The sequence below is a fragment of the Vipera berus genome (assembly GCF_964194415.1).
Source record: "Vipera berus genome assembly, chromosome: W".
In the NCBI taxonomy this organism is placed as follows: Eukaryota; Metazoa; Chordata; class Lepidosauria; order Squamata; family Viperidae; genus Vipera; species Vipera berus.
The window spans coordinates 61,446,516-61,590,694 of record NC_138210.1 but is presented as its reverse complement, the minus strand read 5'-3'; positions in this window follow the sequence as shown (position 1 = coordinate 61,590,694).

The window sequence follows — 144,179 nt, the reverse complement described above, 5'->3', positions numbered from 1 at the left end:
ATTTGTTTCTAGGTGTTTGCAAATCTGTTTTTTGATTATCTTTTCCAGTATCTTCCCTGGTATTGATGTTAGTCTGATTGGTCTGTAGTTTCCTGGGTCTGTTCCCCCCCTTTTTTTTGAAGATGGGAACAACATCAATTCTTTTTCACTCCTCAGGTAATTCCCCTGTGTTCGAGGATTTTTGAAAGATATGGTACAATGGTTCTGAGATAACATCTGCCAGCTCCTTCAGAACTCAGGTCCTGGTGATTTATATTCATCAAGATCAGAAAAGTATTCTCTTACCATTTTCTTGCTTATTTTAATTTTTACTTCTAGTCTGTTTTTTACAGTTATGTTTTTGGTAGGTTGGGCTATAGTTTCTTTTTGTGTGAAGACTGATATAAAGAATGAGTTAAGCACCTCTGCTTTCTCTCTACTGGCTGTTTCTTCCTTGCCATCTTCTCTCTTTAGTGCAGGGCTTTTCAACTTTTTCACCCATTGTACCACTTTTAGGATATGGCAACATCCAAGTACTACCAGTCGCCTGGCAAGGTGTAAAAAACCTGATGACTGAAAAAAAAGGAAAAAAGTGATGAAGTACAGCTAGTCCTCGACTTACAATAGTTCGCTTAGTTCGCTTCAGATGCCAAGCATCTGAATGTAAATCACAAGACCCTGGAGATGCTGCAACATTCCAGCTGATCGGTGCTTCTTTTGGGCTCAGCAGAAGTGCCAGGATCAGTGCCGAGCTCCAGCTGGAGCCTGGCGCTGATCCTGGCGCTTCCGCTGAGCCCCGACAGTCCTGCAGCTCCAGCCATCTCTCGCTCAGGCTTGTGCGGTGTTGCCACCGGTTCAGCTCATTCCCCTCCCCCGCTACCACTTTCCTAGGATGGTCCCATACCACTTGCTAGGTGCCAATGTACCACAGGTGGTACCCATACCACTGGTTGAAAAGCCCTGCTTTAGTGGACCGACTGCTTCCTTGACTTTTTGTGTTATTTATATGTTGAAAGAAACCTTTTTTTAAATCTTTGACTTTTTAAATCTTTGACATGGAGGTCTTCTACTACACCCCCCTGCTCAAGCAGGAGAACCTATACCATTTCAGACAAGTGACTGTCTAGTCTCTTCTTAAAAATCTCCAGTGATGGAGTGCCCACGATTTCTGAAGGCAAGCTGTTCCACCGGTTAATTGTTCTCACTGTTAGGAAGTTTCTCCTTAATTCCAGGTTGCTTCTTTCTTTGGTCAGTTTCCAACCATTGTTTCTTGTCCTGCCCTCTAGTGCTTTGGATAATAATTTGATGCCCTCTTCTTTGTGGCAGCCCCTCAAATACTGGAATACCGCTATCATGTCACCCCTGTTTCTTCTTTTCTTTAGACTAGCCAAATCCAAGTCTTGTTATTAATATGTTGAAAGAAACTTTTTTTATTGTCCTTGATTTCTGTTGCAAGTCTTCATTCGTTCTGAGCCTTTGCTTTCCTGACTTCATCTTTGCATGTTCTGGCTGTCTGCTGATAACCAGCCTTAGTTATGTGTCCCTCTTTCCATTTTTTTTACTTGTCCTTTTTGTCTTTCAGTTTGTCAGAGAGAGCTTTGTGTAGCCATGCTGGTTTCCTCTTGAATTTATTTCTATTTTTCAGTGGTATTGTGCTGGACTGGGCCCCTATGATCATACTCCTCAGAGTTTCCCACACTTCTTGAGTTGTTTTCCCCTTTAGGATTTTCATCCATGGAATCTTTTCTAGGTTCTCTCTGAGTTTGTTAAAATCAGCTCTTTTGAAGTTTAAGACTCTGGTTGGATTTTTTTTCTATTGTTTGTGTTTGCATTATATTGAATTTCAACATGACATGGTCATTTTCTCCGAAGGTTCCGGCAACTTCAACTCCCTCTATCACTTCTTCTCGATTAGTAAGGATTAGGTCCAGTATAGCTTTACTTATAGTTCCCTCCTCTACCTTTTGGATGAAAGGTATAGCTGCCTGGTTCTCAAGTGTTGCTTCTCATACTTGCCTGAATTCTTAGTTTAAAACAGCCAAAGCTTGGGGAGTGACATTTAGACTGTTTGTTAGCACACAGGCTAAGCTATTAATATTCTTAGCATTTCTGGTGGCTAACCCAGGGACTCCCAGTATGGATACTGTAAGTGAAATAAATTCAGCCTTACTCCATAGCTGTGGTTACTGTAGCTATATTTATGACAAATATAGTTTTATCTTTACTTTTTACAGCTGGACCCCAATTGAAAATGTTACTATATGTGGTTGGCAGCTGAAATTCCTTCATATCACTGTATAGTTGAATGACCTGAGGGGTGTTTGTGATGCCTATGTGGCAGGTGGTTAAGATTTCTTTAACAAATTTTCCTCCTGCCAAGAAAAAAATGTGTTTAAAATGTCTTTGGCTAAGTATTCCCATACATGCAGAGGCTTAATTCTTATTAACCCATTAACTCCCCACCCAAACAAAATATATAACCCATAATTATATATCAATTCCATGGTATTTCCTTCAATTGGAATCTGATTCAAATAGAGTCTTTAGTCCCCACTGGTCCATCTCAGGGTCTTTGATAAGCTTGATGGGTGGCACTTTGGAGATTTGGGTGATGATGCTACTATGATCAACCACAGCTGGCTTGATGTGTGGCCACTGGATCCACATAGTGCTTTACTGCCTTATGAATAGTCAATAAAACTTGGAAGGGTCCCTTCCACCGTGGCTGTAGTGGTGAGCTTCTAGTGAATGGCCAGATCCATACCCAATCACCTGGTTCAAACAGATGTAACGCTTCCTCTAATGGTAGGGTTTGTGTTAGTGTGCTCTGCCTCCACAGCTGGTTGATTCACCTGTATAAGGAGAAAAGATAAGAACACAAAACAAAGTCATCCCCCCCTCTTGATTTAAGGATTGGGGGTCTAGTCCTTTCATAGAATCTGGAGGTCTCCTGTAAACCAATTCTAAGGGATAAAGTCCTACATCTTTTGGGGGTCAGGTTCTTAAGTGGAACAAAGCAATAGGGAGTACTTGGGGCCACAATAAATGCATTTCCCTAATAAGGTTTTTAACTCTTCGCTGGGTCATCCCCCCTCCCACTGGGGATGATGAGGGGTATGTAGATTTTGTGTGGTGCCCAATGCTTAGAGAATGTGTGTAATAACTTGTACTACAAAATGGGTCCCTCTGTGCATATCTATTGAGATATGTACCCCATATCTTGGGACTATGTATCTTTAAGAAGGTGTCTGGTGGTTTCAATAGCTGTGGCATGCTGATATGGTAATCCTTCCACACAATAGGTGAGCTGGTCTCTGCATACCAGGGCATTTTGGAATCCATTGATTTTTGGTAGTTGGATGAAGTCTATTTGTACTCTTTCAAAAGGTCATTGTGCCCATGGTCTCCCTCCTTGGTGGGTATTTTTTCCTGAGGATGCATTGTTAGCTTGGCAAGTAAGGCATTTGTGAGTAATTCTTGTTGCTTCCATGTATACTCCAGGGACATACCATTTTCTTCTGACAGCATCTAGCATGGCTTGTATGCCACAATGTCCTTTTTAATGTTGTTGACATATCAGATGTAGCAGTTTTCTTGGTGCAATGGGACATCCATCTGGTATGTACCAGAACTCATCAGAGAAAGTTGCTTCAAGTTAATGTGTCCAATAGTCCACCTCCCCTTTTTCTATAAAGTTACCGTAAGGGATGGTGGGATGTAATTGGAAAAAAGGGGCATTGATGGAGAGAGGAATGGGTTGCGTGGCAATCCATTTAGCTACTGAGTCTGCACATTACCTTTTGTGATTATGGTGTTGTCCCTTTTGTGACCAATGCAATGAATGATGGCAAGGGTAGCCAGTCATTGGATTGCTTGCAGTAGGTTAGAAACTAATGTGGCATATGCAACAGGAGTGCCTGCAGATGTTAGAACTCCCATATGTTTCCACAGGGCCCCTGTAGCATGGCATATGCCAAAAGCATATTGTGAGTCTGTGTAAAAGTTGGCAGAAAGATTTGGCAGAAAGTTTTGGCAGAAATTTCAAATAAGGTGACCACAGCAGCTCCAGAGACCTGGACTCCCTCATGTATATTATTTATTATTTATTTATTTATTTATTTATTTATTTGACTTATATACTGCCCTATTCCCATAGGACTCAGGGCGGTTTACAGGGCAATTAAAACCATACAGTACAAAAGTTAAAATAAATTTAAAACAATTAAATTTAAGCCCAAAAGTTAAAACTTTAAAACCCAATTAAAAACCCCTCAGTCTAGGCCAGACAGCTCAAAGAGCCAAGTTTTTAGGTCCTGGCGAAATGAACGGAGGTCGGGGGCAGTCCTAAGTTCCATAGGAAGTTGGTTCCAAAGGGCAGGCACACCCACAGAGAAGGCCCTCTTTCTGGGAGTCACCCGCCGGCAATCCTTCACCGGCGGTACCCTAAGAAGGCCCTCCCTGTGGGAGCGCACAGGACAATGGGGAGTTAATGTCGGCAGCAGGTGTTCCCTCAGATAATCTGGACCCAAGCCATTTAGGGCTTTATATAAGATGAACCATCAGTATAAAGTTCCATAGTGGGATTATCAATGGGAGTGTCACTGAGGTCTAGTCTTGGTTGTTCAACATTCTGTATTAAGGTGAAGGCAGTTATGAAGTCGAGTACTTTCCTGCTCTATAGGCATCAAGCTGGCTGGATTTAAAGTTGCACAGTGCTCAAAGGTGATATGTTCCGTAGTGAAAGGTTCAGCTTCATATTGCACCAACCTTTGATGCATGAAGGCTTGAGTCTGAGACTTTAAGAGAATTGCAAGCACATTACTGCCCGGAGACACAGGACTGCTCCTCTAGCCACAGGATCTAATTGTACTGAGTAATATGGTCATGTGGCTGGGCCAAAGGGTTGGGGTTAAAACACCTGAAGCTACCCCTTGATTTTCATGAATGAATAAGGTCCTGGCTTAACTTGTACCTTTATAAGGGTGGTACTTTTTTAAAACCCTATTTCTGTAGGGTCCTATCCCAATAAACTGGGTGGGAGATCTTGTAGATCTGGATGGTGATATATTGAGTAAAAGGTCTGTTTTCAAGGTTGAGAAAAAGGTGATATATTTGGGGGTTATGTTGACAAACACAAACACAAAATTGTTTCAAAATAATTATGTACCTCTTTGGAATGATATAAAAAGGATTTACAAAGTTGGGACAAACTACATTTATCATTACTGGGCAGAATTTCAGTAATTAAAATGAATGTTTTACCAAAGATGCTCTTTCTGTTCCAGACAATACCAAAACTTGCAACGGATATTCCATTAAAAAAGTGGCAGAGGGACATCTCTAAATTCATATGGCAAGGTAAGTAACCAAGAATCAAGTACAAGTTATTGCAAGATGCCAAGGAAAGAGGGGGGTCTGGGTTTACCAGATTTGAAATTGTATTTTGATGCATGCTGTTTGGTTTGGTTAAAAGTGTGGGTTAATTGCCAAGGTCTATAAAATGCTATTAAAATTGAATTTGGAAAATGAACATGTATGGTCCAGTGGGCAAGGAATTTTGGGTATAATGTGATGTTGAACAATGGGAGAATATGTGGATAAAAGGCTTTAAATTCACATTAAATTATAACCTAAAAGAAATTTTTTACAAAATGATGTATCACTGGTATTTAACACCAGATAAGTTATCTAGAATGTATAAGGGTATTTCAAATGAATGTTGGAAATGTAAATGTAAAGAAGGGACTTTTTATCATTTATGGTGGACATGTGATAAGGCAAAGAAATATTGGAGTAGGATTCATATATTAATGCAGAAAATTCTTAAAGTGAACATAAAGATTAAACCAGAAACTTTCCTTCTGGGTCTAATGGAAAGAGAACTGGAAAAAAATGGGATCTCTGATTTTATATATGGTGATGGCAGCAAGATTGCTCTATGCACAAAAGTGGAAGGATGCCTCAATTCCTACCATGGATGAATGGTTACAAAAGCTGATGGAATTAGCAGAGATGGCCACATTGACTGTGCTGATAAAAGAAAAGAACATAAGTACTTTTGTTTCTACTTGGAAACAGCTTCTGGATTTTGTGCTTGAGGTAGAAAAAAATAATATTGTGATTTTGGGTTTTACCAATTAGACTGATTTGCTGATACAGAAGTGGCTAGTGCATACTACTATAGAAATGTAAAAAGTTGAGATTTGATTTTAATGCCTGATTTTACTGCAAAAGAGAGTCAGAAGTCAATGCCTTTTGTTTCCTCCCCTCCCCTTCTTCACACCTTTTTTGTTTTCCTTTTTTCTACTGTTGTCCCCTACTATTTGCTTTTGTATTTTCACATTTTATGTTATAAATGAATAAAACTAATAAAAAAGAGAAAAATAAAAAAGGTGGTTAAACAATGCATATGTAATGCTAATACTACTACAACTACTACTACTACTAATAATAATAATAATTGAAATACTTGAAAGAAGGAAAACTAAAGAATGAAAAGCTGAAAAATAGTTTATACAAAAAATATAACCTGGAGGAAGAAACAATAACGGAAATCATGGAAAAACTAAAACAGCGTGTAATAGCAACAGCAAAGAAAATTGAAAGATATGTAGGGCGAATAAAAAAAATATCGTGAAAATGTCCAGTTCAGAAGAAACCAGCACTTGACAAAAATCAAGTCCAAACTACTATCTTCCCATATAAAGAAAAAAACTTTAAACTTTTGGAAAGAACTGTGGGAAAACCCAGTGGAACATAATAAAACTGCCTCCTGGATCAAAGATATCCAAAAACAAGCAACACAAAACAAAATGGAGAATATTGTAATAACCACCGATATGGTTGCAAAACAAATAAAGAAGGTCAAGAACTGGAGTGCACCTGGCCTGGATGAGCTGCATGGATACTGGTTGAAATACCTCACCAGCCTCCATCACCGCATGGCCACTCAGTTTAATGAAATGCTTCAAAATGCCACAAGTGAAGAATGGTTAACAGCTGGTTGAACAAAATTGATAATAAAGGACACAGAAAAAAGCACAGAACCAAGCAACTACCACCCAATTACTTGTCTGCCAACAACGTTCAAACTTTTTACAAGAATACTGGCAAATTCATTATTCAATCATCTGATGGAAAATAGTTTGTATCTGGTAGAACAAAAAGGAAATTATAAAAAATCAAGAGGAACAAAAGATCAGCTGCTCATTGACAAAATGGTACTCAAAAATGCAAAATGACAGAAAACGAACTTAAATATGGTGTGGATTGATTACAAGAAGGCATTCGACTCATTACCTCACAGCTGGATTAATGCGTGTTTGGAAAACTTTGGAATCAGCAAAAATATCTGTACATTTTTGAAAGCAAATATGCAAAAATGGAAAACAGTCCTAACAGCAAATGAGGAGAACATTGGTGAAATCAACATCAGACGAGAAATCTTCTAAGGCAGTGATGGTGAACCTTTTAGAGATTGAGTGCCCAAACCGCAACCCAAAACCGACTTATTTATTGCAAAGTGCCATGGCCACAGCAGCATTTTGGTGCTCTCAAGGGAGGAGGGGTGTGGCCCGCTGTCACGGCAGACAGGGTGATGTGTGGCTGCTGTGGGTGTGGCCACCTCGTTGCTGCTCATGGGGGGGACACCTGAGGGTGCCGGGCAAAGTTGGGGGACATCCAGGGGGTCTCTGGTGGGTGGGGTGGTGGGCAGGAGGCTCATCCTACAGGGTGAGGCAGGGGGCAGGGTGGGGGTGCCATTGCTGCAGGGCAAGAGAAGGCGAGGTAGGGGCTGGGGCGGCTGCTACCAGACATCATCAGCCCCCACACAGAGGACAGCAAGCTCATGGGAGCCAAGGGTGTCTGTCAGCAGCCACACCTTGCCAGCCCCTCAACCAGTGCACTCTGGGGCTCCACAGTCTGCTGCCAATACAGGGCCAGCCCTCCAGCAGCAGGGGGAGTAGGGGAGGGGGGAGGCACGTGATTCAGACCGCCAGATACGCCTACTCCGCCCGCGCATGGAGCCTGTTCCGCTCACGCACCTGATGCACCTTGGCCCCGCCTCAGGCCGCTGTGGTGGACTAATGGACCTGCACGATAGAAGAGGTGCTGTTTTTTTCTGAACTGGACATTTTCACGATATTGTTTTATTCATCCTTCATATCTTTCAATTTTCTTTGCTGTTGCTATTACACGCTGTTTTAAGTTTTCCATGATTTCTGTTATTGTTTTTTCCCCCAGGTTATATTTTTTGTATAAACTATTTTTCAGCTTTTCATTCTTTAGTTTTCCTTCTTTCAAGTACAGTAGATCTTTCACTCATTTGCTATGCACTTCACGGATGGCAGGCAGTCTTTTTCTTTCTGTGTTTTCTTTGGTTTTCAATCTTTTCTTTCAGCATTTTCGCTAGATTACTTAGCTCTACATTTTTGAGTTGTTGTTGTTGTTGTTGTTGTTGTTGTTAATAATCGCACAGTCAGATGTAGATAGATATTTACAAGGAGTGAATATCCCGGTACTTACACAAGAGCAACGGGAAGGGTTGAATCAGTTGATAACTGCTGAAGAAATTATTTTAGCAATTAAACAATTAAAAGTGGGTAAGGCACCTGGTACGGATGGTTTAACAGCTATTTATTATAAAAATTTACAGTTAGAAATGGTGAAACCTTTAAAAGAACTTTTTAGAACAATTCAATCTGGTGGAGAAGTGCCTCCATCGTGGAAAACAGCATTTATAACGTTGATTTCAAAGGAAGATCAAGACCTTACTCAATCAAAAAATTATAGACCTATATCGCTTTTAAATAATGATTATAAGGTATTTGCAAAGATTTTAGCAAATAGATTAATGAAGGTTATGCAGCAAATGATTTATACTGATCAAACAGGATTTATAAGTGGTAGGCAAATGAAAAATAATGTGAGACATATTGTAAACTTATTGGAATATTTGGAAAGAAATAATCAAGTCCTGGCAGCTTTGAACTTTTTGGACGCTGAAAAAGTGTTCGATCAATTGAATTGGCAATTTTTATTTAAAGTTTTAGAGAAGATGGAGTTTGGTGATAAGTTTCTACAACCTATTAGATCAATTTATCAAAAACAAACAGCTCAAATAATGATTAATGGTAGCTTAACAGAAGCTTGTAAATGTTGTGATTCAGGGTCAGCCTGTCGGTTCGGCAGTTGGGTCGGACAATTCAGAGGAGGAGGAGGGGTGTGTTGGAGAGGTTGCTGAGGGTGTTGGAGAGCTTGCTGATGATAGCCCTCAGCCAGGCCCCTCCCACCTGGTTACGACGCAGACCCAGCTGTGTGAGCCTGACAGCGTGGATGAAGATGACCCACAGCTGGCCCTGTTCAAGGATCTTAAGCCATGGCAGTCAATTGACGCAGGATGCAGTCAATCAGGAGTAAACAGAGGAAGGCAATGGGGCACCTCGGAAGGAGGCAGAGAGAAGCCACACCCTGAACTGTTTAAAAGGGGAATGCGTGGGAGGGCTGGTTTGCTGAAGGCAACTGTTTGAATAGCTCCTGTTTCATGGTTCGTGTCTTGTTTTTGCTCTGTTTGCTTTTGTGTCCATAAATTTGGCAGGCTTAGTTCCAGCCTCTTGCCTTCTTGTAAAGGGGTTGTCCCTGCCTTATCTGCAGGGCCGGTAGTAGGCTGGTACAGAACAGTAAAATTGAAAAGGGTACGAGACAGGGATGTCCGTTGTCGCCATTGCTGTTTGTTTTAACACTGGAAATATTATTGATTAAGATACGTGATTCAAAGAAAATAAAGGGAATTAAAATAAAAGATCAAGATTATAGATTGAGAGCATTTGCGGATGACTTGGTTATTACATTAAGTCAACCGACTCAATCGGTTGTAGATTTAATGGAAATAATTTTGCAATATGGTCAAGTTTCTGGATTTAAGGTGAATAGGCAAAAAACTAAAATATTGTCTAAAAATATGACTACAGAACAAAAGGAGGTTTTAGGAGAATTAACTGGATTTGAAATAGTTAAAAAGATTAAATATTTGGGGGTATATCTTTCAGCTTCAAATGTGAAATTGTATAAAAATAATTATGAATTGTTATGGTTAAAAATACAAAAAGAATTAGATAGCTGGAGAAAATTACAATTGTCTTTATTGGGAAGAATTGCAGCAGTAAAAATGAATGTTTTGCCAAAATTTTTATTTTTGTTTCAAATTATTCCTATACTTTAAAAAGACTCAAATTTGGAGGAATGGCAGAGAGGTGTCAATAAATTTATTTGGGCAGGGAAAAGACTGAGAGTTAAATTTAAGATAATGCAAGATATATGTGAAAGAGGTGGTCTTAAAGTGCCCAATCTTAAATTATATTATGAGGCTGCGTCTTTATCATCAATTAGTAATTGGTTTAATTTAACAGAACGGAGATTATTGAATATTGAGGGGTGTGATTTGTTATATGGCTGGCATGCTTATTTATTGTATGATAAAAAGGTGGATAATGTTTTTAAGACACATATATTAAGGTATGCCCTGTTGCGAGTTTGGAAAAATATCGATATAAGTTAAGTTATAAAATACCAGTTTGGGCAATACCCAAACATGCGATAGAAAATATAAATGTGGGATTTAAACATGATGTGACTACATATAAAGAAATCCTTAGACTGGAAAGGAATATATGGCAATTAAAGCCATTTAATATTTTAAAAGAGGAAAAAATAGTACAAACTTGGTTTCAGTATGGCCAGATACAAGCTAGATGGAAAGAAGATCAGAAAATTGGCATCTCGATATCAGATGTAAATTTGGTAAAACAAATTAGAGATCAAAGTCAAGCGCATATAAAAAGGATATATAATGCATTGATAGAAATAGATTCTGAAACGGAACTTGTTAAAGATTGTATGATAAAATGGGCCCAGAATATTCAAGAGCCAAGTACGATGGATACTTGGGAAAAAATCTGGGTCAGAAATGTAAAATTTACACAGGCACAAAACTTAAGAGAGAACTTTTATAAAATGTTTTATAGATGGCATTTAGATCCTAAAAAATTAGCATGTATGTATCCAAATTATCAGCCTAAATGTTGGAGGTGTGGTTGTGATGATGCAACGTATTATCATATATGGTGGACTTGTAAAAAGGTTAAAGCTTTTTGGATTAAAATTTGGTGCAATATGCAGAAGATATTTAAGAAAAAGATAAGGTTTTCTCCACAGTTATTTTTGTTGGGTATTATTACAGATTGTACTGTGATAGAGACTAAATTGATGTTGCATTTAATAACGGCAGCAAGACTTTTGGTATCGCAATATTGGAAGAAGGAGGAACTGCCTACTATAGAAGAATGGACTTTGAAAGTTTCAAACTTGGCAGAAATGGCAAAAATCTCAGCATATTTGAAAGAACAATCGCAACAGAGATATATACTGGAGTGGAGAAGATGGATTGATTATATACAGAATAAATATGGGACTAAAAAGTTTCATTTAGCATATGAATGAGTATTAGTATAATTATTATTAGAATTATAAGACGTGTTATTATTTAGTTATGTTTAAGGGAGTTAAAGTGCAATAGGATTTGAAGTTTAATTATAGTTATTTAGCATATTTTAGTTTAAGTTTGTTAAAGGCAATACCCTGTATTCAGCTCTGGGAAGTCGGGGGGGGGGGAGGGGGAGGGAGGGGAATTGGGGTTATGTTTTAAATGTATTGGATAATGTATGTTATGTTTATGTTTTAAAATGTATTGTAAAACTTTAAAACTCTTTAATAAAAAAATAATAATCGCATAGTCAGCCAGATGTTCAGACTGGATTTGGCATTTTTGTCTACCTATTGAGTCCTTACCAAGGACCTGGGATAGGCAGATGTGGATGTTTGATGGTATTACAGATATCGTCGCAGGATGGAAGCAGTTCCTAGTAAGGCCGCCTTTTGCAATTGACTAATGGCAAATATGTCAATGCCAATGATGTTCAAGTGGTGCTCCAGTTGTTTTGGGATTGCACCCAAGGCGCCTATTACTATTGGTACTACCCTTGCTTGCCTTTGCCACAGTCTTTCTATTTCTATTTCTAGGTCTTTGTATTTTGTTATCTTCTCCAGTTCTTTCTCGTCTATTCTGCTGTCTCCAGGCACTGCCATGTCCACTATCCAGACTTTTTTGTCTTTCTTATGGACAATTGTTAAGTCCAGGGTGTTATGTTGCAGGTGCTTGTCTGTTTGAATTCTGAAGTCCCAGAGCAGTTTAACTTTATCATTTTCTATGACTTTCCCTATTTTATGATCCCACCAGTTCTTGCTTACAGGCAAATAATATTTCTTGCAGATCTTCCAATGCACCATTGTTGCTACTTTGTTATGCCGCTGCTTGTAGTCAGTCTGTGCGATCTTCTTGCAGCAGCTTGCCAGGTGGTCCACTGTTTCTTCAGCTTCTTTGCACTTACTGTCTGTTGCTGTCTTTTCAATTTTGACTTTGTATGCATTTGTCCTTAAGGCCTCGTCTTGTGCAGCCAGAATTAGTCCCTCAGTCTCTTACTTCAACTTTCCTGCTCTTAGCCATTGCCAGGTCTTGTTATTATCTGCTTTCCCAGCTATTTTTTTAATGTACTGGCCATGTAGTGCTTTGTCTTCCCATCCTTCCATTCTATTCTTCATTTGGTCTTTCTTGTAGGCCAGTTTGGTCTCTCCAGTAGTCAGTAAGGCTTCCTGATATACTAATTTCAGTGCATCTTCATCATTGTCCTTCAGATATTCTTCCAAAGCCATTTTTTTCTTCTTCAACCATCTGATGTACTTGCAGCATTCTATGGTTGTTGTTGTTGTTGTTATTATTATTATTATTATTATTATTATTATTATTATTATTATTATTATTATTATTATTCATAAAACATGAAACACAGTCAACTGAACACTCAAATTGACTGGCACTAATGGTTGACACGGGTTGCTGCCAGCATCCTAGGTATCAACCAGGTATCTCCTTAAAACGTAAGATGTTCCGAGTAGCGCAGTTTTTGTAGCTTTGCTGGAGTTATTGCAGGAAGCTGCAGTTTGTTGATGTATTTTGCAAAGTTTTTGGACATAGTTCCCAGTGCCCTGATGACAATGCGTATCACTGTTACACGTTTTATGCATAATCGTGCAGTTTCGATGGACAGGTTGCGGTATTTCGTAATTTTTTCCAGTTCTTTTTCTTCGACTCTGGCATCTCTTGGTACAGCGATATCAATCAACTGTACGCTTTGGTTCTCTACGACTGCAATATCTGGTGTGTTGTGTTCCAAATGGCAATCTGTCTGGATTTGGAAGTCACACAAGATCTTCACTCTTTCATTCTCGACAACTTTTTCCACCCTATGTTCCCACAACTTTTCAAACACAGGCAAATCGTATTTTTACACAATGCCCAGTGGATTAGTTTAGCAACTCGGTTATGTCTAGCTTTGTAATCAGTTTGCGCGATTTTGCTGCACTCGCATATTAAATGTGAAACAGTTTCAACTTTGTTGTTGCAAAGTCGGCAATTTAGATTGTCAGTAGATTTTTGTATCTTCGCTTTCATGGCATTAGTTTGTAGTGTTTGTTCTTGAGCAGCCAGTATTAAGCCTTCTGTTTCTTTCTTGATCGTTCCCATCTTAAGCCATGCCCATGTCAAGTTGTTATCACATTTTCCTTCAATGTTTTTCAAATGCTGTCCATGCAAAGCTTTGGTTTTCCATCTATTTAATCGGTCATCCAGCTGTTTTTCCTTATATTCTGCCTTTGTTTCTGTTATTTTTATAATGCTCTCTGTTTTCACAGCCTGCAGCAATTTTTCTGTACTTTGATTCACATAGTCATTCAAACTTTGTTTTTCTTCTTCTACATGTAGAGCATGGTGCATGTTCAAAAGTTTACGCGTTTTCCGGTCTAGGTGTTCCAATTCAGCCAATGTCCAGTTGATAATTCAAGCTGGGTAGTGTATCACTGGGACTGCGCATGTATTAATGGCTTTAATTATATTTCCAGCATTCAGCTTTGATTTTAGTATTTTGCAGACTCTTCTGATGTATTCCTTTTGTGTTGACTCTTTGACTTTTCCATTCAAGATATTATTTGCTTCCAATATACCTAGGTATTTGTAACCATCATCCTTTGCTAGTGCTTTCACAATACTTCCATTTCCCAGTTCTATTCTTTCTATTTTTCCCATTTTTCCTCATTGCATGGATAATATATCACATTTTCCAAGTCCAAAGTCCATTCTGATGTCACTGCTGAACAGTTGAATTGTGTTGAGTATTGATTCATGTTCAGTGTGGCTTTTTGCATACAGTTTTAAGTCATCCATGTATAGTAGATGGTTTATCTTGCCATGCTGGCTTGAGATGTGTTATCAGAATGGACTTCGGACTTGGAAATTGTGCTATATTATCCATGCAACAAGGAAAAATGGGAAAAATAGAAGGAATAGAACTGGGAAATGGAAGTATTGTGAAAGCACTAGCAAAGGATGATGATTACAAATACCTAGGTATATTGGAAGCAGATAACATCTTGAATGGAAAAGTCAAAGAGTCAACACAAAAGGAATACATCAGAAGAGTCCGCAAAATACTAAAATCAAAGCTGAAAGCTGGAAATATAATTAAAGCCATTAATACATGGGCAGTCCCAGTGATACGCTACCCAGCTGGAATTATCAACTGGACTTTGGCTGAATTGGAACACCTAGACCGGAAAACGCGTAAACTTTTGAACATGCACCATGCTCTACATCCACGAGGTGACATCGACAGGTTGTACCTGCCAAGAAGAATAGGGGGCAGAGGGCTACTGCAAATCCAACAAACTGTAGAAGAAGAAAAACGAAGTTTGAATGACTATGTGAATCAAAGTACAGAAAAATTGCTGCAGGCTTTGAAAACAGAGAGCATTATAAAAATAACAGAAACAAAGGCAGAATATAAGGAAAAACGGCTGGATGACCGATTAAATAGATGGAAAACCAAAGCTTTGCATGGACAGCATTTGAAAAACATTGAAGGAAAATGTGATAACAACTTGACATGGGCATGGCTTAAGATGGGAACGATCAAGAAAGAAACAGAAGGCTTAATACTGGCTGCTCAAGAACAAACACTACAAACTAATGCCATGAAAGTGAAGATACAAAAATCTACTGACAATTCAAATTGCCGACTTTGCAATGACAAAGTTGAAACTGTTTCACATTTAATATGTGAGTGCAGCAAAATCGCACAAACTGATTACAAAGCTAGACATGACCGAGTTGCTAAACTAATCCACTCGGCATTGTGTAAAAAATATGATTTGCCTGTGTCCGAAAAGTCGTGGGAACATAGGGTGGAAAAAGTTGTAGAGAATGAAAGGGTGAAGATCTTGTGGGACTTCCAAATGCAGACAGATCGCCATTTGGAACACAACACGCCAGATATTGCAGTCGTAGAGAACCAAAGCATACAGCTGATTAATATCGCTGTACCAGGAGATGCCAGAGTCGAAGAAAAAAACCTGGAAAAAATTACGAAATACCGCAACCTGGCCATCAAAACTGCACAATTATGGATGAAACGTGTAACAGTGATACCCATTGTCATCAGGGCACTGGGAACTATGTCCAAAAACTTTGCAAAATATATCAAGAAATTGCAGCTTCCTGCAATAACTCCAGCAAAGCTACAAAAACTGCGCTACTCGGAACATCTTACATTTTAAGGAGATACCTGGTTGATACCTAGGATGCTGGCAGCAACCCGTGTCAACCATTAGTGCCAATCAATTTGAGTGTTCAGTTGACTGAGTTTCATGTTTAATGAATAAAAGTTATATAATAATAATAAAGTTGGAAGGGACCTTGGAGGTCATCTAGTCCAATCCCCTGATCAGACAGGAAACCCTATACTATTTCAGACAAATGGCTGTCCAGTCTCTTCTTAAAAACCTCCAGTGTTGGAGCATTCACAGCTTCTGGAGGCAGGTTTTTCCACTGGTTAATTGTTCTAATTGTCAGGAAATTTCTCCTTAGTTCTAGGTTGCTTCTCTATTTGCTTAGTTTCCATCCGTTGCTTCTTCTCTTGCCTTCAGGTCCTTTGGAGAATAGGTTGACTACCTCTTCTTTGTGGCAACCCCTGAGATATTGGAACACTGCTATCATGTCCCCCCTCGTCCTTCTCTTCATTAAACTAGACATACCCAATTCCAGCAACCGTTCCTTATATGTTTTAGCCTCCAGTCCACTAATCATCTTTGTTGCTCTTCTCTGTGCTCTTTCTAGAGTCTCAACATCTTTTTTACATTGTGGTGACCAAAACTGGATGCAGTATTCTAAGTGTGGCCTTACCAAGGGTCTAATATCCCTCTCACAGTTGCTACTATTGAGCAAGGTACCACCTACTGTAGTTCAGTGGTTCTGAGAACACATCCGCCAGTTCCTTGAGAACCTTGGGGTGTAATCCATCTGGTCCTGGTGACTTCAACTCGTCTAGGGTGGACAGGTGCTCACTTACCATTTTCTTGCCTATCTTAACTTGTGTTTTTATTCTGTTTTTATGGCACTATTTTTGATAGGTTGGTCTGTTTTTTTCCCTTTGTGTAAAGACAGAAGCAAAAAAACGAGTTAAAGAGTTCTGCTTTCTTGCTGTTGCTTGTCACCTTCTTGCCACTTTCACCTACAAATGGACCAATCATTTCCTTCACTTTTTTCTTGTTTTTTACATGTTGAAAGAAGCTTTTTTTGTTATTTTTGACTTTTGTCACAAGCCTTAGTTCATTATGAGCCTTAGCTTTCCCCATTTCATCTTTGCAGGCTCAGGGTATTTGCTGATATTCTGCCTTAGTAATGTGCCCCTCTTTCCACTTTTTACAAAAAATATATTTTATTAATTTTTTAGAATAACAATCCCTAGTGCCTAGTAAACACTGTGTTGTTTGGGTTCATATATTTAAAAAAACAATAATAGTTAATTAACAATCAATAATGATTAATTTCTATAATAGTATTAATTGTAATTAATAGTATTTTTTCCTTGATCTTCCCTTCTTCCAATAATATTCTCCTTCATCAACAATAAACAAATATAGTTCTTAATATTTTCAATCCATACAAGTTTGGATATAATTTTTTTTGTATTTATACAAATAACAATAATGTCCATATATAGCATATTTTCTGGTTGACTTATGTTTCAATTGTATTTGTAAAGGTCATCTTATTAGGTCACTATGCATCCTGTTTTCAAAATTCTTATTTATACTTAATTTCCCTTCATTATTCAAGCCATTTCTTATCAGTCATAATTTTCTCAAAATTATCTACGTAAATTTCCAAGCTTTTTATTTACCTACACCATCCCAATATTTAAATACTTTCATATATTTAAAAGATACTATACTACTTATGTGTCTTATAACATCCATCTATAGTCCTATAACATCTTTTCTGGTTGGCTTATGTTTCAATTATATTTGCAAAAATCACTTGTTAGGTCACTGTATGTCCTGTTTTCAAAATTCTTATTTAAGCATAATTTCCCCTCAGTATTCAGATCATTCTTCTCAGTCATTATTCTCTCCAAGTTAATTACCTTTAAATATCCAAAATTTTCATTCACATATATCATCCCAATATTTTTACATTTCATATATTATAAGAAATACTATACTACTTATATCTCTTATCCCTCTTACTATAGGGCCCCTTTATATCCAAAATTATCTATTCTTTTAACCATATTCAAACAAGTGTTTACTCATCTAGTACTCCATCTGATAAGATGAATCAGGTCTCTTGACTCTAAGTCTAGCCTTCTTCTTTTGCCAAGTTGCTTTACAAGTTAGTATATTTTGCTTGCCAGGGGGTTGTATTTTTGTAAGTATTGTTGGTAGTAAGAAGGATAAGTTGAGTAGGATGTACGCTTTTTGTCTCCCAGAATCTAGTGATTCTCCTGGCAGCTCTATATTCCATTTTGTTAAATCTTCTTTCTTATCCTCGAGTTTGTCTTGAAGTCCTGATGAATAAAAAATCTTTTCCATTTTCATTGTTGTGGCAAGATTTTGTAGATTTTTTTCTGTTTCTGTTAAGTTGTAGTTCTCTTCATTTGTAGCTTCCCTATTTAAGTCACTTTCTTCTAGTTTGTGTTCTGTTATCTGATTTGTTTGTTCATTCTTTATCGTTGTTTTCTGAGAGTTTTTTAATTGTACGTTTAGATTGAAGATGTGCTCATTTATGTCATCAAAGTTGTTTTTGATCTCCTCGTGGTTTGAACCATTGTGTTGTGATTCAGGGTCAGCCTGTGGGTTCGGCAGTTGGGTCGGACGACTCAGAGGAGGAGGGGGGTGTTGAAGACCTTGCTGAGGGGGTTGAAGATCTTGCTGATGATAGCCCTCAGGCAGGCCCCTCCCACTTGGTCACCATGGAGACCCAGCTGTGTGAGCCTGACAGTGTGGATGAAGATGACCCACAGCTGGCCCTGTTCAAGGACGCCCGACGCAGGAGGCAGTCAAGTAGGAGTAAACAGAGGAAGGCTGTGGGGCTTCTCGGAAGGAGGCAGAGAGAGGCCACGCCCTGAACTCTTTATAAAGGGAATGTGTGGGGAGGGCTGGTTTGCTGAAAGCAACCGCTCAGATAGTGTTTCAAAGCTCCTGTATCTTGGTTCGTGTCTTGTTTGTTTTTTGTAGTAATAAATTTGGCAGACGTAATTCCAGCCTCTTGCCGTTTGTAAAGGGGTTGCCTTTTCTGCAGGGCCGGTAGCAGGCTGGTACAGAACACATTGTCATTTGAATCTGTCATAGCATTGCATAGATTTCCTCCTGGAAAGTATTTGTCTTATCTTGGAATATTGCTCCTGTAGATCTCTGATGTTCCAGGCTAAACCCTTCAGAAGGGGATATTAGATGTGGTTTCCTGTCACTTTTAGATAAGCATGGAATATCCCTTTTGTCTCCCCCCTCCAAATAATCTTTCACCAGTACCATAGTCTCAATAATTAGTCTTGTTAAACCAGCTAATTTGAATCCAAATAACTAAAACTTATATAGTTCTTATCTTTATATATGGTTTTTGTAACACAATGAGTTTCCAATTGTCAAGGCATCAGTGAAGGTAGTGTTTTATAACAGTTCTTCTATTCAGGGGTCAGTTATCAACCAGTCAGAATTACAGTCCAGAATGTTTAGCCACCTTAAAGCCTTCCAGAAAATTCCCCCCTAGAAGATTAGCCAAGAGTCATTTTTTTTTCTTTTTCTGCAGACACTTCTTGAGCTTATAGATGGCCCAGTATATTTTCTTTCTTTGTTCCCAGCTGTTTTCTATTTGGCTGAGGTTTAATAAAGCTCAAGGGAACAGATTATTCTTTGTTTCTGGGCATCTTGCCAGTTTCTGAGTTGGTATGCTCTAATTCTCCACTAGATGTCAGTAGTTGTTTATTTTCCAGCTTTTTCAAACAAAGAGTTATTTTTTATAGTTTCATCAAAACTCTTTAGAATGTAAAATCTTAACAGTTTTCTTAATTTTCAGATTTATCCAGACTATAATGTTATTCATTTCATTTCAGTATATTTCTTTCCCCCTTAAAAGTTAATTCACCACTTCTGTCTATGGAGGGGTGGGGATGTAGTCCCCTCCCTTCTCACTTTCGGAGGATTTCTTGCTTTGGGGATCTTTTCCAGGGAGGTGGTTATGAAATAGAAGAGAGAAGATTCATACTGTCACCCATTTCCAACCACGCTGTTCACTGTTGTTCTGGTTCATCATCTTGGACTTCAGCTGTTGGTAGCCTGGGCTAGACACTGATGTGCAGCTAGCCTACTTCTAGTCATTGCATTTCAGGGTCAGATTGGTCCTCAAAGCTGACATGGCATTGTGACTTTGCTGGATTGCATTCTAACTCAGGAGAGTGTCTGTCAGCGGGACTTGGAAATGGTGCCATAGGAATTTGGTAGCAATTCCAGTGTGAGTTGGCTCTGCAGTCCCTCTTATAATGTCCCCCTTCCCCATACTGTACCAGTAGCATATAATGGAAAGTTGTCTTTCTCCTCAAGTCCTTTAGTATTGGCAGAGGGCTGCAAACAGTTTTAAATAATCTTTTCTTTTAGCCCTTTGCCTTCGCTTCCTATCCCTTTCTCTGTTTTTTCCCCTGTCTTCCTCATTTAATCTTTTTCTTTGGTCATATATGAAGTTGGCAATCCATTGTAGTTCAGGGATTTCCTAAGATGAACAATTGAAAACTACTGCCTGAAAATGACTTTTCATGTCACTAGCAGATTGGTCTACAAATGTGGATGCTAGGATTCTTTGGTCCTTTTGATTAATATCCAGGTGCACATAAGCAACACCAGTTTCAAGGAGGCGAGCACAAAAGGTGTCCAGAGTTTCCTCCTCTTTTCAGACTGTATGCTGGAATTCAGACCACTTTAACGGTTTTCGTCCCAGCTCTTGTAAGGTTTCTAATAAATTTTCCTTTCCCCTAGTATATTCGTCCCAGTGGCTGGCTGTACTGTAGTATTATTATCAGCTTGAAGCACTTAGAGGAAAGAAATACTCACATGCATTTGTTGTTTGTCGACTTCAGTTCAGCGTTTAACACAATCATTCCCCAGCATCTAGTAGACAAACTGGGCCTTTTAGGCTTAAACACTCCTTTGTGCAACTGGATTCTTGATTTTCTTACCAACAGGCCCCAATATGTGAGAGTTGGAACAAATACCTGGTGAAGTGGGCACAGCAGCGCCTGCACTTTCTGCGTCACATGAGAAAAGCTCATCTTTCTTCCCCTGTTCTGACCACTTTTTACAAGGGGACAATTGAGAGCATTCTGTCATACAGCATCACAGTCTGCTTTGGAAGCATCACTGCTTCAGACAGTAAGGCGGTGCAGAGAGTGGTGAGGAGGGCCGAAAAGATCATTGGCAGTTCTCTCCCTCCCATCCAGGACATAGCACAGAAGCGTTGCTTGAATAGGGTCCTTAAGATTGTCTGGGACACTAAACATCCTCTTCATGACCTGTTTTCCTTGTTACCTTCTGGGAGGAGCATTAACAAGGAGCATTAACCTTGTGAAGTCTCAGGCTTCCTCCTTCCGTTATATATTCAAGTTGGACAGTATTTAATATTTTATTGTTATGTATATGTAGGGGTGTGTGTCTATACATATGTTGTATGTAGTATGTTTTGGGTGTGTGTCATGTATGTGTCTCACTTTGAGAGCGGGCAACTAAATTTCATTTTTCATGTGCGCCATTGTGCCCACAGTAAAAAAACAACAATAAAGATTATCTTATCTTACTTCCTTCTTTTCTGGTTCTGAAAGTTCAACCCAACAATACCAGTTGGGTAAGTGTGAAGGTTTTAGTTTTCCCCTTAGCCTTTTTAATATTTTATAAACAAAAGTCCCCTCATTTTGCCAAATTAAATTATCAGTCTCATACCATATCTTAGTCCAGTGATGGTGAACCTTTTAGAGACTGAGTGCCCAAACCGCAACCCAAAACCCACTTATTTATCGCAAAGTGCCAGGGCCACATCAGCATTGTGGTGCCCTCCGGGGAGAGGGGTGTGGCCCACTGGGTGCGTGTGACTGCGGTGGTCATGGCAGACAGGCTGAGCATGGCTGCTGTGGGTGTGGCCACCTCAATTGCTAAGCACATTGATTTGTGCTTCTTAGATTGTAAGCCGCCCTGAGTCTTTGGAAGAAGGGCAGGATATAAATGGGATAAAAAAAATGTTGCTCGTGGGGGGGACACCTGTGGGTGCCGGGCAGGGTTGGGGGAGATCCAGTGGGTATTTGGTGGGTGGGGCGGTGGGCAGGAGGCTCATCCTATGGGGTGAGGCAGGGGGCAGGGTGGGGGTGCCATTGCCGCAGGGCAAGGCAAGATGAGGCATAGGCTGGGGCGGCTGCTGCCTGACACCATCAGCCCCCGCACAGAGGACAGCGAGCACATGGGGGCCAATGGTGTCCATCAACAGCCACAGCTTGCCAGCCCCTCAACCGGTGCACTCTGGGGCTCCACAGTCTGCTGCCAATACAGGGCCAGCCCTCCAGCAGCAGGTGGAGTAGGGGAAGGGGGAGGCACGTGATGCAGACCGCCGGACACGCCTACTCCATCCCATCTGTTATTGCTTGCAATTGGAGAGCAGGTCACTGCTGGTCATCTTGGCCCCCTCGCAGATCTTGCCCTTGGCCTGTGCATGGAGCCTGTTCCCCTCACGCACCCGATGCACCTTGGCCCCACCTCGGGCCACCATGATGGCCTAATGGACCTGCAGGAGCTGCTGGCAGCAGCAGCATGCGTGCCCACAGAGAGGCCTCTGAGTGCCACCTCTAGCACGCATGCCATAGGTTCACCACCACTGTCTTAGTCCATTCTTTATATAAATTCTGTGTATATTGCTTTTTCATTTCCCACCTGAACAGGTAATTTCCTATTATCCCAGGTGTCTAGCAACCTTCCGAAAGGAGAGGTTGGAGAAATGTGCAAAGCCAAAGTTCTCATTTCCTTTTTCCCTACCTGACATGTGTGTGCCTGCTCAGTTTGGGGTGTACGGGTACACCCAAGGCGACATCCTAAGCAAGATACGGAGCTCCTCTATCTTTACCCGCCAATCAGTTTTCAAACCTTTCACTTGTGAGGACTGTTACTGTATATTTGAAATGGTACAGGCACCTCCATCCTGCTAGTCACTTTTGAGCAGAACTCCTCACTCATGAGGACTTTCTATTAAAAAGTATGGGTGCCTCCTTATATATTTATTTTGGCTTTACTATGGAATCAGACTGGCAATCACCCAGATAAAAACTTGTGCACCCACTTTATTTTTCCACATGCAACCTACTGTGATTCACAGCCCCTTGGTGTGCCAATCCTCCTTGCTATACAAAATCTTTTGGTCCTAGCCAGGTGAGGCTAGCAAGATTCGAGTGGGGGGCAGCTAGGAAAGGCACAAATGACACATGTGGAGATTCTCAGTCATCCAGGTCGTAGTTGTCTCAAAGGGTTTTGTTTGTTTGTTTTTAAAGCAACTGGACTGTTTTTTTCCTTGAGGAATAAGAAAACTTTTTGCTTCTTATTCAAGAAGCTTCATCAGCTCTGATGGTAGGGGAATGGAAGGATAGGTACTGACAGTTGAGACTTGATGGGGGGAGGGATGGAAGGATAGGTACTGATAGGATGGTGGGGGAGATGGAAAGATTGTATTTCTTTGCAGTCATCTGGCCATTAACACTCTCTGAGTTCTCTTGAGACAACTTGGGGGGTTATCTGTGGCCTCAGGGTCACCTCAATGAGGGTAAAATTGGTTGTGGAATCTTCTTGGAATGGCTGCAAGGAAGAGGTAGAAACCAAAGCCCTAAACTCCTTCACAGGATTTCTAACCACTCACTGGTATAGTTATGTGGACGATACTTGGGTCAAGATTAAAGCACAGGAAGTGGAAGCCTTTACCAAACACATCAACTCCGTGGACAAAAACATTAAATTCATACCGTAAGATGTTATGGAAGATGTTAACTATACCAGTGAGTGGGTGGAAATCCTGTGAAGGAGTTTAGGCCTTTGGTGTCTACCTCTTTCATGTAGAGATTAGATAGACACAAACATTGCTTAGTTTGTGTTTGTGTCAGACCCCATTCCTATTTCATTTCTATCTATCCCCTGTTGTGATTCAGGGTCAGCCTGTGGGTTCGGCAGTTGGGTCGGACGATTCAGAGGAGGAGGAGGGGGGTGTTGGAGAGGTTGCTGAGGGTGTTGGAGAGCTTGCTGATGAGAGCCCTCAGCCAGGCCCCTCCCATCTGGTTACGACGCAGACCCAGCTGTGTGAGCCTGACAGCATGGATGAAGATGACCCACAGCTGGCCCTGTTCAAGGACGCCCGACGCAGGAGGCAGTCAATCAGGAGTAAACACAGGAAGGCAATGGGGCACCTCGGAAGGAGGCAGAGAGAAGCCACGCCCTGAACTGTTTAAAAGGGGAATGCGTGGGAGGGCTGGTTTGCTGAAGGCAACCGTTTGAATAGCTCCTGTTTCATGGTTCGTGTCTTGTTTTGCTCTGTTTTATGTTAATAAATTTGGCAGGCTTAGTTCCAGCCTCTTGCCGTTTGTAAAGGGGTTGTCCCTGCCTTTTCTGCCGGGCCGGTAGTAGGCTGGTACAGAACAGTTTGCCTTCAACCTCCCACCCCTTATTATTATTATGGAGCAGCTACGTGCTGAGAATGCCCAGCTCGTTCAGCAACTCGCTTTGTTGGCAGCTCAGGTGGCTCAAGTGCAAGCTCAGGTCCATGCTGCACCCCCACCATCACCCCCACCCAGGAGAAAATGCCAAGTTGCGATGCCAGATAAATTTACTGGCAATCCAGAACTGTTTCCTGCTTTCCTGGGACAATGCCAGCTCTTTATCAGTGTGAAAGCAGCTGATTTCCCCACTGACCGGGATAAAGTGGGGTTTGTGTTAAGCCTTCTTTCGAGTGATGCAGCTCGTTGGGGCACGCCTCTGCTGGCTCAACCTAGTCCATTGTTGGACAACTTTGTGGGGTTTTGTAATCATATGTGTCTGATGTATGAGGACCCTATAAAGACGCAGACTGCTACTTGACACCTGAAAGCTCTGAGGCATGGTCAACGCCCCCTACAGGGCTATATCAGCGATTTTCGGCTGCTTAGCCAGGATTCCGCCTGGAATGGGGCTGCGCTTGTGGATGCCTTCCAGGATGGATTGTCGGAGGAGATGTTGGATGAGCTGGCCTGTGTGGATATTCCCTCAGACCTCAATGGGCTGATCCATCTCTGCCTGCGGATCGATGCTCGGTTGCAGCAGCGAAGGAGTCGACGTGCCACCCCACAGACCCCTGCAGCCCCTGTTGTGCGTGAGACCCCAGTTCAAAGGGAGGAGCCAATGGAGCTGGGTGCCGCCAGGTCTCGTCTATCAGTGACTGAAATGAACAGACGACGATCGGGGGGGTTGTGTTTTTACTGCGGGGACCCTGGGCATTTGGCTGCTTTTTGCCCAAAGAAGCAACAGCGGGCATCAGTGACCGAGTCTGCCCCGAGAAATTCCCCTACTTTTCTGTCGGGAAACACCCCGAGCACGATCTAGATGGTGTGATAGATCAGGCATCCCACAACAACACTGAGCGACGTCTTTCCGATGCTGCCTGTGGACCTCCACGGCATCTGATATTGGAGGCACGTCTAATCCTTCCTGGCAAGCCAGAGGGGATTCCAGTCCATGCCTTAATTGACTCTGGGGCCACTACAAATTTTATGGACTCAGCATTTGTGGCCAAATGGGCTGTTCCCCAGTGCCCGGTGGATCCGCCCATGTTAGTGGAGACTATCGATGGTCGAGTGCTCCTGTCTGGGCCAATTACGGCCACCACGCAACCATTATGTATGGCCATCAGTTCCCATGTGGAGGCCATGCAGTTCTATATCACCTCAGATCTGCATTTCCCCGTGGTCTTGGGACTGGCGTGGCTCCGGATGCATGACCCACTGATCTATTGGTCACAGAACTTGGTCACCTTCCCAAGCTTGCAGTGCGTGGACCACTCCCGCCATATCTGTGCCGGCCAGGTGGAGGGTTCCCCAGGGGTATCCTTGCCTCCCGAACTGTCCGGCTTTGCTGATGTGTTCAGCGAGACAGAGGCGGATCAATTACCCCCGCACAGGCCCTATGACTGCCCCATTGATTTAGTCCCTGATGCGCCTCTCCCAGTGGGGCATTTGTACTCCATGTCGGACCCCGAGTTGGCTGCATTGCGGGACTTTCTGGAGAAGAATTTGGCTCGCGGTTTCATCCGGCCCTCGTCCTCGCCAGTGTCTGCACCCGTGCTCTTCGTCAACAAGAAGTCGGGCGAATTACGGCTTTGCTGCGATTATAGGAAACTCAACGCCATCACGGTGCGTAATTGTTACCTGCTGCCCCTCATCCCTGAACTCTTGGACCGACTCCGGGAGGCTAAGATCTTCATGAAACTGAACCTGCGTGGAGCTTACAACCTCGTCAGGGTTCGGCCGGGTGATGAGTGGAAGACGGCATTTGGTACTCGTTATGGACATTTTGAGTAAACGGTGATGCCGTTTGGCCTGACCAACGCCCCCGCCGTGTTTCAGCATTTCATGAACGACATTTTCCGGGATTTGTTGGATCAGTTTGTCGTGATCTACTTGGACGACATCCTGATCTACTCCCCATCATGAGAGGTGCACCATCAACATCTCCGTCAGGTCCTGCAGCGACTCCGACAACATCGGCTGTATGCCAAATTGGAGAAGTGCCACTTCTACTGGGTGACCATCGATTTTCTGGGTCACCGCATTTCTCCTGAAGGCATCGCCATGGAGCCGAGTAAGGTTGAGTCTTTGCAGAGTTGGCAACCCCCACGTCGTGTGAAGGATGTTCAGCGACTTCTTGGGTTCGCCAACTATTACCGAGCTTTCATCCCTGGGTTTGCTGCTTTGACAGCCCCCCTCACCTGGCTCCTGCAGAAGAAGACTCGGTTTCAGTGGAACGCTCCAGAACAACGGGCTTTCCAGACTTTGAAAGAAGCCTTCATGAAGGAGCCCATCTTGAAGCATCCTGACCCGCAACGGCCGTTTGTCGTGGAGGCGGACGCCTCAGACATTGCCATTGGGGCGGTGTTACTCCAGGCAACGACACCCAGCGGTACCCTCTTCCCTTGCGTGTACCATTCACGAAAACTGAACCCTTCGGAGCACAATTATACAATCTGGGAGAAGGAGCTGCTGGCCATCAAAGCGGCGTTCGAGGCCTGGAGGTATCATCTGGAGGGAGCGCGGCATCAAATCGAGGTCCGGACGGACCATCAGAATCTGGAAAGCCTGCAGACCACTCGGAATTTGAACCAACGCCAGATCCAGTGGTCTCTTTTCTTTGCGAGGTTCGACTTCCGAGTTCGGTACATACCTAGTGGGTACAATCAAAGAGCGGATGCTCTGTCCAGGAAGCCCGAATATTCCCGAGTGGAAGACAAGCTTCTGCCCAGGAAAGTGATCCCTGTCGAGTCTTTTGCTGCGGTGCGGGAGCCGGTTGATATACGGGCTCGGATCCAGGAGGCACAGCAGCAGGAGGTGTGGGTGGTTCAGCGGAAGGAGGAGGTGGGGCCAGATTCTCCTTGGACAGTCACGGATGGACTCTTGTATTATCGTGACCGGCTCTACGTTCCGGGAGGGTCACTAAGGGGACTCATCCTCAGCCAGTGTCACGATAACCCGGCGGTGGGGCATTTTGGCCTGTTCAAGACTGTGAACCTGGTCTCCCGTACCTTCTGGTGGCCCCGAGTCCAACACGACGTCCAGTCCTATGTCACTTCCTGCATCCCATGCAGGCAGGCCAGGTCAGCGACAGGGGCCCCGCCTGGATTACTGCAGCCCTTGCCGACACCCAAAAGACCCTGTGGGGCTGTGTCCATGGACTTTATGATGGATTTACCCCCATCCTCTGGTTTTACGACAGTGTATGTGGTGGTGGACATGCTGACCAAGATGGCGCACTTCATCCCCTGTCGCGGCTTACCGTCAGCCCGTGCCACTAGTCATATGTTCATTCAGCAGGTGTTTCGGCTGCATGGGCTCCCTGATAGAGTCGTCTCTGATAGGGGGGCCCAGTTTACAGCCCGCTTCTGGCAGGAGTTGATGCATGTGTTGGATATCAAGATTTGCCTCTCGTCCGTGCATCATCCTCAAACTGATGGGGGAACCGAGAAGGTCATCGGTATTCTGGAAGAATATCTGCGCTGCTACGTCAATCTGCAGCAAAACAATTGGGTGGACTATCTGGCCATAGCTGAGTTTGCATTTAACAATTCGCAGCACACCTCCACACAGATGACACCGTTCTTGGCCAATGTGGGATATCACCCCCGGTTTTTCCCCCTTTCTCCCGTGGACTCACCGGAGCCGGCAGCGAACGACTTCATGGCAGAGTTACAGGTGATCCATCGATTGGTGCGACGTCAGTTAGAAAAGGCCAAGGCCGATTACAAAAGGTTTGCTGATCGGTCAAGGCGGGATACGCCTCCACTATCAGTGGGAGATCGGGTCTGGTTGTCCACCAGGAACCTACCGTCAACATGACCGGTGAGAAAGTTAGATCACCGATATTTAGGACCGTTCCCAGTCGAGGCTGTCATCAATCCTGTTGCCTATCGCTTAACTCTGCCACGTTCCCTGCGCGTGCACCCAGTTTTTCATCAGTCTCTGTTGGTCCTTGAGCAACCGGCCTGTCCACTCCGCCGAGCGGAACCTGCCCCATCAGGACCTCGTGATGGAGACAGCACCCCCGAGTACGAGGTCACCAGCATCAGGGACTCCCGTTGGCTGAAAGGTCGTTTCCAGTACCTGATTGAATGGAAAGGCTATGGACCAGAGGAGTTCACCTGGGAGGACGCGACCGCCGTTCATGCCCCTGCGTTGGTGACCGCTTTTCATGAACAATTTCCATCCCGACCGCATCCGGATCGGCAGACCCAGGGGAAGGGCCCTGCGGTGCGGGATAGTGTTGTGATTCAGGGTCAGCCTGTGGGTTCGGCAGTTGGGTCGGACGATTCAGAGGAGGAGGAGGGGCGTGTTGGAGAGGTTGCTGAGGGTGTTGGAGAGCTTGCTGATGAGAGCCCTCAGCCAGGCCCCTCCCATCTGGTTACGACGCAGACCCAGCTGTGTGAGCCTGACAGCATGGATGAAGATGACCCACAGCTGGCCCTGTTCAAGGACGCCCGACGCAGGAGGCAGTCAATCAGGAGTAAACACAGGAAGGCAATGGGGCACCTCGGAAGGAGGCAGAGAGAAGCCACGCCCTGAACTGTTTAAAAGGGGAATGCATGGGAGGGCTGGTTTGCTGAAGGCAACCGTTTGAATAGCTCCTGTTTCATGGTTCATGTCTTGTTTTGCTCTGTTTTATGTTAATAAATTTGGCAGGCTTAGTTCCAGCCTCTTGCCGTTTGTAAAGGGGTTGTCCCTGCCTTTTCTGCCGGGCCGGTAGTAGGCTGGTACAGAACATCCCCTCTGACCCAAAATCAAATCTCACCTTTCCCTGGGTTCTGCCATACTCCCAAAGGGAGGGGGGATGTGCCCGAGAGTTTATTGCCTGTGCTTCTTCTATCTGCTACAATGTAACATTTTGCTTTTGTTTATTGCCTCTGCTTCCACTATCCGCTACAATGTAACATTTTGTTTTCCTGCGTTATATCTGTCTCTGAACTTTCTCTCCCTAAACTGTCAGCTAGAACAAGGGAGGGAATAAGGAATGTAACCTCCATGCCTGGTTTATTTCTACACTCTCAGAGGAAGGCGTGAAGAGCCGCCCGACCATCGCTGTGTGAACCGGAGACATGCCGATGTTATCTCCCCTTTTCCCACAATGGACCTAACACCTGGGGATTGGCCGTCCTACACTGGCCGGACGAACTATGGGGTGGGGTCTTGCTTGGGGATACCTTAACCTATCGCTCTGCACAGGAAATCTCAGGTCCTGTCTATTATGCCTGCTATCAACTACTCTTTTTTATTATTAAAAAGTTTTACAATTTTTTTTTTTACAAAACTTCCCCAAACCCCCCCCACCCCAAACCCCCCTCCCCCCCACTTCCCAGAGCTGAATACAGGGTCATAAATATAATAATCATATTCTAACTAAAATTATCCATTATAAAATTAACCAAATTCATAATGTGCTTTAACATTGATACATTCAAATTATTAGAAACATAATAATAATAACTTAAACAAAATATAATCAATACTAATACTGAAATTAATAAAAATCTAAGATCTACTCATAAGCTAAATGGAACTTTTTAGTCCCATATTTATTCTGAATATAATCTATCCATCTCCTCCAAACTGAAATATATCTTTTTTGCGAATGATCCTTCAAATAAGCAGAAATCTTAGACATTTCTGCAAGATTCGATACCTTAAGTACCCATTCTTCTATAGAAGGCAAACTATCCTTCTTCCAATATTGTCCCACCAGTAACCGTGCTGCTGTTATCAAATTCAACATCAAATTAGTTTCTTTAGTGTCACAATCTATAACAATACCCAATAAAAACAATTGCGGAGAAAACTTTATCTTTCTCTTAAAAATCTTTTGAATGTTCCACCAAATTTTAATCCAAAAAGCTTTTATATTTCTACAAGTCCACCACATATGAAAATAAGTAGCATCTAAACTACCACATCTCCAGCATTTAGACTGTAAATTAGGATACATGTTAGACAACTTTTTAGGATCCAAATGCCATCTATAAAACATTTTATAAAAATTTTCTCTTAAATTTTGAGCCTGAGTAAATTTAACATTTCTAACCCAGATTACCTCCCAAATATCCAACGGAATTGGTTCCTGTATGTTTTGTGCCCACTTTATCATACAATCTTTAACTAATTCCGTTTCCGAGTCCAATTCAATTAAAACATTATATATCCTCTTTATATGCGCACGATTTGAATCTCTAATTTGTTTTAGTAAATTTTCATCTATAATTGTAATGCCAACCTTCTGATCCAGCTTCCACCTAGCTTTCAGTTGGGTGTATTGGAACCAAGAGTAATTTATGTTTTCTTGTTTTAACTCAACTAATAATTTAAGTTGCCAATTATTCCCTTCCAATCTAAGTAATTCCTTATATGAAACCATATCCAAACTCACTCCCATAGATACACCTTCTATCGCGTGTCCGGGAATTCCCCAAATCGGTATTTTATAATTTAACTTATAATAATACTATTTCCAGACACGCAACAAAGCGCTTCTAAGAATATGAGATTTAAAAGCCCTGTCTACCTTTTTGTCATAAAGCAAATATGCATGCCATCCATATACCAAGTCCCAACCCTCAAGGTGAAGTATTCTTTTATTAATTAGATTAAGCCAATCGCTAACCCATGTCAAAACCACCGCATCATAATACAATTTCAAATTAGGCACCTTGAGTCCCCCTCTTTCCCTAGCATCTTGCAGAATCTTAAATTTGACTCTTGGTTTTTTCCCCGCCCAGATAAATGTATTAATACCCTTCTGCCATTCATCAAGGTTGGCATCCTTTTTCAATATAGGTATCATTTGAAACAAAAAGAGAAACTTCAGCAGAACATTCATTTTAACAGCTGCAATTCTTCCCAATAGAGATAATTGTAATTTTTTCCAATTATTTAAATCCTTTTGTATCTTCACCCATAGTGTTTCATAGTTATTCTTATATAATTTTGCATTTGAAGCTGCAATATACACTCCCAAATACTTAACTTTTTTTACTATTTCAAAACCTGTTAATTTGATTAACATTTCCCTTTCACTCATAGACATATTCTTAGACAATGTCTTGGTCTTATTACTATTTACCTTAAACCCAGAAACCTTACCATACGGAGTTATAATTTCCATCAAATCTATAACCGATTGTATCGGTTGAGATAAAGTCACAACCAAGTCATCAGCAAAAGCTCTCAATCTATAATCATTCTGTTTTATTTTAATTCCCTTTATCATAGAAGACTCTCGAATTTTAATTAATAAAATCTCCAACGTTAATACAAACAACAATGGTGATAGGGGGCATCCCTGTCTTGTACCTTTTTCAATTTTAAACATCTCTGTTAACCCCCCATTAATTATAATTTGTGCAGTTTGTTGTTGATCTATAGCTTTAATAGAATGTAAAAATCCTTCTCCAAAATTCATTTCCTCAACAACTCTAAATAAAAATTGCCAATTCAATTGATCAAAAGCTTTTTCTGCATCCAAAAATATCAACGCTGCAGGGACTTGGTTGTTTTTATCCAGATATTCAAGCAAATTTACAATTTGTCTTACATTATATTTCATATACCTTCCAGATATAAATCCCGATTGATCACTATGAATCATTTGCTTTAAAACTTGCATTAATCTATTAGCCAATACTTTAGCAAAAATCTTATAATCTATATTCAAAAGCGATATAGGTCTATAATTTTTAGGTTGAGTAAGGTCTTGATCCTCCTTTGGAATCAACGATACAAAGGCTGTCCTCCAAGATGGAGGAACTACTCCTCCAGTCTGAATTTCATTAAACAACATCTTTAAAGGTTCAATCATTTAAACCAACAATGTTTTATAATAAATTGCTGTTAATCCATCTGTTCCCAGGGCCTTGCCCACTTTCAACTGTTTAATAGCTAAAGAGATTTCCTCTGATGTCATTAAACAGTTCATCTCAAGTTGTTGTTCTTTTGAAAGCCTAGGAAAATGTGCTTCCTGTAAATATTTATCTATATCTAAAGCTTGTATGTTTTCTCTAGAATATAATTTCGAGTAAAAATCTAAGAAACTCCTCTTAATCATTTTTTGTTGATAGACTTCTTTTCCTTTATATTCTATTTTATCTATAGTACGTAATTTCTGTTTCTTCCTTAATTGATAAGCCAACCACCTACCAGGCTTATTAGCGTTACAAAAGGCATTATGCTTAGCATAAAGCAAATTAGTTGCTACTTGGTCAGCCATTAACATACTAAATTGTTCTTTCAATAAATGTATCGAGGTCCTTAAATTATTATCCAATGGATTCAAAATAAAATCTTTCTCCTTAGATTTAATCTCTTCCTCAAGATCTTTACGTTTTTGTATTTGCCTACGCCTATGAGCATTATTCATATAAATCAAGACCCCTCTCATGTAAGCTTTACTAGCATCCCAAACCATTCCCATCGATGTACCTTTATGCATATTTATAACAAAAAATTCTTTCAAATGTTCTCTACATTTCTGCAAAAACACCTCATTTGTGAATACATTTTCATTCATTCTCCAGGATCTTCTATTATCATCTTCAGCAAAAAAACTCCAACCAAACAGGGCTATGATCCGACAATGTCCTAGGAAAAATCTTAACATTCTTAACCCTAGAGAGAAGATCAGTAGTAATTAAAATAAAATCAATCCTAGAGAAAGATTTATGTCTATCCGAAAAAAAAGTAAAATCTCTGTCCTTCATGTTCCTTTCCCGCCATACATCTCTCAGCTCCAAATCCTCCTTCAAATCAAAAAAGGCTTTGGGCAGTTTCAAATAATTAGGAGGGTTTTTAGAAGATCCCTTCCTATCTTCAAATGAGTCCAAAACTCCATTCCAGTCCCCCATCAAAATAACAGATTTATAATCCAATTCGATTAGTCTTTGATGTAAAAATTTAAAAAACGTTTGCTGTTGTTGATTTGGAGCATATAATCCAATAAGAAGAACTTTCTTTCCTTGTAGCAACAGTTCAATACTAACATATCTCCCTTATTTATCCGATTCAATTAATCTAGCCGAAAAATCTTTTCTTAGATAAATGACCACTCCAGCCTTCTTGTCCGGAGCACAGGCTGCAAAATGTGTTCCCAGCCGGGAATTAACCAAAAACTTTTGGTCCTTTAAAGCAATATGAGTCTCTTGTAAACAAACAATGTCATTTTTATGTTGTTTCAAATAGTAAAATACTTTCTTTCTTTTCTGTGGTGAGTTTAAACCATTAACATTCCATGTCAGGAACTTCACCATCTCTGGTGACCAGGAGCCTTTGGAACATGACCTGAAGATCACCTGTTGCTCTCTTCGGGCGTGCTCCTCCCACGGGCTCCGAAACAGCCGCATCTTGTGTAGTTAAACCAGATACAAGCTTCTGTTTTTGCTCTTTTTCCTTACGCTTGTATGCAGCCCTAGTCATCCTCTGTTCTCTCGGGTCCTCTTTTAACACCAAACTCTGCTCCATAGTCTCAGCCTGTTGCATCTCCTCAAGAGGCAGTGACATTGCCCCTTCACTCAACTGTTCTTCTGTTCTTTTAGCTCGAGGAGACGGTGGTGAACCTTCTTTAAGGACCTTAGTATAAAAATCTTTTGCTTTTGAAATTGTGTTCAACCTATACCTCGTACCTGCATAATTTACCACAATTCCAATGGGTATTTCCCATCTAAACTGAATTTGTCGCTTCTTAAGCTCATCAGACAAAAAGGCGAAGTCTTTCCTTTTTCTAAGAATTTTAGGAGGTATCTCCTTTAAAATTATAATATCTTGGCCTGCAATTTGAAATCTTTCCCGGTAGAAAGCTTGGATGATTGCATTTCTAGTTGATCTCCTGGAGAAGTAAATCACTACATCTCTAGGTAAATTTTTCTGTTTAGCAATTCCATAACTGAATCCACACAAACATCCAGGCGTTCAATATGTGCAGCCAAGCCCTGAAGTGCAAGCACTATATCCTCCCTCATCTGCTTATTTTGATTAACAAATTCTTCTTTTGTTTCCTTTATTTCTTGCTGTAATACTTGTGTTGATTGCATCACAACTTGCTGAATAACTGCCAATGTAAATCCAGGTGGTGGTGGGGATGGTGGATGTGCTGTAGGTTTCATTGTAGCTTGCCCTGCAGCTTGTGATAAAGGTGAAGAAATAGCACTTTTAGAAATTGGAGGACCTCCCCCACGCCTTGCAGCCATCTCTTAAGTTTCGATTTCCTCTTTCTTCTAGCAGAATCAAAGTTCAGGAAAAAAAAGGGAGGAGGGAGAAAGAATAAAAGTTTTCCTCCCAAATTCCTTATAAAAAAGTGGGCAAACTCTCAAATACACAAAATCCGGTACTGGTTAGAATCAATTACAAACTGTATCTCAAACTATGTTACAAAATGTAACAACTTTCCAAAACTGTCAGTTCATACAAGAAAGCAACATTCCAGCGCCATTTTTGCTCCATTTCAATCAGCTTAAAACTTGAAGAAGATAACGAATCTGAGTTAAAGTTAAAATCCAACTTGAAAATTCAAATCCTCCTGTTTCGCTCTGCCTGCTTCTCAGAAAAAAATACTCACAGTCCCATCTAAGCAGCAGATGTAGTTGTCGCGTCTGGTTCCACTCCCTTATGGAAGTGAAAGCGTCCTGGGAGCGGAGAGAGCCTGGGCTCCAAGGGAACTCACCCTATCAATCCCCGAACTAGGTGAGGAATTGACAGGGGAGCTCTACCTCTACCCAGACAGGCTCGTCTCTCCCTCTTCTCCCGAGGGAGAGACTTCGGCGCCACGGAACAGCTGATATTCGCTGTCTCCTAGTGCTTAACGCTTCCCAAGGTCGGGCGGCTTCTGAAACGCCGCCATTCGGCGCGGCAGTGCTACCGGAAGTCCGCTATCAACTACTCTTAGTAAAAGTTCCTGTTGGAAGAAATTGTTTCCAAGAGTTCTGCTTTCTTAAGATGTGGGATTGAAGTGGGTCCTGACATTACACAGGATCTGCAGTAATAGTCAACCTGGAAGGAAGACCCTTACTGGGGGACTTTGCAAAATCCACAATGTCAAACAATGGGGCAGGGAAGGAAGAACCCACCGCGAAGGGGGAGCCCTCCCTCTGGCCGGGACCCTGCCAGCTGTCGGGATCCGAGACATCCTACTCCTCGGAAGAAGTAGTGGTGGAGATGCGCAGCCAAAAACCTTGGTGGTCGATGGACGTTGGAAAGAAAGACGAGTGGGAGAAGAGGTCGAGGAAGGTAACCCTGAGACCAACCTGGATGGAAGCAAGAAATGGAGAGATCCCTTCATCTTAGTGAAGAGGAAGGAGATCGTGCAGAGCACTCAAACTGGATCTTGGGGAAAGCTATTTACCTGATGAAAAGAACCCTCAGCTCTCTCCGGGATGAGAAGCCTGAACCCCGCGGCCGCACCATTACCTTGGTCTGTAGCCAGAGAGACAATGAGGGGGAATCTGAAGCTGAAGTCCCGGGGTCGTCCACCAAGACCGCTGAGACAGCAGCTACTGCTTCGGCAGCCCCCACTGCCCACTGACCCGCAGCTGCCGATCGAGATGGGAGACATCACCAACGATGATGAAGGCACCGATCCATCCAAAAATTCCCACTGCTGGACATGAAATTTGAGGGAGAATTGCGATGCTTGGGGTTCTTCCTAACCCAAGTCCTCAGGTACATGGAGGAATATGGACGAGATATCCCCAACAGCAAAGCCCGTATCTGGATTGTGGAATCCGCTCTGGATGGGGTAGTCACAGACTGGATGGTGGACCTGCATGGGTCCAATGCCTCAGAGCTCCACAACTTCAACCACTTCATGTCCTGACTCAGAAGGTGATTCAAGGACCCCCTGGCTGACCGAAAAGCCCATGAGAGGATCAAAACAGTGAAGCAAGGCAGATGCCCAGTAGCCAAATATACGCAAGAATTCTGGGCCATTGTCAGCAAACTGAACTGGCCAGAAGACATCCTCCTTAGCCACTTCAAGGACAGCCTAAACTATGACCTGTACGATGCTTGCCTACCCTGAGGGGGACCCACACCGACTACATGAATGGTACGTCCTGGGAGATGAAGCAGAGATCAACCTACTGAAAAGGTACTGCCAAGGAAAACTGTGGGGCCACTCACCCCCTGAATCGTTGCACGAACCAGCAAAACCACCGGCCACAGCCAAGATGTCAACAGGCTGTTTCAAATGTGGGAAAGAGGGGCATCACGCTGTAGAGTGCCGCTTGAAAGCCCCTCAACACAACCCAGATAGATCACCGGCCAGAAAATCAGGGAAGTCCCCAGCCAAGCCACGAGAACCGCCATGAAGGCAACAGAGGCTGTAGAGTCCCTGCCCTCTGCCAAGCATGGGCAGGGAACTCCAGCCTACACCACAGGGGTACCAGATTCCTTGCCCAACAACTCAGAGGACGAACCCCTGTTAAGTGGACCCATCGCACCCATCCTCAAGACAGTGACTATATTAGCCCCCTCCATGCCCAAAGCTGTCAAATTGAAAGCCCTAATAGACTCTGGCTGCACCTGCTACCTCATTAGCACGACGCTAGTGGGGAACCTGGTCATCCCATTGAGGAGGCTGAAACAGCCGATCTCATTCGGCCAGCTAGATGGGTCCATAGCGGGGGGGGGGTGCCAGCTACCCTAGCCACTTTACCAAACCATCTATCTCTGGGGGACCACGAGGAAGACATAACGTTTGTAGTAACCCCAGGCATGGAATGCCCAGTGATCCTAGGGCTGGCATGGCTAAAGAAGTGGAACCCCCGGGTAGATTGGAGAACAGCAGAGCTCAGATTCCTGAAAGGGGATCGTGCAAACTCAACACCTCAAGGAGCCCTACCAAACCCAGGAGTGGAGAAAGCATTGATGGGAGAGGAAAAGGGGTTACCCAAAATACCGGAGGAATACCGAGAACTTGCTGAAGTTTTCAGCGAGGAACGGTTGGACGAGCTCCCTCCTCACCGATCCATGAACTGTACCATAGAAATCAAACCCGGGGCAAAGCTCCCGAAGCCCAGATTGTACTCCATGAGCCCTAAAGAGCAGGAGGAGATGAAAAAAATTGATAGACAAAAACCTAGAAAGGGGATTTATTGAAACTGCCAAGCCCAAAGTAGCTGCTCTGGTCCTTTTCAGAGAAAAGAAGGATGGCACTTTGCACTTTTGCGTGGATTACCGCGCCTTGAATGCAATCAGTAAAAACAACCTGTACCCCCTACCCCTTATGAAGGACATGTTATCCCACCTATCGAAAGGGAGAATTTTCACCAAACTAGACCTAAGGGAAGTGTACTACCACGTTAGGATTAAGGAAGGGGATGAATGGAAAACTACATTCAATTGCCTGATGGGATGCTACCAATTCAAAGTTTTGCTGTTTGGACTGCAAGGGCCCCCCACAGTATTTATGCAATTAATCAACGAGGTGCTAAGGAAGCGCCTATTCAAGGGGGTTCTGGTTTATTTAGATGACATCCTTATCTTCACCGAGACCAAAGAGGAGCATGTCAAACTGGTCAGAGCGGTTTTATAAAAGCTGCAAGCTGCCCGCCTATATGCCAAACTATCGAAATGCAAATTCCACCAGGAAAAAAATAGATTATCTGGGTTATCGCATATCCCCACAGGGCATTGAAATGGACCCCGAGAAGGTTAGGGCAGTATTAGAATGGGCACCACCCCGCACAAGGAAGCAACTGCAAAGCTTCCTGGACTTCACAAATTTTTACTGCCAATTCATCCCTTTGTTTGCTCAGATACCCCTGCCCATCACAAACTTGTCAAAAATGAGGGGGGAAAACTCAGTGAAACCCAGCCAGCCACTGAAATGGACAATAGAATGCCAAGTGGCGTTCAAAAGATTAAAAAGACTCTTTTCCGCTGAACCCGTACTGAGGCACCCAGACCCAGATAAACCTTTCATAATACAGGCGGACACAAGCGATGCGGCGGTGGGGGCTGTACTATTACAAGAAAATGACGAAGGGGCACTGCAACCATGCACGTATATATCCAGAAAACTCTCTGAAATGGAGCAACGTTGGACAGTGTGGGGAAAAGAAGCGTATGCTGTGAAATGGTTGTTGCTCACGTGGCGCCACTTCCTTGAAGGGAACAAAATCCCTTTTCAGGTCTGGATGGATCACAGAAATTTGGAAGCACTAAAAATGCCCAGGAAACTCACCCCTAAGCAAGCCTGCTGGTCCCAGCACTTTCACCAATTCCGCTTTACGCTCAAACACTTGCCGGGGGGGGAACTTCCTGGCAGATGCCCTGTCTCGCATGCCCCAATAGCCACTGGTTCTAAACCACTCATGCCTGAACCACAATTAGCAGCACCACTAACCACCAGGGCCCAAGCTAAGGTAAAGCTGCAACTGGGTAGCCAAACTGGAATGAATTCCAAAAAACCTTAGAAACAGATGAATGGTTCCAGAAGAATAAACACGTGTGCACGATTAAAGATGGACTGCCATGGGTGGGGGAGAAGTTATATATACTAACCACCCAGAGAGCCACTTTCATGCAGCTGTGCCATGATACAAAATCAGCAGGGCATTTCAGATTTGTAAAAACACTACATTTAATCAAAAGACAATTTTGGTGGCCATCCATGAAAAAGGACACAGAAAGCTACGTGGCCAGCTGCCCAAGTTGCGCAGCTGCTAAGAGGCTGCAAGGGAAATCACCCAGACTGCTATAACCAGTGGCGAAACCCTCGGCCCCATGGAAAGAAATATCCATGGATTTTATAGTGGTGTTACCAGAAAGCAGTGGAAACACTGTCATCTGGGTGGTTACAGACCTGTTTTCAAAACAAGTGCACTTTTTTTGTGCCAGGAATTTACAGGGCCGGATGCCATGATCTTGGTTTTTTTAATGTTAAGTTTCAACCCATGTTTTGCACTCTCCTTCTTCACCCGCATCAAGAGGCTCTTTAGTTCCTCTTCACTTTCTGCCATTAGAGTGGTATCATCTGCATATCTTAGGTTGTTGATATTTCTCCTGGCAATCTTAATTCCAACTTTTGATTCATCTAGCCCTGCCTTTCTCATGATGTGCTCTGCATATAAATTAAATAGGCAGGGCGACAGTATACAGCCTTGCCGGACTCCTTTCCCAATTTTGAACCAATCAGTGGTTCCGTGTCCAGTTCTCACTGTTGCTTCTTGACCCGCATATAGATTTCTCAAGAGACAAATAAGATGGTCTGGTACTCCCATCTCTTTAAGAACTTGCCACAATTTGTTGTGATCCACACAATCAAAGGCTTTAGCATAGCCAAAGAAGCAAAAGTAGATGTTTTTCTGTAACTCCCTAGCTTTCTCCATGGTCCAGCATATGTTGGCAATTTGATCTCTAGTTCCTCTGCCTCTTCGAAATCCTGCCTGTACTTCTGGTAGTTCTCGATCCACATACTGCTGGAGTCTAGCTTGTAGGATTTTAAGCATAACTTTACTAGCAAGTGAAATGAGTGCAATGGTGTGATAGTTTGAACATTCTTTGGCATTGCCTTTCTTTGGAATTGGAATGTAAACTGACCTTTTCCAGTCCTGTGGCCACTGTTGAGTTTTCCAAATTTGCTGGCAAATTGAGTGTAGCACTTTTACTGCATCGTCTTTTAAAATTTTGAGTAGCTCAGCTGGAATACTGCCACCTCCACTAGCTTTGTTGTTGCTCAGATTTCCTAAGGCCCATTTCACTTCACATTCTAGGATGTCTGGCTCGAGGTCAGTGACCACCTCATTGTGGTTATCAGGGACCTTAAGCTCATTCTTGTATAGTTCTTCTGTGTAGTTTTGCCACCTCTTCTTAATCTCTTCTGCCTCTGTTAGGTCCCTGCCATTTTGGTCTTTTATCATGTCCATCTTTGCATGAAACGTTCCCTTCATGTCTCCAATTTTCTTGAAGATATCTCTGGTCCTCCCTATTCTATTGTTTTCTTCTATTTCTTTGCACTGTTCATTTAAGAAGGCATTCTTATCTCTTCTAGCTATTCTCTGGAATTCTGCATTCAATTGGGTGTATCTTTCTCTTTCTCCCTTGCCTTTCGCTTTCCTCCTTTCCTCAGCTATTTGTAAAGCTTCCTCAGACAGCCATTTTGCTTTCTTGCATTTCTTTTTCTTTGGGATGGTTTTAGTTGCTACCTCTTGTACAATGTTGCGAACCTCCATCCATAGTTCTTCAGGCACTCTGTCAGATCTAATTCCTTAAATCTATTTGTCACCTCTTAGTGAAACTATTCATGCAGCACATCTACAGATTGCATGGGGCACCCCAACGCATCATATCAGATAAGGGAGTGCAATTCACATCAGAGTTTTGGAAAGAATTTCTGTCCCTCTTAGGAACCACCCAAGGACTGTCATTTAGTCATCATCCTCAGACTAATGGATTAACTGAACGTTCGAACTCAGTACTTGAGCAATATTTAGGGTTCTTTATTAATTTCCAGCAAACGAATTGGACGGACCTACTTCCTTTCACAGAATTTGCCTATAATAATGCAGTCCACTCCAGTACAGGCTACACTCCCTTTCAAGTAGCCACCGGTCAAAGTTTCAACCCTATACCAGAACTAACTCCAAATGAACCGGCAATCTCATCACTGAAAGAATGGCTATCCCAATTACAAAACACTTGGACAGTGGTTAGGAAAGCCTTAGATGAAGCTACACAAGCACACAAAACACAAGCGGATAAAAAAAGCATCGAACCTAAACCATTCACTGTAGGGAAATGGTATATTTGTCTACAAAATACCTAAAATCCCTACAACCCTTTAAAAAACATGGTCCAAAATATATAGGACCTTTTCCAATTAAAAGAATCATAAACCCAGTAACAGTAGAATTAGAATTACCAAAGAACCTCAGACAAATACACCCAATCTTTCACTGCAGCCTGTTGAAACGAGAACAGCAGTCGCCCTTACGGCCAAAAATTCCCCCTCCACCACCTCCAATCATGGTTGAAGGAGAACAACACTTCGAAATAAAAGAAATCCTAGATTCTAGAAAATACCATGGAGCAACCCAATACCTAGTAGTGTGGAAACACCTTCCCTTCTCACAGAATGAGTGGGTCCACAAAGGTCACATTAGAGCACCCAAACTGTTAAAAAAGTTTCATACAGAATATCCAAACAAACCCAACTAACCTCTAAACCTGTTTTGTTTCTCTACAGGTGGATCTCTCCTATTTTTAAGGGGGACAGGATGTCAGAACCCATTCCTATTTCATTTCTATCTATACCCTCTGACCCAAAATCAAATCTCACCTTTCCCTGGGTTCTGCCATACTCCCAAGGGGGAGGGGGTATGTGCCCACGGGTTTATTGCCTCTGTTTCCTCTGTCTGCTACAATGTAACATTTTGCTTTTGTTTATTGCCTCTGCTTCCTCTATCCACTACAATGTAACTTTTTGCTTTCCTGCATTATATCTCTCTCTGACCTTTCTCTCCCTAAACTGTCAGCTAGAACAAGGGAGGGAATAAGGAATGTAATCTCCGTGCCTGGTTTATTTCTACACTCTCAGAGGAAGATATGAAGAGCCACCCGACCATTGCTGTGTGAACCGAAGACAGGCCGATGTTATCTCCCCTTTTCCCATGATGGACCTAACACCTGGGGATTGGCCGTCCCAAAGTGGCCGGATGAACTATGGGGTGGGGTCTTGCTTGGGGATACCTCAACCTATCGCTCTGCGTGGGAAATCTCAGATCCTGTCTATTAAGTCTGCTATCAACTACTCTTAATATAAGTTCATGTTGGAAGAAATTGTTTCCAACAGTTCTGCTTTCTTAAGACGGGGGATTGAAGTGGGTCCTGACACTAAATTTGTGGGACCATTCATAATTGTTCGACAAATGAACCCTGTAGCCTTCCATCTCCAACTGCCTCCATCAATGAAGGTGCATCCAGTCTTTCGCCAAGGCTTACTCTCCAATGATGCCCCCCCAAGCGTGCTAAAATCCCAGTGCCCCCCTCCACCACCAGTCATAGTGGAGTGTTTTATCCCTGGGATGGACAACCTTCTGCCTTAGTGTATTCTTAGTTTATTCTTAGTGTATTCTTGGGTTTAAACACTTTTAAACCCAAGAAACTTTTAAACACACTTTTAAATCCAAGAAACACCTCCACAGGATTTCCACCCACTCACTGGTATAGTCATGTGGATGATACTTGTGTCAAGATTAAAACACAGGAAGTGGAAGCCTTTACCAAACACATCAACTCTGTGGACAAAAACATTAAATTCACACTGGAAGATGTTAAGGAAAACAGACTGGCTTTCCTGGACTGTGCAGTGCACATTAAGGAAGACAGAAGCCTTAAAATTGAAGTTTACAAAACAGACACACACACACACACACACACACACACACACACACACCATGGATCAGTATTTACATTTTGATTCTCACCACTCACTGGAGCACAAAATGGGAGTGATCAGAACCCTACATCACTGGGCTGAAAATGTACCTACCAGTAAAGAGGGAGGGAAAATAGAACTAAAACACATCAAGGAATCGCTCAGAACGTCTGGCTATCCTAACTGGGCCTTCATAAAATCCAAAAAAAGACCCAGCAACAGCTGATCCATTACAGAGAAAGAAGAGAACAACAAATTAAGCAAGGTTGTCATTTCATACATTGCAGGAATATCTGAAAAGCTCAGGAGGATTTTCAACCAACACAACATACAGTACATGCACACTTTAAACCCAAGAATACACTAAGGCAGAATCTTGTCTATCCCAAGGATAAAACATCCAGACACAAACTGAGCAATGTGATATATACAATACAGTGCAGTGAGACATGTAGACTGGTGAAACAAAACAACTTCACAAGTGCATGGCACAACATGGGAGATAAAACCCATCAGGACAAGATTCAGTGGTCCATCTGCATTTGAAAGACAAAGGCCATTTTTTTGAAGACAGCAAAGTCCACATTTTGGATAGAGAGGACCATTGGTGGGTCAAATCCCAAGTGCTGCGTAACAGAGTGAGCGCCTGTTACTCATCCCAGCTTCTGCCAACCTAGCAGTTTGAAAGCACGTAAAAATGCAAGTAGAAAAATAGGAACCACTACAGTGGGAAGTTAACAGCGTTCTGTGCGCCTTTGGCGTCTAGTCATGCCGGCCACATGACCACGGAGACATCCTCGGACAAGCGCTGGCTCTTCAGCTTTGAAACGGAGATGAGCACCGGCCCCTAGAGTTGGCAATGACTAGCACGCATGTGCGGGGGAACCTTTACCTTTACCTTTTATGTTAGAATTCCCTTATATGGATTACTGCCTTGTCATGGTGAAGGGGCTTGTGTAATTAAATTAAATGAAGCTATGAGCTATGCTGTGCAGGGCCACCCAAGACAGAAAGGTCATAGCAGAGAGTTCTGACCAAACGTGATCCACTGGAGAAGGAAATGGCAACCCACTCCAGTATCTTTGCCATGAAAACCCTATGGACAATACCAAAAGGCAAAACAATATGATGCTGGAAGATGAGCCCCTCAGGTCGGAAGGCGTCCAATATGCTACTGGGGAAGAGCAGAGGGCTAGTACTAGTAGCACCAGAAAGAATGAAGTGACTGGGCCAAAGCCGAAAGGACGCTGAGCTGTGGATGTGTCTGGTGGTGAAAGGAAAGTCCGATGCTGTAAAGATTTTTTACCATAGGAACCTGGAATGTAAGATCCATGAATCAGGGCAAGCTGGATGTGGTCAAACAAGAGATGACAAGACTGAACATCAACATCTTAGGTATCAGCGAACTAAAATGGACAGGAATGGGTGAATTTAATTCAGATGACCATCAGGTATACTACTGCGGGCAAGAATCCCTCAGAAGAAATGGAGTAGCCTTCATAGTCAATAAAAGAGTAGGAAAAGCAGTACTGGGATACAATCCTCAAAATGACAGAATGATCTCAGTTCGAATCCAAGGCAAACCATTCAATATCACAGTAGTCCAAGTCTATGCCCCACCAAGCAGTACTGAAGAGGATGAAATTGACCAGTTCTATGAAGCTCTACAGCACCTTATAGAACTAACACCAAAAAATGATGTCCTTATCATCATGGGGGATTGGAATGCTAAAGTAGGAAGCCAAAAGATAACCGGAATAACAGGCAAGTTTGGCCTTGGAGTACAAAATGAAGCAGGGCACAGGCTGATAGAATTTTGTCAAGAGAATACGATGGTCATAGCAAACACTCTTTTCCAACAACCCAAGAGACGGCTCTACACATGGACATCACCAGACGGTCAACACAGAAATCAGATTGCCTATATGCTCTGCAGCCAAAGATGGAGAAGCTCTGTACAGTCAATAAAAACAAGACCAGGAGCTGACTGTGGCTCAGACCATGAGCTTCTCGTTGCAAAGTTTAGGCTTAAACTGAAGAAAGTAGGGAAAAGCACTAGGCCACTCAGGTATGAATTAAATCATATCCCTGTTGAGTATACAGTAGAGGTGACAAATCGATTTAAGGAATTAGATCTGATAGACAGAGTGCCTGAAGAACTATGGACAGAGGTTCGCAACATTGTAGAACAGGTAGCAACCAAAACCATCCCAAAGAAAAAGAAATGCAAGAAAGCAAAATGGCTGTCTGAAGAAGCTTTGCAAATAGCTGAGGAAAGGAGGGAAGCGAAAGGCAAGGGGGAAAAAGAAAGATACGCCCAATTGAATGCAGAATTCCAGAGAATAGCTAGAAGAGATAAGAATGCCTTCTTAAATGAACAGTGCAAAGAAATAGAAGAAAACAATAGAATAGGGAGGACCAGAGATCTTTTCAAGAAAATTGGAGAGATGAAGGGAACGTTTCATGCAAAAATGGGCATGATAAAGGACCAAAATGGCAGGGACCTAACAGAGGCAGAAGAGATTAAGAAGAGGTGGCAAAATTACACAGAAGAACTATACAAGAATGAGCTTAATATCCCTGATTACCACAATGAGGTGTCACTGACCTTGAGCCAGACATCCTAGAATGTGAAGTGAACTGGGCCTTAGGAAAGCTGAGCAACAACAAAGCTAGTGGAGGTGACAGTATTCCAGCTGAGCTATTCAAAAATCTTAAAAGATGATGCAGTAAAAGTGCTACACTCAATTTGCCAGCAAATTTAGAAAACTCAACAGTGGCCACAGGATTGGAAATGATCAGTTTACATTCCAATTCCAAAGAAAGGCAGTGCCAAAGAATGTTCAAACTATCACACCATTGCGCTCATTTCACATGCTAGTAAAGTTATGCTTAAAATCCTACAAGCTAGACTCCAGCAGTATGTGGATCGAGAACTACCAGAAGTAAAGGCAGGATTTCGAAGAAGCAGAGAAACTAGAGATCAAATTGCCAACATACGCTGGATCATGGAGAAAGCTAGAGAGTTCCAGAAAAACATCTACTTCTGCTTCATTGACTATGCTAAAGCTTTTGATTGTGTGGATCATAACAAACTGTGGCAAGTTCTTAAAGAGATGGGCGGACCAGACCATCTTATTTGTCTCTTGAGAAACCTATATGTGGGCCAAGAAGCAACAGTGAGAACTGGACACAGAACAACTGATTGGTTCAAAATTGGAAAAGGAGTCCGGCAAGGCTGTATACTGTCGCCCTGCCTATTTAACTTATATGCAGAGCACATCATGAGAAACGCAGGGCTAGATGAATCAAAAGTTGGAATTAAGATTGCCGGAAGAAACATCAACAACCTAAGATATGCAGATGATACCACTCTAATGGCAGAAAGTGAAGAAGAACTAAAGAGCCTCTTGTTGCGGGTGAAGAAGGAGAGTGCAAAACATGGGTTGAAACTTAACATTAAAAAAACCAAGATCATGGCATCCGGCCCTCTAAATTCCTGGCAAATAGATGGGGAAGAAATGCAAGTAGTGACAGATTTTATTTCCCTGGGCTCCAAGATCACTACAGATGGGGACTGTAGCCAAGAAATTAAAAGACGCATGCTCCTGTGGAGGAAAGCCATGGCAAATCTAGACAGCACACTAAAAAGCAGAGACATCACCCTGTCAACAAAAGTGCGTATAGTCAAGGCTGTGGTCTTCCCAGTTGCAATGTATGGCAGTGAAAGTTGGACCATAAAAAAGGCTGAGCGTCAAAGAATTGAGGCCTTTGAACTATGGTGCTGGAGAAGACTCCTGCGAGTCCCTTGGACTGCAAGGCGATCAAACCGGTCAGTCCTAGAGGAGATCAACCCTGACTGCTCTTTAGAAGGCCAGATCCTGAAGCTAAAACTCAAATACTTTGGCCACCTTATGAGAAGGAAGGACTCACTGGAGAAGAGCCTAATGCTGGGAAAGATTGAGGGCAATAGAAGAAGGGGACATCAGAGAATGAGGTGGCTGGATGGAGTCACTGAAGCAGTAGGCGTGAGCTTAAATGGACTCCAGAAGATGGTAGAGCACAGGAAGGCCTGGAGGAACGTTGTCCATAGGGTCACGATGGGTCGGAAACGACTTCGCAGCTAACAACAATGTTTGAATTGAACACCTCTCCCTCAACAGAGGGGGAGGAATAAGACACCACCTGTCTCCAATTTACAACACAGCCCTTGCAGCCATTCCAAGAAGATTCCACAACCAATTGTACCCTGATTCAGGTGACCCTGAGGGAACCAATAACCCCCCAAGTGGCCTCAAGAGAACTTAGAGAGTGCTAATGAATAGATGACTGAAAAGAAATACAATCCTTCCATCTCCCCCCACCATCCTATCAGTACCTATCCTTCCATCCCTCCCCCCATCCAGTCTCAACTGTCTTTACCTATCCTTCCATGCCCCCACCATCAGAGCTGATGAAGCTTCTTGTATAAGAAGTGAAATGTTTTCTTCTTTTTACTCAAGGAAAAAACAGTCCAGTTGCCTTTTGAAGGAAAAAAGCACCTTTGACACAGAGCACATAATCAAACAGTAATGAAAAGGGAAAGGGGAACACACACACAATTCACTCATTTCCTGGGTATAACATATAATTTACGAGGGTACTTACAGTCTTCTGGTTCAAGTACCCCTCCACACTCCCCTTTAATACCTGTGCCAATGTGGGAAGAGTCTGTGAGTAGCACCCCAAGATAAAAGGATCTGGTGTTGGCTGGGTGAAGGCTTATTGGGCTCAGTCCACTGGCCAGGTGAGTCTCAGAGTCCCTTTGTGGTCTCCATATTGTCAGAAGTAAAATATTGTCTGGAATCTGAGCAGGGTGAAAATACGTCATTGGTCGTGCTACTTGAAAGGAGAAGGTTTATTCTAGAGTGCCAAAATCACCCTGGAAAGTAGCTACAGAATGGGAGGAATTCCAGTAACATTTTTTCCAGCATTCTAAATCGGTCTCTTAATTCATGCATTTTGTTTATTTTTAGCATACATGTTGACCTGGAGAAGGAGTTGATTAAATCAAGTGATGTGGATTGAGTCTCTTCATTTGAACTGTGAGCATTATAATTATGTTTACATTGTGTTAATTGAGTTTTCTGTGTTTGCTTGTGTGTGTTTACAATTTGAAATGAGTGTCTAATTTATTCTATTTACTATGAGTTTAAAGGATTTTGTTATTATTGCTTGTTGGCTTTTCTGGAGACTCCAGATAACTTTCACAACTTTGTTTTGTTAATCAGTAACTTTGTTGGAGACCTGGGTTAATTAACATTTGATTCCTCATACAATATTTCTAATACAGTTATATGAATTTATAAAATATTCACACATAACCAAGATCATGAGGGGCCTGGAAGGAAAAACTCAAAGGGAAAATTTGGATATTTTTTTACATGGAGATAAGAAAGATGTGGGGATTTATGGTAGCTGTGTTTAAGTTTCAGACAGGCTGTCATATAAAAGTGTTCAGAATTGTTTCAGAAGACAGGATAAGAAACAATGAATTCAAATTACAAGGAAGTCATTGAACATCTAGACTTTGAAGAAACAGCACTTGAGGCACAAATGACCAGGCTTCAATTATCCTACTTTGGACACATTATGTAAAGCAGACATGTCAAACAGAAGGCCCGGGGGCCAGATCCGGCCCGCGAAGTGGTTTCATGTGGCCCGTGAAGCCATCCTGGAAACAGTGAGGGAACGGCCCCCGCTGCCTTGGCTCCAGCTCAGGCCGGCCAGGAGCCAATGTACAATTTTGTGGTGGTCATCTATGCTGAAATACATTCAGTCTTAGCTCCACAAGGCCATCTGGAAACAGTGAGGGACCGGCCCCTGCCGCATCAGCCCTGCCCCCTGGGTGCACACTGGGGAGGTATCACCCTTTGTGAGGAATGAAGAAATGCACCATCACCTGGAAGTGGCCAGTACATGGCCCTGCCTATTTCGGGCAGGCTAGGGGCTGGGCAGCGTTGTGCTTCTTTTCAGATTTGTGCCACCGGCTCAGCCTCTCGGTGCTGTGAGGAGAGGGCCATGTGCTGGCCACTTCCAGGCGATGGTGCATTTCTTCATTCCTCATGAAGGATGACACTTCCCCAGCTGCATTTCTTTCCTGTTTTTCTCCCTCCCTCATCTCAAATATTTTCCCATCACTGTTCTAAGGAAGGAAGGAAGGAAGGAAGGAAGGAAGGAAGGAAGGAAGGAAGGAAGGAAGGAAGGAAGGAAGGAAGGAAGGAAGGAAGGAGAGGGAGGGTCTGAGGGAAGTCCTGCCTTAGTCCTTCCCTGCTGCCCTTTCACCATCCCCTTGCCCCCTCCTCCTGGCCTAACCTGGGTGGTCTCCCATCCTATTGCTAAGGAAGCTTTGGATACAAAGCCAGGTCTCCTCACATGGAGAGGAAGTGTGCCTCCCTCTTGATGTTGCCCTCATACCCATCATGAGCAACCTGGCTAAGGAGAGCAAGCACAGCAGCTGGGCACCCTCTTGGGGAAGTGGGGGTGGGCTTAGTGCTGTGGGTGCTTGAGGGCTAGGCTGGGCATTTGACCTCCGCACCACCGTCCAGCCCCCCCCACACATGCATGGCCTGAGAGGATCAGTGAGGCTCCTCCAGTGGACCATGCCTTGGCACTTGCCCCAGTCCCATCTCCTTCTGCCAGAGACCTTCAGATCTGTCCCACTCCTGCCCAGCCCCCATAGGCACCCTTGACACGAACAATGTAGAACTGGCCATGCCCACCCAGTAGGCCACACCCACTCCAGCCACGCCCAACCAGTAGGCCATGCCCGCCCTGGCCACACCCACCTGGCCCCTCAAGGGTAACCGTAATGCTGATGCGGCCCTCAATGAAATTGAGTTTGACACCCCTGATGTAAAGGCTTAGCTCTAACTCACACAAACTACTGCATGACAAAAAGCAGGTCTTTTACCAAAGCATACAGCATGAATTGACATGTATATAAGGAGTTAGAGTAGGAAGTTTGAGAATACCTGGGTTAGGCAGTTTAAAACTGACTTAGAAAGAAGCAGATAAAAAAGCTGGTGTCCAACGCAGTTTGTAGAAAGGGGAGTCAATTATATGAGTACATTTATTAGATAGATTTATTTATTCTTTATTGTAACAGTTTTCCTGATATGTTGAAATGGAATATCTATAATTTGTAGCTGTCAGCGCCAGAGGAGTATAGTAACTCAACTCAAATATACCTAGTGTACACCAATTTATAGAAGTTGTTTCTGTTGGATGACATCATCTTTGTGGTCACTATGTTTCATACAGTAAATAGTTCTCTTAGGTTCTTCATGCAATACAGTGTCAGAATCCATTTATATCACATTTCATAAATGTATAGGTAGAACAATGTGCTTATTCTGGGGATTCTGCCATCTCTCTGAAGGGGGGGGGAGAGGATAGACTTTAGACGATCTTCAAACAACAGGGAACATTTGAACTGGGGGAGGGAAGGGGAGAGACAGATCTGGATTGCATCTTCATTTACAACTAAAAAGGAAAGCAATAACCATAAAACCAAGGAGAGTTCCCTTTCCCATGGAAGGGACTGACACCTAAGCAAATGATGAGAGCCTGACCAAATGGATGAGGGGAGGGGCTGAAATGGGAATGCTTTATATAGGATTGAAATGTAACTTTGTTAGATTCCGTCTTGTATTGCCACAATTGATTCCATCCTAGTAAACATTTTCCTTTTGGATTAAACTTGCATCCAAGAGTTCTTATTTCCTAAGATGTGGATTGAGGTGGGTCCTGACAGTAGACGGAATCTGCTATAAGAGTCAACCTGGAAGGGAAAACCTTACCGGGGGACTTTGCAACAAATACAATGTCTGGCGACGAAGCAAGAGAGGAGGGAAGCCCCATGGAGGGGGAGTCTTCCCCGCAAATGGAATCCCAGAGACGATGGGAAGCTGAAGCGGCATATTCCCCCGGGGAAGAAGCAGTGGAGCAGTACGACCGAAAACCCCGGTAGTCGATGGGCGTTGGAAGGAAAAGTGAGTAGGAAAAGGCTTTGGGAGAAGCGACCCTGAGGCAGAGTAACCACCAACCGGAATGGAGGCAAGAGATGGAGAGTTCCCTGCACGCCAGTGAGGAGGAGCGGATCCTGGAAAAGGCCATTGATCTGATGGAAGCAACCCTGAGCTCACTGAGGGAGGAGAGAGCTGAAAATCACAACCGAGGCAGCGCCTGGGGATGCAACTGGAAAGGTAACGGAGGGGATCCAGCACCTGAAACCCCGGGGCCGTCCAATGGAACAGGAATTGCTGCCTCAGCAGTACCCACCCACCCCAGAACCACAGACGGGGACCAGGATGAGGAGCGATACTGGCCATGGCGCAGACAACGCTCCAGCCAAAGACTCCCGCCCCTGGAAGTCAAATTCAAGGGGGAGCCATCACGACTGCGATTTTTCCTAACCCAAGTCCTCAGCTACATGGAAGAGTAGGGACGGGACATCCCCAGTGACAAAACACGCATCCGAATTGTGCAATCTGCCCTGGACGGGACGGCTGCAGACTGGGTGCTGAACTTCCATGACTCCAACGCCCCAGAACTCGACGACTTCAACCGATTCATGTCATCTTTGAGGCGGCGGTTCGAGGATCCTTTGACTGACCGTAAGGCCCGGGAGAGAATCAAAATGGTGAGGCAGGGCAGGCGAGCAGTCGCTGATTATACCCAAGAATTCCGAGCCATTGCCAGCAAGCTGAACTGGCCAGAAGACATACTCCTTAGCCACTTCAAAGACAGTCTAAACTACGACCTGTATGACGCTTGCCTGCCTCGAGGAGACCCACCCCATCTCGACGACTGGTACATCCTGGCTGTCACGACGTCCTCTGCGAAGAATCACAAGCACTCCAAAGGTACGGGTGACCAGGTTTATTTCTCACACAAACCGTGGTAAAGTCAGCGTTGAGGCATCCAGCCTCAACGCTCTTTTATCGTGCTGCTACACCCTAACCCCACCCCTTCAAAGCAAACCGGCATCTGCCCGCCTCCCCATAAAAGCCCCACCCATCACCCTGCACAGCCACCACCCACCGCGTGCATTGCTGCGGCCCGCCAGGCCCCCTCCCAGGTAAGGCCTGTCCTTCCGCTCCCATACGCGCCCCTGTCCGTCCTGGCTTTGCAACTGCAGGTTCCCCCCCGGGTCCATCCGAGCGCCCAGCGAGAGAGGGAGGCAGCGTGGGTACGGCCACACACCCCTCCGTGGCTGCCTGTGGCAGGTCTGACCGTCCGGCCAGTTCTCCGTCGTCTCCTACCTGTCCCGGCTCAGGCTGCGGTCGCATTCCTGCAGGGTGCTCTGTTAGTGTTGAGCCCGCCGGCCGGCAGGCGGATGGATGGCGGTGTTCCCGGGGCCCGGGCGCAGGCACAGCCCGCAGCTCTGGGTCCTGCCGCCGAGGCATCGGAAGAGCCAGGGCAGACGCGCCCACCAGCCCGACAGGCGCCCGGAGCCACCCTCGTCGGCGAGGCGAGCGTGCGTCCGTCGGCCGCCTGATAGCGGGCGCGCCAGTCAGCTGTGCGGCGGAGACCTGGCGTTCCCCGCATCGGCCGGGTGAAGCCACGCCCATCAGCTGGTCGGCGGGAGCCCGACGCCACGTCCTCCGGCTGGGGTTGGGTGGGGCTGGCGGCTCCGACGCTGGTTGCTTTGGTGACGCGTGGCCGCCAGGCCCGGGCGCGGCCAGCATGGACGTCTGCTGGTCGGGAGTAAGCTGCAGCGGTCGGGGACGGCAGGCATGTGCAGGAGATAGCCGTCTGCTGGGGGAGGGAGGGGCCGCTTCCCCATGTCGGCGGAGGCATTGTCGAGGCCCGAGCGGGTGGCAGGCCGGCGGGGCTTGACACTGGCGGAGGAAGTGGAAATAGACCTACTGAAGAGACAATGCAGAGGAAAACCATGGGGCCGCCTGCCACCCGAGCAAACACGCGAGGGGGAAGAACCACCAGCCACAGCCAAAAAATCAATAGGTTGTTTCAACTGCGGGAGAGAGGGCCACCGTGCTGCAGAATGTCGTTCAAAAGCCCCCCCATGAAAACCAGAGGCATCATCCTCCAAGAAGCCGGGGAAGCCCCAAGGCAACACAAAAGAATCTTCCATGAAGGGGACAGAGGCTGTAGAGTCCACAATTCCTGCCAGGAACTGGGATTGGACTCCGGCCTGCACCGCAGGGACGGTGGACAACTCGGAAGACAGCTCAGAGGGAGAACCATTGGTAAGTGGACCCCTTCCACCCATACTTAAGACAGTGACTATATTAGCTTCCCCTATGCCTGAAGCAGCCAAAATAAAAGCTCTGATAGACTCTGGGTGCATCCGCTGCCTTATCAGCCCAACGCTGGTGGAGAGATTGAGCATCCCAGTGAGGAGGCTAAAACAACCAATCTCTTTTAGTCAATTAGATGGGACAATAGCAGGGGGAGGATCAGCCACCCTAGCCACTTTACCAATCCACCTATCACTGGGGCCCCATGAAGAGGACATAACGTTTATAGTGGCCCCAGGCATGGAATGCCCAATGATTCTAGGACTGGAATGGCTGAAGAAATGGAACCCTGGGATAAACTGGAGGACAGCAGAACTCAATTTCCCAAAGGGGGGGCAGAAGAACTTAGACTCCAAAAGCACCCCCCAACCCAGAGGGAGGAGACAGCAGCAGTGGGGAAAGAGAAGGGGTTACAAGAGATACCGGAGGAATACAGGGACCTGGCTGAGGTTTTCAGTGAGGAAAGAGCAGATGAGCTTCCCCCCCACCGCCCCACAGACTGCACCATAGAATTCAAACCTGGGGCAAAACTCCCAAAACCCAGGATGTATGCCATGAGCCCAAGGGAAATGGCAGAAATGGAAAGATTCATAAAGAAAAACTTAGAAAGAGGATTTATTGAGCCTGCCAAACCCAAAGTGGCCGCCCCGGTTCTGTTCAGGGTCTTTCCGCTTGTGTGTGGATTATAGAAATTTGAACACAATTAGTGAATGTAATCTGTACCCCCTTCCCCTAATGAAGGATATGCTATCCCACCTATTGAAAGGAAAGATTTTTACCAAACTAGACTTGAGGGAAGCATACTACCGTATTAGGATTAAGGAAGGAGACGAATGGAAGACTGCATTCAACTGCCCAATGGGGTGCTATCAATTCAAAGTATTGCCATTCGGACTGCAAGGGGCCCCCGCAGTCTTTATGCAATTAATTAATGACGTGCTGAGAGAGCACCTATATAAGGGGGTCCTGGTTTACCTCGATGACATCCTTATCTTCACGGAAACCAAAGAGGAACATATCAAACTAGTCAGAGCAGTCCTGAAGAAGTTGCGAGCTGCCCATTTATATGCTAAATTATCGAAGTGTGAATTCCATCAGGAAAAAATCGACTACCTGGGATATCGCATATCTCCAGAGGGCATCGAAATGGACCCTGAGAAGGTCAGGGCAGTACTAGAGTGGGCACCCCCCCCGCACACGGAAGCAATTGCAAAGTTTCCTGGGGTTTGCAAATTTCTACCGCCAATTCATCCCCGCATTTGGCCAAATAGCCATGCCCCTCACAAATTTGTTGAAAACGAAGGGGGGGTCACCCGTGAAACCCAGCCAGCCTCTAAAATGGTCAATGGAATGTCAAGCAGCATTTGAGAGGCTAAAGAGACTTTTTTCTGCTGAACCTGTCCTAAAACACCCAGATCCCGACAAACCTTTTATAATACAGGCAGATGCGAGTGATGTAGCGGTAGGAGCCATACTATTACAAGAAAATGATGGGGGGACGTTGCAACCATGTGCATACACATCCAGAAAACTCACAGAAACAGAACAACGCTGGCCAATATGGGAAAAAGAGGCATTCTCGTCGAGGTGGGCATTACTAACATGGCGCCAATTTTTAGAAGGAAATAAAATACCTTTCCAGGTCTGGACAGACCACAAGAATTTGGAAGCACTAAAAACACCCAGGAAGCTCACTCCTAAGCAAGCCCGCTGGTCCCAACATTTTCACCGATTCAATTTCACTCTCAAACACTTACCGGGGGGAAAGAACTTCCTGGTAGATGCATTATCCCGCATGCCCCAATATAACAGCACAAGAGTTACTGACTTTAAACCACTTGTACCAGAACAACTGGCAGCACCAGTCACCACCAGGGCACAAGAAAAAATGAAGCCGAAGGTAGATAGCCAAACTGGAATAGAATTCAGGAAATCTTTGGAAAGTGATGAATGGTTCCAGAAAAATAAACATGTGTGCACAATTAAAGATGGACTGCCATGGGTGGGGGAGAAGCTATATATACCTGCCACACAGAGAATCAATTTCATGCAACTGTGCCATGATACAAAATCAGCAGGACACTTTGGCTTTGTAAAAACCTTACACTTAACTAAAAGGCAATTTTGGTGGCCATCTATGAAAAAGGACATAGAAAGCTATGTGGGTAGCTGTCAAATTTGCGCGATGGCCAAAAGACTGCAAGGGAAACCGCCAGGTCTGTTACAACCGGTGGCAAACCCCTCAGCCCCATGGAAAGAAATAGCCATGGATTTTATCGTAGAACTGCCAGAAAGTAATGGAAACACCGTAGTCTGGACTGTCACAGATCTGTTCTCTAAGCAAGTACATTTCATACCTTGCCAAAAAATCCCAACCGCAAAAGCATTAGCAAAACTTTTTGTACAGCATATTTACAGATTGCACGGGGTACCACAAAGCATCATATCTGACAGAGGGGTGCAATTTACGTCGGCATTTTGGAAAGAATTTTTATCCCTCTTAGGAACCACCCAAGGACTGTCATCTAGTCACCATCCTCAGACAGACGGAGCTTCTGAAAGACTTAATAATATACTTGAACAATATCTGAGATGCTTTATTAATTTTCAGCAGTCCGACTGGACGGACCTACTGCCTTTCGCAGAAGTAGCATATAATAATGCAGTCCACTCAAGCACAGGTTACACTCCTTTTCAAGTAGCTACAGGCCAGAGTTTCAACCCAATACCAGAACTAACCCCAAAAGAACCGGTTATCCCTGATCTGAAGGAATGGATTGCTCAATTACAAAATACATGGCCAATCATTAGGAAAGCGTTGGAAGATGCCAGAAAAGCATACAAGACACAGGCAGACAAAAAAAGAACCAATCCCACACCATTTAGGGTAGGAGAGATGGTATATTTATCCACAAAATACCTGAAATCACTCCAACCCTGTAAAAAACTAGGACCAAAATATATTGGACCCTTTCCAATTAAAAGAATCATAAACCCAGTAACAGTTGAATTAGAACTACCCAAAAATCTTAGACGAATACACCCAACCTTCCACTGCAGTCTATTAAAGAGAGAACAACAATCACCACTACAAGCAAAAATCCCACCACCACCACCCCCCATCATGGTGGAAGGAGAACAACATTTTGAAGTGAAAGAAATCTTAGATTCCAGAAAACACCATGGAACGATACAATATTTAGTGGCATGGAAACACCTCCCCTCCTCAGAAAATGAGTGGGTTAACAAACTCCATGTTAAAGCACTTAAGTTGCTTAAGAGGTTTCATACAGAATATCCGAACAAACCAGGCTAACATTTATATGTTTTCTTTCCCCACAGATGGACTCATCTTTTTTCTGAAAGGAGAGCCGAATGTCAGAATCCATTTATATCACATTTCATAAATGTATAGGTAGAACAATGTGCTTATTCAGGGGATTCTGCCATCTCTCCGAAGGGGGGGGGGAGAGGATAGACTTTAGACGATCTTCAAACAACAGGGAACATTTGAACTGGGGGAGGGAAGGGGAGAGACAGATCTGGATTGCATCTTCATTTACAACTAAAAAGGAAAGCAATAACCATAAAACCAAGGAGAGTTCCCTTTCCCATGGAAGGGACTGACACCTAAGCAAATGATGAGAGCCTGACCAAATGGATGAGGGGAGGGGCTGAAATGGGAATGCTTTATATAGGATTGAAATGTAACTTTGTTAGATTCCGTCTTGTATTGCCACAATTGATTCCATCCTAGTAAACATTTTCCTTTTGGACTAAACTTGCATCCAAGAGTTCTTATTTCCTAAGATGTGGATTGAGGTGGGTCCTGACATACAGTCTGAGTGTATTCCAGGCTATATTTGTGAGACGGTCTCACGAGGTCGATGGATCGTTAAGGTACTTCCAAGTAAAAAGGCATCACGCAGGGATGCAATCATTCAAAGCTTTATTTAACGATAAAGTAAATAGAAAGAGTTTCCTGGCATGGAGGCCTCCATGCCTGGATTGTAAGCTAGCAGAAGAGAGAACAAAGAGAACAGAGAGCAAGCAAGCATAACTAGACTAGACAAAGAGCAGCCCCTTGAGCAGAGGTATTTATGGGGGGGTCTCAGCCCCTCCCTAACCATAAAACTCTCTCGCCAATGGGGCTGCAGGGGCTGGGGACCCCTGACCCACCAGTGGGAGCAAAGAAGCCTCTTTGCTCCCATCTGATGACCTTTTTGGGGAACTGCCATGGCTGGCACAAAACATCTAAAAATTCCCCTTCTTGCCAGCCAATGACAGGGACCAGTGAATGTGTGTGAGGGGGCGAGCAGGTGTCATAGACATGCATAAACACGTTCAGAAGACCAAACACAAACGCTTACACAGAAGGTTGTGCCGGTCAATGGGAACAGGTTTGGTGAACAGATCAGCTATCTGGTCAGTTGTGTTACAATGCTCAACATGTATAAACCCCTCTTTGGCAAGCTGCCTGACATTTTTATAGCGTATGTCTATGTGGCGGGACCTAGAGCCCACTGCATATGCCCCCGAGATTGCAATTGCAGCCGTATTATCCTCTTGAATTTGGATGGGCAGAGGGGGAGATGCCCAGATGCTCGTTATCAGAGCATCGAACCAAATCAAATCATTGGCCGTGTCTGACAGGCTGGCATATTCCGCCTCGGCCGTGGAGCAAGAAACAAATTTTTGCTGCCTAACATGCCAATGGATAGGACAGCCATTTAGCAATATGAGGAAACCAGAGGTGCTCCGTCTACTCTTGGTGTCGCCAGCCCAGTCTGCGTCTGAGTAAGCGGAGAGCTGGGCCGTCTTCCCCTTCTCTGGTTCCAGCACAAGGAGAGCATCGGTCGTGCCCCTGAGGTACCTAAGTACCCTTTTAACAGCAGTCCAGTGGAATTCTTTTGGGTGTTCCACATGCCTGGACAGTAGATTCACAGCTAAAGCTATGTCAGGCCTGCTCCAATTGCTGATATATAGCAAGGAGCCGATCACAGATCTGTAAAGCGTATTATCTGTGAACTCAGGACCGTCCTTGTGAGTGTGATTGTAATAGTCACTTTGTATCGGGCTACGCGTTGGGTTAGATTCTGACATTTTGCATTTGGCCAATAACTCCTCTATCTTTTCTTTCTGAGATAGGGCGAACCCCCCCTTAGTGGCCAAGATGTGCACACCCAAGTACTTGTCAACCCGCCCCAAAGACTTCAGGGTAAATTTTTCTTCCAGAGCCTTGGCAAATTCATCACACCCTTCCTTGTCAGGCCCTACATATAGGAGGTCGTCCACATAAACTAACACCCGTTCTGTGGTACCCTTGGAGTTGCGTGTGAAAACACATTCATCTGCATGGGATGCAGTGAAACCAACTCGTTCTAAACTTTTTCTAAGGCAGTCGTACCATAGTTTCCCCGACTGCTTAAGGCCATATAACCCTTTGTGGAGCAACCATGTATTTCCCCCTTCCTGCTGGTAGCCAGGAGGGGCCCTCACGTAGATCTGCCGGTCCAAGTTGGCGTGGAGGTAAGCCGTCTGGATGTCGAATTGGAAGACTTCCTCCCGCAGAGCGGCTGCAGTTACGAGGGCGGCCTTGATGCTCTCTGCCCGGACGGTTGGAGAGTAGGTCTCCCCGTAGTCCTCCATGTAGCACTGAGCGAACCCCTGAGCTACCAAACGGGCCTTATACAGGTAGAGGCCATTGGCAAGTGGTTTGGCCTTGTAAACCCACCTTGTGCCAATGACTTTCCTCTCCTTTGGTGGTTGCTGGGGGGTGAAGACCTTGAGTTTCTTGAGGCTCTCCATTTCCTTCTCCATCGCGAGCTGCCATTTCTCCTGTTCTTCGATGGGCAGCTCCTGGATGTCAGAGAAGGATTTTGGGGTGACCACAACGCTGTTGAGGGACACGATGTGCCCAATGTCGATTCTCTTTGGCGGGATCCCTTTGTTGGACCGCTTTGTCCTCCTTACCTTCTGCCACTCACTGCCCTTTTCTTCCACGGGTCTCTGAGGCATCGCTGGGGGTGAAGACGGCGTGTCTTTCCCCTTGGGACTGGACGGCTCATCCTCCCCATCTGATCCAGGTAGGATGACATCTTCATCTTGTTCCTCACTTTCGTCGGTGGCGGGGTATGTGGTCGTCTCAGGTGATGTCGTGGTCGGTGTGTCCTTGCTGGGTCGGTTGACATATGGGCTCAGATCATTCAAGTGGATCTGGGTCCAATTAGAGTCCTCTTCGAAGGAGGCAGATTGGGAAGTCACAGTCCTGCCCCCTTCTCCCAGGAAACGGTAGGCCTTGGAGCCAGGAGCATAGCCCAAGAACCTCAGTCTCTGGGAGACAGATCTCCCCTTCTTCCGCAGCTGCTTGGGGATGTGAACCCAAGCGTAGGAGCCAAACACATGCAAGTGTCCCAGACTTGGTTTCCTACCGTGGACCAGGAAATATGGGGTCTGGTCCACAACACTGCTCCAGGTGCAGTTTAAGGTGTAATTGGCGTAGTGCACCGCCTCTGCCCAGTATGATTCTGCGACCCCAGCGTCTGCAATCAGACTACGCATCATAGTTTGCAGGATTCCATTTCTTTTCTCTGCCACGCCATTTTGAGAGGGAGTGAATGGCGCGGTAAGAAAATGGCGGATGCCCTTACGCCTTACCCAGTCCTGGAATTTTGGGGACATGAACTCTGCCCCGTGGTCACTCTGCAGTTGTGCGATCTTGGTCTTATACTGGGTCTCTACAAAGTCATACAGTGATTTAATGGCGTCAAAGGCTTCGGATTTTTCTGTGAGGGTATACACATGGCCGTATCGTGAAAAATCATCAACGGCAGTGAGAAAATACTGTCTTTTCCCTAGGGATGGTGTGAATGGCCCAACCAAATCAACATGTACTAGTTGGTACGGGTATTGGGCCTTACGCAGTGACACCTTAGGGATGGGGGCAGCCTTCCTCTTTGCCCCCTTACAGATGGCACAGTCCAGGAACACCTCACAATACTTGAGCTGGACTCCCTCAGCAAAATCTCCCATCTTTTTAACCACAGGGAAGCTCGCATGACCTAATCTTCTGTGTAAGAGATGGGCACACTTATCGTGGAGCGGCTTCCCCACTGACACCCTCTTGGCTCTGGTTGCCTTGAGCGGTGCTGTAGGCGCCTGCTGAGATTCGGGTTTCTTGTCCACACTGCCCTTGGAAAGCTGTGGGGCTGGCTGAGGTGGCTTGGGTGCAACCGCTTCGGCCTTGCGCTCCTTAGACAGCCTTGGGGCTGGCTGTGGGGGCTCTCTCTCTTTCCGTGCGCAGGCCCCTTCTGAGTTCTCAGGGGAGAAGTATGGCAAACCATTAATGATGGCAATACTCCCAATGACCCTCTGGTTCCGGGTGACATGACCTCCCCCTTTGCGAAATAAAACTTCCACCCTGTCATCGTCACATAATTTGATAATGCTTAATAGGTTGTTGGCAATGGAGGGAGCATGTAATACCCCTTCAACCTTTCCCAGCCTGGGTACAGAAACAGTGCCCTCCCCAACAACCAAAGCCTTATCTCCATTGGCCACCTTGACAGATGAGTTAATTTTCTTTAACCTTTTAAACCCTTGTTTCATATTGGTAATGTGAGATGAAGCTCCAGAGTCCAGTAACCATAAGTCAGTGGGGCTATCAGCCTTTGTGGTGGTGGTGAGAGGACAAGTATGCACAAAATTGCCCTTGGCACTACCTTTGCCCCCGCCACGCCCCCTTCCTTGCCCCTTGCCCCTTCCTTGATTGGGACCACGTTTGGGGCCTTGTTGTTGATGGGGGCAGTCCTTCTTCAGATGCCCCTCAGAGCCACAGATGAAACACTTAAGTAGAGCATTAACCTGCTCTGAGCTGTGGTGCCTCCTGCTGGCATGCTGGGTGGTGACTCTGGCGTATTCTCCTGCATCTCTCCGTCTCCTATCTTCCTCAATGAGTCTGCCTGTGAGGTAGGATAGAGTCATGGCTTCCTTCGTTGTCCCCTCCAGTGAAACAATGAAGCTGCTCCAACTTCTGTCCAAGGAAGCCAGAATGACAGCGACCATGTTAGGCTCAGGTACAAGGTAGTCTCTGGACATCAGTTCTGCCCTGAGTGTTTTCAATTTTCCCAGGTGTTCAGGCATGCTAGCTCCAAATCTGAGTCTAGAGGTGTAAAACTCAGTTGTGAGTCTGGTGATCGAACCGATGCTGTCGCTGTTGAATAAATTGTATAATAACTGCCAAACTTCACCAGCTGTGAGCCCATCTGGAATGCTGGAGTACAAGTAAGTATCCAGTGAACTCAGTAGAGTGGTATATGCTTTCCTATGATACCACCCTTTTTGGGGTCCCCAGGGAAGAGGTGGGGGGTCCAGAACCATCTCTAGAGTCCCTTGCTCTAATAGATACATCTGCACTTCTTTACTCCATCTGCTGAAATTTCCCCCCCCCCAAGTTGCAGTTTCTCGAATTTATTTAAGAATGCAGGAGCAGAAGGGGGAGAATCTTTCATAGCTCTATATGCATTTTCATAGATCTGTGAACTTTCCATTGAACTGAATGGAAGAGGGACCCCTCTGCTGGTAGATTGTGGTATTTTTCTCTGATTTTTGGATGCCCCCAACTGGGCATGCTCAGAGCTCATTTGGGCCTGGGAGGCGGAGAGAGAGCTTTCTGCTTCTGTGCTAGGCCCAGCCCTAGGCTTGTAGGCCGGAATTTGGTTTGGAAGAGGGACTGAAGGCTGCAGCAGCCCCGAAGATTCCTCCTGAAGCCCCCCCCCGGCACTGGAACACTCACCGGGGGGCGAAGATCGCAGGATGGAGCTTGGATGGCACATGGATTGCCTGGATTGCACGGATTGCCCTGAGAAGCCCATCGCTGGTCCTGAAGATCCTGGAGGCGGCTGAAGACGTTGCTGGAGGATGGGGCCTCATCCGGAGCCCCCCGAAGACCATCTCGCAAGCAGGGCGTCTGGGCGCGTAGTTGGGAGGCCCCAGGCCGGACCCCTCTCGGCAGTTAGGCCCCGGGGAGAGGATTGGAGGCCTTGGAACTCTTTCGGGAGCCCCCTGGGGTTGGCGAGGGAGGCTGGCTACCCCCGATGTTGAGGCTGCGGTCCTTTTGGCTTCCAGGGCTGCAACCAGGACCTGGATGGCTGCTTCAAGCCCTGCTGTAGCAGTCTCGGCTGGGCAGGCTTTGAGGCTATCATAGGCCTTGAGGCTTTCCGGTGGGGAGGACCAGGGGGTTTCCATGCTGCTTCGGCTGGATGCTATCGATTGCTGGGCCTCGAGGCTTGGCTGGGGCCTATCAATATCGGGCCATGTGGGTGTCCTGGGGGCCGCCATCTTGCTTCCGGTTGCCCCAGGAAGCTGTAGGTCACAGTTTGGCGGGAAATTTCACGCCAAAAACCCTGGGGTCCCGGGGTCACTCAGGGTGGCCGGCGCCATGTTAGGGGGCTACCAATTTGTGAGACGGTCTCACGAGGTCGATGGATCGTTAAGGTGCTTCCAAGTAAAAAGGCATCATGCAGGGATGCAATCATTCAAAGCTTTATTTAACGATAAAGTAAATAGAAAGAGTTTCCTGGCATGGAGGCCTCCATGCCTGGATTGTAAGCTAGCAGAAGAGAGAACAAAGAGAACAGAGAGCAAGCAAGCATAGCTAGACTAGACAAAGAGCAGCCCCTTGAGCAGAGGTATTTATGGGGGGGGTCTCAGCCCCTCCCTAACCATAAAACTCTCTCGCCAATGGGGCTGCAGGGGCCGGGGACCCCTGACCCACCAGTGGGAGCAAAGAAGCCTCTTTGCTCCCATCTGATGACCTTTTTGGGGAACTGCCATGGCTGGCACAAAACATCTAACAATAAATCTCTCATGTTCTTGTCTTGATATGCACCATAAATCCTGTTTTAGAGATTCCTGTTACTCTATGGTTCAATGGTAAAGTAAAGGTAAAGGTTCCCCCGCACATGTGTGCTAGTCGTTTCCAACTCTAGGGGCCGGTGCTCATCTCTGTTTCAAAGCCGAACAGCCAGCGCTTGTCCGAGGACATCTCCGTGGTCATGTGGCCGGCATGACTAGACGCCAAAGGCGCACAGAACACTGTTACCTTCCCACCGTAGTGGTCCCTATTTTTCTACTTGCATTTTTACGTGCTTTCGAACTGCTAGGTTGGCAGAAGCTGGGACGAGTAACAGGCACTCACTCTGTTACACGGCACTCGGGATTCGACCCGCCAAACTACCGACCTTCTGATCGACAAGCTCAGCGTCCCAACCCACTGAGCCACCGCATCCCTCATGGTTCAATAAGTAGTCTCAATAGTTTACTTTACAGAAGGTGGCAGTAGGTCTTGATTAAGTGCCTATGAAGTTCCTAGTTATTCTTCTTTACCAAGTAACTTCTAGTAGATCAGGATTAGCACAAGACCCTAATGCCATTTCAGAACTCTTTTGGAATTTCAAAATAGACACGTGTGTGTGTTTGCCATTTACTTCTGGAAGCAATAACCTGTTTTTCCAAATACTCAAAGCCATGTATAATAACAGCATAATTGAAAATGTAACAAGTGGAAGGAAAACAACATAAAATAGCAATTAAAACAGCACTTAGTGTAGTATTTATAGCAATTAGCATACCATTTCTAAGATTTCTCAGTAAATAAAAGCAACTTTTCAGTTTTTTTAAAGAGATACAGCTCTCTTTTCCATAAACAGACCAGCAACATTCTCCCTAATCATTACCAAGTTTGCTTGAGAGCCCTGCAGGGCAAGCTGTAAAGAAGACTAAGTACAGTGACTGCCTGAGGTAGGAGGTGCTTCAAAAATGGCAGTGGCAAACTGTTAAGAGTCATTTATGTGTCACATGATCTGTGCTGGACCCTTCAATTGTCCTGAAGCCTTCAGTTGCAATTCAGACCAGTTAAGTTCTATAAGAAGGAGGGGGACATCCACCTTGTTCTTCAGCTTTAGCAACAAAATGCCTTGGCCAGCCCTGAGTAAGCAACATTAATGAAAGAAGATTAGTTATTACAAAAATAACACTATCATGATCACCAAGAAAGCCTATATGTCATTTAATAAACATAAGCTACAACTTGCTTTCAGAATATTTTTGGGGAGTAGGCTAGGTGGGTGAAAATAGGAGACAAATGAGAGACAATTATCTATTTGAAGTCCTCTTTCCTAACAGCCTCCTTTGCAATGATGAAAACCACCTTGAATGCATTTGGGTCAATATAAAAGGAAAAAAGAATGGCATTTCCATAGGTGTATACTGCAGAACACCCAGCCAGAGAAAAGAGATTAACTTTTTGCTAACCAGTTAACTAATGTGTGCAGGAAACATACCACAGTAGACTTTAACTACCCTGACATCAACTGGGAGACAAACTCTGCACATAGTGGAAGATCAGATTCCTGACAAACTTAGCAGACAACTTTGTCTCCCAAAAGGTAGAGACGGGAACTAAATGGTCAGCCATACTGGACTTAATGCTCACTAACAAAGAAGAAATGATAGAATGGATTGTCTAAGGAGATTCTCTATCATCCAGGTCATGGTTGTCCCAAAGGTGCTTTTCAAAAGGCAACTGCACTTTCTTGGTTTTTTCCTTGAAAATGTTTCCTTTGGGACAGAATGGGTTGAAGTTACAGGAACCTTGGGGGAGAGTGATCAGACTCTCAACTAGAGTCTTCAACTTTAAGAGAGATGATTTCAACAAACTTAGAGAGTGTTTGGGGAATATTCCATGGACAAAAATCCTCAAGGGGAAAACAACCCAAGGAGCTTGGGAAACTTTGAAAAGTGAGATTATAAAAGCCCAGTCTAGCACAATAACACTGAAGAAGAAAAATAAAAGATGCCCAAAAGAAACCAGCAAGGCTGCACAAAGAACTCTTTGATAAACTGAAAGACAAAAAGGAGAAATATAAAAAGTGGAAAGAGGGCCACATAACTAAGGCAGAATATCAGCAAATAGCCAGAACCTGCAAAGATGAAGTCAGGAAATCTAAGACTCAAAACAAACTAAGGATTGCAACAAATGTCAAAAATAATTCAAAAAGCTTCTTTCAACATGTAAAAAACAAGAAAAAAAGTCAAGGAAACAATTGGTCCACTAATGGGAGAACATGGCAAGAAGATGGTGAGAAAGCAGAGCTGCTTAACACTTGCTTTGCATGTGTCTTTACACAAAGGAAAAAACACTCCAGCCTATCAAAAACAGTACCATAAAATACAGATTATGAATGCAAGTCAAAATAAGCAAGAAAATGGTAAGAGAACACATGTCCACTGTAGAAAAGTTCAAATCACCAGGACCAGATGGATTACATCCCAGAGTTCTGAAGGAGCTGGCAGACATGATCTCAGAACCATTAAACCATATCTTTCAAAGAACCTGGAGCACCGGTAAACTAGCAGAGGACTGTAAAAGAGTTGATGTGGTTCCCATCTTTTAAAAAGGGAAAAAAATAGATCCAGGAAACTAGAGACCAATCAGCATGACATCAATACCTGGGAAGATTCTGGAAAAGATAATCAAGCAACAAATTTGTGAACACCTAGAGACAAGCAAAGTTATAACCAGAAACCAACATGGGTTTGTAAAAAACAGATCATGCCAAACAAATCTTATTGCATTCTTTGACAAAGTGTCTAAATTATTGGACCAGTGAAATGCTGTGGACATTATTTACAGTACTTGGAGTTTAGTAAGGCATTTCATAAAGTAGACCACAACCTACTACTTGATAAGATAGAAAAATGTGGAATAGACAGCATCACCACCAGATGGATTAGTAACTGACTCACCAACTGCACTTAATGCGTAGTCCTTAATGGAACTGCATCTACATGGAGGGAAATATGCAGTGGGGTACCACAAGGCTCTGTCTTGGGCCCAGTACTCTTCAACAACTTCATAAATGATTTAGATGAGAGGACAGAAAGGGAACCATCAAATTTGTAGACAACACCAAACTGGCAGGAGTAGCCAACACCCCAGAAGATAGGCTCAAGATACAGTAGTATCTCAACAGACTGGAACACTGGGCCCTATCTAACAAAATGAAATTCAATGATGAGAAAAGTAAGTTTTTACACTTAAGCAAGAAAAACCTAACACACAGCTACAGAATAGGTGGTACCTGGCTCAATAGCAGTAATTGCGAGAGGGATCTGAATGTCCTAGTGGACAACCACTTAAATATGAGCCAGCAGTGTGCTGCAGTCACTAAAAAAAGCAAATGCAGTCCTAGGCTGCATTAGCAGAGTGATAGAATCAAGATCACATGAAGTGTTAGTTCTACTTTGTAATGCCTTGGTAGGACCACACTTGGAATATTGCATCCAGTTTTGGTTGCCACAATATAAAAAGATGCTGAGACCCTAGAAAGAGTGCAGAGAAAGGCAACAAAGATGATTAGGGGGCTGGAGGAGAATGGTTGCAGGAATTGAGTATGTCTAGTCTAGTGAAAAGAAGAACTTTGGGCAATGTGAAAACAGTGTTCCAATATTTTAGGGGCTGCCACAAAAAAGAGTGGGTCAAACCTATTCTCCAAAGCACCTGAAGGCAGGATAAGAAGCAATGAATAGAAACTAATCAAGGACAGAAGCAACCTAGAACTAAGAAGAAATTTCCTAATAGGGAGAACAATTAACCAGTGGAATGGCTTGTCTTCAGAGGTTGTGGGTGCTCCATCACTGGAGGTTTTAAAGGTTTTTAAGAAGGGATTGGACAACCATTTGTCTGAAATGGTGTTGGACTAGAAGACCTCCAAGGTCCCTTCCAACTCTGTTTTTCTGTTATTCTGTTAAAGAATGGTGTACAATCTCCTAATTAGTAAAAAGAAAAAGCTTGTGTTGAAGTTACAGCATGATTACAAGATGTCTTACTCAATTAATCAACTTGATTTAAGTTGATCAATCCAAAATTGAAATCCTGTGGTTTTATTATCATTTGAGTTACAATTACCAGAAGTTATTGTTGAGGCACTGAAAGTTGTTCGGAAGAAACATGAAATGTAGCTGGACTGAAAGAGGATTGGGGGAGAAGGAACACAGTTAGAATGAGACCCTACTGCCAGCTTCAGTAGGAAGCTTTTGCAATCCAGCACCAGGATTTGCTCAAGTCAAGCAATTACATTCCTGGGCACTGCTGGGCACTGGAAAAAAGGAAGGAGAGGGAGAGGGCAAAGTTGAAACATTCAAAAACAGAGAATTCATCTTTCGTTAATGAGACCTGAAGTCAGTACAGGAAGCCAAGGATAAGTCAGGATCTGCAGAAAAAGAAAATGGGATATTTGGATGAATAGATGGGGGGCAGCATGGTGGAATCTGTAGCCTCAGTCACTTGACCCTGCTGGTTGCCACTTTATATAATGGCCACTGGAATACAGGAGACATCAGACAAGGCTGACTACAGCGCATGCTAAATAACCTGCAGACAGCTCCAAGTCATGCAATAAAGAATACTTGGCCAGAGAGACAGAGGGAGAGAGAAATAATCTGCTTTCCAAAATTCACTCATCTGTCAGTAGATGTAGAGCATTTACCAGATAAATTTTGGTTATTTGATTATCTGTATTTGATATCCAACTGATGTTTGAGGGCAGCATATAATAGCTGAGATGCTGATTTTTCAAGATGGCATCTCCGAGAAGAGATGCCTGGCATATATTTGACTGATGTGTTTTTCACAGCATTTGACAGTGGATGCTCCTTGACTTCAGTGTGATTGATGTTGTCAGCTTGAAGGATACCCAGGTATTTGTAGAAATCATCTTCATCCAGACTTTTGCTATTTTTTCATAGGGCATCTTGATTCCTTCAGTTTTCACTATGTTTCCCTGTTTGATGGCGAGTGTGGCACATTTGTCCAGTCCAAACTCCATTGCAATATCTTGGCTGTATATATGGACAGTGTTGAGCAGCAATTTTATTTCAGATGGTGTTTTTCCATACAGCTTCAGATTGTCCATATAAAGGAGGTGGGATAGTCTGGCAGATGTTTTTGATGTTTGATAGTCATGGCCTGAGTTGTTCAGTATTGTTGACAGAGGAATCAGTGCAATGACAAACAGTAGTGGCAATAGTGAGTCTCCTTGGAAGATTCCTTCTTATAATATGCCTTCTTATAACCAATCCTTGCTACATTCAATTTGGTCTTCATTCTCTTGCAGTTTTCCAGAGGCATCTTGTCAATTAGGAGTTGATCTTTTGTTCCTCTGCTGTTTGGGCAATTTCCTTGCTGCTTAGGTGGAAAGAGCTTGTTTTCAACTAGATGCTGTTGGACTGCATCAGCTACCACACCAGTTAGTAATTTGAAAGTTGTTGTTGAGCAGGTAATTGGCCTGGAGCTACCTGGTGCTTCCCCTTTTGCTAGATCTTTCATTATTAGGTAGGTTCTGCCAGATGTTAGCCACTCTTCAATTTCACTTCCTTGCAGTATGTTGTTAAACTGTTTGGCAATGAGTAGGTGTAGACCAGTCAGATGTTTCAGCCAAGAACCATGGAGTTCATCTTCACCTGGTGCTGACCAATTCTTGCTTTTTTCTCCATGTCTGCTGTTATTACCAGTTCTTTCATTTCAGCTTCTTTATTTAGTCTTATCTACCTCCTTTAAGCAAGCTGCATTCTTGTTATATTTCTTTGGGTTATCCCATATCTGCATCCAGAACTGCACTGTTTTTTTTTCTTGTCAGGTGTTGACTGATTCACTGCAGTCTCTCCATTGATGGATTGGTAGAAATGTTCCTGGTTGGATTGAAATTGGAGGTTCTGCCTATAATTTGCAATTCAAGCTTTTTATCTGCTGATCTTCTTGGCTATAGCTGTTATTTGCTGCTTTATTATTTCCAGTGCTTCCTTGATATTCCTTGTATCTAGGTGATTTTTCTTGATCAGGTATTCTTTGGTCTTCTTGTTCTTCAGCTTCTTTTCTTTCATCTGTTCTAGCTTTTTTGCATCTGATCTCAACTTGTTGATCTTATTTTCCAGTGTAATCTTCCATTTTGGTGGTGCACTGTTTGGATTTTTTACTTTGTTGATTTTGCATCCCAGGTATTCCGTTATAACTGCAGCTGAGCTGTACATTAGTTGGTTTGTTTCTTGCAGTGAGTTGGTGCTTATACTTGATATTGCAATATTTGCATCTTTTAATGCTTGTGCTAGCTGTTTCTTTGGAACAAGCTTCAATGCAAGCAGCCTTATTCTGATGATTTTGTGCTGTTCTAGCTGCTAAGTTACTTTTCAGTTTCAATTCCAGTTTCAATTCTACTGTCAACACTGCTAACAACGCTGCTCTGACAACTGATGAAAATGCAGCCATTTTCTCTATTCCTTTAACATGCTTTTTCTTGCTTTTAGAAATCAGGTGCATGGTGGAGGGGAGGTTGGGATGTAAGCTCAGCTAGCCATAATAATAACGCTGCTGTGGGAACTCAAGGACGAGCTGATAATGTTTTGGCGGGTTGAGAAGCTGAGGAGAAAGCCCACGCTTGAAGCTAATTGGGGAATGTGTTTTATGACAGTTTATTGGGGGTGGGAATTATACTTTGCTACTTTGTATCCAGGGGAAGGGAAATTAGTTTTTGGGTTCAACTATGTAGTGCTGATACTTTGTTTCCCAAATAAATGTTCTCTAAGGAAGAATTTTGCCTCAAAGTTCTTTTGATGGCTTTCATCTGTCGGAACCATGACATCTACTTCTTAGAGAGCTATGTTCTTTCTGAGGCAGAGGCGAGGTTGCCTGGTTTCCAAATGAAAATAATTCTATAGCTGTGCTGGCTTCCTCTACTGTCAAACATCCCCCCACCCCCTTGTTTGCCTCTACAATCTGATATACGTACTTCTGGCAAGGCTTGGATTACTTCCTGGGTAGACCCTTGCAGTTCTTCCAGTTCTGCTTCTTTGAATACTTTATTTCATATTATAAATCAACATTGATCTGCTAGCCTCTGTTCTGTTATTTCTAATTCTAGATGTTCTTTCCAGAACTGGTGCACTCAATGCAAATATCCTCTTCTTGTTGGACATGTGTAATACCAGTTCATTATTTCTGTTTTTAATCGCTGTATATTTGCAATGGGTAAACACCTTTCCTTCCAGTAGTTCTGCAGCTTCTGGCTCTGGTTGCTCAGCCAATATTCCTGAGTCCTATATAGCCCATTTTTCACCAGATGTCCAGGAACACCAACACCTACCATGGTCCTTGTTGACCTGGGCAATGACCAAGATGGTATAGGTTTCTGTAATTTATGTCTCACCATATTTTTTTATGGGAGAGACACTCTTTGTCTGATTATTCTGATAAGACCTGTCCAGTATGGTTGAGCCTCTGGCATAGCTCTCATCTTCCTCAGAGCACACAAGCCCCACAAACACATCAAGGTAGTGCCTCACTGGGGCATGTTTGTTATTATTAATATAGTGTTATCAGTGTGCATAGCACTTTACAAAACAGCAAGAGAAGAGAACACTCCCTCAAGGAACTTAAACACAATTCAAGGTATGTTTTTTGGAAGTAATCCTCTAAGTTGATTCAGATGTTGTTATGTTAGTTTGGCTTACAAACTGTTTATAGCTTGATCATAATTTAAATTACAGACTAGGAAGAGTACCTTAGTCACAATGTGCATCTATCCTTGGTTTTAAGTTAATTTAACTCAACCACAATATGTGTTATTTAAACAGCTGTTACTTTTCCAAAACAGGGAGATGGCAAAGCTGAGCTGTTCCTGCAGCAATGTAGCTCCAGCTTCCATTTTGATTCTCAATCCTTTGGATGTGCTAGAAGAATGCAGAATATAAAATAACATAGTAGGAAGGGACCTTGAAGTGATGGAGCACCCACAACTTCTGGAGGCAAGCTGTTCCAATGATTAATTGTTCTCACTGACAGGAAATTTCTGCTTAATTCTAGGTTGGATCCCTCTTTGTTAAGCTTCCATATTTTTACTTCTTGCTTCACCCTCAGATGCTTTGGAGAATAGGTTGACCCCCTTCTCTTTGTGACAGCCCCTGTGACAGAGGTTGGAGGAAAGATTAACCTTCCCTGTTTTTATGGAAGTTAAAAGTTAACCAGATACTGGAAAGATTCCTGAAATATTTGACAAAAGGAGCAGAACTCTTGAACATGAATAGCTGTGGTTTGCTTGGTCATCTGAAAATGGCTTATTAGGTGAAAATCTTAACCATTTGCAACCAGGAGGTTAACACTGGAATTAAAGTTTGGTACAGTAGTGATTTGCCAGGAGTTAAAAGCTGCATGCAACATATTTGAGACTGTAAAAAGTGACAATCTGGGAGAAACAAGAACCTCCAGAGAGAGCAATTAGGTGGAATTTAAGGGAGAGATCAAAGTGACTACACTTAGCTTGGAGTCAATGAAGAGAAATAAAATTAGGAACCTCCATACAATGGGTGGGGTTGTCTAAATAAGCATAGAGGCAGAAACAAAACTCAGAGTTTTGGAAAGGTTTGAAAAGCTCTGAAGCTGGGTGCAAGAGACCCACATCCAGGGAAATATGAGGGCAATTCGGAAATAAACCTCCATTTGGTTATCAATGACAGACACTCTCAAATACAGAACTTTTGTTATACACATTAGAAAACTATATTACATTACTTTTTGACATCGCCTTTCAAATTGAGACACTTGTCATAACGTCTTACAAGGTTTGAAATTTCTTAGTAGTAGTCGCTCGGCACCAAATCTGGGCTATGGGGCAGGTGATCAAAAACATCCCAATGGAACTGCTTCAAAAGTTCTTAGGTGCAACTAGCGGTGTGCAGGCGAGAATTATGGTGAACCAACACCACACTGGAAGTTATGCCATAGAAAATCCCACCAAATGTGAAGATGCCAAAGGAGTACTGCTAGTGAAGTTCATGGTGCGTGGTTTGACCATCAATTCAGAAGTCTACTGTGAAACGTTAGAAAAACTCAGATGAGCCATCCATATAAAATGCCTGGTTTGAAACTTGCTCAGAGCGCTCTTTGAATCCAATCCAATTTGGGAAGGGTCTAAGAGGCTACATTTGCAAACGCTTGCTTTATTATTTTCAATTTTCTTTTCAATAAATCTTTGTTTTTGTTAACCAGACTTGTTGTTGTGGCCCCGACCCCCAAGCCTGTCCTACCTGAGGAAGAGGACTCTGAGGATGATGGGGAGGAACTGGCAAGGCCTCCCTCTCCGGGACCCTCCCCTCTGGCAAGGCTTCCATCTCCATCTGAAGGCCGACAGGAGCAGCCTGTAATTAGCCAGGCTGGGAACGAGCCCGAGCAGCTGCAGCAGATGGGGAGTGACGAAGATGAATCATGGCTGGATCCCTGAGAACGATGCAGAGCCAAGTGTTTACAGCAGCATAAGAAGAGTAGGAGGGCCAAGGATTAGCTGAGTCACTGACCCACACCCCACAAGGTACAAAAGGGGGTGTGGCTGCTCTCAGGACTTTGTGACGAACAATAATTCAAACAACTTCTGGTCACGTCTTCGGAACTCTGTCGGATTTTCTACCTGTGTGAAACCCTGGTCTGGCTTCTTGACGACATTTCTGTATTTCTGTATTTCTGGACTGTTTGTTTGGACGTTATCTCATTTTAGCAGACACTTGAGGTAACGAGTTTATTTTGGCAGACTGCTTGTATTTTGCTGCCAAGGCTTTATCGGATGGCAAATTACTTCAGCCAGAGCAATTAACCCTTGCTAGTCATGCCTGCTTGTCTGTTTGTTTGTACCTCGGGGGGGGGGGGGGAGGAACAGAACACTTGTCTTCAAGTTGTGAGTATAAAATTTTGGGTTTTTAAATCTCACAATCTTGGTGCCCAATGTGGGACTTGAAAGAGCCTCTAGCGGGGAGCTGTTCTCAGTAAAGTCCAGGGGCGCGCCTGTTGATTTCAACTGCCTGGAGTTATCTGAGATCTAGCTTCCCATTGCAGGCTCCGAGCCAACTAAATTAACAATTCTGGTCTACAAAATCAAAGAATAGGAAAAAAGGAAGAGAGTCAACAGCTGAGGCCTAAGACCAGGTAACCCAGTGCACTGGCCCAGGTAAGAAACTTTTGCCCCGAAGGAGGGAAAAATGCAATTGTACCTGGGTGGTCAGGAGAGCGATTGTGGGAGGTTTCTGCTGTGTGAGTGTGATGGGCTGTGCTCTGGGAACACTGGTAAGTCCAAAGCGAGTGCAGACCTGAAAGGTTGCATTTCCTTAACCCGTGAGGGGGAAGGACAGCCTGAAGGGAAGTGAACTTGTGTTGAAAATTTTGAGTGGCCATACAATCGAGAGCCTCAGGGAACCATAATCAGGGAAACTCTCAAGAAGATTGGCAATTGTTGTAGTTGTTGTTGTAAACCTAAAGAAAAGAAAATAACTATAAAATTAACTAATTGGGATATAGAAATTCCTTCTGATAGTCCATTAGGAAAATTACTAAGTCAGTGGGATGATGAAAATTTGGAAGCATGGACTTGTAAGATAACAAAAAGCACAATGATAACTTTGTATTTAAAGAAATGGCTTCATTAAGTAATTAGTCCACCTGAATATCATTGGGACCGGTTGGGAGAGCCAAATAAATATTGGATAGGGAAGTTAGAGCAATATATTCTTAAAAGACCTACCCTAAGCAGTGAAATACCATACGTAAAGCCATGGTATTTTGTGAATTGGGAAGGACCACTACCACCAGAGGAAGATAGGATTTTTAAATTGAAGGAGGAAAAACCGGGATGGGATCCTTTAGAATACCTCCCTTCCCCACCTTCTCCTCTTGCTCCCCCTCCACAAGTAATACCAAATGCTCCAGCCTTAGAGGATGATCAAGGAGCAGTAGGGGGAGTCAAAGAACAACCTATAGCCAAAAGAACCCCAAAAAGAGAGAGAGAGAGAGAGAGAGAGAGAGAGAGAGAGAGGATGAAAAAGAAGAAAAAATATACCCTTTGCAGCAAGTCCCTCAGGGAATAAATGCACATGGACAGCCAGTAATGGGTTAAGTAGCAGTAAATATCACAGCTAGTGAATTGAGGGAATTTAAGCAAAGAATGAAAAAGTTTCAAGAGGAACCCCAAACAGTAGCTGAGGAGTTTGCTGCCTTTTTAGGTCTCAATACATACATGTGGGATGAACTCCAGTATTCTCTGGGTTTTCTATTTACCCCAGAAGAGAGGGATCTAATCCGAAACTCTGCTATGGCATATTGGAAAGATCATCAGTCAGGGGCAAATGGTCCAGCTCCTGAGGAAAAGTTTCCATTACAAAGACCAGATCAGGATAATAATCCCACCCATAGGCAGCAAATGGATGGTTTAAAACAAATAATTATAGAGGGCATTCGGAACTGTTTGCCCCAAAGCAAAAATATCAGTAAGGCTTTTAATGTAAAACAGAAAAAGGAAGAGTCACCAGGGGAATACTTAGACTTAGAGACCAGATGAGGAAATACGGAGGAATGAAGGAAGAAAGTGAAGGTTTTAGACAATTATTGAAGAGTCAGTTTGTGATACGAGCATATGGAGATATACAAAGAAAAATACAGAAGATGAAAGGAAGGATGGGAAGAAAAGAGTATAATGGATTTGTTAGCAGAGGCTCAGAAAGTATTTCTAATCATGATATACAAGAGCGGAGAGAGGATAAGAAAGTGTTATTGTCAGCAGTAGGACAAATGATGGACAAGAAGTTAGGAGATCAGAGGGGACAGAGAAGAGAATTTGGAAATCAAGAGAAATGGAGAGGAAGAGGAAGAGGAAAAGGCAGTGGAACGATGGGACTAGGTAGCAAGAACCAGTGTTTTAATTGTGGAAAGAAAGGGCATTTTGCAAGAAATTACCCACAGCTAATGAAAGAAAGGGAAAGAGAGCAGCAAGTGTATAGGCTAATGGATGAAGATGAAGAATAGGGGGGTCAGGGGCCCTTGATATTAAGGTTCCACCAAGAGCCCTTGATAAACATACAACTGGGACCCGAAAAGCAGGAATTAGTGTTTCTAATAGACACCGGGGCTTCTAGGACGTCTCTGACAAAGATATCCCAAGGCTTCCATTTAATTAATAGTACAATAAGAATTTTGGGGGTAGCCGGACAATCTTTTGAAGTCCCTCAAATAGAAGAAATAACTGTTAAATGGAAAAACTATGAAACTAAGATCCAACCATTATATGTCCCAGCAGCTGGAGTAAATTTGTTAGGAAGGGACATGCTCAAATGCTGGGAGTGGGGAATACAAATACTTAGGGAACAGATGTTAATATTAACTGAACAGAATGAGGAAGAAATAACTCCGATAGTTTGGGCCACGAAGAGAAACCGGGGAGGATTGCAAGTAACTCCTATAAAGATTACTCTTAAAAACACAAAGCCCATAAGGCAGAAGCAATATGAGATTAGTTTACAAGGAAGAAGAGGGTTAAAACCAGTAATAGAAGAATTAATACAAGACGGATTGTTGGAACCAGCCATGTCCCCATATAATTGTCCTATCTTAGCGGTTCGAAAACCTGATGGGAGTTACCGCTTAGTGGAGGATTTGAGGAAAATCAATAATATAATTTATTTATTTATTTAATTAGTTTTCTATACCGCCCTATTCCCGAAGGACTCAGGGCGGTTTACAGGGCAGCATGTAAAAGACAATATAAAAGATAATATAAAATTAAAATGAATTAAATTAATTAAAGCCCAACAATTAAAACAATATTAAAAAGCTAAAACCCCTTCAGTCCAGGCCTGATAGATCGAAAAGCCAGGTTTTCAGGTCCCGGCGAAATGAATGCAGATTGGGGGCGGTCCGGAGTTCCACAGGTAAATCATTCCAAAGGGCAGGCGCGCCCACAGAAAATGCCCTCCCTCTGGGGATCACCTGCTGGCACTCCCTAACCGGCAGCACCCTAAGGAGGCCCTCTTTATGGGAGCGCACAGGACGATGGGAAGTTCATGCTGGCAGCAGGTGCTCCCTAAAATAATCCGGACCCATGCCATGTAGGGCTTTATAGGTCATCACCAGCACCTTGAATCTCACCCGGAGGGCAACTGGAAGCCAATACAGCTCGCGGAGAAGAGGTGTTACACGGGAGTATCGGGAGACTCCCATCACAACTCGCGCGGCCGCATTCTGCACCAGCTAAAGCCTCCGAGTGGTCCTCAAGGGCAGCCCCATGTAGAGAGCGTTGCAGTAGTCTAACCGGGAGGTCACGAGCGCATGAGTGACTGTGCGTAGGGCATCTCGGTCCAGATAGGGCCGCAACTGGTGCACCAGGCGAACCTGGGCAAAAGCCCCCCTGGTCATGGCTCCTATGTGGTCTTCTAAACTGAGCCGTGAATCCAGGAGGACACCCAAGTTGCGGGCCCTATCAACGGGGGGTAAAACCTCACCCCCATAGTTAACGATGGACAAAACTGGTTCTCCCGAGATGCCGGTATGCACAGCCACTCAGTCTTGGCGGGATTGAGTCAAAGCCTGTTCTTCCCCATCCAAACCCGGACCGCCTCCAGGCAACGGGACATCACGTCGAGGGCATCACCGGGTTGGTTCGGGGTGGAAAGAAAAAGGTGGGTATCATCAGCGTACTGATGATACCCCACCCCGAAACCACAAATTATCTCACCCAGTGGTTTCATATAGATGTTGAACAAGAGGGGAGAGAGAACTGACCCCTGAGGAACTCCACAAACGAGAGGCCTCGGGGCAGATCTCTGCCCTCCCGTCAACACCGACTGCGAACGGCCCAGAAGGTAGGAGGAGAACCACTGTAAAACAGTGCCCCCCACTCCCAACCCTCTGAGACACCGCAGTAGGATACCATGGTCGATGGTATCAAAAGCCGCTGAGAGGTCTAATAGGACTAGGACAGAGGAACAACCCCTGTCCCGAGCCCGCCAGAGATCATTCACCAGTGCGACCAATGCCGTCTCCGTGCTGTACCCGGGCCTAAAGCCCGAGTGGTATGGGTCTAGATAATCAGTTTCCTCCAGGAACAAAGGGAGCTGATGCGCCACCACGTTCTCAACAACCTTCGCTAAAAAGCGAAGGTTGGAGACCGGACGATAGTTATTCAAAATAGCCGGGTCCAGAACAGGCTTCTTGAGAAAGGGCCTCACCACCGCCTCTTTCAAGGCAGTAGGGAAGGTACCCTCTCTCAAAGAAGAAGTTATTACTGCCTGGAACCAGCCTCATGTCTCCTCCTGAGCTGAATAAACCAGCCAGGAGGGGCACGGGTCCAATAAACACGTGGTGGAACTCAGTCTCCTCATGGTCCTGTCCACCTCATCCGGGGTAACAGGATCTCAACACCCTGTAGTTGCCAATCTTTACACATTATTGAGTAGAATCCCTCCAGAGCATCAATTGTTCAGTGTAATTGATTTAAAGGATGCTTTGGGGGCTTGTCCACTCGATCCTGAATCCTGGGATGTTTTTGCATTCGAGTGGGAAGTCCCAGATACAGGAAGAAAAAGCCAACTCTGATGGACAGTATTGCCCCAAGGGTATACTGAAAGTCCCAACTTATTTGCCCAAATCCTAGGACAAATTCTGGAAAAATTTGAAAAAGATCCAAAATTATCTTTGATACAATATGTAGATGATTTATTACTCTCGGGGGGGGGGAAAGAAACAGGATGTCGAGAAAGGAACTAACGACTTGCTAAATTATTTAGCATCTCAAGGGCTGAGAGTATCTAAAAACAAACTCCAGTATCTAGAAAGGGAAGTGAAATATTTAGGGCATTTGATAAGTAAAGGCAGCAGAAAAATTACTCCCTCTAGAATAGAAGGAATAATAACACAACCACTGCCAAAGGATAAAAAATCCCTTAGGAAATTTTTGGGATTGGTAGGGTATTGTAGACAATGGATTGTAAATTATGCAGAAACAACTAAACCATTGTACTGAAAACTGATAGACTCCAAATCATGGGTAATCAAATGGTTGGAGGAAGAGAGAGAGAAATTCCAGGAACTAAAAGAGAAATTAGAAAAGGCACCTGTCCTATCATTACCAGACTTAGAAAAAACATTTCATCTTTTTGTTGCTGTAGAGAATGTAGTAGTCAAAGGGGTTCTAGCCCAGAAATGGGGAGGATTAAAGAAACCAGTAGCATTTTTATCAAAACTGATGGATCCAGTAATAAAAGGGTGGCCGGTCTGTGTACAAGCAATCGTGGCTACTGCCTTGCTAGTTCAAGAAAGCCGAAAGATAAGTTTTGGAGGAGCAATTGTAGTTAGTAGTCCACACCAAGTAAGGAATATTTTGAATCAGCAAGCTCAAAAGTGGATGACAAACTCTAGACTAATGAAATATGGAAGTATTTTACTAGAAGATCCAAGTCTAGTGATCGTGACTGAAGCTAATGTAAACCCAGCTCAGTTTCTAAGTGGAGAAACAGATTCGCAAGAAATAGAACATGATTGCTTAGAAGCAACTGACTATCAGACCAAGGAGAGGGATGATCTGAAAGAAAGTTGAATAGGAGGATTAAGGACTTTTTTTTATAGATGGGAGCTCCAGGGTAATAGAGGGGGAGCAAAGAAGTGCCTATGCCATATTTGAAGGGGAAACATGGGAAACTGCTAGCTGAGAGATTACCAAATCAGTGGTCTGCTCAGACTTGTGAACTATATGCATTAAAAATGGCTCTGAAGGAATTGGGAAAGGAAGGTGGTAATACAGTATATACACAGATTCTATGTATGCTTTTGCAATAGCACACACTTTTGGAAAATATGGAAAGAAAGAGGGTTGGTGAATAGTAAAGGGAAGGGATTAGACATTGACATTTTAAATTTAATAACTATACCTCAGACATTAGCCATAATACATGTAGAAGCACACCAGAAGGGGGAGAGATTTGAAATCTATGGCAACAATTTAGCAGATGAAAGAGCCAAAGAAGCAGGACTCATGGAAAAGGAAAAAGAAAAAGGTTTTATAATGATACCTGAAATAGAAGAACAAAGGATACCAAAGTTCTCCAAGGAAGAGGAGGAAGCAATGGGGAAAGAGGGGATAGTTCAAAACACAAATGGGGAATGGATATTGCCAGATGGGATAAAAATGTTAAATAAACCAATCATGAGAAATCTGATTGAGAGGCTACATGAAGGGACACACTGGGGGGGGGCACAGGCTTTAATAGATTTGATACACAGAAAATATGTATGTAAAGAAATATATAGTGTGGCCTTACAAATGGTTAGAAAATGTATGGCCTTGTTGTGATTCAGGGTCAGCCTGTGGGTTCGGCAGTTGGGTCGGATGACTCGGATGACTCAGATGAGGGGGAGGAGGGGGGTGTTGAAGAAGAACTTGCTGATGATGGCTTGGAGGCTCCGCAGAGCCCTCAGCCAGGCCCCTCTTACTTGGTGGAGACCCAGCTGCGTGAGCTCGACAGTGTGGATGAAGATGACCCACAGCTGGCCCTGTTCAAGGACGCCCGACGCAGGAGGCAGTCAAGTAGGAGCAAGCAGAGAAAGGCTGTGGGACTTCTCGGAAGGAGGCAAAGAGAGGCCACGCCCTGAACTCTTATAAAGGGAGTGTTTGGGGGAGGGCTGGTTTGCTGAAAGCAACCGCTCCGATAGAGGATCAAAGCTCCGGTATCTTGTTTCATGTTTTGTTGTTTGTTTAATAAATTTGGCAGACGTTTTCCAGCCTCTGCCGTTTGTACAGGGGTTGCCTTTCTGCAAGGCCGGTAGCAGGCTGGTACAGAACAGTTTGCTTTCAGCCTCCCACCCCTTACTAATATTATGGAGCAGCTACGTGCCGAGAATGCCCAGCTCACCCAGCAACTCACTTTGCTGGCAGCTCAGGTGGCTCAACTGCAAGCTCAGGTTCATGCTGCACCCCCACCCAGGAGAAAATGCCAAGTTGCAATGCCGGATAAATTTACAGGTACTCCAGAACTGTTTCCTGCTTTCCTGGGACAATGCCAGCTCTTTATCAGCGTGAGAGCAGCTGATTTCCCCACTGACCAGGAAAAGGTGGGGTTTGTGTTAAGCCTTCTTTCGGGTGATGCAGCTCGTTGGGGCACGCCTCTGCTGGCTCAACCTAGCCCATTGTTGGACAACTTTGTGGGGTTTTGTGACCATTTGCGTTAGATGTACGAGGACCCTATTAAGACGCAGACTGCCACTTGACGTCTGAAAGCTCTGAGGCAGGGTCAACGCCCCCTACAGGGCTATATCAGCGATTTCCGGCTGCTTAGCCAGGATTCCGCCTGGAATGAGGCTGCGCTTGTGGATGCCTTCCAGGATGGATTGTCGGAGGAGATGTTGGATGAGCTGGCCCGTGTGGATATTCCCTCAGACCTGAATGGGCTGATCCATCTCTGCCTGCGGATCGATGCTCGGTTGCAGCAGCGAAGGAGTCGCCGTGCCACCCCACAGACCCCTGCCGCCCCTGTTGTGCGTGAGCCCCCAGTTCAAAGGGAGGAGCCAATGGAGCTGGGTGCCGCCAGGTCTCATCTATCGGTGACTGAAATGAACAGGCGACGATCGGGGGGGTTGTGTTTTTACTGTGGGGACCCTGGACATTTGGCTGCTTTTTGCCCAAAGAAGCGACAGCGGGCATCAGTGACCGAGCCTGCCCCGAGAAAGTCCCCTACTTTTCTGTCGGGAAACGCCCCGAGCCCGATCTAGACGGTGTGATAGATTGGGCGTCCCACAACAACACTGAGCGACGTCCTTCCGATGCTGCCTGTGGACCTCCACGGCATTTGATTTTGGAGGCACGTCTGATCCTTCCTGGCAAGCCAGAGGGGATTCCAGTCCATGCCTTAATTGACTCTGGGGCCACCACAAACTTTATGGACTCAGCGTTTGTGGCCAAATGGGCTGTTCCCCAGTGCCCGGTGGATCTGCCCATGTTAGTGGAGACTATCGATGGTCGAGTGCTCCTGTCTGGGCCTATTACGGCCGCCACGCAACCATTATGTATGGCCATCAGTTCCCATGTGGAGGCCATCCAGTTCTATATCACCTCAGATCTGCACTTCCCCGTGGTCTTGGGACTGGCGTGGCTCCGGGCGCATGACCCACAGATCTATTGGTCACAGAACTTGGTCACCTTCCCAAGCTTGCAGTGCGTGGACCACTCTCGCCATATCTGTGCCGGCCAGGTGGAGGGTTCCCCAGGGGTTTCCTTGCCTCCTGAACTGTCCGACTTTGCTGATGTGTTCAGCGAGTCAGAGGCGGATCAATTACCCCCGCACAGGCCCTATGACTGCCCCATTGATTTAGTCCCTGATGCGCCTCTACCAGTGGGGCGTTTGTACTCCATGTCGGAGCCCGAGTTGGCTGCATTGCGGGACTTTCTGGAGAAGAATTTGGCTCGCGGTTTCATCCGGCCCTCGTCCTCGCCAGTGTCTGCACCCGTGCTCTTCGTCAAAAAGAAGTCGGGCGAATTACGGCTTTGCTGCGACTACCGGAAACTCAACGCCATCACGGTGCGCAACCGTTACCCGCTGCCCCTCATCCCCGAGCTCTTGGACCGACTCCGGGAGGCTAAGATCTTCACGAAACTGGACCTGCGTGGAGCTTACAACCTCGTCAGGGTTCGGCCGGGTGATGAGTGGAAGACGGCGTTTGGTACTCGCTATGGACATTTAGAGTACACGGTGATGCCGTTTGGCCTGACCAACGCCCCCGCTGTGTTTCAGCATTTCATGAATGACATTTTCCGGGATTTGTTGGACCAGTTTGTCGTGATCTACTTGGACGACATCCTGATCTACTCCCCGTCGCGTGAGGTGCACCATCAGCATCTCCGTCAGGTCCTGCAGCGACTCCGAGAACATCGGCTGTTTGCCAAGTTGGAGAAGTGCCAGTTCTACCGGGTGACCATCGATTTCCTGGGTCACCGCATTTCTCCTGAGGGCATCGCCATGGAGCCGAGTAAGGTTGAGTCTTTGCAGAGTTGGCAACCCCCACGTCGCGTGAAGGATGTTCAGCGACTTCTTGGATTTGCCAACTATTACCGAACTTTCATCCCTGGGTTTGCTGCCTTGACAGCCCCCCTCACCCGGCTCCTGCAGAAGAAGACTCGGTTCCAGTGGAACGCACCAGAACAACAGGCTTTCCAGACTTTGAAGGAAGCCTTCATGAAGGAGCCCATCTTGAAGCATCCTGACCCGCAACGGCCGTTTGTCGTGGAGGCGGACGCCTCCGACATTGCCATTGGGGCAGTGTTACTCCAGGCCACGACGCCCAGCGGTACCCTTTTCCCTTGCGCATATCATTCACGAAAACTGAACCCTTCGGAGCGCAATTATACAATCTGGGAGAAGGAGCTGCTGGCCATCAAAGCGGCGTTCGAGGCCTGGAGGCATCATCGGGAGGGAGCGCGGCATCAAATCGAGGTCCGGACGGACCATAAGAATCTGGAAAGCCTGCAGACCGCTCGGAATTTGAACCAACGCCAGATCCGGTGGTCTCTTTTCTTTGCGAGGTTTGACTTCCGGGTTCGGTACATACCTAGCGGGCACAATCAAAGAGCGGATGCTCTGTCCAGGAAGCCCGAATATTCCCGAGTGGAAGACAAGCTTCTGCCCAGGACAGTGATCCCCGTCGAGTCTTTTGCTGTGGTACGGGAGCCGGTTGATATACGGGCTCGGATCCGGGAGGCACAGCAGCAGGAGGTGTGGGTGGCTCAGCGGAAGGAGGAGGTGGGGCCAGATTCTCCTTGGACGGTCACGGATGGACTCTTGTATTATCGTGACCGGCTCTATGTTCCGGGAGGGCCACTCAGGGGACTCATCCTCAGCCAGTGTCACGATAACCCGGCAGCGGGGCATTTTGGCCTGTTCAAGACCCTGAACCTGGTCTCCCGTACCTTCTGGTGGCCCCGAGTCTGACACGACGTCCAGTCCTATGTCACCTCCTGCATCCCATGCAGGCAGGCCAAGTCAGCGACAGGGGCCCCGCCTGGATTACTGCAGCCCTTGCCAACACCCAAAAGACCCTGGGGGGCTGTGTCCATGGACTTTCTGACGGATTTACCCCCATCTTCTGGTTTCACGACAGTGTATGTGGTGGTGGACATGCTGACCAAGATGGCGCACTTCATCCCCTGTCGCGGTTTACCGTCAGCCCGTGCCACTAGTCGTATGTTCATTCAGCAGGTGTATCGGCTGCACGGCCTCCCTGATAGAGTCGTCTCCGATAGGGGGGCCCAGTTTACAGCCCGCTTCTGGCAGGAGTTGATGCATGCGTTGGATATCAAGATTTGCCTCTCGTCCGCGCATCATCCTCAAACTGACGGGGGAACTGAGAAGGTCATCGGTATCCTGGAACAATATCTGTGCTGCTACGTCAATCTGCAGCAGAACAATTGGGTGGACTATCTGGCCATAGCTGAGTTTGCATTTAACAATTCGCAGCACACCTCCACACAGATGACACCGTTCTTGGCCAATGTGGGTTATCACCCCCGGTTTTTCCCCCTTTCTCCCGTGGACTCACCGGAGCCGGCAGCGAACGACTTCATGGCAGAGTTACAGGCGATCCATCGATTGGTGCGACGTCAGTTGGAGAAGGCCAAGGCCGATTACAAAAGGTTTGCTGATCGGTCAAGACGGGATACGCCTCCACTATTGGTGGGGGATCGGGTCTGGTTGTCCACCAGGAACCTACCGTCAACACGGCCGGTGAGAAAGTTAGATCACCGATATTTAGGACCGTTCCCAGTTGAGGCTGTCATCAATCCGGTCGCCTATCGCTTAACTCTGCCACGTTCCCTGCGCGTGCACCCAGTCTTTCATCGGTCTCTGTTGGTCCCCGAGCAACCGGCTTGTCCACTCCGCCAAGCGGAACCTCCCCCATCAGGACCTCGTGATGGAGACAGCACCCCCGAGTACGAGGTCGCCAGCATCAGGGATTCCCGTTGGCTGAAAGGTCGTTTCCAGTACCTGATCGAATGGAAAGGTTACGGACCAGAGGACTTCACCTGGGATGACGCGACCGCCGTTCATGCCCCTGCGTTGGTGACTGCTTTTCATGAACAATTCCCATCCCGACCGCATCCGGATCGGCAGCCCCGGGGGAAGGGCCCTGCGGTGCGGGATAGTGTTGTGATTCAGGGTCAGCCTGTGGGTTCGGCAGTTGGGTCGGATGACTCGGATGACTCAGATGAGGGGGAGGAGGGGGGTGTTGAAGAAGAACTTGCTGATGATGGCTTGGAGGCTCCGCAGAGCCCTCAGCCAGGCCCCTCTTACTTGGTGGAGACCCAGCTGCGTGAGCTCGACAGTGTGGATGAAGATGACCCACAGCTGGCCCTGTTCAAGGACGCCCGACGCAGGAGGCAGTCAAGTAGGAGCAAGCAGAGAAAGGCTGTGGGACTTCTCGGAAGGAGGCAAAGAGAGGCCACGCCCTGAACTCTTATAAAGGGAGTGTTTGGGGGAGGGCTGGTTTGCTGAAAGCAACCGCTCCGATAGAGGATCAAAGCTCCGGTATCTTGTTTCATGTTTTGTTGTTTGTTTAATAAATTTGGCAGACGTTTTCCAGCCTCTGCCGTTTGTACAGGGGTTGCCTTTCTGCAAGGCCGGTAGCAGGCTGGTACAGAACAGGCCTGTCTGAAAACAAACAAAGCAGCACTAAGAAAACAAAAAATGGGGGAAAGAAAGTTGGCAATACGACCTTTTCAGAGAATTCAAATTGACTATACTGAATTACCAAAAGCAGGAAAAATAAGATTTTTGGTTGTCATAATGGATCATTTAACTCGATGGGTGGAAGCTTTTCCATGTGTGAATGCAAATGCTAGCACCACGGGCAGAATATTGCTAGAAAATATAATACCCAGGTATGGTCTTCCTGAAGTAATAGATAGTGACCAGGGGACGCATTTTACAGCAAGGGTAGTAAAATTAATTAATGAGGCCATAGGAATTAAGTGGGATTATCACACAGCTTGGCACCCCAGTAGTTCTGGGATTTCTGAACGTTCGAATCAAAAATTAAAACAAACTTTGATTAAATTAATGGAGGAAACAAATTTACCCTGGAATAAATGCCTCCCCTTGGCCTTATTAAAGATACGAACACAACCACGTAAAGATATTTGATTGTCATCATTTGAACTCATGTTTGGAGTACCTTATATGGGGAAGGAGGGATTGCCATGAGTTGAACTGAAAGATAAAATAATAAGAAAATATATACTCGAGATTTCCTGTTTTGGCAGCGTCGGGACAAGTTGGGAAAGTCAGTGCTCGGCTTTCCAGCTTGGTTTTTCTTCATCTAGCGACCCTTAAAGGGTCGGAAAGTTGCCCTGGAGGGGCAATGAAGGAGGAGGGATACTTCAGGAGCTCAGATCAGGGGGCACCCGATCAGAGCGAACTGTAGGACCCTCTGGAAAATGAAACGAAGGGAAAGGCTGTTTTATATCTTCGGCCATAGACCTCTCCGGCAGGGAGCAAAGGATTTTAAAAAAACAATGGAATTTCAACTGCGTCTTGAAGCTGGGTGAGCAAGTTGTTTACTTTTCTTCTCCTAGAGGACTATAAATGTTGAGCCCCTGATTGGAAAGAGCAGGAATGTAAAGAACCCCCAGAAGATTTACGAGTGGTGAGTAATTACACGGGGGAAGAGACTCTTTGTTAAAAATACTGGACATTGATAAATAAGCCAAGGAGGACATCTAGTGGTGAAAAAAAAGAATTAAATTTTTGCAATATTCTTTGTTGACTGAAATTTAACCTTGAGAAAACAGCTGCAGGTGATAAGGCTACTTTGTTATGAGACTGGGACTTAAAGTTACTTTTATTGAATTTGACCAAATTTAAACAGACGTTGTTTTGGCTATAAGACTGTAAACTTCAAAATGACTTCATCGAATATTACCAGACTTATGAAAAAAACTGCTTCTGCACCCTCAGTAGGACAATCCAGTCCTACAACACAGGGATCTATTGAAGCTATGTTGCAAAGGGAAAAGATAAATACAGCTCAAAGTGAAACACAGACTTCTTTAAAATTTCTTCAGGATCTTATGTTAAAGAACCAAGAGACTTTGGAACGGAACCATTTAGAGATGCAAGAAAATCATAGGAGCACACAAGCAACATTGGAGAAGTTAAATGAAGAAATTATGTATATAAAGGGAAAATTTGAAACTCAAAATCAAATGATAATAAAAAATCAACAGAAGATACACAAGATTGAAGAAAAAACAGATGCTAATGACAAAAAGATAGAAATGCTATTACGAGAAAATGAAAAATTAGATAATGAAATTAAGATTTTAGAGATGGCTAACGCAGAACACTATTTAAGGTTCCAAAATATTCCTGAAGATAGAGAGGAAAATATAGAAGAGGTGATTATTGACATCCTGGAGGAGGCTCTGAAAGCGGATCGAGGGGAAATCCAACTCGAATTAGATGGGATATTCCGCTTCAATTCAAGCTATGGAAGAAGAAATAAGTTACCAAGAGAAGTACCTGTACATGTACGGTTTACAAGAAGTCAACAAGAGACGAAATATTACGGAAAGTAAGAGATAAACCAATACAATATAAAAATAAAGAAATTGTGGTTTTAAAGCAAATACCTAAGAGAGTCAGAGATTCATGAAGACAGCACTATTTTTTGACTACCAAGTTGATGGCTAATGGCATAAACTTTAGATGGCTGATGCCAGAAGGCATTTTAATAAACTGGAACAATACAAGATATAGACTTGATTCAATTTGGAAAGCAGAAGACTTTGAAGAGAAGAATAGGTTAATCTTGGATGAAGGAGCAAAAAGGGGTCAAGGGAAGAGTAAAGAGCAGAAACCAACAGAAGAGAAGACCCAAGGAGCAACTGCACAAACAAATGAACAGGAAGAGGAAGACCCCCAAAAGGGGGAGGATGAAGGACTTGTCAGAGAACAAAGGACTACTAGATCTGTTGGACCGAAATATAAGTAAACAGAAATGGATAAAGAAAGTGGAATTTTCTCAGTAAACATAAATGGACTGAACTCTCCAATTAAAAGAAATAAGATTTTTAGGAAATCACAGAAATTGAATTTGGATATAATTTGTTTTCAAGAAATACATATAAAAGTACAGCATTATAAATTATTGGAATATCCAAAAATTGGAAAACTTTATTATGCATCAGCACAACAAAAAAAAGAGGAGTAGCTCTACATATATTAAAGAGACAATAAATTCAAAAATGGTATATTCAGATGAAGAAGGAAGGATCTTAATGGTAGAAATATATCTGCATCAAAAACAAATATTATTAGTGGCAATCTATGCACTGAATAACAATCAAGAAAAAAAATATAAAAACTTACATAGAAAAATAATAGAAATGGAGTATCAAAATATTTGTTTATTAGGAGATTTCAACGTAATAACAGATGTAAAAATTGATTATAAAAGTAACAAAACAAGGAAAATGGTAGAGGAAGATTACCTAAGACAGTTTTTGATATGGCGGAGGAAATTGGAATCCAAGATATTTGGAGGGAAGTGAATCCACAAAAATTACAATATACTTTTTACTCAAATAGTCAGAAATCTTGGTCAAGAATTGATATGATTTGGATGACTCTTGACTTGAGAATGAATGTGCAGGATATTGAAATAGAAATAGGCACATGGGCAGATCATAATCCTTTGAAAATGACTTGGAAAGGAACACAAAAAAGGCTAAGATGGACTTTAAATTGTTCCATATTAAAGGAAAAAGAATTTATAGAGTTAACAAAAAAAGAAATGGAACTCTTTTTTAAAGAAAATAAAGAAGATACTATGATACAAAATTTATGGGATACAGCTAAAGCATACTTCAGAGGTATAGCTACATCGTATATGGCAAGGAAAAATAAACAGAGAAAACAGCAATATATATTATTAAAAAAAGAATTTGGAAAGTTAGAATCAGAATTGCAAAGGAATCCACAAAAAGACTTTGACAAGAGATATGGATATGATAAAACATAAATTAAATTTGTTAGATTCAGAAAAAATGGCAGAACAGATAAAAAGAGTGAAGCAGAACTTTTTTGAAAATGCCAACAAGCCAGGAAGATGGTTAGCCTATAAACTTAAAAAGCAGAAAGAAAAAAAAAGATACATAATTTACTGGATGGGAAAGGTTATTTACAATATAAAAATGAAATAAAAAAATATAGTTAAAGAATTTTATAAGGAATTGTATGATAAAAAGGAGACTTCAAGAGAGAAAACTGTAAAATACTTGAAGGATAGTAATCTTCCGAAGATTTCAGAAACATTTAAAAATATGTTAGATGAAGGAGTTACAATGATGGAAATAACAGAGGCTATAAAGAGACAAAAAAATGGAAAAACTCCTGGTCCAGATGGTCTTCCGGCAGAGTTATACAAAAATTTACAAGAGATATTAAGTGACCCATTGAAAGATGTTTGTAATGGACTTCTACTAGAAGCTAAAATGCCGACGACGTGGATTGAAGCAAATATTACTTTAATACCAAAAGATGACTCAGATTTGACCCAGATCAAGAATTATAGACCGATCTCATTGCTTAATGTGGATTATAAAATTTTTACTTCAATAATGGCAGAGAGACTGAAAAAATATTTGGTTGAATTTATACACTCGGATCAAAATGGTTTTTTACCAAAGAGACAAATCAAAAACAACTTAAGAATGATAATAGGCGGCGCTTCTCTTTTTAGACACCCAAAAAGCCTTTGACAGGGTTAATTGGAATTATCTCATATTACAATTGAAATCCCCTTCATGGATTACTGCCTTGTCGTGGCGAAGGGGCTTGCGTAATTCAATGAAGCTATGAGCTATGCCGTGCAGGGCCACCCAAGACGGACAGGTCATAGCAGAGAGTTCTGACAAAACGTGATCCACTGGAGAAGGAAATGGCAACCCACTCCAGTATCTTTGCCATGAAAACCCTATGGACAGTACCAAAAGGCAAAACGATATGACGCTGGAAGATGAGCCCCTCAGGTCGGAAGGCGTCCAATATGCTACTGGGGAAGAGCAGAGGGCTAGTACTAGTAGCGCCAGAAAGAATGAAGCGACTGGGCCAAAGCCGAAAGGACGCTCAGCTGTGGATATGTCTGGTAGTGAAAGGAAAGTCCGATGCTGTAAAGATTTTTTCTCCATAGGAACCTGGAATGTAAGATCCATGAATCAAGGAAAGCTGGACGTGGTCAAACAAGAGATGACAAGACTGAACATTGACATCTTTGGTATCAGCGAACTAAAATGGACAGGAATGGGTGAATTTAATTCAGATGACCATCAGGTATACTACTGCGGGCAAGAATCCCTCAGAAGAAATGGAGTAGCCTTCATAGTCAATAAAAGAGTAGGAAAAGCAATACTGGGATACAATCCTCAAAATGACAGAATGATCTCAGTTCGAATCCAAGGCAAACCATTCAATATCACAGTAGTCCAAGTCTATGCCCCAACCACCGGTGCTGAAGAGGATGAAATTGACCGGTTCTATGAAGCCCTACAGCACCTTATAGAACTAACACCAAAAAATGATGTCCTTATCATCATGGGGGATTGGAATGCTAAAGTAGGAAGCCAAAAGATAACCGGAATAACAGGCAAGTTTGGCCTTGGAGTACAAAATGAAGCAGGGCACAGGCTGATAGAATTTTGTCAAGAGAATACGATGGTCATAGCAAACACCCTTTTCCAACAACCCAAGAGACGGCTCTACACATGGACATCACCAGACGGTCAACACAGAAATCAGATTGACTATGTACTCTGCAGCCAAAGATGGAGAAGCTCTATACAGTCAATAAAAACAAGACCAGGAGCTGACTGTGGCTCAGACCATGAGCTTCTTGTTGCAAAGTTTAAGCTTAAACTGAAGAAAGTAGGGAAAAGCACTAGGCCAGTCAGGTATGAATTAAATCATATCCCTGTTGAATATACAGTAGAGGTGACAAATAGATTTAAGGAATTAGATCTGATAGACAGGGTGCCTGAAGAACTATGGACAGAGGTTCGCAACATTGTACAAGAGGTAGCAACCAAAACCATCCCAAAGAAAAAGAAATGCAAGAAAGCAAAATGGCTGTCTGAGGAAGCTTTGCAAATAGCTGAGGAAAGGAGGGAAGCAAAAGGCAAGGGAGAAAAAGAAAGATACGCCCAATTGAATGCAGAATTCCAGAGAATAGCTAGAAGAGATAAGAATGACTTCTTAAATGAACAGTGCAAAGAAATAGAAGAAAACAATAGAATAGGGAGGACCAGAGATCTTTTCAAGAAAATTGGAGAGATGAAGGGAACGTTCAATGCAAAAATGGGCATGATAAAGGACCAAAATGGCAGGGACCTAACAGAGGCAGAAGAGATTAAGAAGAGATGGCAAAATTACACAGAAGAACTATACAAGAATGAGCTTAACGTCCCTGATAATCACAATGAGGTGGTCACTGACCTCGAGCCAGACATCCTAGAATGTGAAGTGAAGTGGGCCTTAGAAAAGCTGAGCAACAACAAAGCTAGTGGAGGTGACAGTATTCCAGCTGAGCTATTCAAAATCTTAAAAGACGATGCAGTAAAAGTGCTACACTCAATTTGCCAGCAAATTTGGAAAACTCAACAGTGGCCAGAGGATTGGAAAAGATCAGTTTACATTCCAATTCCAAAGAAAGGCAGTGCCAAAGAATGTTCAAACTATCGCACCATTGCACTCATTTCTCATGCTAGTAAAGTTATGCTTAAAATCCTACAAGCTAGACTCCAGCAGTATGTGGATCGAGAACTACCAGAAGTACAGGCAGGATTTCGAAGAGGCAGAGGAACTAGAGATCAAATTGCCAACATACGCTGGATCATGGAAAAAGCTAGAGAGTTCCAGAAAAACATCTACTTCTGCTTCATTGACTATGCTAAAGCCTTTGATTGTGTGGATCATAACAAACTGTGGCAAGTTCTTAAAGAGATGGGAGTACCAGAACATCTTATTTGTCTCTTGAGAAACCTATATGCGGGCCAAGAAGCAACAGTGAGAACTGGACACGGAACGACTGATTGGTTCAAAATTGGGAAAGGAGTCCGGCAAGGCTGTATACTGTCGCCTTGCCTATTTAACTTATATGCAGAGCACATCATGAGAAAGGCAGGGCTAGATGAATCAAAAGTTGGAATTAAGGTTGCTGGAAGAAATATCAACAACCTAAGATATGCAGATGATACCACTCTAATGGCAGAAAGTGAAGAGGAACTAAAGAGCCTCTTGTTGCAGGTGAAGAAGGAGAGTGCAAAAGTTGGCTTGAAACTTAATATTAAGAAAACAAAGATCATGGCATCAGGTCCTCTCAATTCCTGGCAAACAGATGGGGAAGAAATGAAGGTAGTGACAGATTTTATTTTCCTGAGCTCCAAGATCACCGCAGATGGGGACTACAGCCAAGAAATTAAAAGACACTTGCTCCCGGGGAGGAAAGCCATGGCAAATCTAGACAGTGCACTAAAAAGCAGAGACTTCACCCTACCAACAAAAGTGCATGTAGTCAAGGCTATGCACTTCCCAGTTGCAATGAATGTCTGTGAAAGCTGGACTGTAAGAAAGGCTGAGCGCCAAAGAATTGAGGCCTTTGAACTATGGTGCTGGAGAAGACTCCTGCGAGTCCCTTGGACTGCAAGGCAATCAAACCAGTGAGTCCTAGAGGAGATCAACCCTGACTGCTCTTTAGAAGGCCAGATCCTGAAGTTAAAACTCAAATACTTTGGCGACCTAATGAGAAGTAAGGACTCACTGGAGAAGAGCCTAATGCTGGGAAAGATGAGGGGAAGAGAAGAAGGGGACGACAGAGAATGTGGTGGCTGGATGGAGTCACTGAAGCAGTAGGCGTGAGCCTAAATGGACTCCAGATGATGGTAGAGGACAGGAGGGCCTGGAGGAACGTTGTCCATGGGGTCGCGATGGGTCGGACACGACTTCGCAGCTAACAACTACAAACATTGGCAACTTTAACTCCCAGAATTCACCAGACAGCATTTTTTTTCCTAATATTCAGGAGACTCAATCAATCAATCAGAATATAGCTGGAAGGGACCTTGGAGGTCTTCTAGTTCAATTTCCTGCTCAACCAGGAGACCCTATACCATTTCAGACAGCTGGCTGTCCAGTCTTTTCTTAAAAACCTCCAGTGATGAAGCACCTATTGTCATGGTTCCGATTAAGGAGACACATCAAAGAATACTGTATGGTTGTTTATTCTAAAAAGTCTATATTAATGAGAACGGAGCATCGGCACTCATGGATGGATGCCAGAATCTGAATTCTCCTCCCCTTGACACTTCATATTCTACAGAATCTCCCTACCTTAACTACATTTCATAAATCACATTCACCAATTAGTTTAACACACAAAGTTTCACTTCCCTTGAAGCGCACTATTTCTTATCTTAAAACGTCCGGGTTGAATTCCTCCTGTGCTTTAGTGATTCAAAGCCAAACAGTTAAAGCAAAAAGCTGTCAGCTTTCACATTGCTAGATTTCACCCAAATGGCTTCAGACAATGGGTATCCCTTCCATTGTACTAGGTACTGTAATTTTCCCTTAAAGATTCTAGAGTCAAGAATACATTTCACTTCATAATGGGTCTGACCCACTACTATGAGGGGTCCGGGTGCCTTCTTAGGGGGAGGTCTTAAAGTGGGCGCCCAGAAAAGTTTCAGTAAGCTACAATGGAAAACCAGGGGAATTTTTCCCAAAGGTCTGGGGAGTTTCAATTTTACTGTGACCAGGTTGATGATTCTAACAATGGGGAAAGGCCCCAAGAATTTCAGTCCTAATTTCTTGCTGGGTAATTTGAGGAGTAAATATTTAGTTGACAGATAAACCTTTTCCCCAACTTGGAATGTTCTTTGGGGAGCCCTCTTTTTATCAGCCTGTTTTTTATAAGTCTCCGAAGTCATTTTAACGCCATTTTCATGTTTCTCTAAACCGCTTCCTACCCCCTCACCCATTGATCAAGTGTCTGGGAAGCGGAGGGCACCTGAGGGTAGTCAGGCATTGGGCTGAACTCTTTTCCTGTGGCTACTCTGAAAGGTGTGTAGCCAGTGCTGCTGTGAACAGAATTATTGTAGGTCACCTCGGCAAGGGGAGGAGGTCAGTCCACTTTGTCTGTTGGTAGGAAACATAGCATCTGAGATATTGCTCCACCAATTTGTTAGTGGATTCTGCAGCCCCAATGGTAGCTGGATGAAAAGCAGATGATAAGCCTTGAGATGATCCAATTAATTCAAGGAAATTCCTCCAAAATTTCACTGTGAACTGCACTCCTCTATCTGAAATTATTCGCTTAGGGGCGCCATGCAGTCAGTAGATATGTTTCAGGAACAATTTAGTCAGTCGTTGTGCAGATGGGAGTCTTTTACAGGTGATAAAGTGATCCTGCTTCGAAAACAGATCTATCACAGTCCAGATGACAGTATTTCCTCTACTGTTGGGTAGGTCTACAATAAAGTCCATAGCTATTTCTTCCCATGGTTGAAAAGGGTCTGCCACCGACTGCAGTAATCCAGGGGTTTTCTCTAGAATTCTTTTCATGGTGGCACATACAGTACAGCTCCTGACATAGTTTTCTATAACTCGTTTTAGCCCCGGCCACCCAAATTGCCAGCGGATGAGGTGTAGAGTTTTTAAATATCTGAAGTGTCCAGCCTGTTTTACATCATGGCTGTGTTTGAGACCATTGAGACGGAGGGCTTCAGGTAGATACAATTTCCCACCCTTGTATGCCAAACCATCCCTGCATGTTAGGGAGGTTTGATTATCTTTGAACCATTGATCGGTGAGGAGCTCTTGTTTTATGTTCTTCGCTCCCGGGTCATCAGGATTAGGGGTTCTGCGAGGTGTGAGTTGTGCTGCAGGTTGTGAACTGGGGATAATTGCCTCGTAGACCTCTTCGTGTTTGCTTTTGTACTGGGGGAATCGGGATAGTGCATCAGCTAGGAAGTTTTTTCTTCCTGGTATGTACTTTAGAGTAAAATTAAAACAGTTAAAGTACTGTGCCCATCGCACTTGCTTTGGGGACAACTTGTGGGGAGTTTTTAGCGTCTCTAAATTTTTGTGATCTGTTCATACTTCAAAAGGCACCTTGCTCCCTTCTAAATAATGTCACCAGTTTAATAGTCCCCACCTAATTGCGAAGTCTTCCTTCTCCCAGACTGTCCCTCTCCTCTCACCTTAAGTGAATTTCTTAGAGGTGTAGGCACAAGGTTGCAGGACCCCACTTTTATTCTTTTGCAGTAACACATCTCCGACTGCCACGTCGCTGGCGTCTGCTTGAATTACGAAGGGCTCCACTGGGTAGGGGTGCTTTAGAACCGGTTCAGGCGCAAATAGTATTTTTAAATTCTCAAAAGCTTTCTGACAACTCATAGTCCATGCTAGTGGACTTATGTGGTCTTATGTGGTCAGTCATATTGGTACTGTATATCAGAATGTCATCAAGATACACCAGAACCCCTTTGTATAAATGTTCATGTAGGACCTCATTAATCAACTGCATAAATATTGCTTGGGCTCCCTGCAGTCCAAATGGCATGACTTTGAATTGGTAGCTTCCCAAGGGGCAGTTGAAGGTCGTTTTCCACTCATACCCCTCCTTTATTCTTACCTGGTAATATGTTTCTCTCAGGTCTAACTCGGTGAAGACACTCCCCTTTGCCAGGTGGGTTAGTAAGTCTTTCAGGAGGGGGAGAGGGTATTTATTTTCCACACTCACAGCATTAAGACCCTTACAGTCCACACAGAGACAAAGAGACCCATCTTTTTTTTCTTTGAACAACACAGGGGCTCCCACAGTAGACTTCGCCTATTCGATGAATCACCTCGCTAGGTTTGTATCCACGTATTGCTGCATCTCCTACATTTCAAGGGGGGACATAGCATACATTCTTGGTCATGGAAGTTTGGCCCCTGGCAACAGTTCAATGGAACAGTGATTGGGCCGGTGAGGAGGCAAGGTATTGCATTCTTTCTCACTAAATGCCTCCGCAAGGTCTCAGTACTCACTGGGGATGAGTGCCACACCTGGCGGCTGTGAGGCAGCCATATGTGCTTGCTCATTGGGTGGGCTAAAATTCCCTGTAACATCTGTTGAATCAATGGGGGGATTAGGCCCTATAGGTAGTCTCACAGTTCTCATTCCTTTCCCCCACCAGATAAATGGCTTCCATTTGTCCAACCAGGCTAATCCTAAAATCACAGTCCCAGTCATTTTAGGGGCCACCAGGAAGCAAATAAATTCCCAGTGCTCACCTATTTCTAAGCATAGGGGCTCCGTTTATTGCATGACTCCCATCAAGGAGCCATCGGCTTGCTCGAACCTCACAGGTTTGGAGAGCCATTTTGCTCGTATGCCCAGTTTCATGGCAAATGGCAAGCTAATGATGCATCAGGAGCATCCAGAATCAACTAACACATTTAAATCTACCTGTGTACCCAACTTAGGGATTATGAGCTTGGCAGGTAGTAAAAAAGGTGGGACGTGTTGGCTCACCATCAGGTCATTCTCTCCGTCGTCGCTGTTGAAAGAGGGTATAACGGGGGTGGATCCAGCCTGAGTTCTGGAGTCCTCCTGTGTGGGGAGTGTGACCTGGGCAACAGGTTCCTGCATCATCTGGTTGGATTTCTCTCCCATTAGCCACTGTGCAGGTCTCTTTCTCACTGCTGGTCCTGGTCTGTTCTGTTGTTGGGGGAAGAGGACTGGGCATTTCGCTGCTCGATGTCCCTGATGTCCACTCCGGAAACACTTAATTGCTGGGCCTACAGGTGGGGTGGGTCTTTCAACCATCACAGTAGGTGGAGATTTTTATGGGGATGAATGCCATTTGGGTTGTTCTGACCTCGGCTCGGGTTCAGGTAGGAGAGGCTTCTTACAGTGGGAGAGCTGAACATCTAATCTTACTGCTGCCTGGTACCATTCCTGCAACTGGTCAGGTACAGCTCATTAAAGCAAAAAGCTGCCTCTTATATTGTCAGTGCAAAAACATGTCAATGTTTGCAGCATTGACACCTACAACTTCTGAAGGCAAGCTGTTTAATTGGTTAATTGTCCTCACTGTTTCGAAATTTCTCCTTAATTCTAGGTTGCTTCTCTCCTTGAGTAGTTTCCATCCAATTTTTTTTGTCTTGACTTCTGGTGCTTCGTAAAATAGGTTGACCCAACTCTTCTTTCTGGCAGTCCCTCAAATATTGGAATACTGCTATCATATCACCACTGGTTCTTCTTTTCTCTAGACTAAACATACCCAATTCCTGCAAACGATTCTTATTATGTTTCAATGGTTCTGAGATAACATCTGCCAGCTCATTCAGAACTCTGGGATGTAATCCGTCAGGTCCCAGTGATTTGAACTCATCACAATCAGACAGGTGTTCTCTTACTATTTTCTTTCTTATTTTAATTTTTATTTCTAGTCTACCTTTTACAGTTATGTTTTTGGTAGATTGGGCTATAGTTTCTTTTTGCATGAAGACTGATTTAAAGAATGAGTTAAGCAGCTCTGCTTTCTCTCTACTGCCCATTACTTCCTTGCCATTTTCTCCCATTAGTGGACCGATTGTTTCCTTGACTTTTTTCTTGTTTTTTACATGGTGAAAGAAACTTTTTAAAATTATTTTTGACATTTGTTGCAAGTCTTACTTCATGCTGAGCCTTATGTTTCTTGACTTCATCTTTGAAAGTTCAGGCTATTTGTTGGTACTCTGCCTTAGTTATGTGTCCCTCTCTCCATTTTTTGTACTTTACTGTATGTCTTTGTGCAACCATGCTGGTTTCTTCTTGGATTTCTTGTTTTTCTTTTTCAGTGGTAGTGAGCTGGTATGGGCTTTTATGATCATATTTTTCAGTTTCCCAAGCTTTTTAAGTTTTTTTCCCCTTTAAGATTTTCATCGGTGGAATCTTTCCCAAGCTCTCTCTGAGTTTGCTAAAATCAGCTCTTTTAAAGATTAAGACACTGGTTTGATTATGTTCTATTGCTTGCGTTTGCATTATATTGAATTCCAATATGACGTGGTCACTCTCGCCCAAAGTTCTGGCAACTTCAACTCCCTCTATCACTTTTTCTCTATTAGTAAGATTTAGGTCCAATATAGCTTTCCCTCTAGTACCCTCCTCTACCTTTTGGATGACAAAGTTGTCACCGAGGTTGGTCAGGAATCTGTTTGATCTCCCACTTGATGCAGACTTTGTCTCCCAGTTGATGTCAGGGTAGTTAGAATCCCCCATTACTACTGTGGTGTGTTTCCTACATACCTTTGTTAAATGGTTAGCAAAAAGTTCATCTATTTCTTCTGCTTGGTTGGGTGGCCTGTAGTATACACCTATGACAATATCTTTTTTTTCCTTTTACATTGACCCATATGGATTCTAGGAGGTTTTCATCCTTGGTTTTGTGCATTTCTGTAGAGATGTAGTGATCTTTTATATATAATGCAACTCCACATCCTCTTTTGTTAGTTCTGTTTCTTTTGAATAGTTTGTATCCTTCCATCAGTACATTCCAGTGAGGAGTTTCATCCCACCATCTTTCAGTAATATCAACTATATCATATTTACTTTCATGTACTAGTACTTCAAGGTCACCCTGTTTTTTCCCCTAAACAGGAACTGTGGAGTCTAGTCTGGCAACACTTTAGGGTGTGTGCCATACATGGCTTGAAATGGTGTCATTGAAGTCGATGAGTGCAGTTAATTGTTGTAAGAAAATTCTGTGAGTGGCAGTAACAATGGCTAGTTGTCTTGGCAGTAGGTTCAGTAGCACCCCAAATACTATTAGAGGAGATGGTTCATCTTTTCACCCTCCCAATTTTTGCCTGGGTGGTGAGCTGAGGAGAGGTGACTAAAAAGTGCTTTCCAAAAACTAGATTGGAATTGCGCCCCTCTATCTGACTAGAGAGCAGAGACCATGCCATGGTAGCGAAAACATGGGCCAGAAAAAGTTGGGCTGTGTCTTTGGCATTGGGCAATCCCTTACAGGGTATGAAATGGGCCATCTTGGTGAAAAGATCTACCACCACTAATATGGTAGTGAAGCCTTGGACAGAGGGTAAATCAGTAATGAAGTCCAGAGAGACTCTATGCCAAGGCTTCTGATAGAAGGGGTTTGGCCCTCCTGCATGTGTGGCAAGAAGCCACATATTCCCTGATGTCTGCAGCCATCCTAGGCCACCAAATGTCCCTTAAGGTTCTGTGTAGGGTTTTGAACATGCCTCCATGCCCTGCCATTACATTATCATGGCAAAGCTGCAGTACCTCTTCCCTGCATGGGGGGGAGCAGAACTACTATTCTGCCTCTGTGTTTCTGGGCACCTCCCTCCATTGTGCATGGTGTTACAGTACCTGCTGGGTTCTCTTTCAGGTCATGTATCCTTGCCCATGAGAACTGATCTTGTTGTTGCTGTTGCAGTATCTTGGTGATTAAATCCCAATGTAGTTGGGCAGCTCCCAACTTCTCAATGGTTGGTGTTGATTGGTGAAGCTGGAAATTGAAAGGTTGCAGGATTGTTGTTGGTGCTGGAATCTGTTGAACAAGGGAATATTCTGGCTTGCGGGATAGTGCATCTGGCATTAAGATCTTGGAGCCTAGGATGTACTTAATGTAAAAATCAAAATGTGAGAAGAATTGGCTTCATCTGACTTGAGATTTTTGTGGTAGTGTTGACCTCTATAGGAAAGCGTGCACCTTCTAGGAAGTGTCTTCAGTGCTAGAATGCTGATTTAATGGCAAGGAGTTTCTTATTAAAGATGTCATAATTGCATTCTGGAGATGTCAGGGGTCTGGAAAAGAACACACATGGATGAAGGCTGTTGTCTCCTCCTCTCTCTTCTAAGAGAACAGCTCCAATGGCAACATCTGAAGCATCTGTCTGGACAATAAATCTCTTGGATGTGTCTGGGTGCTGAAGCAGGGGCTGGCAAGCAAAATGTTGCTTTAACTCTAAAAATGCTGCTTTGTGTGTAGGAGTCCAAACAAATTTGACTTAGTCAGTTGGGTCTTAGTCAGTTGGGTCAATGGTTTGGCTTTTGGAGCAAATCCTGGTATAAATTCCCTGCAGAAGTTAGCAAAGCCCAGGAAGCATTGAACCTCTTTGACTGTGCAAGGGGCTTGCCAGTGAAATACAGCTTGGACCTTCTGGGGGTCCATCTGGATGCCTTTTGTGGAAATATGGTAACCCAAGAAGGCTAGTTGTTGCAAATCAAAGGAACACTTTTCTGGCTTGGCAAAGAGGTGGCTATCTCTTAGTCTACTGAGGACTGTGCGCATGTGGTCTGTGTGCTGAGCTTCATTCTCAGAGTAGATTAAGATATCAACCAAATAAAAAAACCAGAAATTTATCTATGAAATCTTGAAAAATGTGGTTCATGAATCTGGAAAATACAGCCAGGATGAGTTGAACTCTGTGGTTGAGTTCAAAACATTGTAATCATGGACCACCCTAAGTGGGGGGGTTCTCTCTGTTATTAGGACCACTGGGGTCTTGATTCTTGGGTATGAAGAAGGTGGGAGCCAAGACAGGAGACTGGGAGGGTCTTATGAATCTCTTTTTCAAATTAGAGTCCAAATATTGTTTTAAAGTTTCTAATTCTATAGTAGACATTTGGTATTGTCTCTTGGTGGGTATTTTGGCACCAGGGACCAGGTTTATGGTGCAATCCCAGTGTCTTTGTGGAGGGAGGGCTGAGGCTTCCTCCTCCCCAAACACATCAACGAAGTCTGCGTATTTACTTGGCAGATTGGGAATCTCTCTGTGAACCATTAGGGGTGCTGGTGGGGGGTTCAGAGGGCCAATTGAAGCGAGAAAGGCGTTCAAGATTTTTAAAGGCAATAGAATGTTTTTTCCATTTCATAGTGGGGTCATGGTGCTGTAACCAAACAGTTCCCAGCACTATTGGAAGATCTATATGTTCAGCTAAGAAGTGAGTTAACTCTTCAGCATGCTGATTAACTTCAAAGGTACTATGACATGACTAATGGGGCCTGCTTTTAACATTTGGTCATCAATAGTTATCTGTCAACACTGCTAAAATCGAATGTTCTTGCTGTGACAAAAGATGAAGAAGCAGCTATTTCATATGTTAAACTTGTGTGTTACTGTTAAAGCTAGAATTAGTTATTGCTGGGAGGGAGGAGGAAGAATGCCTCTCAAGGCCGTTATGAAATAAGAGAAGATAAGAATTTGGCGGGTTGTCTAACAGAAGGGAAAACTGACCCTTCAAATTAATTGGAGAATGTGATTTATGACAGCAATGAAGAGGAGGAGAATTGAAGTTAACATTTGTGCTAAGGGGGAGGGGAATTCAGACTCCAGCTTCTCCTAGCAAGGATTGCCAATGTTATAGGGCTAATAAAAGACTTTTAAGGTAAACAATGCCTCAGAGTCCTTTGAAAAGCTCATTCCGTCAGAAACTTGACATAATCACTGGCAATGGAGACTTCAGGGAAACTGTAGGTATCTTAAATTTCTGAACTGTGGCTAGGCTTATGAAGTCAAAGGTTGACCCAGAATCTATCAAAACAGGGATGGTGGTTTCCTGACTACTGGGAAGTGTCAGGGTAGAATCAAATTTTATTAATGTAAGTGAGCATGGAGGTAATTGACCTTCGTTCAGTGCTTGGGTGCCCCCCCATGAGCTTATGGAGGGAGGGCATTTGTCTTTTCCCTGGCCTTGGGGCTTGTTGCTCAAGAGGTAAGTAGTGGAGACATGGACGGGCTGTCTGTTGTCTCTCCTGGGAGGTTTAGTAGGGCAATTCTTGACCATGTGTCCAGGTTCTCTGCAATAGAAACACGGGGCTAGTTGTCTGCATCTTTGCTGTTCCTACACTCTTGGGGTTTGTCTGGCTGCTCCAATTTGTATCAGCTTTTCAGCATCCAAATCCAAGGGGCAGGGAGGCTAGTGGTAGTGACAGGGGGAGTCAGCTTTGGAAGCAGTTAGCTGGGGCTGCTGCAAAATGCTTTAAGTTTTTCAAGTTGAGACTCAGCTGTTATAGCGGCTAGTTAGAGGTCTTGTAGACCCTGTGGAATCCCTTGGTGTATCAGTTGTGTCATTATGGCCTTATTGAGCCCCCTTTTGAATTGCACCCTTAAGGCTTCCTCATTCCAATCCAGATCTGCTGCTATGAGCTTGAAATCTTCAACATATGCTCTGACAGAGTTGTTGTTTTGGTGGAGTTGGAAGATGTGTTGTTCAGCAGTTTCTACCTGTATAGGGTCTCCAAAATGCTTTCTAAATCTCGTAAGGAAATTTCGGTAACTATCCAGGATGGGGTTTTGGTTTCGATGAGTGGAACGTATTTGGCAGTGGGGTTGGTTAAAAGCATGAGGATGAAGGAGACTCTTGATCTGTCTGTCAGAAACTCCCCAGGTAAGGAGCTAATGAACACATTGCATTGTGTTAGGAATGTTGTCATATCATCAGACTCACCAGTGAATCTCAGCGGGAGGCAGCCAGGAGACTTGGGGATGAGTGTGGCAGGAACAGGCAGTTGTGCCTCAGCTGGTGGAACAGGTGGTTGTGGTTGCAGAGGAATGTCTTGTTGAGTCATGATCTGCATTTTCTGCATCATCTGTTAAAAATTGGCTGCAAGATTTCTGATTTTGTCTTGAATGCCATCTTGGTATCTGCTGATAGAGCGGAAGTCTTGCTTGTTTGCTGTTGCTTCAACTCTGGGATCTGAGGTCATGGCTAGAATGTTCTGAAGCTTGAGAAAAATTTTGGTGAAGGGAGTTGGTCAGATTAATGTCAAGTGCTGGGGAAATCAAGAGATTCAGGCAGTTCAAACGATTATACATACAGGTGAAACTCGAAAAATTAGAATATCGTGCAAAAGTTCATTTATTTCAGTAATGCAACTTAAAAGGGGAAACTAATATATGAGATAGACTCATTACATGCAAAGCAATAGCCATGAACTCAGTACCCGTGGCCACCTTAAAAGGGGTAAATCTGGTGCTACTATGGACCGAGTTGTTATATGCCACCTCCGCGAAAGGCAGGAGCTCAGCCCAATTAGTCTGCTGATAATTTACATAACAGTGCAGGTATTGCTCTACCAATGAATTAGCATGTTCAGCCGCCCCACTGGTACTAGGATGATAAGAGGAGCTAAGCCCTTGGGAGAAGCTTATCATTTTCAAAAATTCCCACCAAGATTTTTGTGGCGAATTGCACCCCCTTGTCTGAGATAATGCAGTTTGGGACCCCGTCTAGTGTGTAGATGTGTTGCACAAACATATTGGCTAAGACCCGGGAAGAAGGAATCTTCGGACACGCCACATAGTATGCTTGCTTTGAGAACAGGTCAATGACAGTCCATATTACTGTGTTTCCAGCACTCTCCAGCAACTCCATGATAAAGTCTATGGATATCTCCTCCCATGGGTTGGCTTGGTTGGCTACCAACTGTAACAAGCCTGGCAGCTTCCCAGGTAGGTGCTTCATGGAGGCACACACAGGCTTCTATGTCCTTTTTCATCTTTGTCCACCAAAACTGACTCTTTACCAGGTGAAGGGTTTTCACAAACCCAAAATGCCCTGCAAGCTTCACGTCATGGCTCTTTTGCAGGACCAAGGTTCTCTGGCTGGCTGTGATGTATAATTTACTCCCCTTCCATACCAAGCCCTCTTTTAGCATCAAGTTCTCCTTATGTCTTTGGAACCACTCGTCTCCTCCCAAGGTGTCTTTTAGTGGCTGCGTCAGTGAGTCTCCAGCCGGCTGCAGAGAGACCATTCTCTGCTGTCTCATAAGTGCTGGCTCTGCGAGCTGCCTGGATGGGATGATGGAGTTAACTACTACTTCTTGGGCACTTTTGTACTGGAGTATGTGAGAAAGGGCATCTACTAAGAAATCCCCCCAGGCAAGTAGCAAAGGGTATAATTGAAGTGGTTAAAATACTGAGCCCACCAGACTTGCTTAGGGGATAGCTTCCTCAGGGTTCTTAATGCCTCTAGGTTCTTGTAGTCAATCCACACCTCAAATGGGACCTTACTACCTTCTAAAAATTGCCTCCAGGTCAGAAAAGCCCATCAGACAGCATAAGCCTCCTTCTCCCAGATAGCCCAATGTCTCTCAGTATCAGTTAATTTGTAAGACGTATAGGCACAGGGCTGCAACTCCCCCTTTTTGTTCCTCTGGAGTAAAACCACCCCCACTGCCACATCGCTGGGATCTGCCTGGATTACAAAAGGCTCATCTGGGGTTGGGTGTTTCCAAACTGGCTCTGCAGCAAAGAGCTACTTCAGTTTTTTGAAGGCAGCCTGGCACTCGATTGACCAATTTAGTGGCTGACTTGGTTTGGGCTTCATCCCTCCCCCCGTCTTGAGCAGGTCAGTGGGTGGCAGGGCTATCTGGGCAAAAGTGGGGATGAATTGCCAATAAAAGTTTGCAAATCCCAGGAAGCTCTACAACGGCCTCTGGGTCCAAGGGACCTCCCACTCCAGAATTGCCTTCACCTTACCTGGGTCTATTTCCACCCCATCCTTAGAAATGGGATACCCTAGGTAATCTAGGCTGGTCTTGTGAAAGTCACATTTTGATAGCTTCGCATATATCTGGGCTTTGCGTAACTTCTCAAATACTGCTTTCCCTAGCCTTATGTGCTCTTCCATGGTCTCAGTATGAATTAGAATTTCATCTAGGTATACCAGCACCCATTTGTACAGGTGTTTGTTCAGGAGTTCGTTTATTAACTGCATGAATGCTGCTGGCGCTCCTTGCAGCCCGAATGGCATCACCCAAAATTGGTAGCAACCCAGAGGGTAGTTAAACGCTGTTTTCCACTCATCCCCCTCTTTAATCCTCACTCGGTAATCGGCTTCCCTCAAGTCCAGCTTAGTGAAGAACTTCCCTTTGGCTAGGTAACCCAGCATGTCCCTCATAAGGGGGAGGGGATACATATTGTCCATGCAGATACAATTCAGCCCCCGGTAATCAACACACAATGTAAGAGAGCCATCTTTCTTTTCCTTGAAGAGCACAGGGGCAGCCATCCTTGATTTTGCTTGCTGGATAAATCCCCTAGCCAAATTCTTGTTTATAAACCCCCGAAGTTCCTCCATCTCTCTTGGCATCATGGAATACATCTTCATCTTGGGCAATTTATCCCCTGGCTAGATCTCAATAGCACAGTCTGTGGGGTGATGGGGCAGGAGTAGGTCTGATTCCTTCTCGCTGAATGCCTCTGCTTGGTCACAGTATTCAAAAGCAATGAGCAGCTGTAACTCCTCACTTCCCTTTAGTATATTCGTTGACTCTACTTTCACTTTCCTAATTGCCAGCTCGTGTCTGGCTTTTGGCACTTTTTCAGGCTTCTGCTGGCTAGCTGCTTTCTTCCTCATTCGCCACTTGTTGCTGTCCCAATCTGCTGACAGATTCCATTTCTTCAACCAGTCTAGTCCTAGCAATGTGGTATTGGTCATTCCAGGAGCATCAATAAAATGTATAGTGTCTACATGAGTCCTAGCCCTGAGGCTCACTGGCTCTGTTATGCATGTTGCTGGTGCCCCCTCCCCAAGGGGACCATCTAACTGGGAAACCCCATGGGCTGCCTTAGCTTCCTTACCCTCAGCCCTAGTGTCATGGTTCCAATAAATGAGACAATTCAAACAAATTGCTGGCATATTATTTATTTAAAAAGTCTTAGTAATGAAACGAAACATCGGCACTCATGGAGGGATGCCAGAATCTGACCTCTCCTCCCCTTGATTCATCGTATCCTGCACAATCTCCCTCCCGTAATTGCACATCATAAATCACGTTCACCAATTAGTTTTACATAAGAAGTTACACTTCCCCTTCTGCGCGCGGCTAATCTTATCTTCTCAAGATAGCTGTTGAAGTTTCCCTCTCTTCAAGATTCAAAGCAAAACAGTTTAAACAAAAGGCTGTCTCGTATATTGTTAGTGCAAAAACATGTCAATGTTTGCAGCATTGACATCCGCCCCCCCCTTACAAAAAGAACAGAACCTGTAATGTAAACAAACACAAGTTGTTGTTGTTGTTAGCTGCGAAGTCGTGTCCGACCCATCGCGACCCTATGGACAACATTCCTCCAGGCCTTCCTGTCCTCTACCATCTTCTGGAGTCCATTTAAGCTCGCGCCTACTGCTTCAGTGACTCCATCCAGCCACCTCATTCTCTGTCGTCCCCTTCTTCTATTGCCCTCGATCTTTCCCAGCATTAGGCTCTTCTCCAGTGAGTCCTTCCTTCTCATTAGGTGGCCAAAGTACTTGAGTTTTAGCTTCAGAATCTGGCCTTCTAAAGAGCAGTCAGGATTGATCTCCTCTAGGACTGACTGGTTTGATCGCCTTGCAGTCCAAGGGACTCGCAGGAGTCTTCTCCAGCACCACAGTTCAAAGGCCTCAATTCTTTGGCGCTCAGCCTTTCTTATGGTCCAACTTTCACTGCCATACATTGCAACTGGGAAGACCATAGCCTTGACTATATGCACTTTTGTTGACAGGGTGATGTCTCTGCTTTTTAGTGTGCTGTCTAGATTTGCCATGGCTTTCCTCCCCAGGAGCAAGCGTCTTTTAATTTCTAGGCTACAGTCCCCGTCTGCAGTGATCTTGGAGCCCAGGAAAATAAAATCTGTCACTACCTCCATTTCTTCCCCATCTATTTGCCAGGAATTGAGAGGGCCAGATGCCATGATCTTGGTTTTCTTAATGTTAAGTTTCAACCCAAGTTTTGCACTCTCCTTCTTCACCTGCAACAAGAGGCTCTTTAGTTCTTCTTCACTTTCTGCCATTAGAGTGGTATCATCTGCGTATCTTAGGTTGTTGATATTTCTTCCGGCAATCTTAATTCCAACTTTTGATTCATCTAGCCCTGCCTTTCTCATGATGTGCTCTGCATATAAGTTAAATAGGCAGGGCGACAGTATACAGCCTTGCCGGACTCCTTTCCCAATTTTGAACCAATCAGTGGTTCCGTGTCCAGTTCTCACTGTTGCTTCTTGACCCGCATATAGGTTTCTCAAGAGACAAATAAGATGGTCTGGTACTCCCATCTCTTTAAGAACTTGCCACAGTTTGTTGTGATCCACACAATCAAAGGCTTTAGCATAGTCAATGAAGCAGAAGTAGATGTTTTTCTGGAACTCCCTAGCTTTCTCCATGATCCAGCGTATATTGGCAATTTGATCTCTAGTTCCTCTGCCTCTTCGAAATCCTGCCTGTACTTCTGGTAGTTCTCGATCCACATACTGCTGAAGTCTAGCTTGTAGGATTTTAAGCATGACTTTACTAGCATGAGAAATGAGTGCAATGGTGCGATAGTTTGAACATTCTTTGGCACTGCCTTTCTTTGGAATTGGAATGTAAACTGATCTTTTCCAATCCTGTGGCCACTGTTGAGTTTTCCAAATTTGCTGGCAAATTGAGTGTAGCACTTTTACTGCATTGTCTTTTAAGATTTTGAATAGCTCAGCTGGAATACTGTCACTTCCACTAGCTTTGTTGTTGCTCAGTTTTTCTAAGGCCCACTTCACTTCACATTCTAGGATGTCTGGCTCGAGGTCAGTGACCACCTCATTGTGATTATCAGGGACGTTAAGCTCATTCTTGTATAGTTCTTCTGTGTAATTTTGCCACCTCTTCTTAATCTCTTCTGCCTCTGTTAGGTCCCTGCCATTTTGGTCCTTTATCATGCCCATTTTTGCATTAAACGTGCCCTTCATTTCTCCAATTTTCTTGAAAAGATCTCTGGTCCTCCCTATTGTATTGTTTTCTTCTATTTCTTTGCACTGTTCATTTAAGAAGGCATTCTTATCTCTTCTAGCTATTCTCTGGAATTCTGCATTCAATTGGGCGTATCTTTCTTTTTCTCCCTTGCCTTTCGCTTCCCTCCTTTCCTCAGCTATTTGCAAAGCTTCCTCAGACAGCCATTTTGCTTTCTTGCATTTCTTTTTCTTTGGGACGGTTTTGGTTGCTACCTCTTGTACAATGTCTCGAACCTCTGTCCATAGTTCTTCAGGCACTCTGTCTATCAGATCTAATTCCTTAAATCTATTTGTCACCTCTACTGTATATTCAACAGGGATATGATTTAATTCATACCTGAGTGGCCTAGTGCTTTTCCCTACTTTCTTCAGTTTAAGCCTAAACTTTGCAAGGAGAAGCTCATGGTCTGAGCCACAGTCAGCTCCTGGTCTTGTTTTTACTGACTGTATAGAGCTTCTCCATCTTTGGCTGCAGAGCATATAGTCAATCTGATTTCTGTGTTGACCATCTGGTGATGTCCATGTGTAGAGCCGTCTCTTGGGTTGTTGGAAAAGAGTGTTTGCTATGACCATCGCATTCTCTTGACAGAATTCTATCAGCCTGTGCCCTGCTTCATTTTGCACTCCAAGGCCAAACTTGCCTGTTATTCCAGTTATCTTTTGGCTTCCTACTTTAGCATTCCAATCCCCCATGATGATAAGAACATCATTTTTTGGTGTTAGTTCTATAAGGTGCTGTAGTGCTTCATAGAACTGGTCAATTTCATCCTCTTCAGCACCGGTGGTTGGGGCATAGACTTGGACTACTGTGATATTGAATGGTTTGCCTTGGATTCGAACTGAGATCATTCTGTCATTTTGAGGATTGTATCCCAGTATTGCTTTTCCTACTCTTTTATTGACTATGAAGGCTACTCCATTTCTTCTGAAGGATTCTTGCCCACAGTAGTATACCTGATGGTCATCTGAATTAAATTCACCCATTCCTGTCCATTTTAGTTCGCTGATACCTAAGATGTCAATGTTCAGTCTTGTCATCTCTTGTTTGACCACGTCCAGCTTTCCTTGATTCATGGATCTTACATTCCAGGTTCCTATGGAGAAAAAATCTTTACAGCATTGGACTTTCCTTTCACCACCAGACACATCCACAGCTGAGCGTCCTTTCGGCTTTGGCCCAGTCGCTTCATTCTTTCTGGCGCTACTAGTACTAGCCCTCTGCTCTTCCCCAGTAGCATATTGGACGCCTTCCGACCTGAGGGGCTCATCTTCCAGCGTCATATCGTTTTGCCTTTTGGTACTGTCCATAGGGTTTTCATGGCAAAGATACTGGAGTGGGTTGCCATTTCCTTCTCCAGTGGATCACGTTTTGTCAGAACTCTCTGCTATGACCTGTCCGTCTTGGGTGGCCCTGCACGGCATAGCTCATAGCTTCATTCAATTACGCAAGCCCCTTCGCCACGACAAGGCAGTAATCCATGAAGGGGAAACACAAGTTAGGAGCTGGCTTTTGGTTTGTTGGGGTGTTTCTCATAAAACCTTTTTAGATTTTAGATTTAGATTTTATTCGATTTATATACCACCCTTTTCCTGTAGGACTCAAAGGGGTTTACAAGGTGTTTAAAACATCAATACAATACAAAAATAAAAAAACAATTAAAAATAATTAAATTCGATCCCTGAAGTAAAAATATAAAAAACCCCAATTAAAAACTCTCAGCCTGGGCCCGAAAGCTCAAAGAGACAGGTCTTTAGGTCCCGGCGAAATGAACGAAGGTTGGGGGCAGTCCTAAGCTCCACGGGCAGCTGGTTCCAAAGGGCAGGTGCACCCACAGAGAAGGCCCTCCCCCTGGGTGTTATCCGCCGGCAGTCTTTTACCAGCGGCACCCTGAGAAGGCCCTCCCTGTGGGAGCGCACAGGACGAAGGGAACTTGATACCGGCAGCAGGTGTTCCCTCAAATTCTAAAATTCTAAAAATATCCCAGACCCAAGCCATTTAGGGCTTTATAGGTCATCACCAGCACCTTGAATCTCACCCGGAGGGCAACCGGAAGCCAATGCAGCTCGTGGAGTAGAGGTGTTACATCGGAGTATCAGGAAACCCCCATCACAACTCGCGCGGCTGCATTCTGCACCAGCTGAAGCCTGCGAGTGGTCCTCAAGGGCAGCCCCATGTAGAGAGTGTTGCAGTAGTCTAACCGGGAGGTCACGAGCGCATGAGTGACTGTGCGTAGGGCATCTCGGTCCAGGTAGGGTCGCAACTGGCACACCAGGCAAACCTGGGCAAAAGCCCCTCTGGTCACGGCTCCTATGTGATCTTCAAAACTGAGCTGTGAATCCAGGAGGACGCCCAAGTTGCGAGCCCTATCAACGGGGGGTAACACCTCACCCCCCCATTGTTAACGATGGAATAAATTGGTTAACCTGAGATGCCGGTATGCACAGCCACTCAGTCTTGGCAGGATTGAGACGAAGCCTGTTTCTCCCCATCCAGACCCGGACCGCCTCCAGGCAACGGGACATCACGGCGAGGGTATCACTGGGTTGGTTTGGGGTGGAGAAAAAAAGTTGGGTATCATCAGCATACTGATGATACCCCACCCCAAAACCACGAATGATCTCGCCTAGCGGCTTCATATAGATGTTGAACAGGAGGGGAGAGAGAACCGACCCCTGAGGAACTCCACAAATGAGAGGCCTCGGGGCGGATCTCTGCCCTCCTGTCAACACCGACTGCGAGCGGCCCAGGAGATAGGAGGAGAACCACCGTAAAACAGTGCCTCCCACTCCCAACACCCTGAGACGCCGCAGTAGGATACCATGGTCGATGGTATCAAAAGCCGCTGAGAGATCTAATAGGACTAGGATAGAGGAACAACCCCTGTCCCGAGCCCACCAGAGATCATTCACCAGCGTGACCAATGCCGTCTCCGTGCTGTGCCCGGGCCTGAAACCCAATTGGTACGGGTCAACATAATCAGTTTCCTCCAGGAACAGAGGAAGCTGATGCACCACCACACTCTCAACCTTCGCCAAAAAGCGAAGGTTGGAGACCGGACAATAGTTATTCAAAATCGCTGGGTCCAGGGCAGGCTTCTTGAGAAGGGGCCTCACCACTGCCTCCTTCAAGGCTGTGGGGAAAACACCCTCCCTCAAAGAGGCAGTTATTACTGCCTGGAACCAGCTTCGTGTCTCCTCCCGAGCCGCATAAATCAGTGAGGAGGGACACGGGTCCAATAAACAGGTAGTGGAGCTCAGCCTCCCCATAATCCTGTCCACATCATCAGGGGAAACAGGATCGAACTCAGTCCAGATAACATGCTCAAGACCGTCTGATTCCTTCACTTCAGACTCTGCCCAGTCAGAGTCCAAACTGGCCCGGATCTGAGTGATTTTGTCCGTCAGATGGTGACTAAACTCCTCGGCCTGACCCTGTAAGGGATCCTCCCTCACCTCCTGGTTAAGAAGGGAGTGAGTCACCCTAAACAGGGCAGCCGGGCGATTACCTGCGGACGCGATGAGGGCAGTGAAGTGATTAGCCTTCGCCGTCCTCATCGCCACAAGATAACACCTTATAAAGGTTCTTTTTTCCCCTCTCTCTTTTTTTTATTGAAAAGTTTTACAATACATTTTTTAACAAAGCAAACCCCCTCCCCACCCCCTCCCCTCTCCCCAACCCTCCCCAACACCTCCCTCCCTTCCCCCTCCCCCCTCCCCGACTTCCCAGAGCTCAATACAGGGTATAAAAATACAAACAATCATAGTCTACCTTATGCAAACAACAATAAACTATTAAATCTATCACACTTTAACTCTTATAAACTAACTACAAGCAATATAAATATCACATCAATACTTATTCAAATGCTAGGTGAAACTTTTTAGTAGCATATTTATTCTGGATATAATCAATCCATCTTCTCTTTTTAAAAAAAAAATACAGTTTTCCTTTAAAAAGGAAAACTGTATTTTTAAAACTTTTCAATAAAAAAAAAAAAAAAAAAAAAAAAAATCAATCCATCTTCTCCACTCCACAATATATCTCTGTTGCGACTGGTCTTTCAAATACGCTGAAATCTTTGCCATTTCCGCCAGGTTGGAAACTTTTAAAGTCCATTCTTCTATAGTCGGCAGTTCTTCCTTCTTCCAATATTGCCATATTAAAAGTCTCGCTGCCGTAATTAAATTCAAGATCAACTTAGTGTCCACAACAGTAGTGTCCGTAATAATGCCCAGTAAAAACAGTTGCGGACAAAACTTTATCCTTTTCTTAAATATCTTTTGCATATTCCACCAAATTTTAATCCAAAAAGCTTTAACCTTTTTACAGGTCCACCATACATGAAAATACATTGCATCTTCACCACCACACCTCCAACATTTGGGCTGGCAGTTCGGATACATACTTGCTAATTTTTTAGGATCTAAATGCCACCTATAAAACATCTTATAAAAATTCTCTCTTAAGTTTTGAGCTTGCGTAAATTTTACATTTCTCACCCAAATCTTTTCCCAAGTATCCATTGTAATGACTTCTTGAAAATTCTGAGCCCACTTTATCATACAGTCTTTAACAAGTTCTGTCTCTGAGTCAATTTCTATCAATGCAAGATATATCCTTTTAATATGTGCTTGGCCTTGATCTCTAATTTGCTTTACCAGATTTTCATCAGTCATTGAAAAACCAATTTTCTGGTCTTCTTTCCACCTGGCCTGTAATTGCCCATACTGAAACCAAGTTTGCACAATCTTTTCTTCTCTTAAAATATTATACGGCTTTAAATGCCATACATTCCTTTCCAAACTTAAAATTTCCTTGTATGTAGTCACATCATGTTTAAACCCAACACTTATATTTTCTATTGCGTGTTTCGGTATTGCCCATATAGGTATCTTATAATTTAACTTATGTCTATACTTTTTCCAAACTCGCAACAGAGCATGTCTTAAAATATGTACCTTGAACACATTATCCACCTTCTTATCATACAATAAATATGCATGCCAACCAAATAACAAATCATGACCTTCAAAATTTAATAATCTCACTTGTGTTAAATTAATCCAATCACTTATCGTTGACAAAGCAGCAGCTTCATAGTATAGTTTAAGATTAGGCATTTTAAGACCACCTCTCTCACGCGTATCCTGCATAATCTTAAATTTAACTCGTGGCCTTTTCCCTGCCCAGACAAATTTATTAATACCCTTTTTGTCAAGGTATAAATCACCTTAGTAGAGCAGCAACATCAGCGGCTTGCGAAGACGGAACAGTAGGTTGAGAAGAACTCGTGGAAGGAACATTATCCTGTGAATCTTGATCATCAGGTTGTGTGGCATCAGCAACATCATCTCTAGGAAAATAAACTCCAGGATCGTTAGAATGAATCCTGGACCAGTCAGCATCTTCCTCAAAAGTAGCAGATTGTGAAACCACAATAACATGATGAGAGTCAATGTATTTGCTCCATTTTGAATTATCATCAATGCCCATAAATCTCATCCTTTTTGCTGCAGGACCCCCTTTCTTTCTTTGGGCTAAAGGAATATTGACCATAGCATAGGAACCAAAAACATGGAGATGTGAGAGATCAGGCTTGTGTCCATACAACATGAAATAAGGGGTCTGATTTATCACACTACTCCAAGTACGGTTGATGATATGGTTAGCATATTTGATAGCTTCACCCCAGTATGGAAGACTGAGGTTAGCATCTTCAAGGAGGCAACGCATCATGGTTTGCAAAACCCCATTTCTGCGTTCTGCCACTCCATTTTCAGCTGGAGTATAAGGAGCAGATGTCTGATGTACTATCCCATTCTCACGCATCCAGTCCTGGAAACGCTGAGACATGAATTCAGCACCACGATCACTCTGGATTCTGGCAATGTTGACCTCGAATTGGGTATAGACAAGACTAGCAAAGTCTTTAAAGATCTGAAAGGTCTCAGATTTTTCTTTCATAGGATATACATATCCATATCTAGAATAATTATCAACGATTGTCAAGAAATATCTTTTACCACCAAGTGTTGGTGCAAAAGGACCAACTATGTCAGTGTGTACCAAATCAAAAATGCGTGTTGACAGGCGTGTAGCGCGTTTTGGAATTGCTGCTGCTTTGGATTTGGCTTTCTTGCAGACAGCACAGTCCAAGAACACCTTACACCCCTTTAGATCCAAACCTCTTGCGAACTCTGGCATCTTCTTCAGAACACGGAAACTGGCATGACCCAATCTTCTGTGCCACTTATGGATACACCTGGAATGCAAAGGTTTACCTGTTAGTGAATTCTCAACATTAGCATTTTTATTAGGAACCCCAGGCTTGCTGTGAGCAACCTGTGTCTTTTTTGTATTTTTATTATCTTTAGGAACCTTTGGAGTAGCAACAGGATCTCTCTCTGGGACGTCTCTCTCTGGGCCTGTGCTCTCCCTTTTTGGAGCTTGTATACTTGCCTGCTCTTGCTGCTTAGACTTTGGTTTTAAATAATAAACACCACCAATCAACATGGTTTCAGCAACAATATCTCCGTCTTTGACTATATAACTTGCTTTTTCAAGATGGTGGACCTGAAAATGAGAAAACCTAGACAAATGACTCTGACTAAGCAAATTACTACTGGCAGACGGAACATAGTAAACATTTGGAATGAGAGCACCGAGCTCTTCAATATAAACAGTTCCTTTTCCCATGACCTGAACAGGATGATTGGAAAAAGAGTAAAGTTCACGAAGTTCAGGTTCAGGCTTGTGCATCTCTGTGTAAAGCTCTTTTCTGTAGGTAACATGTAATGCTGCTCCACTGTCCAAAGTCCAAAGAAGTCGTCTGTCGTACTCTGGTTGAGGCTGTGGATCGTTGGTCACAACCAATGTGACAAGTGGAGCTTGTGGATCACGCCTGGAACCACGACCACGACCTTGTCGTCCGCCTCTACCTCTGCCTCCTCTGGAATCTGTTCCTCTGGGCTGGTATGTGACGGGCGCTGGAACTCGTTGGGGACAATCCCGGGTGGCATGTCCCACACGATTGCAGATGTAGCATCTTGGCATCCTTGGAACGTAGGTCCTTCCACGGAAGGCACGCCTCGCTGAAGCTCTTGATGCAGGTGGTTCCCTTAAATGTGGCGCAGCTTGCATAAGTGCCTCTTCTTCGGCTAAAATCCTGCATACATGATCCACTGTGCGTTGAGCAATAGGCACTTGATTAATCTTGGAAATAGCATCTTTCCACTCATGATTCAAAGAATTGATGACAATGCTGATCATTTGAAAATCATCAATAGGATAGCCTTTTTCACCCAGTTCTTTTCTAATACCTTTCATTTTAGTCAAATGTGCTCCAATATGTTCACCAGGTTTTAATCTGGAACCATGGAACTCAGACAAAAGTAAACATGTAGACTCAATTGATGTAGGCCAATAACATGTCTCTAACTGAGTCCAAATTTGTTGGGCAGTTGCATCTTGTGAAAACGTGAGCTGCAATTCAGTGTCCATTGACATCAATAATGTTGTGCATGCTCTATTATCCAAGTCCCATATGTCAGGAGTCCATGGCTGGGCAGGAGGATTAAACACCATCATGTGAGTACCTTCTCTGCGTAGCAAAAGTCCAACCTCACTGACCCATGCCCTGTAATTCTGTCCTGACTTCTTTAATTTTGAGTCACCAGCCAGTGGTACAATGGAAGGTGTTTGATGAGGAATATACAATTGAGGTACTGGCTGTGCAGGTTGTGCAATCCGACCATAACCTGCAGGGGGCACCAGTGGCGTCTGTGCCTGGACATGCGGCAGGTGCATTGAAGCTGCCGGTAGTCTTGGTGCTGGCTGTGACTGTCTTTGAGCTGCTATTCTACCCTGGCCAGCAGGAGGCGCTGGCGCTGGTGCATTAGCATAACCTGCAGATGACACTGGCCTTCGCATATAAGAACCCAGTGGCAATTGCATGTGGGTTAAATATGGCTGTGTTCTGCCAGGTAGAGGGGCTTGCATAGAAGCAATATTAACAGGAATCCTAGCACCATCAGGGACTGGAGCCTCAGATAATGGCAGAAATCTTGTATCTCTGAGCAAAGACTCCTCCATGGACAGTTGCAAGAGTGAGAGCTCCAATTCATGTCTTAATGCAGCTTCACCAGTAGATGGTGCTATAACATTTGCTTCAGGCATCACTGTGGCTCTGTATGGCCTTTGGGACAGCCCATAATCATGTGACATAGGAGCCTCCGGTTCCCATTCGTCTTGCATGACACTCAATGATGGGCGTGACTTTGGCTTTGGGGAAGAAGGAGGCAATATGGCTTCTCCTTGTGGGTGTGGCAATATGGCCGGTTCATGCTCATAATTCCTCTCATATTGCTGAACCATTGACACATATTCCTTTGCCTGCTGCAAACGCTTTTCAAAAACCCCAATTTGTTCACAGTAGCCTTGCATAGCCCTATCTCGCATAGTTTGCTTGGGGCTTGAAGGAGGAGAAGGAATTTTCTTAGGCTTAACTTTAGGTTTCGCTCCAAGCCTTTGAAATGCATCTTGAGCCCCTGGAGTGTGAACATTTTCAAAAGCAGCTGCCAGGGAGCTTGGAAAAGTAGAAAAAGGAGTGACTGACCTTGCATCGTCGACAGGAGCAGGTGCATCTTCTCCAAGGCGTGTGGCTGAAGCTATCGGAGTTCTTAAAGTTGAAGGGAGATGCCCAAGAGACAGACTCCTTTTCAGCCGTGGCTTCCTTCCTGACATGTTTCAGCAGTTAATCACCGCTGCCTCGCTAGCACTAACTAACTGATAACAGCCGCAGAAACATGCATCTCCAAAAACATAAATCAAACCATCCTCGATACCAAAATGTCAAGGTATAAATCACCTTAGTAGAGGGCGAAGGACCGTGCTTCAGAGAATGCATGATGTGCATGGAGGAAGGAAATAAAACACGACGCATAATCTTACTAAATACCTTTTACTTACAAAAATATAAAAACTAAATATATATTATAAAGAGAGCTAGCTCACTACATCCTAACGTAACAGACAGTAATAGCAAAGTGAATAAAACAATAAAAAAATAACTGTGGGAACCTCTTCTAGACATGCGCACTAAACAGACTGAAACCATAACATAACTAGTCATATGGGATTCACTATGGTTACCAGATAAGTTATCACATCAGGTGCAGAGAGCAGGGGAAATGTACAGTTAGAAATGAACTTTTCTGACGAACAAAAAAAAAACGTGCAGTGACACTTTTGCCATTCCTCCAAATTTGAATCCTTTTTAAGAATAGGTATCATTTGAAATAAAAATAAAAATTTTGGCAAAACATTCATTTTCACTGCTGCAATTCTTCCCAATAAGGATAATTGTAGTTTTTTTTCCAACTATCCAATTCTTTTTGAACTTTTCCCCATAACTTTTCATAATTATTTTTATATAACTTTACTTTTGAGGGTGACAAATATACCCCCAAATATTTAACCCTTTTAACAATTTCAAATCCCATTAACTCTTCTAAAACAGCCTTTTGTGATACTGTCATATTCTTAGACAACATTTTAGTTTTTTGTATGTTAACCTTGAATCCAGAAACTTTCCCATATTGCATTATTATCTCCATCAGTTCTACAACTGAATCTTCAGGCTGAGTTACCGTAACAACCAGATCGTCTGCAAACGCCCTCAGTCTGTAATCCTGATCTCTTATTTGAATTCCCCTAATTTTTTCCGAATCCCGTATTTTAATCAATAATATCTCCAATGTTAAAACAAATAATAGAGGTGACAACGGGCACCCCTGCCTTGTACCCTTTTCAATGTTACATACTTCCATCAAACTATTATTAACTATTATGCGGGCTGTTTGCTTTTGATATAATGCCCTAATTGGTTGTAAAAATTTATCCCCAAAGTTCATTTTATCTAATACTTTTAACAAAAATTGCCAATCCAATTGATCAAAGGCTTTTTCAGCATCCAAAAAGATCAACGCTGCAGGGATCTGATTGTTTCTTTCCAAAAATTCCAACAAATCAACTACATGCCTCACATTATTCTTCATTTGTCTACCACTTATAAACCCAGTTTGGTCACCATGAATTACTTGTTGTAATACCCTCATTAATCTGTTTGCTAAAACCTTGGCAAATATCTTGTAGTCTGTATTCAAAAGTGATATTGGCCTATAATTTTTTGCTTGGGTGACATCCTGGTCTTCCTTCGGAATCAAAGAAATAAAAGCAGTTTTCCAAGACGGGGGCACCCCTCCTCCCATTTGAATTGTCTGAAACAATTCCCTTAATGGCTTTACCATCTCTAACTGTAAATTTTTGTAATACACAGCAGTCAATCCATCCGTACCTGGCGCCTTACCCACTTTCAATTGTTTAATTGCTGAAAAAATTTCTTCCTCAGTTATCAATTGATTCATCTCTTCCTTTTGTTCTTGTGTAAGAACAGGAATATTAGCGTTCATCAAATATTCATCAATATCTGCTTCACTAATCTTATCTCTAGCATATAACTTAGAGTAAAAATCAACAAAAGTCTTTTTGATAAGACTCTGCTGATACACTATCTTACCCTTATGTTCTATTCTATCTATATTAGAAGCCCTTTGCTTCTTCCTTAACAAATAAGCTAACCATCTACCTGGTTTATTAGCATTGCAAAAAGTATTATTTATTTATTTATTTATTTATTTATTTAATTTGTATACCGCCCTTCTCCCGAAGGACTCAGGACGGTGAACAGGGCAATACATAATAAAAAGGAGATACAAAAATTAAAAAGTAATTAAATAGCAATGCCCGTAATAAATTAATACAGATTAAAAGGTTATGATCAGTTTATAAAACCTGACCCCATCCCATCAGGCCAGGCCAGCTAGTTCAAAGAGGTAGGTTTTAAGATCGCGCCGGAAGGAGCGGAGATCAGGCGCCATCCAGAGCTCGACCGGAAGATGGTTCCATAAATCCGGCGCGCCCACAGAGAACGCCCTCCCGCTGGGGGCCACCAGTCGGCATTCTTTGACCGGTGGCACCCTGAGGAGGCCCTCTCTGTGGGAGCGTACTGGGCGGAGGGAAGTTGACGCCGGCCGCAGGTGCTCCCCAAGGTATTCCGGACCCGGTATGTCTTACGGTATGTCTAGCATACCGTAAGTTAGTTGCCACTTGATCAGCCATCAACTTGTCAAACTGTCCCCTTAATAAATTAATTACCTCTTTAATCTTCATATCCGATGGGTTCAAAATTAAAGCCTTTTCTTTTTCCCTAATTTCATTCTCTAATTCCTTCCTCCTGAATTCCAGATTGCGTCTATATTTGTTATTCAAATATATTAATACACCTCTCATATAAGCTTTACTAGCATCCCAGACCATTTCAATAGAAGTGCCTTTATGCATATTAATTTAAAAAAAAATCCTTCATCTGTTTTTTACATTCTTCCACATTTTCCTGATTTCTAAACAAATTCTCATTTAGACGCCAGGAACGCCTATCTCTATTATCTTTTTCTATCTCTAACCAGACTGGACTATGATCAGACATAGTTCTTGGACAAATCTTAATCTTCTTAATCCTAGAAAAGAAATCATTAGTAATTAGTATAAAGTCAATCCTAGAAAAAGATTGATGTCTATCAGAAAAAAAAGTATAATCCTTCTCTTGCAAATTTCTTTCTCTCCAAATATCTCGCAATTCCAAATCGTCCTTCATTTCAAAAAAAGATTTAGGCAGTTTAGCATGACTTGGAATACTTTTAAAAAAACCCCTCTTGTCCATTTGTACATCCAAAACACCGTTCCAGTCCCCCATAAAAATAAAAGATTTATAATCCCACTGAGTAATCTTGCTGTGTAGTAAACTATAAAAGTCTGCTTGTTGTTGATTAGGAGCATATAATCCAACCAGAAGTGTTTTCTTGCCTTCTATTAACAGTTCAATTATAACATATCTTCCTTGTTTATCTGCTTCAATTAACTCCGCTGTCAAGGTATTCTTAACATAAACAACCACTCCATTTTTCTTATCCGTTGCAGAGGCAATAAATTGTGTACCCAGTCTTTTGATCCGTAACTCTAATATGTGTTTCTTGTAAACAAATAACATCATTCTTAAATTGTTTTAAATATTGAAAAACATTCTTTCTCTTCTGTGGTGAGTTTAAGCCATTAACATTCCAGGTTAGAAACTTTGTCGCCATCGTTCGCGACCCGAAGCTTTTGGAGCGCTTCTTCCAAAATCACCTGCACTCTCTTAGGTCGCGCTCCTCCCACAGCTTCACTATAAGTAAGTTTTGGAGGTGCCATCATGACTTTCTGCTGTTCTTGTTCTTGCTCTCGTCTCATTCGTCTCGAAGCAGCACGCGTCATCCTCTGGTCTCTGGCCTCTTCCGATGATACTGAAATTTGATCCACTCCTGTAGCTTTCTCATCTATCTGCGTTGTTCCTTCAGCACCTTGTAAATTCTCACTGCGTAGTTGAGGCTCTCCCTCACCATTCTTCTTTGTAGAGTCCAAAAGTGGTATGGGGACTGCTTTTAAAACATTACTATAAAAATCACGTGCCTGCAACACTGTAGTAAGACGATGTCTCATGCCTTCATGCATCACCACCATACCCACTGGTATCTCCCATCTGAACTTAATATCACGTCGTCTTAATTCTTGTGCCAAAAAGGCAAATTCCTTCCTTCTCCTTAGGATTCTTGGAGGGATCTCTTTTAAAATCAAAACTTCTTGCTCAGCAATTGCAAATTTAGTATTGTAAAAGGCTTGAATAACCTCATTTCTAATTGCTCTCTTTGTAAAATAAACCACCACATCTCTGGGTAATTTCCTTTGTCTTGCAATCCACGAATTAACACGGAAAATTTTGTCTGTATCTTCCATAATTGCATCTGCTGGTCGCCCCAACACACCTTCCAAAGCCTTGGAAACTATTTTCTTCAAATTTTCTTTAGAATCCTCTTTTAAGCCTCTAATTCTCACAGCAAACTCCATCTCATGGTACTGTACCAAGGTCAGGTCACTATCAATTTTATTCACCACATTTATAGTCTGTCATTTTTGCATCTAATCTGATATTATTTTGGCTGAGATCTTCCACTCTCTCGTCCAAGCGCTCTATGCATATAGCCATGCCTTGAAATGCAAGTAAGATGTCTGCCCTTATTTCTGTTAACTTCTCATCCATAAGCTCTGTAAGCTTCTCATCCATAAGCTCAACTAATTGTTGCGATTGCTTTTTCATAGCCTCTTGCAAGACATCCTGCAAGTCTTTAACTGTAAAGGTTGGTACAGGTGCAGGTGCAGGTGCAGAGGGAGGGGGCATTAAAGCTTGTAACGAAGATTGCTGCACCGGAGAAGCCCCCGCGCTTCTAGGAACTTTAGAAGATTTGGCAGCCATTTTCACCCACTATTGCCTGCTACGCACTTTCACTTTCAAGCTCCACAAAGTCCATTGAGTTAAAGATCATAAATTCACTTTCACCTGATTCTCCTGTATCGCTCTGCCTGCATCCAAGTTCTCTAAAGTTCTCTCTTGCTGGCAGGGATGGTTGCTGACGCCCTGCTCTGCTCCAAAAAGCCCAGAGCAGAGGCGCCCCGCAGTCCGGAGCAAACTCAATCCTTCAGCCGCCAGAACTTTAGCTCTGGCGGCCCCGGAGAGCTCTACCCCTACCTGAGCGCTCACCCCCTCCTCTTCTCTCGAGGAGCGGGCTTCCGAGCCGTCAAAACAGCTGATCGGCGCTGTTTTCGGCGGCTCTACGGAGCCGACGGGGCTGACAGCCAGAATGGCTGCCTGCGGCGACGCCTTGCCACCCGGAAGTCAGAACTTATAAATGTTCTTAACTGCAATCGGTCAGATTCAGATCGGCTGTACCTCCAACCCCTCTCTAGACCCCGTCTCTGATGCTTCATCTCCCGGAGCTCCACAGAAAACCATGGAGCCCAACGGGATCTGCGCTGGGTCAGGGGTCGCAAGGGTACCACACGGTCTAGTGCCTCAGTGGCCGCCCTTTCCCAGGCATCGACCAAGGCATCGGCCAGGCTGTGAATGAGGGTGATAGGTATAGACCCAAGCACCATCTGGAACCATTCTGGGTCCATTAGGCACCTGGGGAGGAACCGACTGGTCGGTTCCGCAGCCCAGCAGCGGGGGGTGGCATAACAGAAGACCAGCTGCAGGAGATAATGATCGGACCATGACAGGGGGACAATAGCTGGCGAACCCCCTCCCAGATCATCCAACCACCGTCCAGATAAAAAGAACAGGTCGAGAGTGTGACCCCCCCCACATGAGTATGGCCCTGAATTACTTGGGTCAGGTCTATGGCCGTCATGGAAGCCATGAACTCCCAAGCTAACTCCGACGACCCTCCCAGGGAAGGCAGGTTGAAGTCACCCAGAACTATAAGCCTGGGGAACTCAACCGCCAACACTGAGACGGTGTCGAGCATCCCAGGCAGGGCTGCTGCCACACAGCTGGGCACCAGGTATGTAAGCAACAAGCCCATCTGAACCCGAGGGCCACATCTCAGGAGGAGGGACTCACTCCTGCCTATCTGGATGGTGGTCTCCCGTGGACATAAAGTCTCCTGAATAACCACCGCCACCCCACCACCCCTACCCTGAGCCCATGGCCGGTGTAGCACACAGAAACCTGGGGGGCATAACTCAGTCAGAGGGACCTCTCCCTCCAAGCCCAACCAGGTTTCTGTAATGCATGCCAGATCCGCGCATTCCTCCTCGATCAAATCACGAACGAGGGGAGCCTTGTTAACAACAGATCTGGCATTAAAATACACCAGCCTAAGCTCAGGGACCTGATCACCCTCATCCCCGGGCAAAAGGGTGCTAAACGGAGGGTCGGAGCACGCCACCGCTCGAAGACAGCGAGGGCACGATCCCAGGTGTTGATGCGGCCCTCCGTGCAACCACCTGCTGCCATTCCCAATCGTCATGGGGATTTGAAACCCCACCCCAGCACACCTCCACCCCCAACCCCATCCCGCCGGAACCCATAACGTGCCCAGACTGAATGCCGGTTGGTAATTCCCTCCCCTCCCTACTATTCCTCCCCCTCCCTAACCCTTTAAAATAACCGGGGTCCCAGCAATTGGACCCGTCATCAAGGGAAATGATAGACAGGGAGGCTGGTCATGTCCAGGAGGGAGAAACCCCCCTGAGGGCGTACAAGTCCGATCTGGAATATCGCAATCGAGCCATAAAGTGCAAATATCCATGTAAACCGTTGTCCACAAATGGAAAGTTAGATGTTATAAGATGGTAAGTCTGGAACACATCTTCATCCACCAATCCGGCTCTGCTCTCACCTGAGCCGGTCCAGACAATGAGCTCACAACTGTCCTCTCACCACAGCTATGAGATCCAGTCTGGGGTGAGTAAAAACACCATTGCCGGGTAAAACCTCCCCAACTAGTCTCTCACACCAGTAGGGAGGTTGATGACCAGTTCAGGGCCGCCCTCTCACCACGGTCCTGTCCCGGGTTCATTCCGGAGTGTCGAGTGGAAGTCACGGGAGCAGGGAAATATCATGCCGTCCAAACCCTGCTCCAGCCTCCAACTGGCATCAAGTGCAATCAAAATGCAATCACGGCCGATCTTCGGTCCGCCAGCACCATGAGCAGTAGCCGCAGTTCTTCAGGCCGCCAGGGCACTCACCCATTAGTCCTAGGCAACAAATATTCCGCAGCCAATTTTCAGGCCGCCAGGTCTCTGTCATCTTCCAGGAGGAAAAAGAAACCTCCCCACAGCCAAACACGCTAGAAACGGCGCCCGCCAGCTGACTCCGGCGCCAGCTGATCCACGGCCATTTTGCAGGCCAGAAGGCCGAGACATTCAAGAAGCATTCAAGAGACAGAGGCCTCCACGCGGCTGAAAAACGGCGCCCGCCAGCTGATATCAGGCGCCAGATGGTCCGCAGCCGATTTTGAGGCCGCACAAGCCGCTGCTGCCTTGCGGAGTTCCCCATAGTCAGAATACTGTATATACTTGAGTATAAGCCGACTCGAGTATAAGCCGAGACCCCCAATTTTACCCCCAAAAACTGAAAAAAGTTATTGACTCGAGTATAAGCCGAGGCTGGGAAATGCAGCAGCTGGAGGCTGGATCCCCCGAAAGACGTCTCTGCTGAGATGAGAGAACGGGGTGGCAAGCCGCCGAGAGAATGGGGCGGTGGAGTGCTCCGCCGAGAGAATGGGGCGGCTTGCTGTTCTCTCGGTGCAGCACGGCAGAGGCTGGATCTCGCGAAAGAAGTCTCCGCTGAGCGAGAGAATAAGGCGTCTCAGCGCCCATTTTCTCGGCGAAGACTTCTTTCGGGGGATGCAGCTTTTGCCGCCCCTTTCTCTCAGCTGCCCAGTGGAACAGCTTGCCACCAGAAATCAAGAGTGCTCCATCACTGGAGGTTTTTAAGAAGAGACTGGACATTCACCTGTCTGAGATGGTATCGGTCAGTGGTGGCGAAACTTTTAGAGACCGAGTGCCCAAACCGCAAGCCAAAAGCCACTTGTTTATCACAAAGTGCCAAGGCAGCATCGGCATTCTGGTGCCCTCGGGGGAGGGGACAGGGAGGCGCCTCTGAGTGCCGCCTCTGGCACGAAAAAAAAGGGGGAGCAAAAAATGGGCCACCGTACCGCAAGGCACAAAAACGCCAACCGCCGCGCCGCAGGGTGCAGATACAAGGCACCGCACCACGTGAGAACGGGGCTGGGCTAGTGAGTATCACGCAAGCACTAGCCCCGCCCCCTTTGCAGCATGTGCCTGCTCGTGGCCCCGTGCGCGCATGCACGCATGTAAAATGCTTCCCCCTCCCTTTTCTTCCAGTCCACCAACCGACAAGGACCTGCTGCTGGCAGCGGTGGTGGCGCACGTGCCAACAGAGAGGGCTCTGAGTGCCACCTCTGGCAGGCGTGCCATAGGTTCACCACCACTGGTATAGGTCCTCCTGCTTGAGCAAGGGGCTGGACTAGAAGACCTCCAAGGTCCCTTCCAGCTCTATTCTATTCTATTCTATTCTATTCTATTCTATTCTATTCTATTCTATTCTATTCTATTCTATTCTATTCTATTCTATTCTATTCTATTCTATTCTATTCTATTCTATTCACTTTCTATATTTCTATTCTATTCTATTCTATTCTATTCTATTCCATTCACTTTCTATATTTCTATTCTATTCTATTCTATTCTATTCTATTCTATTCTATTCTATTCTATTCTATTCTATTCTATTCTATTCTATTCTATTCTATTCTATTCTATTCTATTCACTTTCTATATTTCTATTCTATTCTATTCTATTCTATTCTATTCTATTCTATTCTATTCTATTCTATTCTATTCTATTCACTTTCTATATTTCTATTCTATTCTATTCTATTCCATTCACTTTCTATATTTCTATTCTATTCTATTCTATTCTATTCTATTCTATTCTATTCTATTCTATTCTATTCTATTCTATTCTATTCTATTCTATTCTATTCTATTCTATTCTATTCTATTCTTATTACCATTCTCTATTCTATTCTATTCTATTCTATTCTATTCTATTCTATTCTATTCTATTCTATTCTATTCTATTCTATTCTATTCTATTCTATTCTATTCACTTTCTATATTTCTATTCTATTCTATTCCATTCACTTTCTATATTTCTATTCTATTCTATTCTATTCTATTCTATTCTATTCTATTCTATTCTATTCTATTCTATTCTATTCTATTCTATTCTATTCTATTCTATTCTATTCTATTCTATTCTATTCACTTTCTATATTTCTATTCTATTCTATTCTATTCTGTTCTGTTCTGTTCTGTTCTGTTCTCTTCTACGTTCTGTTCCATTCCATTCCATATTTTCTATTCCATTCTGTTCCACTGTCAGAGCCCATCGGAGGCAACCCAGTCAGCCCAAACAGGAGTTACACTAAGGCTACGCAGCCTCTCCTCTCGACCTGAACCTCTCCTTACCTTTCCTTTTATCTGCATCCTATTTTTAACTGCCGGCTCTGCCCTGCCCTATTTTGTCCTTGAGCACTCGTGAGCTCATCAAGAACAGAAGGTAACCGTGGGGGGAAAGGCAGGGCAAGATCTGCAAGATCCCCATTTGCATTTGACTTTGCCATCCCATCTGGTTCGAGATAACACACCACACACACACACAGAGAGAGAGAGAGAGAGAGAGAGAGAGAGAGAGAGAGAGAGAGAGAGATGCACACCTCAGCAAAAAAGAAAGAAAGAAAAAGAAGTAGTAGAAGAGGCAGAGAGCCCCTGTGGGTAGGAGTGAGGATGGGGAGAAACAGCAAGAAGACCGGGTGGGGTGGGGTGGGTTAATCACTAAACCTTCCAGTGTTTAACCAAAGCAGCTTTTGCATTTGTCAAGCTCTGCTAGCAGGGCACTGGACGGGCCTGGCGGAGCTGCTGAAGGTGAACAGGAGAAGGTGAGTCTTCGCCGAGAAAATCTCAGCGCCCATTTTCTCGGCGAAGACTTCTTTCGGGGGATGCAGCTTCTGCCGCCCCTTTCTCTCAGCTGCCCAGCTGAGAGAAGGGGGTGACAGAGGCTGGATCCCCCGAAACAATTCTCCGCTGAGACGAGAGAACGAGGCGTTGGAGCGCTCCGCGAAGTATGGGGCGGGGAAGCTTGCCGCCCATTCTCTCAGTGGCGAAGACTTCTTTCGGGGGATCCAGCCTCTGTCGCCCCCTTCTCTCAGCTGCCCAGCTGACAGAAGGGGGTGACAGAGGCTGGATCCCCCGAAACAAGTCTCCGCTGAGACGAGAGAACGAGGCGTTGGAGTGCTCCGCGAAGTATGGGGCGGGGAAGCTTGCCGCCCATTCTCTCAGCGACGAAGACTTCTTTCGGGGGATCCAGCCTCTGTCGCCCCCTTCTCTCAGCTGCCCGGGCAGCTGAGAGAAACGGGCGGCAGAAGCTGCATCCCCCAAAAGAAGTCTTCGCCGAGAAAATGGGTGGCAAGCTTCCACCGCCCCATTCTCTCAGCGGAGGCTTGCAGAGGTGGCGGCGGAGCTGCGCGCGCAGCTCTCCAAACCGCCGCAGCCCGTTTGGAGAGCTGCTGCCTTCGTCCATGTTTGATGAAAGCAGCAGCTCTCCAAACTGGGGGGTGGAAGTTCTTTTTTTTTGTTCACTGGAGTATAAGCCGAAGTGGATTTTTTCAGCCCAAAAAGTGGGCTGAAAAATTCGGCTTATACTCAAGTATATACGGTAATCAAAAACGATCAGAAACGGCGCCTGACAGCTGACAGCCAGAGGATCGGCGGCAAAATACAAACCGCTCGGTTACTGCTACTGCTGCTGCTGCCCTCCGGGGGGGGAAAGGCTCCACGCCACAAAAGCAGCGCTCGCCTGATGTTTCCAAGCCCCCCTATCCAAATGCAAACCTCGGCTGGGCTACAGGTGAGCTTCCCGACTTCCCATTGTGCAAGCTCGTCGCGGAGCTCACAGAACGCCGCCCGTGGTCGCCACCATCTTGGGCAAAAAAAAAACACTTTTTGATAAGTCTGTCAGCTTTCACATTGGTAGATTTTACCCAAATGGCTTCAGACAATGGATATCCCTTCCATTGTACTAGGTACTGCAATTTTCCCTTAAAGATTCTAGAGTCAACAATACGTTTCACTTCATAATGGGTCTCATCCGCTACTATGAGGGGTCCAGGTGCTTTCTTAGGGGAAGGCCTTAAAGTGGAGGCTCGAAAAGGTTTCAGTAAGCTACAATGGAACACTGGGTGTATTTTTCCCAAAAGTCTGGGGAGTTTCAATTTTACTGTGACTGGGTTGATGATTTTCACAATGGGGAAAGGCCCCAAGAATTTCGGTCCCAATTTCTTGCTGGGTAATTTGAGACGTAAATATTTAGTTGACAGATAAACCTTTTCCCCCACTTGGAATGTTCTTTGGGGAGCCCTCTTTTTATCAGCTTGTTTTTTATAAGTCTCAGAAGTCTTTTTAAATGCCGTTTTCATGTTTCTCCAAACCTCTTCCCACCCCCTCACCCATTGATCAAGTGTCTGGGAAGCAGAGGGCACCTGAGGATAGTCAGGCATCAGGCTGAACTCTTTTCTTGGAGCATGCCCAAGATGGTGGACATGCTAGGCTGAGCTCCGCAAGCTCCAGCTGTTAGGCGTCCCTTAGGAGCCCCTCAGGGGTGCCTCTGTGCCCTCTGTGTTGGGGGGTTGGTAGCGGCAGGCAATGAGGCAGGCAACGAGGCTGCTGGCTACTGGTTTGCCGTTTTGCCTGTTTGCTGGTTCGCCGTTCTCGGCGGCGCCGTTTGCGGCGTCTTCGGGCCGTTCTCGAGCCGCTTTTCAGCGGTGGCATCGTCGTCTTCGGGCCGTTCCCGGGCCGTTTGCAGTGGCGGCGGTGGTGTTTTTGGGCCGTTTCGGGCCGTTTTAGACGGCTGTGTTCTCGGTCCGTTCTCGGCGGCGGCGGCGCTCTCAGACCGTTTTCGGCGGTGGCAGCGACGGTGGCGACGTTCCCGGGCCGTTTTTCAGCCGTTTTCGGCGGCGGCGTCTTCGGGCCGTTTTTGGGCCGCTTGCAGTGGCAGCGGCAGCGGCGTACTCAGGCCTTCTCGGCCCGTTTTCCTCGGTGGTGGCAGCGTTTTCGGGCCATTTTCAGTCCGTTTTCAGTGGCGGCGGCATTTTCAGCACCGGCGGCGGCGCTCGCAGCAGCGTTTCTCCGGCGGTGGCAGCAGTTCCGGCGGCGGCGTGGTCCTCAGTTCGCTCCGGTCCCTCGTTTGCTCTGTTTGTTCCGGATGGCCTGGCATCCTCAGCGTCCTCGGCGGCCCTCGAAGGAGCTCGGGTTAGTCGGTTAAGTCCGGTGAAGCCTGGTGGAGCCCAGCAGAGTCTGGTCGGACCGGAGGAGCCCGGAAGATCTGTGCTCTGTGTGGCACCTATTAACAGCTTATTGGTGCCGATGGAGCTCGACGGGGCCTGGAAGAGTCTAGAAGGCCCGGAGGAGCCACACTTTGGAAGGCCGTGCTCTGGAAGGCCCCAACCAGTGGATAATTGGGGGCCCATGGAGTTGCAGCTGGGAATAACGCCTGGAATGGTGGAGCGGCGGAGGAATTGTGGTGGCATCTGGAGTGGCCGGCCATTAGCAGACGGGACTACTATGGCCTATCATACTTTTGCCTTGTACGAACATCTGCCTAACTCTCCTGCATACCATCCCCAAAGGACTCAGAGGGACCTGGGTATAAGCCATGGTGAGAGGGTGGCTTAAACTTACATCTGCTGCCCCATAGAGGTGAGAGCTCTATGGGGTATGCCCTACCCAGAGTGTGTGTTCCAGACCACCCCCGGGAACAGAGCTGCGACCGTCGTGAGAGGATGGTGGTCGGCCTGTTCTGGGGGTTCACCCAGCTTGAGTGGCGGTGTCGCCTGGGCTCCTGCCCAGCTCACTTGCTTGCGGAAAAGAGGCTGCTTGCTAAGTGAGCTGGGCAGGAGCCCAGGATCAGCTGAGTCGCGCTCAGAAATGTTGATCCCGGGCTCCTGCCGAGTTCACTTAGCAAGCAGCTTATTTTCCGCAAGCAAGTGAGCCAGGCAGGAGCCCGGGATCAGCGTTTCTGACTGCGATTTCTGAGCACGACTCAGCTGATCCCGGGCTTCTGCCCAGCTCACTTGCTTGTGGAAAAGAGTCTGCTTGCTAAGTGAGCTGGGCAGGAGCCCAGGATCAGCTGAGTCGCGCTCAGAAACGCTGATCCCAGGCTCCTGCCTGGCTGAGACTCCGTATTTGAGCTGCCGACCAGAGGAGAACACCGCTAAACAGCTGGGAGGCTGGGATGCCGCCGGCCACCTGGAAGTCCCGGTGGGCGGCCCTGATGCCGCCGAACAGCCAGGAGCATCGGCAACCTTCTCTCGTGGCCGCCAGTCAGCTGGAAGCACCGGTGCTTTTGAGCAGAAGCGGCTGTCAAGCCCCAGGCTCCCAGCTGACTGGCAGCCCCAAGAGAAGGTTTCCGATGCTCCCGGCTGTTCGGCGGCATCAGGGCCGCCCACCGGGTCTTCCATCTGGCCGGCGGTGTCAGATCTGGACTCCCAGCTGATCAGTGGTGTTCTTTGGTCAGTGGCTCAAATCCGGAGTCTCAGCCTCCCAGCTGATTGGCGGAGCAACGAGCGGCTGGCAGCCCAAGTAGCCAGGTTGCTGCACGGGTTCCCCCCCTCAGTTGATTGTTGAGCCTGGGGCTTGATAGTCACTCCTGCTCGAAAGGCAGGGTTTGGCGCGGGGCTCTCCTGGGTGTGGCGGACTGAACGGGGACCGGCCTCACCCTCTCCGCGCTAGATCGGCACCCGTGGAGGCGGCCAAGGTTTGGCGACGGATGAGGTGCTCGCATGGGGCTTTCCTGGGGCTGGCAGACGATGGTGGAGGAGCAGGCCAATCGCCTTACAGGTACCTGGGACTCCGACGTGCCTTCCCGGCCATGTGTGCCCCGAAGAAGCGCCGATCAGAAATCAATCTGGTTGCTGCACAAGTCCCTGGGGAGGGCGGGGCCTCGCTCTGCACCTGTGCACACCCTCTGTAGGTTTTCTACAGGCCGCTGCCAAGCAGCATGCTTTCCGGCAGCAAGTGAGCTGGGAAGGAGTGGAGCATGGGGGGGAGGAGGAGGCAGGGGAGGCAGAGGGGGAGGAAGGCGACGCTGCGTACCACCAGCCAGGTGCTCGCATACCACCAGTGGTACGCGTACCACTGGTTGAAAAGCCTTGCTGTAAGAGGTAGAGCAATCTTGGCAAAAGAGGGAATGAATTGACAGTACAAATTGGCAAACCCTAGGAAGCTTTGGAGCTGTTTACGAGTCTTTGGGGGCTGCCATTCAGTTATAGCTTTCAATTTGGCTGGGTCCATTTCGATGCCCTCATTGGAAATTCTATAGCCGAGATAATCTAATCGGGTTTGGTGAAATTCACATTTCGACAATTTGACATAAAGTTTGGCATTCAATACTTTCTTTAACACTTCTCTGACCAGTTTTATGTGATCAGTCATATTCGTACTGTATATCAGAATGTCATCAAGATACACCAGAACACCTTTGTATAAATGTTCATGTAGGACCTCATTAATCAACTGCATAAATACGGCTGAGGCTCCCTGCAGTCCAAATGGCATGACTTTGAATTGGTAGCTTCCCAAGGGGGAGTTGAAGGCCATTTTCCACTCATACCCCTCCTTTATTCTTACCCGGTAATATGTTTCTCTCAGGTCTAACTTGGTGAAAATGCTCCCCTTTGCCAGGTGGGTTAGTAAATCTTTCAGGAGGGGGAGAGGGTATTTATTTTCCACACTCACACCATTCAGGCCTTTATAGTCAACCCAGAGATGAAGAGACCCATCTTTTTTCTCTTTGAATAACACAGGGGCTCCCACAGTAGACTTGGCCACTTCGATGAATCCCCTCGCTAGGTTTGTATCCACCTATTGCTGCATCTCCTCCATTTCAAGGGGGGACATAGCGTACATTCTTGGTTGGGGGAGTTTGGCCCCTGGTAACAGTTCAATGGAACAATCATTGGGACGGTGAGGAGGCAAGTTATCACATTCTTTCTCACTAAACGCCTCTGCTAGGTCCTGGTACTTGCTGGGGATGAGCGCCTTGCCAGGTGGCCGTAAGGCAGCCATGTGCGCTTGCTCATTGGGTGGGCTAAAGTCCCGTGTAACATCTGTTAAATCAATGGGGGGATCGAGCCCTATGGGCAATCTCACAGTTCTTATTCCTTTTTCCCACCAGATAAATGGCTTCCATTTGTCTAACCAGGCTAGTCCTAGGATCACAGTCTCAGAGATCTTTGGAGCTACCAGGAAGCGAATAAACTCCCAGTGCCCTCCTTTTTCCAGGTATAAGGGCTCCATTAATTGCGTGACTAAAGTCCCTCCCATTAGGGAGCCATCGTTTTGCTCGAACCTCACAGGTTTGGAGAGCGGCTTAGCCCGTACAGTATGCACAGTCTCAAGGCACATGACAGGCTAATGATGCATTGGGAGCAGCCAGTATCGACTAGCACTTTCAGGTCTACTTGTGCCCCTGACTTAGGGTTTATGAGTTTAGCAGGCAATAAAAAGGGTAGTATGCATCGACTCACCATCGGGTTGTTCTCCCCTTCGTCGTCGCTGTCGAAAGAGGGTAGAACTGGGGTGGATCCAATTTGAGTTCCAGCGTCCTCCCGTGTGGGGGATGTGACCTGGACAACAGGTTCCTGTGTCATCCGGTTGGATTTCTCTCCCTTTAGCCACTGTGCAGGTCTCTTTCTCACTGCTGGTCCTTGTCTGTTCTGCTGTTGGGGGAAGGGGACCAGGCATTTCGCTGCTCGATGTCCCTGCTGTCCACATCAGAAACACTTAATTGCCGGGTCTACAGGTGGCTTGGGTCTTTCAGCCATCACAGTAGTAGGTCTTTGTGGGGCTGATTGCCATTCAGGTTGTTCTGACCTCAGCTTGGGTTCAGGTAGGAGAGGCTTCTTTTAGCGGGTGAGCTGAACATCTAATTTCACCACTTCCTGGTACCATTCATGCAGTTGGTCAGGTACAGCTTGGTATATACATGCCAGAGAAAGGTGGTCATCTAACCCTTCTCTGAAAAGATAAATTATGGATTGCTCAGGCCATCTCTCTATCCGACCTGCGATCTTTTGAAACTCCCGCACGTACTCTAGGGTAGGCCAGCCAGCTTGCTTTATCTTATGGATTTGTTTTTCCACTTTGAGGGCAATGGATGGGTCCTTAAATCTTTCCCTCAGCCCCAGGAGGAAAAGGAGGGGGTCCTTCAATTCAGGGGCCTACTCGTTATATAAATTATTCAACCATTCGGATGCTTCTCCCTCTAGGCTGGACGCAATCACATCGACCATAGCACCTGGGTCCAGGTAGAGATGGGCCCAGCTATTCAAATGAGACTATACGTGGTTGAGGAAGAAAATTAGTTTCTCTGGGTCCCCATTGAAGGTTGCTCTGAAAGGTGGGCTCATTAGTGGTTGCTGGGGCCCCCACTGCTGTTGTTATGTCTCCAGTTGGTGCTGGCCCCACTCTGGTTGCTGATTTAATGGCTGCCAGGGCCCTGACTGCTGCTGGCCCACTGGTCCTGCTGTACATTCAGGGGTTGCACGTTTGGGTCCTGCTGCTGCCACCCTTGCTGTTGTCCTCCCACCAGCTCCTGATCTCCAGGCTTCTGCACCACCCCCAGCTGTTGCAAGGCTTCTATTAGCTGGGGCAAGCTCAGAGGTTGTTGGCCTTTCACTTGTGGGGGTTTCCCAACCTCCCATTGCTGCAGAGGCCCCAGGCTGGGGTCCTCTGTCTCTATGGGTCCTGAGGGCCCCAGGGGACTCCTGGGGCTGGCAGGCAGTCTGATCTGCAGACAGGATTTTCCACTCACCCAGATTCTCAGTGGCAGATGATCTGCCATCTCTCCCCCATTCTACTTCCGTAGTCTCCATTGGAGTGGTTCCAGCCTGATGACCGGACAAGCTCAATTATCTGCTGAGGTTTGGAGATCGGCCCAAATTCATCTTCCCACAGAAAACTATCTATTATTTCCTCTTCAGAAGTTTCGCCAGCAGCCAGGCTTTCCCTTTCCATCCTCAGAATTCTTCCCTGAATCTTTGTCAGCTTATCTCTCTTACTGGAGACAGCGGTGGGGTTCAGGAACCCCCCCTTTGGAAGAGAGCAGATTCCGCCATGATGTCATGGTTCCAATAAATGAGACAATTCAAACAAATTGCAGGCATATTATTTATCTAAAAAGTCTTAGTAATGAAACGAAACATCGGCACTCATGGAGGGATGCCAGAATCTGACCTCTCCTCCCCTTGATTCATCATATCCTGCACAATCTCCCTCCCCTAATTACATGTCATAAATCACATCCACCAATTAGTTTTACATATGAAGTTACACTTCCCCTTCTGCGCACGGCTAATCTTATCTTCTCAAGATAGCCGTTGAAGTTTCCTTCTCTTCAAGATTCAAAGCGAAGCAGTTTAAACAAAAGGCTGTCTCGTATATTGTCAGTGCAAAAACATCTCAATGTTTGCAGCATTGACACCTAGTTTCTCCACTGTCTGAAGGCTAATTAGGCACCAAGTGCACCCTGAGTCCAGCAAAGTCATGAGCCCCCCCCCTACTCCCAAGGAGGACACCAAAATCTCCACCTGGGTCATCATAGGGATGATGGTGCCACTTACCATCATGTCATCTTCCCCCTCACTGTCGCTCTCATAGAATATCAAGCCAGGCTTGTCATGGGTTGGAGTTCCCTCCCCTTCGCTAGATTGGGGAGAGAGCTCCATGACCTGTTAAGCCTCCTGCATTTTCTCCTTTGGCTTCACAGGTGGTTTTTTTTGGCTTCAGTTGGGCAGGGGCTTGTGCTGCAAATGCCGGCCATAGCTCAAGGCAGTCAGCCACTTGGTGGCCTTCCTTCCCACATCGGAAACATGCTCCTGTGCTCTTGTGGGGCTTCTCCTCTCTGACAGGGGTCACACCCCTTCTTCCTCCACAGGGTGCAGGGTGTCTCTCAGACATTCAGTGAGGCTGGTTCTCATGCACGATGTGCTCCTGGTACTCCATCAGGTTGAGCTCCACAATTGTGGGTAACTGGTACCACGCTTGAAGGTCACGGGGCACCACCACCCCACCCCCCTGTGCAGGCAGTTGTGATACAGCTCCTTGTTCAGCCTCTCCCAGAAATGGTAGACTAGCATACGCTCGGGCCAGTCTCTCAGGTGAGCAGCCAGGCTACAGAAATCTTGGATGTATGTAGAATCCCCACTGCAGGGACCAGTGGGATTTGAAATGGACACCTAACATTAGAACCATCATTAAAAATGGCACAACAACGAATGTTCTTCCTGCATCAACTCAGAAAGTTCAGACTGCCCCAGGAGCTGTTGTTACAGTTCTCCAGAGGAATTACTGAGTCTGTCATTTGTACTTCTGTAACTGTCTGGTTTGGTACGGCAACCAAACAGAACAGGTACAGACTCCAATAGATAGTTAGGAATGCAGAAAAAACAATTGCAACCAGCCTGCCTTCCATTGAGGACCTGTATATTGCATGGGTCAGAAGGAGGACTGGGAAAATGCCTACAGACCCCTCACATCCTGGATATAAACTATTTCAACTCCTACCTTTGGGATACCGCTACAGGGCGTTGCCTGCCAAAACAGCTAGACAAAGAGACAAGTTTTTCCCTCATGCCATCACTCTGCTGAACTCTTAATTCCCACAGTACTGTCTTATGTCTAAGTATATTTACCCATGTGCTATAGCTGTATTATTATTATCCTTCTCATCTTTTCTACTACCTTGGTATCATTATTATGATTATTATTATTCTGCTGTTTTGCATGTTCACCAGGGGTCTTCAAACTTGGCCTTTTTATGACTTGTGGACTGGCTGAGGGCTGGCTGAGGAATTCTGGAAAGTAAAGTCCACAAGTCACAAAAGAGCCAAGTTTGAAGACCCCTGATGTACACTGAGAGCTTCTGCACCAGAGACAAATTCCTTGTGTGTATAATCACACTTGGCCAAATAAAGCATTCTATTCTATTCTATTCTATTCTGTTCTGTTCTGTTCTGTTCTGTTCTGTTCTATTCTAATTTCCCGGTGCTCCAGGATTTTTTAAAGATATGGTGCAATGGTTCTGAGATAACATCTGCCAGCTCCTTCAGAACTCTGGGATGTAATCTGTCAGGTCCTGGTGATTTATATTTGTCAAGGTCGGATAGGTGTTCTGTTACCATTTTCTTGCTTACTTTAATTTTTGTTTCTAGTTTGTCTTTTGCAGGGGTTTTTTGTATGTTGTGCTATAAATTCTTTTTGTGTGAAGACTGATGCAAAAGGGGGGGGCAGAGCTAGCTCAGATGGATGACAGATGCTGAATTTCTGCCTCCTCCGGACCATCATAGAGAAGTGATTAAAAACTATAACACCCAATTAAGGACTATGAAAATTTAAGAGATTATGAAACGTGAGTTACTTCCCTTGCTTTCCTCCTGAAGTTTGGATTGTATTTGATTCGGTTTTGGACATTCTCCCAGAGAAGCTTTGAATTTGGATGTTTGGCTAAGAGATTTGAGAGGCTTTTGAAGGCTGATGGGGAGAGGAGGGGCCCTATGATTGAAGACTGATAGGAGAAAGAATTTGGAGAGAGTTTAAAGGAGTATAGCTGATTTATAAATCTACAGTGTGAAGGCTCATTACTCCCTCCTTTTAGTCGAAGTGTTGAGATCTGGAGAAAGTGAAAGTATTAAACACCTTTAAGACAGAGCCTTGATAAGGTGTGTGTAATAAAGATAATTGCTGCCTTTGGATTTATTTACTTTCATCGTGTTGTTTTCACGGAGATAAGTTGATAAGTACAGGATAAAGGGAGGAAGTGATGTGTATGGAGTGCAGGTGAAACTCGAAAAATTAGAATATCATGCAAAAGTTCATTTATTTCAGTAATGCAACTTAAAAGGGGAAACTAATATCTGAGATAGACTCATTACATGCAAAGCAAGATAGTTCAAGCCGTGATTTGTCATAATTGTGATGATTATGGCTTACAGCTCATGAAAACCCCAAATCCACAATCTCAGAAAATTAGAATATTGTGAAAAGGTGCAATATTCTAGGCTCAAAGTGTCCCACTCTAATCAGCTAATTAAGCCATAACACCTGCAAAGGGTTCCTGAGCCTTCAAATGGTCTCTCAGTCTGGTTCAGTAGGAATCACAATCATGGGGAAGACTGCTGACCTGACAGTTGTGCAGAAAACCATCACTGACACCCTCCATAAGGAGGGAAAGCCTCAAAAGGTAATTGTAAAATAAGGTGGATGTTCCCAAAGTGCTGTATCAAAGCACATTAATAGAAAGTTATGTGGAAGGGAAAAGTGTGGAAGAAAAAGGTGCACAAGCAGCAGGGATGACCGCAGCCTGGAGAGGATTGTCAGGAAAAGGCCATTCAAAAGTGTTGGGGACTTTCACAAGGAGTGGACTGAGGCTGGAGTCAGTGCATCAAGAGCCACCACACACAGACAGATCCTGGACATGGGCTTCAAATGTCGTATTCCTCTTGTCAAGCCGCTCCTTAACAACAAACAATGTCAGAAGCGTCTCACCTGGGCTAAAGAAAAACAGACCTGGTCTGTTGCTCAGTGGTCCAAAGTCCTCTTTTCTGATGAGAGCAACTTTTGCATCTCATTTGGAAACCAAGGACCCAGAGTCTGGAGGAAGAATGGAGAGGCACACACTGCAAGATGCTTGAAGTCCAGTGTGAAGTTTCCACAGTATGTGTTGATTTGGGGAGCCATGTCATCTGCTGGTGTTGGTCCACTGTGCTTCATTAAGTCCAGGGTCAACACAGCCATTTACCAGGAGATTTTGGAGCACTTCATGCTTCCTTCCGCAGACGAGCTTTATGGGGATGCTGACTTCATTTTCCAGTAGGACTTGGCACCTGCCCACACTGCCAAAAGCACCAAAACCTGGTTCAATGACCGTGGGATTACTGTGCTTGATTGGCCAGCAAACTCTCCTGACCTGAACCCCATAGAGAATCTATGGGGCATTGCCAAGAGAAGGATGAGAGACATGAGACCGAACAATGCAGAAGAGCTGAAGGCCGCTATTGAAGCATCCTGGTCTTCATAACACCTCAGCAGTGCCACAGGCTGATAGCTTCCATGCCACGCCGCATTGAGGCAGTAATTGCTGCAAAAGGGGCCCAAACCAACTACTGAGTACATATGCATGCTTATACTTTTCAGAGGTCCGATATTGTTCTATGTACACTCCTTGTTTTATTGATTGCATGTAATATTCTAATTTTCTGAAATTGTGGATTTGGGGTTTTCATTAGCTGTATGCCATAATCATCACAATTATGACAAATCACAGCTTGAACTATCTTGCTTTGCATGTAATGAGTCTATCTCATATATTAGTTTCCCCTTTTAAGTTGCATTACTGAAATAAATGAACTTTTGCACGATATTCTAATTTTTCGAGTTTCACCTGTATAGACTATGTAAAAATTCTTAAAAGGTTAAGAGCTCTTTTTTTTGGTTGTATGTCAAAATGCAGCCAAAGTGTAGAAAGTGTTTGGCAAAAACCCAATGCAGGCCGTAGACCTTCAGATTTACGTCTGATTCAAGTGGAAAAAGCCTTAGAAATGGATGTGAGGGAAAAATTGCCTGAGAAGTCAACCAGATAAACTTGATATTCCCTTACAAGAGTTAAGAGGAATGAAGATAAATAAAAAAGAAATGAAGACGAATATAAAGAAGGATTTGAAGCAAATAAAAGATAGAATGGATAGTATGGATGTAAGAATAGCAGATCTGGCGAAACAAAGTCAGGATATGACACAAAATATTACAGAAGTGAAGACTCAGATGGGAGAACATGATAAGGTGTTAAAAAGCCAGACAACTGGCATCAGGTGAAAAAGGATTTGATTGAGATATGTGATCATCAGTGCCGATCAAATTTAGGTATACATGGATATACAGAGAAAAGTGAAGAAAATGAAGCAAAATTGATTCAAGCAGTACTGGATTGGGCTAGCTTGATCCTCCCAGATGTACTCTTTATAAGATATGATATTGATGCAATACATAGAGTCGCCCCAAAAAGGTTGGGAAGAAAATTGCCGAGAGATAGTGTGGTGCGACTCTGGTCATATGCAAAAAAAGAGCAATTGATGCGCAAATTGCGAAACATGTCATCTATAATGTTTGGGGGGGCATCAAATACAAGTTTTTCCAGATTTATGCAATGAGACTTTACAATGGAGGAGAGAGATGCATCAAGTTTGTCAACTATTGAAGAAAAATAATATTAATTAAATATGGGGATATCCAGTTCTTTTGAGATTTTCATATGGTAGAAGTTTTTACAGAGTTGAAACAAAGGAGGAGGCAATGGAGAAATTAAGGGAGCTCGGAATCATCAATAAAGAAGAGGCTATGGAGCAAATTCAGAAAATGAATGAGATGTCAAAATTCTCAAGAAAGGGATGGAGAAGAAGGAAGAAGCTCTACAGGAGAAAGGGAAGCTGGATGAAGCAACAGGAGTTACAAGTTCGTTGTAGAGATAGTATGAATGAATGAATGAATGAATGAATGAATGAATGAATGAATGAATGAACAAACCTTTATTGTCAAAGTGCAACCATGTATACATTGAGATTGGCTGAGCCTCCCTTCGTGCACCCCCCCAACTCACAGTGACAACAAACCTCCATCTTGTTACACCATGTGAGCTAATTGCACAACACACTGGCCTCGTAAGTCAGTCACACATAAAATTATAAAATTATTTCCCGTTCAAGAGCCTAACAGCCCATGGATAAAAGCTGTTCTTCAGCCTGTTGGTACGCCTGGCTATACTCATGTATCTCCTACCCAATGGTAGGAGAGTAAAGAGATACTGACCAGGGTGTGAGTCATCCCTAAGAATTTTCCTCAGTCTTCCAAGGCAGCAAGCCCTGGCAATGTCATCCAGTGATGCCAGGGGACAGCCCACAATGTCTTGTGCTGTGCTCACCACCCTCTGTAGTACTTTCTTATCCGCGGCTGTCAGGCCAGCATACCAAACCACAATACAGTGCGAGAGAACGCTCTCTATAGTAGACTGGTAAAAGAAGGTCATTAGCCATTGTTCTACCCTGTTCTTCCACAAGACCCTGAGGAAGGGGAGTCTCTGTTGGGCCTTTCTGGCCACCTGGGTTGTATTAACTTTCCAGGTAAGATCTTCACAGAGGTAGACTCCCAGAAATTTAAAGGAGGAAACTGTCTCCACACAGCCCCCCCCCCCATGTAAAGTGGGGCAGGTTCCTCTTTTTTCCTCCGGAAGTCTACCACCATCTCTTTCGTCTTGCTGATGTTCAGGTGCAAGTTGTTCTTGGAACACCATGTGGATAGTTTTTGTATATAAATATTTGTAATGTGTTATAATATATGTTTGGGTGTAGAAATTAAGGGTAAAGATGGTCAAGGGAGGTGGAATGGGTGACCAAAGTCCGTGCAGGGATGGCTCCTCTTCCCCCACCCCTGGAAGCCTGATGCGGAAGAGAGGAGGAAGTTCTCCTGAAGAAGGGAAGGGGGGCAATATATATGTATATGGGTGGGTAAGAGGTTATTTAGGTTTTGGGACAATATGCTTACTTTGTAGTTTTAGTTTTGTAAGATTTATGTTAAGAGTGTCATGGTTCCGATAAAAGAGACAATTCAAACAAATTGCAGGCATATTATTTATCTAAAAAGTCTTAGTAATGAAACGAAACATCGGCACTCATGGAGGGATGCCAGAATCTGACCTCTCCTCCCCTTGATTCATCATATCCTGCACAATCTCCCTCCCCTAATTACATGTCATAAATCACATCCACCAATTAGTTTTACATATGAAGTTACACTTCCCCTTCTGCCCACGGCTAATCTTATCTTCTCAAGATAGCCGTTGAAGTTTCCTTCCTTCCTTCTTTACATATGAGGGTTCACTTCCCATTCTGTACGCGGACTTTTGCAATCTTATCACAACTTCCAGGTGATTTCCTCCCTCCCAAATGAAACAATTAAAGTAACAAGCTGTCTTTTATATTGTCAGTGCAAAAACATGTAAATGTTTGCAGCATTGACAAAGAGCACATATGGAGTCCAAATGGAATATGTAATATAAGGAACAGATGGGGAAATAGTTGAAGGTAGCTACATGGAATGTACATGGCTGGGGGGGGAATATAAACGAGCAAGATATTGAAAAATCAATTAACAAAGAGAAAATAGATATTGTATTTTTACAAGAAACACATCAAAAGAAATAAGGGGGTGAATGAACTTAGGTTATATTGGGCTGATATATATGAAAAGGCATTTGGTACATCAAAAGCAAGAGGGGTAGCAATCATTGTAGCTAAAGGATGTGAATTTAAGATAAAAGCCATAAAAAGGGATGATATGGGAAGATTTCTTATAAATCAAGGCTTGATTTATGGACAAGAGGTCACTTTAGCAAATTTGTAGGCACCTAATGAAACTCAAATACTTTGGCCACCTGATGAGAAGGAAGGACTCACTGGAGAAGAGCCTAATGCTGGGAAAGATTGAGGGCAGTAGAGGAAGGGGACGACAGAGAATGAGGTGGCTGGATGGAGTCACTGAAGCAGTAGGTGTGAGCTTAAATGGACTCCAGAAGATGGTAGAGGACAGGAAGGCCTGGAGGAACGTTGTCCATGGGGTTGCGATGGGTCGGACATGACTTTGCAGCTAACAATAACAACAAATACATATCAAAGAGAGTTTTATAATAGGACATGTAAAGAAATCGAAGAAATAAAAAGGTTATGTGATAATGGCAGGTGACTATAATATGGTTATGGATACAGGAATTGATAAATCTAATCCATCAAAAGTGGAAATAAAGTATAATAATACAGATTTAAGAAAATTTATTAATAGAAATCGATTAAAAGATGTTTGGAGAGAATTACATGGCAATCAAAAGAGTTATACACATTTTTCTAGTAGACATAAAAACTTTACAAGAACAGATTACTGTATATATTTGTAACATCAGAAATATTATATAAAATAATGAAAGCAGAGATAAAAATAATTAAAATATCAGATCATGCAATGGTAACTATGGAAATGGAAATAGATTGTGATTATAAACAGGCACGTAGATGAAGAATGGATTCGAGGATTTTTAAAAATAAAGAGATTTTAGAGAAAATAGAAAGAGAACTAAAAGACATATGGATTATAAATGAAGAAGGAGGTAGTAATATAGGTGTAATATGGGATGCAATGAAAGCAGTGGTAAGAGGTTTAAGGATAAAATATTCTTATAATATAAAAAACAGAAAGAGAAACATAAAAACATTGGAGGAGGAAATTAAAGAACTAGAGAGTAAATATATGGAAAATAGAGAGAATAGGTCCCTTCATGGATTACTGCCTTGTCGTGGTGAAGGGGCTTGTGTAATTCAATGAAGCTATGAGCTATGCCATGCAAGGCCACCCAAGACGGACAGGTCATAGTAAAGAGTTCTGACAAAACATGATCCACTGGAGAAGGAAATGGCAACCCACTCCAGTATCTTTGCCATGAAAACCCTATGGACAGTACCAAAAGGCAAAAAGATATGATGCTGGAAGATGAGCCCCTCAGGTTGGAAGGCGTCCAATATGCTACTGGGGAAGAGCAGAGGACTAGTACTACTAGTGCCAGAAAGAATGAAGCGACTGGGCCAAACCCAAAAGGACACTCAGCTGTGGATGTATCTGGTGGTGAAAGGAAAGTCCAATGCTGTAAACATTTTTTTTCCATAGGAACCTGGAATGTAAGATCCATGAATTAAGAAAAGCTGGACATGGTCAAACAAGAGATGACAAGGCTGAACATCGACATCTTAGGAATCAGCGAACTAAAATGGACAGGAATAGGTGAATTTAATTCAGATGACCATCAGGTATACTACTGTGGGCAAGAATCCCTCAGAAGAAATGGAGTAGCCTTCATAGTCAATAAAAGAAAAGCAATACTGGGATACAATCCCCAAAATGACAGAATGATCTCAGTTCAAATCCAAGGCAAACCATTCAGTATCACAGTAGTCCAAGTCTATGCCCCAACCACCAGTGCTGAAGAGGATGAAATTGACCAGTTCTATGAAGCCCTACAGCACCTTATAGAACTAACACCAAAAAATGATGTCCTTATCATCATGGGGGATTGGAATGCTAAATTAGGAAGCCAAAAGATAACCGGAATAACAGGCAAGTTTGGCCTTGGAGTACAAAATGAAGCAGGGCACAGGCTGATAGAATTTTGTCAAGAGAATACGATGGTCATAGCAAACACTTTTTTCCAACAACCCAAGAGACGGCTCTACACATGGACATCACCAGACAGTCAACACAGAAATCAGATTGACTATGTGCTCTGCAGCCAAAGATTAAGAAGCTCTATACAGTCAGTAAAACAAGACCAGGAGCTGACTGTGGCTCAGACCATGAGCTTCTCGTTGTAAAATTTAGGCTTAAACTGAAGAAAGTAGAGAAAAGCACTTGGCCACTCAGGTATGAACTAAATCATATCCCTGACGAATATACAGTAGAGGTGACAAATAGATTTAAGGAATTAGATCTGATAGACAGGGTGCCTGAAGAACTATGGATGGAGGTTTGCAACATTGTACAAAAGGTAGCAACCAAAACCATCCCAAAGAAAAAGAAATGCAAGAAAGCAAAATGGTTGTCTGAGGAAGCTTTGCAAATACTGTAGCTGAGGAAAGGAGGGAAGCAAAATGCAAGGGAGAAAAAGAAAGAAAGAAAAAGAAAGATACACCCAATTGAATGCAGAATTCCAGAGAATAGCTAGAAGAGATAAGAATGCCTTCTTAAATGAGCAGTGTAAAGAAATAGAAGAAAACAGTAGAATAGGGAGGACCAGAGATCTCTTCAAGAAAATTGGAGAGATAAAGGGAACGTTTCATGCAAAAATGGGCATGATAAAGGACCAAAATGGCAGGGACCTAACAGAGGCAGAAGAGATTAAGAAGAGGTGGCAAAATTACACAGAAGAACTATACAAGAATGAGCTTAACATCCCTGATAACCACGATGAAGTGAAGTGGGCCTTAGGAAAGCTGAGCAACAACAAAGCTAGTGGAGGTGACAGTATTCCCGCTGAGCTATTCAAAATCTTAACAGACGATGCAGTAAAAGTGCTACACTCAATTTGCCAGCAAATTTGGAAAACTCAACAGTGGCCACAGGACTGGAAAACGTCAGTTTACATTCCAATTCCAAAGAAAGGCAATGCCAAAGAATGTTCAAACTATCGCACCATTGCACTCATTTCACATGCTAGTAAAGTTATGCTTAAAATCCTACAAGGTAGACTCCAGCAGTATGTGGATCGAGAACTACCAGAAGTACAGGCAGGATTTCGAAGAGGCAGAGGAAGTAGAGATCAAATTGCCAACATAAGCTGGATCATGGAGAAAGCTAGGGAGTTCCAGAAAAACATCTACTTCTGCTTCATTGACTATGCTAAAGCATTTGATTGTGTGGATCACAACAAATTGTGGCAAGTTTTTAAAGAGATGGGAGTACCAGACCATCTTATTTGTCTCTTGAGAAACCTATATGTGAGTCAAGAAGCAACAGTGAGAACTGGACACGGAACCACTGATTGGTTCAAAATTGGGAAAGGAGTGCGGCAAGGCTGTATACTGTCGCCCTGCCTGTTTAATTTTTATTTTTGTAAATATTTTATTGGTTTTTTTAACACAACATAAATCACTCAATAATTAGTAAACAGTGTGTTGTCTGGGTAACATTTGTAAAACAATCTTTAACAATTAATTTCTATAATTTATATTCCATATGTTAATTTCAGTTGTTTTCCCCTTTCCCCAAAGTATCCTTCTTTGCAAACATTAGATTAATAGAATTCTCATTATTTTGATAAATAACAGTTAAGTATATAGTTTTTCCAATATTCCTACAAAATAATAATAATAATATTGATCTAATATTTCTTTTCTTATTAGTCATTTTAGTTGCCTTATCATAAATCCTGTTACAGTACTTATTTCAGTTTATTTCTCCCCCCAAGTTCTAAATGTTCTTACTGGTGACAGTTTTCTCAACAATTGATTACATTTACATTGGTGGATTTAATTCTATTTTTTCCATATAAGCCCTCTCACACTTTTATATTTCTTAAGCAATAGATAAAAGAGTAGAAAGAAAAGAAAAGAAGAGAGAGAGAAAAAGAGGAGGAAAAGAAGAAGAAGAAAAAAGACAAAAGCAATGAAATACAAAAAATAACATACTACTTAAAATATGTATCCCTCCTAACTTAATATATATTTATTCCCTCAATTTCTTATTCTTTTTAACCATAGCTGAGAATATATTTAATCTATTTAAACTTTAAGCATCCCATTCAATAGATCTAATCATCTAATCCTTTAACTCTAATTCAAAACACGTTTTTTATGCTTTTCTTATCAGTCACATTTAAATACCTAGAACACAGGTCTGCAACCCGTGCCTCCGGAGCCACATACGGCTCTTTCAGCTATCTCCTGTGGCTCCCAGTCTTCTGCCATGTGCAGTCCAAAAAAAAAAGTGGGACTAAAAAAGTTCAACCAATCAATTCAAATATGCAGGGTAGGTGCATATCTCGCCTTGGCTCCACTCTTCAGTCAAACCCTGGTCTGCACATACGCGCATGTACGCGCATGCGCACACATTTTTTTGCGGCTCCCAGTTTTTCCTTTTGTGAGGGAACCGGTTCTGAGTGGCTCTTTCACTGTTTCAGGTTGCTGACCCCTGACCTAGAACATTTGCTTTGTTTAAATCATTTCAGCTTTCTTTTTTCTTTTTTTTTTGCAGAAAGGAAAAAAAAAACATATTGTATTAATTAAAAAATTCATCCCACTAAAAGTAGTATATTCTGAAGTTTTTCTATTTCTTTAGGCATATTCAAACAAATGCTTCTTTTTTAAGTATCC